The sequence below is a fragment of the Carcharodon carcharias genome, chromosome 7 (assembly GCF_017639515.1).
Source record: "Carcharodon carcharias isolate sCarCar2 chromosome 7, sCarCar2.pri, whole genome shotgun sequence".
Classification (NCBI taxonomy): domain Eukaryota; kingdom Metazoa; phylum Chordata; class Chondrichthyes; order Lamniformes; family Lamnidae; genus Carcharodon; species Carcharodon carcharias.
Window position 1 is genome coordinate 57620140 of NC_054473.1, and position 144179 is coordinate 57764318.

Genomic DNA, 144179 nt, shown 5'->3' on the forward strand with positions numbered 1-144179 from the left:
GCTAGAAAGAATGGGTAGTAGCAATAAAAAGGAACAGAAGGTTTGAGGTGGGGTGGTGGCAGGGGGTAGACAACACCAGGCTACAGCTTTTATTTTCTATTCGACCTCAATGCACTTCTGTATAATTTCACCTGAGCTTTAGACACACAAGTAAAATAAAAGCAGGAATTATAGTCAGATTAGCATCTAGATCATAGAGTCAACCACGTATTTCCCTGAAGGATCTGGATAGTAATCCAATCAAGACCATTGAAGTAAAGCACATTTAATCATCAGCTGAATAGAATATTGACAAACATTAAAAATGTATCTACATTTTCAAGCTTTCCTGCTGACCCTGTGGTTCTTTAAACTGATATTTGAATGACCAGCTAACCAATTAAGGAACCCTTTCTTTCAGCGCTCCCCTCAAATAATTAGAGGAGGTTTAATGAAAAATCTTTCACAGGGAAGATGGTTAGATTGTGGAATTCAGCATCACTGGTTCACTTTGTTAAATCAGAGTGCATGTAACTATTTTAAAAGGGAAGTCAATATTTTCTTGACAAGGGGGAATATTAAATTATATGATGAGTGAGTGGAAGAGTTGCATTAGATTAAAGGAGCTCATGTGGAGGAAATAATTTGTGTAGATTTGATAGATGAATGGTTGTTTTGATACTGTAACATTTTATGATTTTATGAGGCGGGAGAATATGCAAGCAGGCTAGATTCCCTTCTTGTAGACATGTACAATAATAGATGATCTTTGACACACCTCTCCAAAGATATAATTTGGATAAGATCATCAATTGTTAAATGTTTGCCAATTTTCAGGTTTCAGCTTAATATGTTACAAGACTTTACAACCTATTTGTTTGATTCCTTCAAATAAATGTGAAGGAAAAAAAATTAAATATTATAATTTAAAATTTAAACTGCCAAATATTAATATTAAAAAGCACTTCCCTGAAATGAGTTAATCAAATCACTCAATTCCATTTTCTAGGAAACCATTGATCCTGAATGCAGGCAGCCTTCATCATATTTGATTTGTATTTTGTAGTCATGAAAGAGCCTTCCCTGCTGACAAAACAGCCTCAACTAGGATTACTATAGGAATTTTAATCGGGTTTATACTTCCTGCTAAAGGTATATAACCCCAACTGGGACCTGACCAGGAACAATTCGGGCACATGTACCAAGTGCACAAACTCAGTGCCCAAACACTCAGTCAGACCTAATTTAGATATTATTCCTAATTTAATTATTACAGTTGAGCACCATACAGAATGCAGGCCAAAATGATGTAAAAGTGTGGGCACCCACGGCATCTTAAAGGCGGCAATATAGTGTTTGGCAAGTATTATCTATCGGCAATCTAACTTTTATTCTGACTAATTCTAGACAGTTTATGAAAAAAGCCACATAATCATATGTGGTAGGATTGAAAATGTACAGCTCTTACCAGAATATTGTATTTTGTTGTTCTCTCAATTCTATTTCTCCCTTGCATGAAAAAGGGATTATATTGGTCAATCAACTTTCAAAATATGGAAGCAATTCAACAATACATTCATTGATAAATTACAATTTTATATATATTAAAAGTGCTAAATTCCACTTTTCCCAGTCACCTGCTATCATTTATATGTCTTGGCTTTTCCTGTTTTCTTTAAAGCGCTTACCCCTGTCAAAATGCTCATGCTGCTGTACCAGCTAGGCTGAGGTTTCAGTGGTAATTCATGCAGGAGTCTGCACACCCTGCTCTCTATCTCAGTGGGAGCTAGACAGAGGATGACACTGCAGTGTCGAGCATTAAACTGAAGACTAGGCAAAACAATTGTGGGTGGGAAGAATGATAGTGTGGGAGCAGAGCTGGGTGCTGGGTTGATGGTGACATTTCTCTTTTTATTTCTGGTATTGAACAGTTGTCCAATAGTTGTTTGTTAGAACAGAACTTGAGTATTGCTCAAAATAGACATTTTTTGCCGAAGCTTTTCATCTTGCACTTATCAGGATAATTCTCAAGAAAATACCAATGTTAGGAGAAACAACATATTTATACTGAATGAGAAGAGAGTGCTGATTGGTGGACTCTGATTGGTAGAGGTGTTGTCATGGAAAATGCACCAGTTGACAGTAACTGACAGTTAATTGCCAAGCATTGTTTGAAATTTAAACCAGGCAGCTTGCCTCTGATTGTCAAGACACTGCCTTGGGGAATGAACCAGTGAATGTCTGTCACTTATTCCTGTTTAGCTGAAACAAGCACAATGTTCTTTGCAGACAGAAAGAGCATGTACACACATTGTGCCTTTATTCAGTTAAACAAAATAAGTGACAGCCATTCACTGTTCCATTCCCCAGGGCAATGTCTTGACCAATCAGAGTCAAACTGCCTGGTTTAAATTTCCAACAATGTTTGGCTGTTAACTGTCAGTCACCATCAACTGGTGCATTCAGATTTGCCAACCAATCAGCACTCTTTTCTTATACAGTATAAATAATTTGTTTCCCCTGAAATTGGTATTTTCTTGAAAATTGCTCTGATGAGTGCAAGATGAAAAGCTTTAACAAAAAATGTCTCTTTTCCAGTTGTATAATAAGGGAGGGGTGATAATTACTCTTTTACAGAGGAAAATATGTTTGTTGTTCAGAAGAGGAATTCCTTCAGCAGTTGTCAAGGAAGCCTGTGGTTCCCCTCACCTGAGGCCATGCAAGCCAGATCATAAAAGAAGGAGAATGGCACCATAATCATAATGGCCTGTGTATACATCAATAAATTGTTCTGCTACAAGTCACAATTTTTTTTACTTAAAACGAACGACTCTCTGGGCAACACTCGTCAGTCCCTGATGATACCTAAAAAGGAACTCAGAAATCAATGGCATCAGGCTTCAAATGTCCACAAACTTTGTCTGAAATATCAGCTTTGACAGAAATGAACAGATAGATCTCGTGTTCCGTTTGTAATCGAACCCTTAAACTGCATTCACTATGGACAATCCCATGTACGTCCTTATAATGACTGCAGAACTAGGGCAAGAGGTAAAGGAACTGATGCAGGCAAGCAAGGAAAGTCTAAACCCAAAGGAGAAGATGAACTAGCAGGTACCCTTGTACCAGAGTATACAGATACTGCCAGGCCCTGAATGGTATCTCAGAAGTGGTGCACTTAAGGAGGTAATAGTTCAGTAAGGGTATTGTTATGTACATGAGCTTTATAAGACAGTTATGTTTTGAACTGTCTCTTTTAATTTAAGGTAAAACAGAATGTCCTGGAAAGGGGGATAATGTGAAGTTGTACTAAACTCTGCCCAGCGACAGGTTCATGTGATCTTGTTGCCAAGGGTACAGTTGCAAGACTTAACATCTGGACATTTTTTATTTATTCATCATGGGATGTGGGCATCACTGGCTAGGCCAGCATTTATTGCCATCCCTAATTGCCTTGAAAAAGTGGTGGTGAGCTGCCTTCATGAACACTGCAGTCCATGTGGTATAGGTATACCCACAGTACTGTTAGGGAGGAAGTTCCAGGATTTTGACCCAGCAACAGTGAAGGAAAGGAGATATATTTCCAAGTCAGGTGGCTTGGAGGTAAGCTTCCAGGTGGTGGTGTTCCCATGTATCTGCTGCCCTTGTCCTTCTAGATGGTAGTGGCTGTGAGTTTGCAAGATGTTGTCTAAGGAGGAAAGAAGAAGCAGCTGGGCTTGCCAGATGTAGATTTATGGACTGTCAGAGTAAGTCAAACTGAATGATTTGGGGGAGAAGACTGAAAGCATGTGCAATTATGCCAGGAAGAGAGAAGGATTGCCTTTGGGTTAATCACCAAGCAGCGTGCTGGTGTGCACAAAACCCCTGTTCAAGGAAACAAGTTTGTGGAGAAGTAAAAACCAAGCAATCACCAGAGAGTATGCTACTATTGGAAGTCTGTTCAATTATGCTCAGGATATTGAGCGAAGGGGACTTTGTTTAAAAGGACACTGGAAAATTAACCCTGGTGGGACAGGGAGAAGTGAGAGGAGCCTGGGATTTTTAAACATAGACTACATTTCTGCTGAGAGTGTGGTATAATGTATAAACATGTGTGGGTGTTTTGGTTGAGTTAAGAAGTTAATAAAATATTTTTTGCCTTAGTTTGGGTGCCCACTAAGTAATGTTTAGTCTATGTTTATTTCCGTATGTTTGTTACAGCAAAAGTCTCAAGATGTGAAATTTTGTCATGTGATTCTTTAAGTTGGACACTGGGAAGTTCATGGGTCCAGAACTTCCAACCACCAGGCAGTCATACACTGGAGGTACCCACTTCTAACTATGGCACTGACCCCAACTGTGCACTGGACCTCCCCCCAAGCCTGCAACTACCCCCACCACCCCCAACTACATTCCCGAACTCCTGTCTACCCTCCTGACCTCCCGACAACCCCCCAACTCTAACTACCCTCCCCAACCCCCAACCAGCCCCCAACTCCACAACCCCTCACCTCAACTATCCTCCCTACCCACTGAGTACCTACTCACCCCATAACTAAATTCCCAACTCCAGACAACCACCCTAACTTCACCCTCTGACCACCGGACACCTCATGACCCCTCCAAAACCTGACTACCCTCCTCACCCACACCCTCTGACCATCCGGAACACCCCCTGACCCTTCCATTCCCAGACCACACCCCCACCCCAACTAACCTCCACCTCCCCTGACTATCCTCCCAAGTGCCCCCACCAACCCAACTACCCCAAACCCTGACTCCCCACCCAATGAACCCTCGCAACTAACCACCCCTAACCCACCCAACACCGCTGACCACCCCTACTCCCAACCACCCTCACCCACTGCACTTCCCCTCCCACCCCTCACACGCCACAACTACTCCCCACCCTTCCACCCCCCTGACAAACCTGCAGTCCCCTGACTATTCCCCACCCTTCCCCATCCCCGAACTATCCCCCAACATCCCTACTACCCCTCCTTCCCTCCAACCATGCCCTGACCCACCCGACTACTCACTAACCCCTCACTACCCCTCCTATCCTCTGACCTCTCGCCCACTTACTTTGCACAATTACCTTCTCCCTGCCTTCTCAAAGCGCCTGGGACATCTAAACCTACCTGCTTTACAGCAGCTAGTGCCGTAAAAAAGGGGGTGTTGTTCCACCACCCCCGATGCTGCTGCCCTGCACAGTAAGGCCTCCGGAGCTGCTGCTCTGCACGTTTCTCACCAGGCTCGGGATGGAAGGTTGGGTGAGGAATGTTCAGCTCCCGACTAAGATAAGTAAAAATGAGCAGAGTAATGGCAATCCGACAGTGCTTGCCACTCCATGGGAGTACATTGGCGTGCGAGTCCCGCACCTGCTCGCCGACAGAAAGATTCTGTCCACGGTTTTACTGTGCACACATATATTTCAAGCAAGTGTCTATTTTTAATCATTGTGCTAATCGACTATCCTTATGCTGGCCTGTGGTGATATTGAGAGACAAGGACATCCATGGTGTTTGCTGTGCATTGTTAGCAATAGCCTTGACTCTAAGATGTCCTTCTCTCATAAGTAGGTGGCACCATACCTGAGCAGGTATTTGAGGGGGCTGGCAAGAGAGATGACATGAGTTGTCACCAGGATGGCATCATGAAAGCAAGTCTTAGCCATTGCACTTGCACTGGTCCCTGGATCAGAGTGCTCACAATTGGATCCTCCAGATTCTGAGAGCTGGCAATGTACTTCCCATTGCTTTCCCAAAATCATCCTTCAGGGTCCAAAAGCTCAAGATTAAAGCATCTGCATGAGTTTCATTGACTAATTTGGAGGTCTCTTGATGGGGGTGGTGGGAAAGCGGGAGAGGAGCTATTGGTGTTAATGTTCCTGGTGCCCCAACCCCTCCACATGGCGCTGCAGTGTGTCAATTTCCTTTCATATATTTATGCAGGAGATGACACAGGACTCTGGCTCGTCAACCATCGCAGGTTCTCAGAGATGCATCTTAGGGCCTCCATGTGAGCATTATATATATTCAGCATCTTCCTTTGAACAGGATCACAGAGATTGCAGTCTGCAGGTTCAGGAACCAAGGGGTGAATTCTATAGAAGTTCCACTCTTCACTGTCAGATCTCACTTTTATCTCTGGTTTTCCAGCTCTCTCACATCACCTTCTGTGAAAAGGCAAGAATATTACAGTGCAACTATGACAGGGTCTTTCGCTACAACAGTTGGATATATTCAGTTTTTTGAGGAGTTAAATTTAGGGAACAATAGGTGTGGTGAATTAGGGGAACGTTTGTTCACACATGGAACGCTGTGAAGGAAAGTAATGTTATCAGTATCACGTCACATAGGATTGGTGAAGGAATCAGGGGCAGGATTTTCTGTTTGTCAGGCAGGTGCGGTGGGCAGGCCTGGGATTGGCCGTGAAATGGACAGCAGCCCACGACCGTGCCCCAAATGCGAATTCACACTGGCTAGCCAATTAACGGCCAGCCAGCGTGAAACGTGCGCTGAGGACCTCAGTGCTGCCTGGGTGAGGAGGGTGAGAGCTGAAGTCTGCGAATGCATTGGGGAGCGCATGCTGAAAGCTCCCTGAGGGCACAGAGCTGCCTCAGGGAGCTGAAGAACTGGACAAATGAAAATAAAGATTTCACAAATGATATAAACATATCCCCACATGTGACTCACATGAAGAGGGGCATGTTAAAAATGATGTAAGAACAGTTTCTTTGCTTTTTTTAATTCACTGCTGGAAACCTGATCCTGCGGTTTCGTAAAAAATGCAAAGGCCACCTGGTTAATTCGCCCGACCACCAACCGAATGGTTGGACAGGCAGTGGATAGGAACTTTTAATTAATTGTTTAAGGGCCTTACTAGGCCTCTTAATGGTCGGCAGGCACGCTGCCAACTCTCGTGTGCAGCACCTGCTGATCGAAATACTGAGAGAGAGTGCGATGACATCAGGACAATCGCCCGATGTCATTGTGCGTGATATTATGCCCAATTGGGTCAGGCGCGTGCCTGTCCGCAGTATGTAAAATCCTGCCCCAGAGGTTTACACTACAGTCCTAGAATAATGATGGTGAATAAAGGTAAATAAAGTTAATATAAAGAAACTGCGAGGAAGAGTCAGTGGAGGCAGATAGTTCACCCTGGCTGCTCAGCAATGTGCAGTAGTTCTGCAGAGGAAGGGGGTGAGACTAATTACTACAGCCACCTCCTTCCAAATGTACACACCAAATTCACTTCAGGTTTCTGCCCACTGGCCACAAATAGCCCCTCTCCCCCACCCTGCATCTATCTGAGGAATTTTTCATCTCCCAAAAATGGCTGCTCTTCTTTTTTGCCTTGATGGAATCTTGTCCCAAGTTATTCTTCTTCCAGTACTGCCGTTGTCCCTTTAATCAGGTGAGTGTTAGATCCTGTTAATGCACCAGCTCTCCATCTGTGATTCAGCTGCCTTTCTCCCCTCTATCCTCCCTCACACCCCCAGATACATTTAAATTGCATTCTGAGCCTGAGTCCTGTCCTTTCTTTATTTCATACCCTTTCCCCTCTAGCATATCTAAGACATTACAACCTATATACCTCTCCATATTGTTATTATCTGACCACACAATTTAAGGCAGGGCTAGCATTGGCATAACATGACAGGCAGAAGTACTGCCATGCCTTACTTCTGGCAACACCAATTTTGGACCAGGAGTATCCCTGCACAAATTGGGGAAAACAAAGAGAGAAACCAAATGAACAGGATTTCTTTCCATCTCCATTCCTCATATCTTAGATAAAACAAATTGCTGTTTACTTGAAGGAGGTAGCATTACCTTGATGAAATACTTAACAGTGATCTTATCAGTGTTGATAAATTATACCCCAAAATGGTTGACTTGTGTTGATATTATACCATTTCCACTGTATTATATAGAAAGCATTTATCTGTTGGAAATGATTCCAGGTATTTGTGTTAACATAGCTTTACCGAAACCTCATTGATATAATCAGTGTTTTCAATAAACAAATATAGGTACTTCAGCAACCCTGTGATGGCACATCACAGTGTTCCAGAAAATGAGTTAGTGAGTTAGTATATAAATGCAGCTACTGTTGGCAGGTGCATTCATGTGTTCCGAGTGCATGGGCTACACTGTGTCCATTATTGCTACAAATCTGCAAATTAAAACCACATAAGTCAATCACAATCTCCCTGACAGAGCCACTTTGGGACTATATAAATAGCTATGTTAAAGCAGCTATGTGTGCTTTCAGAGTCTGCTAGTCAACCCTAGTTAGCAGTTAGTTTAGAAATAGTATTTATATTGAGCAACTATTAGGACAAATGATAAAAACATGATAACTTAGCCAGACCAGCATATAAATAACACGGTGACGGTTTCCATTGGCTGGATACCTTGATTTGTTCATTGGAGCACCTCAGAATTAAACGATCCACAGGACCTCAAAGATGATTGATATTTTCATTGAAATTGGTTTTAATCTTTCCAACACTGTAATCAAACCATTAGTTCCCAAATTGAAGTCTTCAATGTACATATTAATTTCATTGTATTTTCAGTGCTAAATGTTTAGTTATAATAAACCTCCATCATACTCTGAATAAAAGCCTTGTGGTGGTATTAAATAGAGGTGACCACAGCCCGTGAGCTGGAGAGCTGGTGAGAGCCCCATGTCGCCACCTTTTGGAAGGCCCTCCAAATTAATTGTCAGTCAGGCACTTCACTGGGCAGCTGCAGACCTTTCCTGGGATCAAGACCCCAGGAGTGGAAATCTCACCTCCCAAAAGCTGCTGACCAATCACAGTGCATTGCTCAGCAATGGCTCAAAAAGGTTGGTGGCTGTTGCTGATCATGTGCCCACCCGTTGCCCAGAATTTCTTAGGATCCCAGGTCACAGGTGGATGATGGCAAGAGGGGAGGTCACAGGGAAGGAGGGGAGTCAGCGGCAAAGTGGTCCTCAGTGGTTTACCCCTCCCAGATGCCGGATCCCTCGATTAGGCACTGAATGCCTGACAACAAGGGACTACCATCACCACTCCAAACCAGAAGACCATGTGCTTTTTGGGCTTCTCACATGCTGAGCCCCTGCCTGCCACTGGGCGAATACTAGTGACGATGGGATGAGGGCCTTAAGTGGGCATTAATTGTCCACTTAAGGGCCCCAATTGGCAGTGGAGCAGTAAGGCCATACATGAGCCTTCCTGCCCTGGACTTAATTGGGGCAAGGTGGAAAAGCAATGGGGTCCCCACACGCCACCCTTCCACCCGACTAAATGCGCCCCCACAAACCAAACTCAGCTCGGGGAAGGGCATTAAATTCCAGCCTTGATTTTCCTTGGGGGAAGGGCAACATGGTTACATAGGGGATAAACATGACAAGTTCAGAAATGGAGAGGCACTGCTGATCTAAACGGCAGGGTCCCATTTGAATAAATATTTTCATGGGTCCTACCGGATAGCAGACCAGTTGACTACCTTGTCAGGAGGCAGAATTGGGCATCTGGCAGTAGGAGGCCACAGTCGGACCCATGTGAACTCCTTGTCAACCAGTGGTGGAAGGGATTCCCTGCCTTTGTAGTGGGGGGGAGCAGGTCAAAGATTCCTCTTAGTGAAAAATTAGAGGAATGTCGGGGCTGGGGATTCTTTGAAAATATTAGGGTTGCTGGAGGTAAATGGGCCCAAGCACTCCTTGAGAGACCTGGAGGGTTATAGTGGTGGGGGTTGGAGTGGGATGCAGGGGAGGAAGGGGGGTAAGGAGTTGGGGGGGTAATGCTCCTGCTCCTCATGGCCCACAAAAACTTCAAATAGAAGCAAGGTTTTAAAACCTGCATGAGCCGCTTTTGTGCAGTCAGCTTTTCGGGCTGTAGTGCCCATCGGGCAGTGACTATTGAATCTTAACTTACACCCTGCCTGCTTTTAGAAGGTGCTTCATCCAGGCCCTGAATCATCTCTGGGAACAATACTGTGGCTGGCAATGTCACGGCTTGGATGTCGGATCACAATTGTTAGGATTTTAACTTCCTTTTTTGCCCATTGGGTAAGAGTTGCTAGGGAAGTGGTAAGGTTGAGCTTCAGGCCCAAGTGTAGCTTTAAAGCATTGTGTATTTGTCTATATTTCCCCATGAGCAAGACCTACAGAACGTGAATTGAGCCTAAATATGACTATAATGACTTTTGGTTATATTTGAATAGACAGTTCCATTGACATTTTTTTACTGGTCCAAAATATTTTACTTTGGATGAAACAAATTCTGTGCAGGAGGAACCAGAAACACGTTGAGAAGCTAAGAAAAGTGCAATCACCATTGCCATAGCAACAGACCCAGGGCCTGCCATGAATAAAATGATCCACTTTATTTCTTATCATTCCAATAGTTATCTGACACTTTATGATACTCCCAGCTTCAAGCAGTATACGCTTAATGCACATAGCATCATTCCAGTATCTAAGCTTCAGCACCAAGAACTGCTTATATTTCATCCACATGACAAGAAGGTTTCAGGTCTTCTGGTAGTGGCCATTTACCACTTTTGATTACATATTATATCACATTGTTTTCTGCTGGTTCAAATAATTCTGGTCTTCCATGTGGTTAAAATTAATGTGGCGGGGTTTTTCAGCCCCGCCCACCGCTGGGATCTTCCAGTCCCGCCGAAAGTCTTGGCTGGCGCGCCACATCCCCCACGGTGGGTCCCGCTACGGTGGGCCTGGAAAATCCCGGACTGTGTTTTTCTCCTGCCTCCATGTAAAATGAACATCAAAACTTCATTGTCACCTGCTATTAAAAATTAATCCTAGTTTTAATTCCACTTAGCCAGGATTTTTTCTTTCAACTTCCTCCTCTGAGGTAGCTGAAACTTGTTACAATATGGTTCCATGGTAGCCCTGCGGTCTGGTACGTCGCCTAGGCTGTCAGTATTCATGCATGAGCTAAGGCATGATATCGCTGCTTGTTCCACGGTTCAGGTGAACATTAAAGATTGCGCAGCACCATCTTTGAACATGGAGATGTGCTGGTGCCATGGCTCACATTCTTCCCTCACCTAATATAACCAAAATTTGATTAATAAGATGTACATCCACATAGTACCCAAGAGGTTCAGAACTATATCTGGTACGGCTGTCAAAAGAAAGAGCACAAGATTCTAGAAAGACACGGCAACTGGCATATCCACCAATTATAATTTGGAAATCATGAACTATTAATGAGAATTGAAGTGAAAACAACTGACAGACATCAGTCTGACAAACTTATATTTTCCAAACTAATTAATGACTGCCACTTTGAAAATGAATATAGAAAATGATGAATTAGAACACAGACCTAAGTATTGTAAGACATTCGATAAGTTAAATGAATATTTCTTGAGGGTAAAAATATAAGAAACCACGTGTAAGGTTTTGCTTATAATATGCTTGTCTTAATAATCTACATTTAGATATTTAAAAACAGTATCTTTGATACTCTGTTCATAAATGGTTCCTAGCTTGCAAATTTCCAGATATGATGACTCAGTTTCCTGCTCTTCAATAGTTTATCCAGTGCTTTAGTTACTTCCATTCAAAGATTCATTGCCTTCATTGTTAAATGACAAGATTACAGAATCAGATTTGGGAAGAAGGTCACTCAGCCCACCCTTGCTCTCTATTTAAAAAGCTGGTACATTTTTTTCCAATCATACCATCTAATCTGACTTGGAACCATATTGCCAATACATCACTACCACTGGGTCAAAATCCTGGAATTCCCTCCCCAACTTTAGTGTATAGGTATACATATAACAAAAGGACTGCAGCAGTTCAAGAAGCCAGCTCACCCACACCTTCTCAAGGACAATTAGGTATGGGCAATAAATGCTGTCCTAGCTATTGATGCTCACATCCCATGAATGAATTTAAAAAATGATTTGAGGGATTTTGCTCCAGAAATCCAGTCTGTGTGTCATCTGTTCTTGTATTGCTTTTTGTTACTTAACATCTCTGCTTCCCTGTTGTACTGTCATTTGAAGAAACATTTCCATTACACTCTCACCATCTCATAGATGTAGCTCATAGAGGTCCTTCTCCTCAAGACTGAAAATTCCAAGTTTCTCCAACTTTAGGTGCTTCTTTATATGAACCAATGCCTTATTATCTCCTAGTGTCTCAACGGCTAGAGCTGAGCATTGCACACAAAGCATGAATCTAACCAGAGCAGCATAGGGTACAACTCAGAAGTTAGACCTTAAAATGCTCCCAATGTCATGCCCATTTTGTTGATGTCAAATTGACTCAGGCATCTTCCTGAACTTCTTAGAATATGCACAGGCCCTTAAAATAGACATAAATCAGACTAAACAATCTGGGCCCAAGGAAAGCACCAGGACTGACACCATTGGCAGAATGTCATATGTCATGCCCATGGGCATGGTGTAGGTGGAGGTGAATTAGACAGGGGTACCTGCATTGGATTCCTGGTGTCAGGAAATCTGTCTCTATTTAAACTGTGAGCTGGCAGGGCCTGGTGTGGGGATCCCACCCAGTGGCAGTGGGATGTCAATTAAGCTGATTAATAAGCTTCTTGAGAGCAATTATCCCTGAGCTCATTGGAATTACTGGTGGCTCAGGGATTAATGGGGCTTGCGCAACTCTCTTGTGCTCCCTGAAGGCCGCCCAGCAAACCTCATTGAGTTTGCTAGTGGCTTCGTAGGGGTGGTCCCTCATTGTTAGGCAGATAGAGGAACCAAGCATCAGGAGGGGAGGGGACTGCTGAAAGCCACTCCTCTGCCCTTGCTTCCAACCCTCCTCTACAAACACCACCCCTCCCCTCCCCAACACTACCTCCAGCTTCCTCATCTCTGGTGGCCCCCCTTCCTGAGATCCCCATCTCACCCCACTCACCTGCGTCCAGGGATCCTGTGACAATCCTCAGCTGGTCCTTGGAGCATTACCAACAACAGCCACTGCTCCCAGCAGCACTGCTGGCAATGGACCAGCTGGCCTCTAACTAACTGGCTGCTCTCAAGCGCTTGATTGTGTGGAACGCCTGATGCCAGCCAGTTAAGAGCCCTCAGGCACTTAAATCATGTCTGGCCTCAGTTACACAGGGCTTCCATCAATTCTCCAACTGGTGGGGTGGGCGGGGGCATGGGGGTCTCTCATCACTCACATTAAATCCCGGCCCATATGAAAATGAAAGTTTCATGTACATTTGGCGTGGCACATTTAGAAACCTACAACTGGGAAATCTTTTTCAATTTATAAAGTGAATGTACTTAGGCCATAAAAATGCATTCATAGGAAACAAAAAAGTACAGTGCAGGATTTTTTTCTTTAAATACTCCAAAAATCACTTTAAAAAATACATCAGAAGAATCACTTTCCTTCCAGTGAGCTGGTAAATTAAGTCACAATGTGAAGTAAGTCTCTGATTCAATGGTTATTCACCTTTGAGAATCAGGGGAGTGATTTCTGGTCAGAGAGTTGTTCAGGCAAAGGGGTTCATAAGTGGCCATAAAAGATCGAGGTAACTTGATGTAAATGTATTTATCTGCGTAACCCACCTACAGCCAAGGTCCTGTGAACTTTTAAGCCATGCAATCGGTTTCCCCAAGATTACACACTCTGGTGCATGAAGGCACAGGAAAGCTGGACCTGTATGTTTAAGTATGACTTGCTCTGACTTAGATTATGTGGGGCATAGATTTAAAGTAATTGGTAGAAGGATCAGCAGGGAGTTGAGGAGTAATTATTTTACCCAGAAGATAGTGGTGTTCTGGAAATCATTGGCTGATAGGGTGGTAGCGGCAGAAATTCTTATCACATTTAATAAAAAAACACTTGAAGGCGCACTTTATGCGCTCTCGTCTACAAGCCTTTAGACCAAGAGCTGGAAGGTGGAATTAGACTAGATAGATTTTTTTCAATCGATAGTGGCACGATGGGCCAAATGGCCTCAGTATGTGCTGTAAATCTTTCTATGTTTCTGTTTTGTGCCCAAAACAGTGGTTATTGATTGCAACAGGTGCTGAAGGACTTGGTTCAGATTTTAAGGGTTCTGCAAAAAGCGTTTTCTCCAAGTTGTGGGTACAAAGGTTTGCATCCACCTTGGACAGCATTCTGGCAGAGAGAATGTCAGAGGTGTCGCAGATAGAGTCAGGTTCTTGGAAGGGAGAGGGGGAGGAAGAGGAGAAGGACTCTCAGCAAGAGGTCATATCTGCCCACGGTCTTCAGGAAGCAATTACCCTACCTCAACCTCAGAAAGGAACAATGCTTCAGATATCACACTTCACAGTGGAGATACTTACTGGAATCTACCAATGCAGTCACATCTGGAACCCCAGAACAGGGCAAGGACTGTATTACCAGTGGCTATGAAGGTCCTTGTGGCCATCCACTTCTATAAGTTTGGTCCCTTCCATGCTGGAGCAGGCAATATTAGCAACATCTTACAATTCATTGTCCACTGTTGCATAAGGGAGGTCACAGGGCTTTGTGTGTAAGGAGAGCTGAACACATTCTCTCATGCCAGAGAAGCAGGCAGAAAGAACGCATAGCTTGATGACATGGCTTGTGACTCCAGTGTGCAATACAACGATACAAGGGCAGCCTCCATGTAATGAAGGCCATACTGCCACATGTGTTACAGCAGACTATTAGGGTGCTTAAACAATGTTTCTACTGCCTGGAGTTCTCTGATGGAGCCCTGCAGTACTCGCCAGAGTGCGTGTCAAGATTTTTCATGGTCTGGTGCATGTTGGACAACCTCACCTTCATGAGGCACAGCCCTTGCTATCAGCTGAGAAGGATGAGGAGGAGGAAAAAAGGAGGAAGAGAGTGAAAGGGAGGAGGTAACCAAAATAGGACCTTTTTGATCAGGCTGTCCAAAATAGCCCATTCAACAGCAATACCAGTGACTACTTTCCCAATTCTCCATTCATCAATAGTTTGACATCTTACCTTGCCTCTGTCACTGACGATCACAGTGTCCACAAGACTACAATACTGTAATAAAAGCCAGCACAAAACAAACATTCCAAACCAAATTTATAAATCAATTCTTCCAATGTTTCTTACAAAAGTCAACTACTCACCATTATGCATTCCATTAGTGCCTGTCTTCCGTGTGCCTGCTTGTTCTGGTGCCTACGTAGTGTTAGCCCGGGGGCTGCAGCAAGACTAGTGAAAGGCTGCTGACTTTCACTGGGGGAGACTGCAGCTGTCCCTGTACAATGACCTCAAACAGTTCTTGCTCTAGACATGCACCACCTCCTCATAGGCAGCAGGAGTCTTGGCTGGCTGGCCGGCAGGCAGTTACAAAGCACTGGCAGAGTGACAATGATGGGATGATCAATGCCGTCATCCTGAGAGGGGGCAGCAGTTTCATGTTGCACAGAGCCACTATCATTCCCTCAGGCTGTAATCCTAACAATATCTAGGAGGACAAATAGTTGAAATGCTTCAACACCCTGCAAACCCCTTTCCACATTGACAGCTATGGTGACAGCAGTCTAAGCTAGCATGGCAGCATATTGAGTTTGTGTGTCCATAGTCTGAACTCCCATTGCAGCTGTCAGATGTCGGGTGGCTTCTGCTTAGGCTGCAATTGAAGCTGAGACATCACATGCTGCATTGCGATTGGGTCAGCAGTTTCATAGTGTTAGCTACCATTTCCAAAATGGAAAAGGGTGGTCTCCAAATTCTGTGCAAAGCCCTGTGCAAAGTTGATGCCAGACTCCTCCAAACACCTTGAAAGTGACCCTTGACTTTCTGGCAGGTCTGCCAATGAACCAACCATTTCTGTAAACATATCCATCAACCTTCTGCTGCATGCTGTCCCATCAAAGTCCTTTGCAGTGGAACTCCTGTGTGACCGTGGACCTGCCACCTGTGCTACCTTTGTGTCCTGTCCTGGCTGCAGGTTACTTATGCCTGGTGTCTCACCATGTGCAGATCCCACCTCTAAGCTACCCTCTAAAGTAGACGCAATGCCAATACTTAAGCTGGTGGCTACAAGTGTGAGAACAAATTATGGTGTTTCTTCACCATCATTGTATTTCTGCACTTCCACCACTGCCTAGCCGGGCTGATGCTCTTGGGTATCCGAAAGGAGAAAGGAACAAGCATAGGGTTCTGATGAGGGGAGTGGGGGAAAGCTAGATGTAGACTGCCTGCAGCTTGTAAATCAGAAGGGCTTGTGGGATAAGGGGGAAGTGAGAGGTGGGGGACAGTTGGGAGACCTGGGACATACTGTTATCTTCAATGGGTTCGGCCCCACTGCTGGCCCTGGCCTAAGTCATTGATTGATAAGCACTGTCTCCTCAATGGGGGTGAGGAAATGCCATTGTGCCTGTCCCTCCTGGTGAGATGCTGCTGCCTTTGATTATGTACCTCCTTGTCCTGCTAGAGATGAAGTGTGTGAGTGAGTGTGGTGCCATCTGTCTGGGCAATGTGCTGTTAGGGTTGAACAATTGGCTGTGTGTGTAACTTGTGAGATGTGGGTGGGACTGCAGCTGTGGCAAGAGTGTGGGATGAGGTGAAGCTATGAATGATGATAGAAATTGTTGGTAGTGAGTGAAACGGAGGTGTTGAATTGAGCAGTGTCTGAGGCTCATGGTTCAAATATTAAGATATGGCATGTGAAAAGAATTCACTGACCTTTACCGCAGGTGAGGTCATTAAACTTCTATCAGCACTGCATCCAGGTCTTCAGGCCTACATAGTTTGCATTGATTGTGACAACTACCTGCACCCATTGCCTTCTTGCAGTTTGTCTGAAGGGACACTTGGCCCCGCTGTGATTAGAGGACATCTCTCCTCCTGTCCACCTCCTTCACCACGGCCTCCAGTGCCGCATCACTTTCTTCCCTATCGTGCTATTAGTTGTGCTCAGAATGTTTTCTCCACCCACTCCCAGCACCTGGTACAGCCAGAATGCACTCTCCCTTTAAGAAATGCAGGCTGCCTGTAGGTGGTGCAGGCTAGCTTTAAACGGTACTTCCCTTGCCCAAGCTTGAGTTTCCTGCACGTGTAATTTTTGGGTGGGATCAAGATCCTGGAGCAACTCTGGAATTCTGCTCATGGCCAGTGGATGAATTCTTTATTTGGAATGTAACGTTTAATTTAATTGCATTTTGGAACTTGCAGTTGCAATCAGTGTCTTTCAGTTTTTTTACTGGTTTTTCACAATTGCTTACATCATCATATCGATGCACAAGGTATTAATTCTAGGGCCGGGATTTTTCAAGACCAATTGGGACGGGGGTGTTCAGTGGCGAGATTGGAAAATCTCGTGAGGAGGCTCTAAATCCAGGAAGCGATTGTCCCCTCCACAGGGGGAGGGGGGGCAGTGGGGTGATGGTCATGGCAGCATACACTGAAGGTCGCACACTAACACATGCTGGCTGGGGGGAGAAAACAGCTGAGCAGATGGAAAAACATGTCAAAGATGAGCACTCTTCCGCAGCTGAGAGCGTGTAGCTTGAGCTCAGTTAACATGCTTGGAGTCAGGCTAGTTAAGCGATTATGCCCATTCAAGCAGTGCTATTTCCTGAGGGTGCCAATGATTGCTCCTCTACCGTTAACCCCTTGTGGGCACAGTTCAAACTCGAATGAGTGCTGTGGTGCTGCAAGACCATTGGGCAACTGGGCAAGATTGAGGATCCCCTTGGGAAAGGCGGCCATGGAACACTGACGGAGGGGTGAACTCCACTCCCTTGCATTGTTTTAGTTTACATTGAAAAGTTCACCTCATGGTCCAATAAAACTATGAAGCCATGGAGTGCAGGTTAGGGCAATGCCTGCGCCTGAGATGGGAGTTCAGGATGCAGTCAAGTGGCCGAAGCTGCTGCCACTCAGTTATGTGGTGTGGTGCAGTGCTGGGTGTGGGCATGGTCAGCCATTATGCGCACTAAAGACTCGGCATCCATGTGGTAGCCAGGACTCTCCGGCATGCGTTAAGGGACCTTGAGAGGCAGCTGTAGGCGATGACTTGATCAAGAGTAGCCCTTAGAAGACAACTGATGACTCTTGCGTCTCTCTCTCTCTTTGATACTGCAGTGAGGAGACCATTAGGAAAATGGAGCCTGGTGATCTTGCTCTCTGCCTCATTGCTTATTGGCAGGAGAGAAGGGGAAGAATGTGACAGAGGCACCTGGTTTGCCAAGAGGAGGATCAGAACCCTGAAGACCAAGGGGCGGCACAACCTCCTCCACACGCAGAGGAAGAACCCCACAGAGCCATCGTTCGTAAGTGCCTCACTAGACCCAGGGTCTATAGACAGCGCATGAGCAACCTGCAGATGTTTACGAACCAGACTGCATACGTCAAGGGAACTGGTCACTCACATATGCCACATTCTGCAGGATTTAGCATCGGGGGGCTAGGAGGGCATCCACTGCCAGTGGCAGTGAAAGTTACCCCCGTGCTCAATTTCTACGGCAGTGGCTCTTCCCAGGGCTCCACTGGGACCTTTGTGGGATCTCGCAAGCCTCCACCAACAATTGTATCCAGGAGTCACAGACGCCCTTTTTCCAAGGCACACACCTTTGTCAACTTTGACAGAGATCAGACAAGCCAGGAAGCAAGAGCTCTGGGATCTACTCAGGTATCCGGATTCCCATAGGTGCAGGGTGCCATTGACTGCACCTACATGGCTCATAAATCTCCCTGGCAACAAGCGGTCCAGTATGTGAACTGCAAAGGCTTCCACTCTATCAATGTTCAGCTGCTCTGCGCCCATAACGAAATGGATCATATGGGTGTGTGCATGACTCGTACATCCTCAGCAGGTCTCAGGTACCTGGCATCTTCCAGGGACTACACAGGCTGCAGGGTTGGCTCCTCAGGGACAGGGGTTACCCACAAAGGACATGGCTGATGATGCTGTGCGGTAGCCTCAGACTGCTCCTGAGAGAAGGTACAACAAGGCTCATACCACAGCTCGGAGTGTGGTGGAGCACACCATTGGCATCCTGAAAATGAGGTTTCGGTGCCTGGACAGATCTGGCGGGGCACAACAGTGACTCCCCAGAGGGTGTCACACTTCATAATGGCTTGCTGCATGCTACACAACCTGGTGATGCAATGGGAGGAGGACCTGGATGATGAGGAGATGCCAGAGCTGCACATCTCCTCTGATGAGGAGGAAGTTGAAGGAGTGAGGGTAATGAGGTCCTGGAAGGCGAGGGTGCAGGCGATGAGGCCCTTGCACTGGCCAGATGAGGCAGGCGTACTCGTGAGGCCCTCATTGCCACAAGATTCCAGGAGGATGATAATGAGATGCAGTGAGGACACTCCTGAGATCTTCACATTGCATCTGGGAATGTCTGACACCTGTCTGGCTAAGGGCAGCACACATACGCTCTGTGAAGAGGCTCATATCATGGAGATGCTGCTGAGATACAGCGGGCATGTGCACTTTAACAACACTTGCTCCTTTGGCAAGCTTCATCATCTTTTCCCATCAGCACCACACCCTCACCTGTCAGGAATGGTGATGGGATTGGGGGGAGGGGCAGCCCCGCCTCTAAGGTGCTGAGAGCACACAGAGAACATCACAGAGCTCAGTGACATTTGAGTACGAGACTCTTGCAGCAAACACAAGCCACTGGAGGTTCAGGCATCACTGGTCTGGAGAGTGACTTTGAATCTGGACGATCGCTGTGTTCAAAAGGTTACACACGGCACAGGGGAGAGGACCTGGACTGTGACACTTGCCTTCATTTTGTGTAGGAAGCAAGGTTTCACATCTGATCGACACAAGCAAGGAACCGATAGACAAGGAAACATTCTTGGGAGTGTAATTACAATGGTCAACATTACATGCAAGTGAATAACACCCATGCCCATGTTGTGCAACTAAATCCTCTTGATCTACAGCTTGGTGCATTCTTGACATCCAGAGCAGAGGATGTTACTGCTACGCCCTGTTGTGTGCGATGTCCTTGCTCTGGAGGGCTGAGACGTGGAGGACCCTGGCCTGTTTCTCGGGTCCTGCTGTGTGGCAGTACCACCCTCCTCGGCCTGTGGAGCTGGAGCTACTGAAGTCATAGGAAGAGGGGATTCGGATGGGCTGGTCACTTGCGGAGTCCTGGGTGAATGGCCCTGGGGTGTGCACCTGCTGATCCTCCTCCATCAGGGTGCCCGAAGGCCCCTGGCTGACTCCTTGGGGAGAAGGGGAAGCTGGAATGAGATCAAGATGCCACGCCCACCCTCCCTCACGTTGACACTGATGGACGTCAGCAAGTGCCTCAGTGATGGAGTATAGCTCCTGCAGCAGTGCAGGTCTGATTTCAGGAAAAGTTCCACCCTAGGGGTGAGTTTGCTAATTATCTTTCACAAGTTCACCTCAATCAGGATTAGCAAAAACAAAAAATCAAGTGGCAACTGTTTCCACAGCCTGGAAAAGTCTGCCGATGGTAACTATTCCCAACCGGCAACAGCCAGCCCCTCAGCAACCAATGTCAGCTGCTCAGCAACCAGGATCAGCTGTTTTCAGCTGGTCCCAATTCACAGTTGGCAACAGTTTCACCCGTTCCCGTTGAATTGTTTTTTATCCTTCTGGTTGCTGTGACATGCAGCCACTCAGCAGTGAAATTCGGGTTACGCTGCACTCTACCCTCTTTATAATGAACTGGCATTTGAAAGTTACATACTGCCTTAATCAGAAGCAGCAGGCACAGGTTAATCATGCATCGTCATCCCAGAGCTAACAAATATTGCTCCCACTCACTCTTTAAGGGTAGTGTATGATGCACCTAATACAGTCTAAATCTTTTTTAAAGTTGTTTGTATTAAAATGGCAACCATGCTGCTTTTAAGTTTTTAGTTTTTCATTTGTACCTTTAATTAAGCTAATTGTTCAGGAGAATCAGCTTACTTTGGCAGATTTTAATAGTAACGTGAAGTAAGGCTAAAGAAGTCAATTCTTTTGGAGTGACTTGTACTTTTTTGTAAGTACCATGGGGTTAAAGCATTCAGTTAAAATTAATAATGAGTTTATTGGTATTCTGAACAGTTCAACCAATAACATCAAATCAGAAGATGGTCCATTAAAGTCCCTATCATAGCCACTAGTGTGGTTACTGACATTTACCAGATGCATTGTATCACACTGACTGTACAATATGCTCTCCGTCACATTTTTAATCCTTTTGCGAGTGAAATGGCATTCCTTGTGCCAGTTTTTACAAGAAACAATAGATAAAATGGTCCCAATGGATGATAAATGGACAGACACCAGATGCTCACTAGAATATCTTTCATACACTGCAGAGTACAGCACGCATTCAATTAACATCCAGCTCCATTAGCTCTTTCAAACTTGTCTTCCAGCCTTTGAAATGCTGGTGAACCAAGTGCAATATAACTTGATAAACTGCTGATGGCAGCCAACCTATTATTTGCTGGTTTTAATATTTGATCCATGTTTCCAATCTATTTCAATCTTTTTTTTTTGAAACACCTGACTAAATGATTATACAGCTTTGGGAATCAAACTGCTGTACCAAAGGAAAGTGTAATTTGCAGGAACTGCATCAACATCCATATAAATGAGCTACAAATTACCTTATTTTGAGGGTGGTCCATTGGGAACCAAGACAATTTTTTTGATATTGATGTTCTGTACAGTGAAGCTTTAAATCAGAAATTCAAACACGCATCACGAAAAGAAATTCGGAATGATAGCTGTTATGAGAAGGCAAAAGATATGGGGGCAGGAACTGAATACCTTTATTTTTGGAGGCGGGGGTGGGGTGTAAAATGGTGGTTGGGGGACAGAGCAATGTATGGGTTACAATCTCTGATATCTGAACTCCTCCTGGAAACTGGAAAAAGGCCACCAAATTGAAAGCTGGTGACTGCTCAGTGTGCATGGCAGCCACCTGAAAGATATGTTACTTGCCCTGCATGTGGAAAACAGGACCCTAACACTGATTGTAGGACCTCAGATTCAAATCGGTCAGCAGATAGGCAGGGATTGCGGGTCCTCAGTGATCTAACCAATGGGCCATTAAAAGAACTGCTGGTGGCCATTTCACAAAGCCAGGATATTTTTTTTCTCTGCCCTGTTATTATTTCATTGTTGCGGAGCCAGATCTTTGGAATCACTGAAGGTGGAATTGAAAAAATATAAGAAACAGGAATTTCTATCTGTCCATGTTCATGATCCTGTGATCTGAATAGGACTTTTCTTATTTCTTCTGAGGATCCATCTCCATTATTCTGACACCTATCAAAGGCCGACTTAAGTTACAATAAATTAAGAAAATGGAAGGTTGTAAAGGAATGACATATCAAAAGGCTTGGATTTTAGATACAGTACTTGTGACATTACCATCAGTAAAATATACAATTTATAATTAAACAGAGTTGCTTTTCAAGGAGTAGATTTCAGATATTGATTTTTTTTATGTGATAAAAATTACATATTATATGGTTATAAAGCTCAAGCTGCCGTGATGGCATATTTCTGTCAGAATGCTGTTATGAAGGGGGGAAGCAATGGCACCCTCCAGTGGTGGGAATACATGTTACAAACTAGATATCTCCACTACCTGATAGTGTATAGTTTAGGACACTTGCTGGATTATTTTATTAAATATTTTAGAATGTGAATTTTGTGCTCATCAGTGAGAACAACTTTTACATCCCATTTCTAAACATTTTCAGCTTAGTTAAGGAATGGGTGAATTGTTTCTGTATTCTGCTCCAGCTCATCATCTCAACCTCTGACACAGAATAATACCCCAAGTATGCTTTTCTCACTTCTCAGTTTTTCCACACATAGTAGGTTATCTGAGATAGACAGGAAAATGATGGATAATTAATTATATTTCAAGCACAGGTTTGTTCTGTGGATTCAGGGGTGGGGATGAAAATGTCCAGTCATTTTTCACTGGGCTGTATAGAATCACCAATAAAGGGTTGAATTTTCCACTTATGAGACTAAGTGCAGTGGTGGGTGGTTTCAGCAGCGTCAATCCCACTGACTGGAATGGCGGGAACTCATGCCTGATTCCGCGCTTGGAGGATCATTAATTACGCACAGGCGAGTATTGGGCCGAATCGCCTGGTGGGTTTGGAGCTGATTCATTCACCCGCTGTTAGTTGGCAGGGTTGAAGGCCTGAGTGCCACATTTAAATGCCAGCCCAACGCATAACCTCACTCTCTCCAGCCCGCCTATTTTCAGGACACTTGCAGAGATGTCTTTCAGCCAAAAGAAAAAGGCAGAAAGCCTCAAGAAGAAGGCAGCACCCTGCTTTGCCCACCAGGCACTTCAGAACTTTATCAGAGGAGTGCAGGTACACAGGCATGTCCTCTATCCCAGGGATGAGTGCAGGAAGCCCAGCAGCCTCAACTCTCCGGCCTGGGAGGTGGTCACGGAGCAGATCAGTATGGCTGGCAAGCTCTCCCGAAACACCATCCAGTACAGGAAAAGGATGAATGATTTCATCCACCCTGCCAGGGTAAGTCATCCTTCAACTTCCTCCAATATCAAACTCTCAGCATGGCATCATGCACTCAAACGGCTGTTCTCTTCAGGAATCTCACACAACCGTTAGCGGGGGATGCATATCAACACTCAGTCTCTCACCAAGACTTTGACATCACCACCATCCCATCTATCATGTTGCTCACACTCCATCCTCTGGCCCTTCTGGGAAAGGCTCACCACACACAAGGGACATGCATCTCACCCAATCTCTGCACCCTTCTCATCACATGCCTTTCTTTCTTCTTCATACAGGCCGAGCTGGTGCACGACAGGCCGAGAGATCGCAGGCCAGGGGATGGATGGCCAACATCATTGCCCTCACTGAGTTTGAGGAGGCTGCAGCTGAGCTGGCTGGGGGGGACAGGGATCGCTCCTGTGGGGAGGGGGAGATTGGCCTCTCCCAAAACCTCGTGCAGATCACAGCTCCATCACTTCATCAAATTATGACACTCTCAGTGAGTCACATACAGGCTTATCTAGCTCATGCTCAGCAACTGAAACTCTATTTTCTAGGCACCAGCAGATCAAGGCCCCCAAGAGAGCCGAGCACAAGGCTGAGGCCCCAGACTACATCTGAAGAGGAAACTCTGGAAGGACCATCACATGCACCCTCCACCAGCTCAGAGACACGCGTCAGTGGGGCACAGCTGTAAATTAGGCTCAGGCTCACTTTCAGGGGAACACCTCCCTGACACATCCTCACAGCAGTCGGAGGCAGGGACAGCCCAGGTCTGCAGCACTCGGAGGGCTGCTGGAGACCAGCCACCTACTCAGTCCGAGTCAGATGATGAGCTTCTGGAAGTGGCTGCCAAATCAATACTGGAGATACAACGACAGGCGACGGAACATCAGGCAGAGATTTGACAGTCACTCAGCAGACTAGAGCAAACGATAGAGGAGTCTGTCTGCATTCTGTCTGATGTCGTGGCTCCAACTTGCGAGCACCTCGAGGTCATCATGGGAAGACTGGAAACCACCATGCAGACTTTGATCCAGCAGGTCTTGCTGGATTTGCGCTTGGCCCTGCACTCCATGGCCAAATACCCTGGTAGGTGTCATCAAGATGTAAGCAACATGGGGGTGAGGAACCTTGACCTCCCTCCAGGTGCACCACCTGCTGCAAGAGTCAGGGTGGGGCCCTCAGGCACCCACAGGGAGGATGAGCATCAGCCGGACACGCCGAGGCCTCTTCTCAGGACACTCCAAGGGTGTGCAGCTGCTCACAGCCCCCTCTGCCTGTGACCCCATCCACTCCAGCTTCTCAAGCTGCTGAGGGGGCTTCTGCCACTGAGCAGATGTACCATATCAGGCCAGGGCCCTCCAGATCTCAGGTCACTAGAGGATGTCTGCCAAGATCATCAGGACGTGGCATACAGCAGCTGCCTCCACCTCTGCTGTGGATGTCGGGGCTGCGCCCCGGCGTAGTGGTAGAATTAAGAAAGTTAAGAAAAATTGATGTCACTTTTGGGTCAAGAGTGTGTTATACATGGAAATAAATTCACTTTTGTTAATACATTTGATGGTTGTGTGAATGTTCTTGGCAACTGAGGTTGTGTGATTTTGCACTTTTGGATCCTCTTATTCCTTGCTCCCATTCAGTGATAGTGTCCCACTGTGAGATTCATATTCCTATGATGTCAACCTCAGTTGAACTAGTCTCCGCACCTGTTTAAATCTTTATTGGAGATGTACGATCCTAGTGTTTCTCATCCTTCTTCCTCAAGGAATACCATTGAGTGAGGGCAGCTCATCAGCATTGATATTCTAGCAACATTTGTGTCTCCTCAGTAGTAGTGGCAGAAGAAAAGACATGCACAGGAGGAGGAGATCCCTAGGTATGTCCACATCTCAGTCACACCAGTGTTTGCATCGTTAGATGCCGGTGAAGGCTTCAAGTCTTCTCTCATGTCGCTCTTGTTCCTCAGTGGGCTCTCAGTTCCCGGAGTGAGCTCACTCACAGGGCCCCATCAACCAAAGCAAATATCTGGTGAATCATAAGGGCAGAATGCTCAAGTGTGAATGTGGGGCTTGTTCTCACTGCAAGTGGGTAGATATCCCCTGAGATGAAAGTAAATGGCGCTGAGGGCTAGGAGAGATGTGGACTTATTCCCTCACTTAACTTCACTCTTCCTGGAACCTGTCAGTGATTAACATATCACGGGCACACCTCCCACTTCTTGCTTCCTTCATGGTGTGTTCGCACTCATCCTGACTCTCAGCAGCCTTCTGAGGTTCCTGGGCCTCCGGATCTTCATCCTCCAATGAGCTCTCATCCTTCTCCAGTTCATCCTCTGGCAGGGGGTCACCTCTTTGCGTTGCCAGATTGTGAAAGGCGCAACACACTGCGATGATGTGGGAAACCCTGTCGGGAGTGTATTGGAGTGAGCCACCTGAGCAGTCCATGCATCTGAAACACATCTTCAGGGGCCCTATGGTCTGCTCTATAAGGGAGCGTGTGGAGCTGAGAGCAGCATTGTACCTCTCCTCGGAAAGACTCTGAGGGTGACACACTGGTGGCATCGGCCAGCATTTCAGTGGATACCCCTTAGCCCCAAGCAGCCATCCCTGCAGACATAATGGTCCCTCGAAAATCCCAGGCACCTGGGAGTGATTCAGGATGTAGGAGTCATGGCAACTCCCAGGGTACCATGCACAAACATGCAGCATGTGCTTCCGGTGATCACACACCAGTTGTATGTTGATAGAATGATAGCCTTTGCGGTTTATAAACGTTAGGGCCTGCTGCCATGGAGCCTGTACAGCCACATGGGTTCATTCTATTGCACACTGCACTCCTGGGAAACCTGAGATGCTGGTGAAGCCGGTGAATCTCATAGCCTGGATATCTTCATCCAGAGCAAACCTGACATAATGATGGGCCTTCCTGTAAAGGGCATCTGTGACCTCCTTTCTGCATCAATGTGTTGCGGACTGAGAGATGCCGCACAGGTTCCCTGTTGGTCCCTGGAAAGACCCAGGGGCAAAGAAATTGAGTGCTGTGGTCACTTTCAAAGCCACTGGCTGGGGATACCCTCCAACTCCATGTGGCATCAGGTCTTCATATAGAATGTGGCATACATACCTGAGTTCAGGACAAGCACAGACATGCACAGCATTGCCTCTCACTTAATTGTAAATAGGAAACTCTTTTACGATAAACCTTGGGTCTGGCAATTTGCCTCCTTTGTCTGTGTGTCTCCTCCTAACCCTCCTGTTCATGCTCTGGCACCGCTTGACCACTTCCCTCTTGCTGGAGCTGCATACAGAGACCCTCTCCCTCCTTCACCCCCTCCATTGCATTAGGACCCTGAGAAAGGCAGCATTGAGCCCTGGATCCATATCTGCTTTTGCCTTCTTTCTGAAAGGAAACATTGAAGACATTAATGATTCAAGGGGCAAGAATGTGAAGCACAGAAGATGAAATATTTGGAAACTGTACAAGGGTCCATAATTTTTCCTGCCCTACTTGCATGGTGGCTGATGCCGCCTTGTCCCTGAGACACTAGCACACACATCGGGGTGACCAAGATGGCATCGCAGGTATGTGACATCTTGAACCCTGCTTGGGATGCTAATGTTTCAGTGAGATGAATGACCCAAACTTGCTCCATGCTGCGATCTCTGATGTGGCATATTGATGACAAATCAGTTGCTCATGGTCAATGAGTGGATGTCCATTGGCCCTTAAGGAATGTTAAATCTGATGAACACGTGACAGGCCTTCATTGATGGAATGACATATATGATACATCTGTGCCTCCTTCACTATTGCCTGCATTCCCAAATTCTACATTCCTGTGTCACTCTTGAGATGATGTGAGGCCACTGAGTTCTGAGGAGCCCTTTAACAGTGCTAATGAAGCCATTGGCTTTCAATGGCTTTCTTCCCATGGAGGTCTTCCTCCTTTCTCTCTAACCAGACTCCTGTTCACTCTTGCATCAACAACAAGTTACAGGGCGAACCCAGGAAGGCCCGTCTCATGTTCACCTTTCCACAGCCTTCCTTCCCCATTGCCCAACTTGTTTTCGTCATCCCCACCCTCGCCTCACACCCTACCCCCAGTCGAAGTGATAGTTTCTGAAAGTGGAGTTCTACCTGACTGCCACTGAACAGTGGTGTCCTTGTGGACAACAGTCTCAGCCACTGGCAGTAGAAGGCCCCTGCACTCCCCAGCCCTGGCTGCAGTACTGGTCACTGTCTGAAAATGGAGGCCTGTCTGAGTACCACAGCACGGTGGTGTCCTTTGGGAGAACGTAGGCAAAGAGCAGGAGCAGACCAGCTCTACAGCCCCAGCAGCTTGCCATTCATTTCAACAAGACCGGCGCAGCGCTGTGGCTGGTAGGCTATGGATGTTGCACTCACCTCAAAGTTACCATCAAACTGAGGCCTGACTTGTACATGCCAGCCCTTTTCAAACAGGTTTGAGGCCGACGTGATTTCCCTCTGGTGTGAAGCAAGGTTGGAAGGCCTCACAAGATTCCGGCAAGCAACTGTTTTAATGAGCATTCATGACATGTTATTGAATGCAAATGACATTCATGTCGCTGGTTGGCACGATAACTGACCCATCAGTACCCTACCACTGGGAGAATTGCAAACTGTTTTTGTGCCGGTGGATTTCTGACTTTTTGCCCGCCACTGAATTCTCTGTTCACGCCTACCACGAAACCTGACACCGGTAGGATGGGAGAATCCTGCCCAAAAAGAGATTTACATCTCACCAGTCTATACTGGATTTTAGCTGAGGTACACTGTGCACAATTGTTCTGTTTTGACCTAGTGTATCATCTGCTAGCTTTTACAAGGGAATCTTAATGTGACTGAACCATCAGAAGTTACTTGTAAGAATGGAACAAATTTCTCCTGTAAAACTGACAATTCTATAAAACGTGAGAAATCTAAAAAGTCTTGACTTGTAATTAATGAGTCACCGAGTGAGACTTTTTCAATATTAATGACCTGGTTGGACTATAAAAGCTATCCAGAAATCAATTTTATTATACTAAACTCCATTTGTTTTACATTACTATATCAAATTTAATAAAATATAATTATAATTGTGAGGAGCAAACATTCAACATTCATGGATGTTCAACATTCTTAACTAAGTCGAAATAAATTGGTGTTACACTTTATCCAATCACTCTCATTGATTCCTTAACCACCTAATCACTTTAGCTAAACATGTAATTACTGAACTTATTGGTTCTAATAAAACTCCCCCAACTGCCTCAGCAAGGTAACAGTTATTAAGGTGCAGTAGGCTTTAAGCTTGGCTTAAATAGCCAAGTGGTTATGGTACTGGGTTTGTAACCCCAAGATCAAGAGTTCAAATCTCACAATGGCAAACTATGAAACAATGTAACAGTTATTAAATAATATTAGCTTGCGTTTTAGATCACCAGAATAATGGTTTGTCTTAGGCCATATTTATCTTTTAGATACAATCAATTCAGATTGGTTTGTTCTCAAACTTGTTCCAATTACTAAAATAATTGCCATTTTGCTTCCAATTGCTTGATTGAAACTGGTTTTATTTTGAAGCCATTTTAATCGAAGCAAAGTTGATTATGAGAGCCACCAGAACTAAGTGAGTCCTGACAAGCCCTGGCCATTGTGAGGTATCAGTCTGAGTCAGCAGTAACACTGTCTTGACTTGTTACTATGACCTTTCAAGTCTTGAGCTAGCTGGCGAAAGGAGATGCATCAAAACCCATTTCATTACAAAGTCTGGTTTTACATCAGTGTTTATGACTTTATTGATTTTTAATTTTTTTTTTGTGTACAAAAAACACAAGTAATTTTACATGTCTATCTTAAAATATATAATCCCTCTTTCCCATGGAACATCACTGATAATTTTAACATGTTGGGAATAACTTTGCCACCTGAGTAATAAGCTGTCCAAGAAGATTATCCACGTCCATTTGACCAGCCTAGAGTTCTGAGTAAATAGTTCACTACCTAAATCCCTCAACTGATTCTCTTGCCAAACTGGCTCAAAATCTCTTATGCTATCAGCTCTCAATCTTTCCCTGGCAGTCTATTCTAAACATCTATCACTTTCTGTATGGTAGTTAGATCTGATCTGCCTATTCATTTTCACTCATCAAATGGCTTCTCATTGTGATTCTCTTATTGCGATCAGTAAACAGTTTCTCAGGACTGAACTGGCCAATATCTTTAAACACCTTGACTACCTCAATAAGATCCTTTGTAAATCTCTCTTCCCTAGTGTAAATAAGCTTTTGTCGCTTCACTTTGTGGTTCCGGTATCTGAATCCAAGCCTCAAACAAACATCATTTTGCTGCCTTTATTTCAGTGCCATGGTGTCCTTCCTTAAATATCACAACCAAATTGCATATAGTAGCCCATTAGATATGGATTAATGCCCTACACTAGCTGGTTGTGACTTGTTTCCTATTCTATATGCTATAAAACTCAATATTTTCTGTTTCTTTACTTAGCCCTGCTACAGCTTCTGTTATCCAGGCTGTTTAATGTTGTGTGGGAGAAGGTAATGAGGATGGTGCAGGAAGAGTTCCCAGACAGAGGACGTAGTAGCATACGAAGCCTCAGGTATGCAGACAACACTGCACTCATAGCTAGGACAAAAAGAGAGCTAAAAGATTAGGGCAGACCTAGTCAAAAGACGCAGTCAGTCTTTTTGGACTGAACATGAATGAGGCAAAGCCCAATGTTATGGCTCTAAATGACAATGGAAAAGTCAAAATTGGAAGCACTGAGCTAGAGGCAATAAACAATTTCAAGTGCCTTGGTTCAATGATACACACCAAAGTTACATCAAAGAATGAAAGCCACATTAGATTAGCAATGGTGAGAAGCATGACCGGTATCTTAAGCAGGGTCTGGAAGCTTAGAAGCATCAGCATGAAGTTGAAAAAATATCTTGTGCTGTTACTAGTGTGGAGAGTTGCATTCTATGGATGTGAGAGTTGGACCCTGAAGAAAGAGGATGAGAGGGGACTAACAGCTTTTGAAATGTGGGTATGGCGGAGGATGCTCAGAATCAGCTGGGTGGACAGATAGACAAATGAGTGGGTTAGATCAAGAGTAGAAGGTCAGGAATCAAGTACAGTTAGAGAGAGAGAAAGGTAGTTAAGTACGAACTTTAGAAACAAAGACCTGACAGCTTTGTCCTGGCAACAATCAAAGGAGAAATTGAGGGCAAAAACAGATGTAGAAGAAAAATTGGATGAGTGGATAACATTGAGATATGGACTGAGAGAGGCTTGAAGAAAGCCAGAGAAGAAGCAAAGCAATGCTAATGGCCCCACTAAGTCAATGGTGATAATGAACAAATGAACTGCTACATACCAGGGAAATAGATGAGGAAGGCCACTTGACCAATCTTATTTCATCCATCCAGGGAAATCCTTAAGTTTCTGTTTGGAGCTTACATTTATTTTGTAAATGATTCCAAGCTTTTTGCATCCACTAGTCTTTCTGGAAGCTCATTTCATATGTTGATCATTCCTTGTGTGAAGAAAAATGTCTTTATATGAGTCCTAAAGTTAGCTTTCACTTGTTTGATTTACACCCAAAGTTGAATTTAAAGAAATATTTTGTGTTTACTTTCTCCATTCCTTTAACAACTGTGTACACCTCCACAAAAAAAATCTCAGAATCATATTCTTTCTGTATCGGAAAGCTCAAGTGTCTTCAATCTTCTCTCATAAGTCAGACCGCTCACATGAGGGACTGAACGTCCCCAGCCCCCATGGTGGGCTAGGAGGCTGGGTGATCCAGGAAAATAGCGGAAAGCCATGCCAGGATTGAAGGGTTCTCAAAATTCCCACAGTTTTCATATCATCAACAAGGATATGACTTTTGGACTTTTACCTGAAACCAGACAACGAGAGGAGACATGCATTTTTCCCATTAAAACAATCAACCCAGAGAAAGACTTCATCTTACATGAAACTAAAGCCCATCAAAATCTTGCATAAATAATCGCTATTAAGGCAGGAAGACAACAATCAATGCAATTATGCGAACCCATCAATATTCCACAATTACAATGGTTTTCAGTTCAAGACTAGTTACGGGGGCAGGAAGACAATAATAAACATGATGTAAGCCCATTAAAAACAATGAGACAACAATCACCTGAAGAAGCCCAAATCAGACAAAGAACTAACCTTGACTTGGTTTCAGATAAGAAATTTGAAAAAAAAGTATAACAGGGCCAGCAGTTAGGAAGGGGAGGCAGTTTTGGGCAGGGATACGGAAGGGTGAGCAGTTTTGAAAGCTGACACAGGGCAGTGAGCAGTTGGGAGTGGTTGAAGCAGAGTTTAAGCAGGGAGCTGAGCCAAGTGGAGGGAGGTGATCTGGAGGTTTGCAGGCCTGCAGGCAACATCATGGCAAGGGGCACAGGGTGGCAGGCTCAAACGAAGACAACCAGGTTGCAACTGCAGCCCTCCACGAAGATCGACCACCCACAACCACGCCCTCCACCCAACTGAAGAACCTTCGCAGATTCCACAGACCAGAACCACATGGGGATGGCAGGCCCCAGAGGACACAAAGTGTGTACCCCAAAACTGCAACCGGCTTACCTGGCTGGATTTCGAACTGTCAAGGAACCCTGGTTGGTGAGCATGATCTCTGACCTCCTAGTTCAATTTAGTTAGGTTTTGGGGGTGGGACAAGGGTAAGGGGATTAGTAGCGTGATTTTCCCTCAGTATGCTATGTGTTCCCCATTCTTATCTAAGTGTGCTTTGTAGGTCTGTACAATCTCAGTGTAATCCTAATCTTATAAATTCATGTGTGACTTCAATACACTTTTTTTTCTTGCACCAAAACCAGTTGTCTGCTGCACTTTGTCACAACCCCCAAATAAGTCTAAGGTCTTGAACCCAGGGAGTGGGAGCGATTCGGACCGCTCAGAAGTCAGAGGTGAAGCTGACACACACCACCACCCCCTACAGGATGGCTCCCTGATGTATTCCTGCCACCTTGGAAGTTGCCAAGGATGGGCTGGCTTTCAGATCTGCTGTCCATACAATTGAGGTAGGCAATCAATTGAAATAATTAAGGCCACAGTTAAGGGTGATTTTCCATGCTCACTGGCATATTGGCAGCTGTGGAACAGACTTCCTCTGCATGCAGAGGCCACCAGCTTTATGGAGGTGACTTCCCTGTGGCTGTCCAAGGGGCCATTGGAGCCAGGTGATCCATCCCCAAAGAGAGAGTTGTAGGCAGCAAACAATGCCCCTGTGGCCCCAATGGTCCATGTGAGGGGTTTTCCTCCAATCCAAGGATTCTAGTGCCTTTTCCCTCTTAAATTCTTATTTGTTTTAAAGGCTCTGACACCGTCTCCATTTTGAGGCACCCTCATATTCTCTGAGTTGCCTCAGCAACACCCACCTCTCCCAGTGGGGCTACCAAGGCTCCTGAGCTGCTGGCCAGTCTGGGACTCACGTTTGGTCCTTACATGGAGTCCTGAAGCTCATGGGAAAATTCAACTTAAGGATCCGGCTCTTCTCTGTACAACCCCCTGTCTTGTTTCTTGGCAAACGGAACTCAGCACTACTTAAATGTTTTTAACCTGAGCACTATAAAGATGAATCATTATAGCTTCTGACTTACATTCTACTATTTTGGCTATGCAGCTCAACGGTTTATGGCTTTGTTGACTTCTAGATAACTTTGAGCTTCATCCTTCATTATTTCAACACTATAGAATATACAAATCATCTATTTTTCCTTCCTAAGCACTTTACACAAGGCTAAATTAAATTCTGTCCAACATGTTCTGCCCACTTACATATATTTCCTAACTGGGCTTTTGTGCTGTATCCTGTAGACTAACACCATTTAATTTATAGCTCCAATGCTTATTTTACTTCCTCTTAATTATTTTCCTGCTGAAAACAAGGCAGTGAATTTACCACAAAGGTTATTTATCGGTTGTAAAAAGCTGTAAAAGTTTCAAATTCACACTAATTAATGGGACTAAAATCCTGTTTTTTTAGGAAACCATGGTAGAAGTCCAGAGAAATAATTAAACTGTTTATTATGCAGTTTCTGGGAGTACTGAGCCTTTACATGTGTCAAACAGTGTTTCCTTAAATTAATGGCATTGGCTGCTGACTAATCTATATTTTATGGATCATACATCTATGTTTAGGGAATTGCATCATAGGGTGGAATTGTCCAGTGGTCCCACCTCCCCCCCACCCCTGAAGCATGGTGGGTTTAATGGCGGGCAGGGGGGAACATTGTGGCGGGAACTAAAAAATTGGTTTCCCACTGGCGTAAAATGACAGCGGGGTCTTCTGCTCCCACCCACCATGGCAGGTCACAGTTCCCACTAGAGGCTAGCGTGGAACGGAATTACATCCTGCTAATGGGATGAAGATGAAGGCCTGACCAGAGCTGCAACCCCCCCCAACCCCCACCAACCCCCTGGCCAATTGTCCGCATTGCCAGCAGGAAAAAATACCAGTCCAGGACACATCTGGACCAATATGGCAAGTACATGTTAGCACTTACCTTAAGAAGGCCTGGTGCAGCTCTCGGAGATGAGGAGAAGATGGAGGCTTCCAGTGACCAGACCTGGAACAGCACGTGCAGCAGTGGGTGGGTGCAGCATCAACCATATGGATCTTCTCTGTGCAGCAGCTTCCAGGAGCTGGTTGTTCTTGGCACTGCAGCTTTTCCAGGCTCAGATCCTCAGCCAGCAGCATCTCACAGAACTCAGATCTTCAACCAGCAGCTTCTCCTAGGGCCCCGATCATCAACCAGCAACTTCTCTCAAAGTTTGGATCTTCAAGTTGCAAGTGGAAGGCTATAGGAGGTACTGGTTGGTGGCGAGGGTCTGTGCTTGGGATGGGTGGGGTGGGGAAGGGGTTGGCAATAGATGGAGAGGAGAGGAACGAAGAGATGGGGCAGATATGCAGGCCAAGAGGGGTGCAGGGGAGTTTGGGATGGTAGGGGAAAGAGAGAGATTCTGTGAGCTGGTATGGACCTTGGCAGCTGTTCTCGGGACACCTGAGTCCTGGAGGGTCCCGGCTTACTTTGGCTGTGCTGCTATGCAGCAGCTGCTCCCTCTGCAATCACAGAGGATGAAGTTGAAGGGGTTATTGGCAAAGCGGATTTGGAAGAAACAGGCACCCTCAGAGAGCCGTGAGTGGAAGTCCCAGGATGTGTGCAACAGCTGCTCCTCCTCCCTATTGGTGCCCAAGGGCTGCTGCCTGACTCCTTGAGGGGTAAGGGCACCTGGAGGGAGATCAAGATGCCTTGTTCCCATCTCGCATAGCCACTGAAGAAGCTCTCCCATGGCCACAGCGATGGAGTGCAGGCCTGTGCACATCTCTGGCAGAATCTGCTGGACCAGGCTGTCCATGGAGTTCACTACCCTCCCCATGGAGACCTCCATGTGTGAACAGGTTGGCACCACTTCATCAGCCAGCAAGCGGACAGACTGCTCCACCTCATATACCATCATGTTGAGGGCATGTGACACCTCTGTCTGATTTTTCCCTGTCTCTTGCTGCCTCTCCAGCATTTCTTGGAATTCCAGAGGCCTGTCATTAGACTAGAAGCTTGCAGATGCCTCTTCCCCAGCAGTCCTCCAAGTACCAGTGAGCTTGGCTGACCATGCCCCCTCCTGCTGCAGGCACTGTCTGTGTCTGCACAGTGACCACCAGAATGTGAGACCCTTCCTAAACTAGAACTAATACCCGTTGAGGTATGTATCACAGGGCTGGTGGAAGGTGCAGGTATCTGCTGTGATGCCTCTACAGATGAACTTCCTTCATCAACAATGTCCTCACTCCTCTCCGGGCTTGTGTACATGCCGGACAGGGCTTCCTCAAGCTCAGGCTTTGTCCTCTTCCTGGTGGCACCTGTACGTGAGCTAGAAGAGAGCGAGTGTCTGCATGAGAAGGAGGAACCCTTGCCCCTGAGGTTTCTCTGACATGCATGGATCCTTACTGGATAGAGGCCACAAGCCAATCTCTCCATCTCTGATGGATCTGTTCTGCTCCACCCCTGTCAGCTGGGCTGTCTGCTCCTCGATGTCGGTCAGTTTTTTCAAGTGTGGCCAGCCCCCTCCCATCTTCTCCCTCTCGCTTCTATTATGGCTTCACTTCTCCTGTGCAAAGAGAGAAGCTGGGGTTGAGAGCAATTGGGTTTCATGTATCTTTCCCGTACTTCCAGTCTTACAAATAACCCACTGGATTGTGTGCCATGTGGTTGATTCACTGCAGGTTGTCCACAAGGGTCCTGGGCCAGCACCCTCCAGAGCACTGAGTCCATGCAGATATAAGGATAAGGTTCAGAGAGGCACCTCATTAGCGGTGCTTGCAGGTGCCCTCAACGCCTGAGCCCCTTCACCCTCCAGAACCACCTCCCTCCAGACAGCACGTGAGCTCTCTGAATAGAAGGGCGAGGGAGCCACATTGACCTCTTTACCTGCAGTGGGGCTATTACCACATTGCCACTGAGGCCAATGTCCCCTGCACCATACGTTGAAGTGAGTGTCAGCAACTGAGGGTTCACTTACCCAGGCAGTGCGGATGAGGCCATTCATCCTTTTTCAGCATTGCTGGGCAGTCCTCTGCTGGGGGCCCTGGGCACAGACTGCCCTGGAGACTTGCTCCCATGCAGGGTTCGTGTCCCTGCTCAGCCTCCTCCTCCCAACCTTTGAATAGAGGACGTCCCTCCTGGCCTTCACTTGATCGAGCAGGATACCCAGGGGGGCATTGCTGTATTTGGGAGCCGGAGCTCCCTGTCCTCTTCTGGCCATCTCCTCAATCAGTGTGTAGGTTGTTTATAAATTTGGTGCCTGGATATGATGGCGGGGCACACCATCTAGCTCGCCTCGCCAGGCAAAACATCAGGAAACCCTCGACAACATAATTAATGAGGCCAAGGTCACACACGATACCACACAAATTCCCAATGGACTCTGTGGTGGGAAACGCTCCCCATCCCTGACCCACCCCCGGCCTGAGTCTTAGTTCCAGAAGGGAAAATTCGCCCATAGTTTCTCATATGTTTCAAACTTTCCAATATTTTCAGTGATGCATTTACTGTATTAAATAAATTCTGGTCTCCTGATCACTCTTGATTTTAACCGCTCCACGCATTGGCAGCATTGCCTTCAGCTGTTAAGCCCCTAAACTCTGGAATCTCCTGAAATCTCTCTGTCTCTCTCCTGCTCTTTCTTTCTTTAAGACACTCTTTAAAATCTACCACTTTGACCAAGTTTTGGTCATGTGGCCTATTATCTCCTGAATTGGTTTTATTATGATAAAGGCTCTATATAATTGTAAATTGCTGCTGTTGAATGAAATTCAGCAGCATTGCTTCAAATTTCTTCCATAATACAGTATGTCCGAGCGTCTACATTTTAATTTTAAAATCCCTTCTCACTGTCCAAGGCCCCAGATGCTCCTTCCAGGTGAAGCAATGGTTTACTTGTGCTTTTTTCAATTTAGTCTACTGTACTCACTGCTCACAATGCGGTCTCCTCAACATTGGGGAGACTAAACGCAGACTAGATGACTGCTTTGTAGGATACCTCTGCTCAGTGCTCAAGCTTGACCCCAACCTTCCGGTTGCTTGCCATTCAATTCACCATCATGCTCTCATGCTCACATTTATGTCCTTGGCCAGCTGTAATTTTCCAGTGAAGCCCAACACCAGCTGGAAGCACAACATCTCATCTTCCAATTAGGCACTTAACAGCCTTCTGGGTTCAATGTTGAGTTCAACATCTTCAGGCCATGTAGTCTGTCCTCCATTTTGAATTTTCCCCCCTAAGTGCCAGTCTGTATCTTGTCCTTATGTTTTTTCTGCTTTCACACATACCTGACCTCTATTCTGCTATTCACACCTATTCTGGACCAATGCTTTGTTTCTTTACTGTTGCCCATTGCCACTGTTTCATGACATCTTTGTTATTTCAGCTCCACCGCCTCTAATCTCTCCCTGACCTTCCCTTCTGTTCCAGTTGACCCTCCCTCCATTTTCAACTGCGTAAAAGCCACCACGTTTCTTCCTCTCTTCAGTGCAGACACATCATATTGGACTTGTCATGTCCATAAGACTGAAAGGGATTATAAACTGTTTAAATCAAAACTTACTTTTTGCCTGTTTAAAAAATGGACTCTGTTGAACCAAACAGTGGCTGCTACAGATCACATGATTTACAAGTTGACTATAGTTTCTGGAAATTTCCAACAGTGGTTACAGGGCAAAAGCTCAACCCTCATTCTTGTGGAATCTCACACATCATTGTGAGGACACTATAATCAACGAAACTGGGGACCAACATATAATTTGTGTTTCCACCCTGGGCTATAACAAAGGGAGAGCCATCGAAACCCGTTTTACCTGCAGAAGCACTAATAGCCACCATCTATCTCCAAAATTGAACAATGGATTTGACCAGAGGCACAGAAACTGCTTGTTAACCTGCCACTGACTTATTTAAGGGCAACATCGCATGACCTAGTCTTCTGGCCCTTTGGAAAGTTATTATTACATTTCTAGTCTCAGTTTGCTGTTTAACATCCAGCCTGCAAGCACCGCAGCTGACCAACAGCCTGCCTTAAGTCTAAGCCTCCTCAAAGCCTGGTTTTCTAGAAGATTACTGCCATAGCCTGCTGAGCGGACCAAGTCTTGTGTAACCAACCTCACCTCAATGTGTCATCATCAACTTTGAAGGAATCCTGCAACTCCTAGTTCCAGCTCACTGAACCTGTCTGAACTGCAATTCCTAACTGAAGGAACACTTACTGGACTCTGACAATCACGTGAACTGACATCCATATCTGGATTTCTTTTAAGCTATTCATTGTTGCAAAACCCCCCTTTTCCTTTCTTCTTTTTGTGTGTCTGTGTATGTATGAGGTTGTGATCATCCCCTGGGTTTGGATCGAGGAATAAACTATACTTATGGATTAACCTTAAAGAGAGTTTGCAACCAGTCACTTTTAAAACTGACATCATACACAGAGGGATTGGGGAAACAGGCCACAGCCTATTTCAAAAATTAAAACACTTCTGCTTACAGATAGACAGCAAGAAGATAAAGGAGTCCACTTTGCCTCTCTCTCCTGTCCATAACAGAACATGAATGTTAACTCTGGGCAGAATTTTGCCATCGGCGAGCAGGGGGCGGGGCCCGCTTGCCGTCGCGTAAAATGATGCAGGATGACATCGGGCGGAACCCCCAACATCACCCCACCCCATTTAAATTTTCAGGAAGGCGGGGGCACTGCAAAATCAGCCGTGGGCCCGCCAACCTGTCAATGGCCAATTGAGGCCATTGACAGGATCATTTAAACAATTAAAGGACATGCCCATCCAGCCTTAAGGTTGGCGGGTTGGCCAGGAGCCCCAGCAGGGAATAGAGAAAACATGAAACCTCATCCACCAGCGGGATGGGGTTTCATGTAGGATTTTAAAAATTGTAATAAAGTTATTATGTAAATTATGAACATGTCCCATCTCATGTGACATTGTCACATGAGGGGGACATGTTAGGGAATTTTTTTTTCCTACTTATAATATTTTTTAAAGTGTAAGCGATCTCCCTGAGGCAGCACTTAGCCTCAGAGTGATGTGCGTTATTTAGTGCGCAAGCGCGAAGAGCGCACTCTCATTTTTGGGCAATCCCCCCCACCCACACAGGAAGCGCATAGTGCTTCCTGCCAGACATTACGCTGGGCGGGCCTTAATTGGCCCGCCCACGTAAAATGGCGGCGGGGTCCGCTTCTTCGGCGGGGATCGGCTCCCCGCCCGCCAGAGATTGGGTCGGGCCCACCCGCCTGACAGGCAGAAAATTCTGCCCTCTGTTTCTCTGCACAGGTGCTGACAGGCCTGCTGAGTTTTCATAGCACTTTCTGTTTTCATTCCCTCAATCAAATCTTCGGCCTTGATCATCCATTCCACTTCTCCAAACTCACAATGATTCCCTGCACCCCTTCCCTCCTACCCCTCCTGATTTCTGGTCCAACTCCCTCCTCAGCAACCTGCAATGTTTCCTGTCTCTTCCCCTTCCGACTATTAATCTGATTGCAGCCCCACCCACCCCTCCACCAAACTGCGATGTTTCTTGGTCACTGGGGACCATCCCCAAATGTCCCTGCTTTTGACCTTTGACTGCTGGCTTTCCCAAACAGCAGCTGCCCAGCCTCTCAATCTGGCTTGGCTAGCTGTCAGGTGGGAAACAGAGTAAAAAAAATATGATAACGAGGTCCTGCAGTTAAATTTGGCAAAGCCTCTCATTCCCAGGCTTCTCCCAGGCCCATATCCCGCAAACACTTGTCTCTGCTTTCACCCTACCACTGGCTAAATTTTGGGGGTTATAAATCAGTGCTAACAGATATTGTTAATATCGCAATTTTATAAAATGTAATATAATGACATGAACAGATATATTAGGTAACTTACTTTCCAACAGAAGCTGGCTCAACATTGCATTATTAGTAAATTGTTCTTTCTTTTCACAAGACTAGCAGAATTTAATGGAATATTTGGAGTGGTTCAGCATAGTCAACCAAGAGAAATAAAGAAATGAAGGACAGGACGTGACTAACAGTATCATCCCACTGCTCTTTAAATTATTCGCAGGTTTCTGCCTCCACTTCGTTCCCTGAAAATGTATTATATAAATTAATCATTATTTACATAGAAGGTTTTATTTCATAATGTTTGCCCAAAAGTTATCTTTCACCAGATCGGATATGTGCCCCCAGTTACACTTCCACAGGTTCATTTCAAGTAAAATTCCATGTTAACCCTGAAAAATTTTATATTCCTCTACAAGGCCATTCCTGAGGCGAACTCTCTCACAGACAGATAATCCCAAGCTGCCAGACCCTGACACTGCATTGCCTCCATTATTAGAACATATCTATTCTCTTTTTGTGACCATAACTGAATGCAGCAATCAAGGTATGATCTTACCAGAGCACTGAGCAGTGTGATCACAGTGACATTTATTCTACTGTTTTGGCTAAGTAGAACAATGCCTATTGATGTTCTTGATTGTTGCTCTGCATTGGTTGAGCATGTTTAGCAGCAAATTGATTAAAACTCCGAGATCTCTTTCAGGTTATTCTTACCCACATTATGACACAGATTTTTCCCATGGTGGTGGTGAACAAAAATCCTAAGTCCCGCCCCCGGACACAGCATTTCCTAATTTCATGGAGGCGGGATAGGAGACAGGCCGGGGTTCATGCATGCACAGTTTAAGATACAGCTTGCCATTTAAATCAGCAGCTGTCTACACTGAAGTGGGACTTTGGTAGGCCAAGAGTGTGAAACCCAGAGTGTGCAGATTAGACCAGGTAAGAGCTGGCCTGAACTTGGTGGATTCCTTTCGATAGCCAGGGGTACCCCTTTGGAGACGTAAAGTACCACTTTGGATATGGTTCCAGGACACCTTTGGGAGAGGTAAAGCACACTCTGGGGTAAATAAAATAGGTATAGGTATCAGCTGCAGGAGCGAGAGCAGCCCTGGGTGAAAACAACATGGACAGAGAGTGAAGAAAGCGTGGGGGAGAGAGTCAGAGAGCCCCACAATAGCGTCAGGAGCGAGACAAGCCCTGGGTAAAACAGCATGGAGACAGAGTGAGTAAAGAGCGGGAGAGAAACACAGAGACCCCTCACTATCAGCGGCAGGAGTGAGAGCAGCCCTGGGTGAAAACAGCACGGACAGAGAGTGAATAAAGAGCGGGGAAGAGACACCAAGACCCCCCACTCTCAGCGGCAGGAGCGAGAGCAGCCCTGGGTGAAAACAGCACAGAAAGAGATTGAATAAAGAGCGGGGGAGAGAGTCAGAGAGCCCCACTATCAGTGGCAGGAACGAGAGTAGCCCTGCGTAAAAACAGCACGAAAAGAGATGAATAAAGTGCAGGGGAGAGAGAGACCCCCACTATTAGCGGCAGGAGCAAGAGCAGCCCTGGGTGAAAACAGCATGGACGGAGAATGAATAATAAGCAGGGGAGAGAGTAAGAGAACCCCACTGTCAGTGGCGTGAGTGAGAGTAGCCCTGGGTGAAAGCAGCATGGAGGAAGAGTGAATAAAGAGCGGGGGCAAGAGACAGAGACCCACCACTATCAGCGTCAGGGGCGAGATCAGCCCAGGGTGACAACAGCACAGTGGGAGAGTGAATAATGAGCAGGGGAGAGGGCCAGAGAGCTCCATTATCAGCGGCAGGAGTGAGAGCAGCTGTGGGTGAAAACAGCATTGACAGAGAGTGATTAAAGAGCCGGGGAGGAAGACAGAGACACCCACTATCAGCAGCAGGAGCGGGAGCAGCCCTGGGTGACAAAAGAATGGACAGAGAGTGAATAAAGAGCGGGAGCGAGAGACGGAGACCCCCACTAGCAGCGGGAGGAGTAAGAGCAGCCCTGGGTGAAAACAGCACAAAAAGAGATTGAAGTAAGAGTGGGGGAGAGAGTCAGAGACCCCCACTATTAGCGGCAGGAGCAGGAGCAGCCCTGGGTGAAAACAGCATGGAGAGAGAGTGAATAAAGAGCGGGGGACAGAGTCAGAGACCCCCACTATCAACGGCATTAGTGAGAGCAGCCCTGGGTGAAAACAGCATGGACAGAGAGTGAATAAAGAGCAGGGGAGAGAGTCAGAGACCCCCACTATCAGCGGCAGGAGTGAGAGCAGCCCTGGGTGAAAACAGCATGGACGGAGAGTGAATAAAGAGAGGGAGAGAGACACAGTGACATGCACTATCAGCGGCAGGAGCGAGAGTAGCCCTTCGTAAAAACAGCACGGAAAGAGATGAATAAAGTGCGGGGGAGAGAGAGACCCCCACTATTACCAGCAGGAGTGAGAGCAGCCCTGGGTGAAAACAGCACAGACAGGGAATGTATAATGAGCAGGGGAGAGAGTAAGAGAACCCCACTATCAGTGGCATGTGTGAGAATAGCCCTGGGTGAAAGCAGCATGGAGGGAGAGTGAATAAAGAGTGGGGGAGAGAGTCAGAGAGCCCCACAATCAGCATCAGGGGCGAGAGCAGCCCAGGGTGACAACAGCACAGAGGAAGAGTGAATAATGAGCAAGGGAGAGGGTCAGAGAGCTCCGTTATCAGCGGCAGGAGTGAGAGCAGCCATGGGTGAAAACAGCATTACCAGAGAGAGATTAAAGAGCCGGGTAGGAAGACAGAGACCCACTATCAGCAGCAGGAGCGGGAGCAGCCCTGGGTGACAACAAAATGGACAGAGAGTGAATAAAGAGCAGGGGCGAGAGACAGAGACCCCCACTATCAGCGGCAGGAGCGAGAGAAGCCCTGGGTGAAAACAGCACGGACAGAGTGTGAATAAAGAGCGGGAGCGAGAGACAGAAACCCCCACTTTCAGCGGCAGGAGCGAGAGCAGCCCTGGGTGAAAACTGCACAGAAAGAGATTGAAAAAAGAGCGGGGGAGAGAGTCAGAGACCTCCACTATTAGTGGCAGGAGAGGGAGCAGCCCTGGGTGAAAACGGTATGGACAGAGAGTGAATAAAGAGTGGGGGAGAGAGTCAGCGACCCTCACTATCAGCGGCAGGAGCAGGAGTAGCCCTGGGTGAAAACAGCAGAGAAAGAAATTGAATAAAGAGCAGGAGAGAGACTCAGAGACCCCCTCAATCTGCGGCAGGAGCGAGAGAAGCCCTGGGGGAGAAAAGCACAGAAAGTGAATGAATAAAAATCGGGAGAGAGAGTCAGAGATCCCGACTATCAGCGGCAGGAATGAGAGCAGCCCTGGGTGAAAACAGCAGGGAGAGGGAGTGAATAAAGAGCAGGGGAGAGAGTAAGAGACCTCCACTATCAGCTGCAGGAGCGAGAGCAGCCCTGGGTGACAACAGCACAGAAAGAGATTGAAGATAGAGTGGGGGTGAGAGCCAGAGAACCCCACTATCAACGGCAGTAGCGAGAGCATCCCTGGGTGAAAACAGCATGGACAGCGAATGATTAATGAATGGGGGAGAGAGTAAGAGACCCCCACTATTAGCGGCATGAGTGAGAGTAGCCCTGGGTGAAAATGGCATGGACAGAGAGTGAATAAAGAGCGGGGTAGAGAGTCATAGATCCCCACTATCAGCGGCCGGAGTGTGAGATGCCCTGGGTGAAAACAGCATGGACAGAGAATGATTAATGAGCGGGGGAGAGAGTAAGAGACCCCCACTATCAGCGGCAGGAGAGAGAGCAGCCCTGGGTGAAAACAGCACGGACAGAGAGTGAATAAAGAGTGGGACAGTGAGTCAGAGACCCAAACTATCAGCAGCAGGAGCAAGAGCAGCACTGCGTAAAAACAGCACAGAGGGCGAGTGAATAATGAGTGGGGGAGAGAGTCAGAGGCCCCCGCAATCAGCGGCAGGAGCGAGAGCAGCCCTGGGGGGAAAAAGCACAGAAAGAGAGTGAATAAAGAGCGGGGCAGAGAGTCAGAGATCCCCACTATCAGCGGCAGTATTGATAGCAGCCCTGGGTGAAAGCAGCACAGACAGAGAGTGAATAAAGAGCTGGGGAGAGAGTCAGCGACCCCCACTATCAGTGGCAGGAGCAAGAGCAGCCCTGGGTGAAAACAGCATTGAGAGAGAGTGAATAAAGAGCGGGAAAGAGAGACAGAGACCCCCACAATCAGCGGCCTGAGCGAGAGCAGCCCTGGGTGAAAACCACATAGAAAGTGAGTGAATAAAGGACCAGGGCAGTGAGCCAGAGACCACCACTATCAGCAGCAGGAGCGAGAGCAGCCCTGGGTGAAAACAGCATGGACAGAGAGTGAATAAAGAGCGGAGGAGAGAGTGAGAGACCCCCACTTTCAGCAGCAAGAGCGAGAGCAGCCCTGGGTGCAAACATAATGGAAAAAGAGTGAACAATGAGAGGAGGAGAGAGTCAGAGACCCCCACTGTTAGCGGCAGGAGCGGGAGCAGCCATGGGTGAAAACAGCATGGACAGAGAGTGAATAAAGAGTGGGGATGAGAGTCAGAGAGCCCCACAATCAGCGTCAGGAGCGAGACCAGCCCTGGGTGAAACAGCATGGAGACAGAGTGAGTAAAGAGCGGGAGAGAAACACAGAGACATGCACTATCAGCGGCAGGAGTGAGAGCAACCCTGGATGAAAACAGCACAGAAAGAGATTGAATAAAAAGCGGGGGAGAGAGGCAGAAAGCCCCACTATCAGTGGCAGGAACGAGAGTAGCCCTGCGTAAAAACAGCACGGAAAGAGATGAATAAAGTGCGGGGGAGAGAGAGACCCCCACTGTTAGCGGCAGGAGCAAGAGCAGCCCTGGGTGAAAACAGCACGGACAGAGAATGAATAATGAGCAGGGGAGAGAGTAAGAGAACCCCACTATCAGTGGCATGAGTGAGAGCAGCCCTGGGTGAAAGCAGCATGGAGGGAGAGTGAATCAAGAGCGGGGACGAGAGGCAGAGACCCCCACTATCAGCGTCAGGAGCAAGAGCAGCCCAGGGTGAAAACGGCATGGAGGGAGAGTAAATAAAGACTGGGGGAGAGAGTCAGAGACCCCCATTATCAGCGGCAGGAGTGAGAGCAGCCCCGGGTTAAAAGAGTATGGAGAGAGAGTGAATAAAGAGCGGGGGTGAGAGTCAGAGATCCCCACTATCAGCAGCATGAATAAGAGTAGCCCTGGGTGAAAGCAGTGCGGAGGGAGAGTGAATAAAGAGCGGGGGTGAGAGACAGAGACCCACCACTATCAATATCAGGGGCGAGAGCAGCCCAGGGTGACAACAGCACAGTGGGAGAGTGAATAAATTGCAGGGGAGAGGGTCAGAGAGCCCCATTATCAGCGGCAGGAGTGAGAGCAGCCGTGGGTGAATACAGCATTGCCAGAGAGTGATTAAAGTGCCGGGGAGGAAGACAGAGACACCCACTATCAGCGGCAGGAGCGGGAGCCACCCTGGGTGACAACAGAATGGACAGAGACTGCATAAAGAGCGGGGGCGAGAGACAGAGACCCACCACTATCAGTATCAGGGGCGAGAGCAGCTCAGGGTGACAACAGCACAGAGGGAGAGTGAATAATGAGCAGGGGAGAGGGTCAGAGAGCTCCATTATCAGCGGCAGGAGTGAGAGCAGCCATGGGTGAAAACAGCACAGACAGAGAGTGAATAAAGAGCCGGGGAGAGAGTCAGCGACCCCCACTATCAGTGGCAAGAGCGAGAGCAGCCCTGTGTGAAAACAGCACGGTCAGAGAATGAATAATGAGCAGGGGAGAGAGTAAGAGAACCCTACTATCAGTGGCATGAGTGAGAGTAGCCCTGGGTGAAAGCAGCATGGAGGGAGGGTGAATAAAGAGTGAGGACGAGAGGCAGAGACCCCCACTATCAACGTCAGGAGCAAGAGCAGCCCAGGGTGAAAACGGCATGGAGGGAGAGTAAATAAAGTTTGGGGGAGAGAGTCAGAGACACCCATTATCAGCGGCAGGAGTGAGAGCAGCCCTGGATTAAAAGAGAGAGAATGAATAAAGGTCGTGGGTGAGAGTCAGAGATCCCCACTATCAGCGGCATGAATAAGAGTAGCCCTGGGTGAAAGCAGCACGGAGGGAGAGTGAATAAAGAGTGGGAGTGAGAGACAGAGACCCACCGCTATCAGCATCAGGTGCGAGAGCAGCCCAGGGTGACAACAGCACAGTGGGAGAGTGAATAATGAGCAGGGGAGAGGGTCAGAGAGCTCCATTATCAGCGGCAGGAGTGAGAGCAGCCGTGGGTGAAAACAGTATTGCCAGAGAGTGATTAAAGTGCCGGGGAGGAAGACAGAGACACCCACTATCAGCAGCAGGAGCGGGATCCACCCTGGGTGTCAACAGAATGGACAGAGAGTGAATAAAGAGCGGGGGCGAGAGACAGAGACACACCACTATCAGCAGCAGGAGTGAGAGCAGCCGTGGGTGAAAACAGCATGGGCAGAGAATGAATAAAGAGTGGGGAGAGAGACAGAAACCCCCAATATCAGTGGCAGAAGCAAGAGCAGCCCTTCTTGATAACAGCCCGGACAGAGGGTGAATAAAGTGCGGGGCAGAGAATCTAGATCCTCACTATCAGCAGCAGGCCGAGTGCAGCCGTTTGTGTAAACGGTAGGCAGAGAGAGTGAATAAAGAGTGGGGGAAAGAGACAGAGACACCCAATATCAGCAACAGGAGCGGGAGCAGCACTGGGTGAAAACAGAGGGAGAGAGAATAAAGAGCGGGGGAGAGTTTCAGAGACCCCCACTATCAGCGGCAGGATTGTGAGAAGCCCTGGGTGAAAACAGCACAGACAGAGAGAGAATAAAGAGCCGGGGAGAGAGTCAGTGATCCCCACTATCAGTGGCAAGAGCAAGAGCAGCCCAGGGTGAAAATAGCATTGAGAGAGAGTGAATAAAGAGCGGGGAAGAGAGACAGAGACCCCCACTATCAGTGGCATGAGTGAGAGCAGCCCTGGGTGAAAACCACATGAAAAGGGAGTGAATAAAGGACCGGGGCAGTGAGCCAGAGACCACCACTATCAGCAGCAGAAGCGAGAGCAGCCCTGGGTGAAAACAGCACAGAAAGATAGTGAATAAAGAGCAGGGAAGAGAGTGAGAGAGCCCCACTATCAGCGGCAGGAGCGAGAGAAGCCCTGGGTGAAAACAGCACAGAAAGATAGTGAATAAAGAGCAGGGGAGAGAGTGAGAGAGCCCCACTGTGAGCGGCAAGAGCGAGACCAGCCCTGGGTGAAAACAGCATGGAGAGAGTGTGAATAAGGAGCAGGGGAGAGAGTCAGAAACCCCCACTATCAACGGCAAAATCTAGCGCAGCCCTGGGTGAAAACAGCATGGAAAGAGAGTGAATAAAGTGCGGGGGAATGAGACAAGGACCCCCACTATCAGCAGCAGGCGCGGGAGCAGACCTGAATGAAAACAGCATGGAGGGAGAGTGAATAGGGAGCGGGGGATAGAGTCAGAGACCCCCACTATCAGCATCAGGCGCGAGAGCAGCCCAGGGTGAAAACGGCATGGAGGGAGAGTAAATAAAGAGTGGGGGAGAGAGTCAGAGACCCCATTATCAGCGCAGGAGTGAGAGCAGCATTGGGTTAAAAGAGTATGGGGAGAGTGTGAATAAATAGCGGGGGTGAGCGTCAGAGACCCACACTATCAGCGGCATGTGTAAGAGTAGCCCTGGGTGAAAGCAGTATGGAGGGAGAGTGAATAAAGAGCGGGAGCGAGAGCCAGAGATCCCCACTATCAGCGTTAGGGGCGAGAGCAGCCCAGGGTGAAAACGGCATGGAGGGAGAGTGAATAAAGAGTCGGGGAGAGAGTCAGAGACCCCCTCTATTAGCCGCAGGAGCGAGAGCAGCCCTGGTTGAAAACAGCACAGACAAAGAATGATTAATGAGCGGGGAAGAGAGTAAGAGACCTCCACTATCAGCGGCAGGAGCGAGAGCAGCCCTGGGTGAAAACAGCCCTGAGGGAGGTGAATAATGAGCGGGACAGAGAGACAGAGACACCCAATACCATCAGCAGGAGTGAGAGCAGCCGTGGGTGAAAACAGCATTGACAGAGAGTGAATAAAGAGTGGGAGCGAGAGACAGAGACACCCACTATCAGCGGCAGGAGCGACAGCAGCCCTGCATAAAAACAGCATGGAAAGAGATGAATAAAGTGCGGGGGAGAGAGAGACCCCCACTATTAGCAGCAGGAGCGAGAGCAGACCTGTGTGAAAACAGCACGGTCAGAGAATGTATAATGAGCAGGGGAGAGAGTAAGAGAACCCTACTATCAGTGGCATGAGTGAGAGTAGCCCTGGGTGAAAGCAGCATGGAGGGAGGGTGAATAAAGAGTGGGGACGAGAGGCAGAGACCCCCACTATCAACGTCAGGAGCAAGAGCAGCCCAGGGTGAAAACGGAATGGAGGGAAAGTAAATAAAGTTTGGGGGAGAGAGTCAGAGACACCCATTATCAGCGGCAGGAGTGAGAGCAGCCCTGGATTAAAAGAGTATGGAGAGAGAATGAATAAAGAGCGTGGGTGAGAGTCAGAGATCCCCACTATCAGCGGCATGAATAAGAGTAGCCCTGGGTGAAAGCAGCACGGAGGGAGAGTGAATAAAGAGCGGGAGTGAGAGACAGAGACCCACCACTATCAGCATCAGGTGCGTGAGCAGCCCAGGGTGACAACAGCACAGTGGGAGAGTGAATAATGAGCAGGGGAGAGGGTCAGAGAGCTCCATTATCAGCGGCAGGAGTGAGAGCAGCCGTGGGTGAAAACAGTATTGCCAGAGAGTGATTAAAGTACCGGGGAGGAAGACAGAGACACCCACTATCAGCGGCAGGAGTGGGAGCCACCCTGGGTGTCAACAGAATGGACAGAGAGTGAATAAAGAGCGGGGGCGAGAGACAGAGACACACCACTATCAGCATCAGGGGCGAGAGCAGCCCAGGGTGACAACAGCACAGAGGGAGAGTGAATAATGAGCAGGGGAGAGGGTCAGAGAGCTCCATTATCAGTGGCAGGAGTGAGAGCAGCCGTGGGTGAAAACAGCATGGGCAGAGAATGAATAAAGAGTGGGGAGAGAGACAGAAACCCCCAATATCAGTGGCAGAAGCAAGAGCAGCCCTTCTTGACAACAGCCCGGACAGAGGGTGAATAAAGTGCGAGGCAGAGAATCTAGATCCTCACTATCAGCAGCAGGAGCGAGTGCAGCCGTGTGTGTAAACGGTAGGCAGAGAGAGTGAATAAAGAGTGGGGGAAAGAGACAGAGACACCCAATATCAGCAACAGGAGCGGGAGCAGCACTGGGTGAAAACAGAGGGAGAGAGAATAAAGAGCAGGGGAGAGTTTCAGAGACCCCCACTATCAGCGGCAGGAGTGTGAGAAGCCCTGGGTGAAAACAGCACAGACAAAGAGAGAATAAAGAGCCGGGGAGAGAGTCAGCGATCCCCACTATCAGTGGCAAGAGCAAGAGCAGCCCTGGGTGAAAATAGCATTGAGAGAGAGTGAATAAAGAGCGGGGAAGAGAGACAGAGACCCGCACTATCAGCGGCATGAGCGAGAGCAGCCCTGGGTGAAAACCACATGAAAAGTGAGTGAATAAAGGACCGGGGCAGTGAGCAAGAGACCACCACTATCAGCAGCAGGAGCGAGAGCAGCCCTGGGTGAAAACAGCACAGAAAGATAGTGAATAAAGAGCAGGGAAGAGAGTGAGAGAGCCCCACTATCAGCGGCAGGAGCGAGAGAGCCCTGGGTGAAAACAGCACAGAAAGATAGTGAATAAAGAGCAGGGGAGAGAGTGAGAGAGCCCCACTGTGAGCGGCAAGAGCGAGACCAGCCCTGGGTGAAAACAGCATGGACAGAGAGTGAATAAAGAGCGGAGGAGAGAGACAGAGAATCCCACTTTCAGCAGCAGGAGCGAGAGCAGCCCTGGGTGCAAACAGAATGGAAAAAGAGTGAACAATGAGAAGAGGAGAGAGTCAGGGACAGGAGAGCCCCACAATCAGCGTCAGGAGCGAGACCAGCCCTGGGTGAAGCAGCATGGAGACAGAGTGAGTAAAGAGCGGGAAAGAAACACAGAGACATGCACTATCATCGGCAGGAGTGAGAGCAGCCCTGGATGAAAACATCACAGAAAGAGATTGAATAAAGAGCGGGGGAGAGAGTCAGAGAGCCCCACTATCAGTAGCAGGAACGAGAGTAGCCCTGCGTAAAAACAGCACAATAAGAGATGAATAAAGTGCGGGGGAGAGAGAGACCCCCACTATTAGTGGCAGGAGCAAGAGCAGCCCAGGGTGAAAACGGCACGGAGGGAGAGTAAATAAAGATTGGGGGAGAGAGTCAGAGACCCCCATTATCAGCGGCAGGAGTGAGACCAGCCGTGGGTGAAAACAGCATTGCCAGAGAGTGATTAAAGAGCGGGGTAGAGAGTCATAAAGCCACATTATCAGCAGCAGAAGCGAGATCTGCCCTGGGTGAAAACAGCAAGGAGAGAGAGTGAATAAAGAGAGGGGACGAGAGACAGAGACCCACCACTATCAGCATCAGGGGCGAGAGCAGCCCAGGGTGACAACAGCACAGAGGGAGAGTGAATAATGAGCAGGAGAGAGGGTCAGAGAGCTCCATTATCAGCGGCAGGAGCGAGACCAGCCGTGGGTGAAAACAGCATGGAGAGAGAGTGAATAAAGAGCGGAGGAGAGAGACAGAGAATCCCACTTTCAGCAGCAGGAGCGAGAGCAGCCCTGGGTGCAAACAGAATGGAAAAAGAGTGAACAATGAGAAGAGGAGAGAGTTAGAGACAGGAGACCCCCACAATCAGCGTCAGGAGTGAGAGCAGCCCTGGGTGAAACAGCATGGAGACAGAGTCAGTAACGAGCGGGAGAGAAACACAGAGACCTGCACTATCAGCGGCAGGAGTGAGAGCAGCCCTGGATGAAAGCAGCACAGAAAGAGATTGAATAAAGAGCGGGGGAGAGAGTCAGAGAGCCCCACTATCAGTGGCAGGAACGAGAGTAGCCCTGCGTAAAAACAGCACGGAAAGAGATGAATAAAGTGCGGGGGAGAGAGAGACCCCCACTATTAGCGGCAGGAGTGAGAGCAGCCCTGGGTGAAAACAGCACGGACAGAGAATGAATAATGAGCAGGGAGAGAGTAAGAGAACCCCACTATCAGTGGCATGAGTGAGAGTAGCCCTAGGTGAAAGCAGCATGGAGGGAGAGTGAATAAAGAGCAGGGAAGAGAGGCAGAGACCCCCACTATCAGCGGCATGAATAAGAGAAGCCCTGGGTGAAAGCAGCACGGAGGGAGAGTGAATAAAGAGCGGGGGTGAGAGACAGAGACCCACCACTATCAGCATCAGGGGCGAGAGCAGCCCAGGGTGACAACAGCACAGTGAGAGAGTGAATAATGAGCAGGGGAGAGGGTCAGAGAGCTCCATTATCAGCGGCAGGAGTGAGAGCAGCCGTGGGTGAAAACAGCATTGCCAGAGAGTGTTTAAAGAGCGGGGTAGAGAGTCAGAAAGCGCCATTATCAGCAGCAGGAGCGAGATCTGCCCTGGGTGAAAACAGCAAGGAGAGAGCGTGAATAAAGAGCGGGGGAGAGCGTCAGAGACACACACTAACAGCGGTAGGAAGCCCTGGGTGAAAACAGCATGGACAGAGAGTGAATAAAGAGCGTGGGAGAGAGTCAGGGACCCCCACTATCAGCGGCAGGAGTGAGAGCAGCCCAGGGTGAAAACAGCACGGAGTGAAAGTTAATAAAGAGCCGGGGATAGTGTCAGAGACACCCACTATCAGCGGCAGGAGCAGGAGCTGCCCTGGGTGAAAACAGCATGGATAGAGAGTGAATAAAGAGTGGGGGAGAGAGTCAGACACACCCACTACCAGCGACAGGAGCGCGAGCAGCCCTGGGTTCGATAGCATCCCTGAGTGAAAACAGCATGGATAGAGAGTGAATAAAGAGCGGGAGAGAGACACAGAGACCCACCACTATCAGCAGCAGGAGCGAATGCAGCCATGTGTGAAAACAGCATGGAGAGAGTGTGAATAAGGAGCAGGGGAGAGAGTCAGAAACCCCCACTATCAACGGCAAAATCTAGCGCAGCCCTGGGTGAAAACAGCATGGAAAGAGAGTGAATAAAGTGCGGAGGAGTGAGACAAGGACCCCCACTATCAGCAGCAGGCGCGAGAGCAGACCTGGATGAAAACAGCATGGAGGGAGATTGAATAAAGAGCGGGGGATAGAGTCAGAGACCCCCACTATCAGCGGCAGGAGCGCGAGCAGCCCCTGTTGCTAACAGCCCAGACAGAGGGTGAATAAAGTTTGATGGAGATAATCTAGAGCCCCACTATCAGTGACAGGAGCGAAAACTGCCCTGGATGTAAGCAGCATGGACAGAGAGTGAATAAAGAGCGGGGGAGAGTGTCAGAGGACCCTATTATCAGCAACAGGTTCGAGAACAGCCCTGGGTTAAAACAGCAAGGAGAGAGAATGAATAAAGAGTGGTGGAGAGAGCCAGAGACCCCCACTATCAGCGGCAGGTGCGAGAGCAGCCATGGGTGAAAACAGCATGGGCAGAGAATGAATAAAGACTGGGGAGAGAGTAAGAAACCACCAATATCAGTGAAAGCAGCGAGAGCAGCCCTGGATGAAAACAGCATTGACAGAGAGTGAAGAAATAGCGGGAGAGAGACGCAGAGACCCCCACTATCAGTGGCATGAATAAGAGTAGCCCTGGGTGAAAGCAGCACGGAGGGAGAGTGAATAAAGAGCGGGGGTGAGAGACAGAGACCCACCACTATCAGCATCAGGGGCGAGAGCAGCCCAGGGTGACAACAGCACAGTGAGAGAGTGAATAATGAGCAGGGGAGAGGGTCAGAGGGCTCCATTATCAGCGGCAGGAGTGAGAGCAGCCGTGGGTGAAAACAGCATTGCCAGAGAGGGATTAAAGAGCGGGGGAGAGAGTCAGAAAGCCCCATTATCAGCAGCAGGAGCGAGATCTGCCCTGGGTGAAAACAGCAAGGAGAGAGCGTGAATAAAGAGCGGGGGAGAGTGTCAGAGACACACACTAACAGCGGTAGGAAGCCCTGGGTGAAAACAGCATGGATAGAGAGTGAATAAAGAGCGGGGGAGAGACACAGAGACCCACCACTATCAGCAGCAGGAGCGACTGCAGCCTCGTGTGAAAACTGCATGGAGAGAAAGTGAATAACGAGCGGGGGAGAGACACAGAACCCCACCACTATTAGCAGCAGGAGTGAATGCAGCCGTGTGTGAAAACAGCAAGGAGAGAGAGTGAATAAAGAGCGGGGGAGAGAGCCAGCGACCCCCACTATCAGCGGCAGGAGCGAGAGCAGCCGTGGGTGAAAACAGCATGGGCAGAGTATGAATAAAGACTGGGGAGAGAGTAAGAAACCACCACTATCAGTGAAAGCAGCGAGAGCAGCCCTAGATGAAAACAGCATTGACAGAGAGTGAAGAAATATCGGGAGAGAGACGTAGAGTCCCCCACTATCGGCAGCAGGAGCGAGAGCATCCCTGGGTGAAAACAGAACGGACAGAGAGTAAATAAATAGCGGGAGAGAGACGCTGAGTCCCCCACTATATGCGGCAGGAGCGAGAGCAGCCCTGGGTGAAAACCTCACGGAGAGAGAGTGAATAAAGAGCCGGGGAGATCGTCAGAGACCCACCACTATTAGCAGCAGGAGCGAGTGCAGCCGTGTGTGAAAACAGCTTGGAGAGAGAGTGAATAATGAGTGAGGGAGAGAGACAGAGACCCCCAGTATCAGCGGTAGCAGCGAGAGCAGCCATGGATGAAAACAGCATGAACAGAAAGTGAATAACGAGCGAGGGATAGAATCAGAGACCTCCAAAATCAACAGCAGGTACGAGAGCAGCCCTGGGTGAAAACAGAATGGACAGAGAGTGAATAAAGAGCGGGGGAGTCAGTCAGAGCCCCCACTATCAGTGGCAGGATTGAGAGCAGCCCTGGGTGAAAACTGTACGGACAGCGAGTGAATAAAGTGCGGGGGCGTGAAACAAGGACTCCCACTATCAGCAGCAGGTGCGACAGCAAACCTGGATGAAAACTGCACGGCCAGAGATTGAATAAATAGCGGGGAACAGAGTCAGAGACCCCCACTATCAGCAGCAGGAGCGTGAGCAGCCCTTGTTGATAACAGCCCGGACAGAGGGTGAATAAAATGCGGGGGAGAGAATCGAAAACCCCACTATCAGCGGCAGGAGCGAGAGCTGCCCTGGGTGAAAGCATCACGGAGAGAGAGTGAATAAAGAGCCGGGGAGAGTGTCAGAGGCCCCCACTATCAGCAGCAGGAGCGAGAGCAGCCCTGGGTGAAAACAGCATTGACAGAGAGTGAATAAAAACTGGTGGAGAGAGTCAGAGACACCCACTATCAGCGGCAGGAGCGAGAGCAGCCGTGGTAGACAACAAAATGGGCAGAGAATGAAGAAAGAGTGTGGAGAGAGTCAGAAACCCACACTATCAGTGTCAGGAAGCCCTGGGTGAAAACAGCATGGAAAGAGAGTGAATAAAGTGTGGGGGAGAGAGTCAGAGATGCCCATTATCAGCGGCAGGAGCGAGAGCAGCCCTGGGTGAAAACAGCACGGAGTGAGAGTGAATAAAGAGCTGGGGATAGTATCAGAGACACCCACTATCAGCGGCAGGAGCAGGAGCAGCCCTGTGTGAAAACAGCATGGAGAGTGAATAAAGAGCGGGAGAGAGAGTCAGAGACACCCACTATCAGTGGCAGGAGCGCGAGCAACCCTGGGTTCGATAGCAGCCCTGGGTGAAAACAGCATGGAGAGAGTGTGAATAAAGAGTGGGGGAGAGACACAGAGACCCACCACTGTTAGCAGCAGGAGCGAATGCAGCCCTGTGTGAAAACAGCATGGAGAGAGATTGAATAAGGAGCTGGGGTGAGACTCCGAAACCCCCACTATCAGCGGCAGGAGTGAGAGCAGCCCTGGGTGAAAACAGAATGGAAGGAGAGTGAATAAGGGAGGGGGAGAGATTCAGAGACACCCAATATTAGCAGCAGGGTCGAGAGCAGCCCTGAGTTGAAACAGCATGGACAGACAGTGAATAAAGAGCAGCGGAGAGAGTCAGAAACACCCACTATCAGCGGCAGGAGCGAGAGCAGCCCTGGGTGAAAACAGCAAGGACAGAGACTGAATAAAGCACGAGTGAGAGAGACAGAGACCCCCATTATCAGCGGCAGGAGCGAGAGCAACCCCGGTTGAAAATAGCACAGACAGAGAGTGTATAAAGAGCGGGAGAGTGACACAGTGTCCCCCACTATCAGCGGTAGGAGCGAGAGCAACCCTGGGTGAAAACATCATGGAGAGAGAGTGAATAAAGAGCGGAGGAGACACTCAGAGACCCCCACTATCAGCGTTAGGAGCGAGAGCAGCCCTGGGTCAAAATAGCATGTACAGAGAGAGAAATATGAGCGGGAGGGAGAGTCAGGGACCCCCAATTTCAGCAGCAGGAGCGAGAGCAGCCCTGGGTGAAAACAGCATGGACAGAGAGTGAATAAAGAGTGGGGAGAGAGTCAGAAACCCCCACTATCAAAGGCAGGCTCGAGAGCAGCACTGGGTGAAAACAGCACGGAGTGAGAGTGTATAAAGAGTCGGGGATAGTGTCAGAGACACCCACTATCAGCGGCAGGAGCAGGAGCGGCCCTAGGTGAAAACAGCATGGAGAGATAGTGAATAAAGAGCGGGGGAGAGACACAGAGACTCACCACTATTAGCAGCAGGAGCGAATGCAGCCGTGTGTGAAAACAGCAAGGACAGCGAGTGAATAAGGAGTGGGGGAGAGAGTCAGAAACCCCCACTATCAGCGGCAGGAGTGAGAGCAGCCCTTGGTGAAAACAGAATGGTAAGAGAGTGAATAAGGGAGGGGGAGAGAGTCAGAGACACCCAATATCAGCGGCAGGATCAAGAGCAGCCCTGAGTTAAAACAGCGCGGACAGACAGTGAATAAAGAGCGGCGGAGAGAGTCAGAAACACCCACTATCAGCGGCAGGAGCGAGAGCAGCCCTGGGTGAAAACAGCAAGGACAGAGAGTGAATAAAGAGTGGGAGGGAGAGTCAGAGACCCCCAATTTCAGCAGCAGGAGTGAGAGCAGCCCTGGGTGAAAACAGCATGGACAGAAAGTGAATAAAGAGCGGTGGGGACAGAGAGAGACCCCCATTATCAACGGCAGGATCAAGAGCAGCCCTGGGTGAAAACAGCATGGAGAGAGAGTGGATAAAGTGTGGGGGAGTGAGACTAGAACTCCCACTATCAGCAGCGGGCACGAGAGCAGACCTGGGTGAAAACAGCACGGACAGAGAGTGAATAGAGAGCGGGGTATAGAGTCAGAGGTCCCCACTATCAGCGGCAGGAGTGCGAGCAGCCCTTGTTGATAACAGCCCGGACAGAGGGTGAATAAAGTGCAGGGGCGAGAGTCTGGACCCCCACTATCAGTGACAGGAGCGAGAGCAGCCCTGGGTGAAAACAGAATGGACAGAGAGTGAATAAAGAGCGGGGGAGAGATTCAGAGACCCCCATTCTCAGCGGCCGGAGAGAGAGAAGCCCTGGATGAAAGCAGCACGGATAGAGAGTCAATAAACAGCGGGTGAGAGAGTCAGAGACCCCACTATCAGCGGCAGGAGCGAGAGCAGCCGTGGGTGAAAACAGCATGGGCAGAGAATGAATAAAGAGTGGGGAGAGAGTCAGAAACCACCACTATCAGTGCAAGCAGCGAGAGCAGCCCTGGATGAAAACAGCATTGACAGAGAGTGAATAAATAGTGAGAGAGAGACGCAGATTCCCCCACTATCAGCAGCAGGTGTGTGAGCAGCCCTGGGTGAAAACATCACGGAGAGAGAGTGAATAAAGAGCCGGGGAGAGTGTCAGAGACCCACCACCATTAGCAGCAGGAGCGAGTGTAGCTGTGTGTGAAAACAGCTTGGAGAGAGAGTGAATAAAGAGTGGGGGAGAGAGACAGAGACCCCCAGTATCAGCGGTAGCAGCGAGAGCAACCATGGGTGAAAACAGCATGGGCAGAGATTGAATAAAGTGCGGGGGAGAGATTCAGAGACCCCCATTATCAGCAACAGGAGCGAGAGCAGCCCTGGGTGAAAACAGCACAGACAGAGAGTGAATAAAGTTCGGGGAGTGAGACAAGTCCCCCACTATCAGCAGCACGCGCGAGAGCAGACCTGGGTGAAAACAGCACGGACAGAGACTGAATAAGGAGCGGGGGAGTGAGTCAGAGACCCCCACTATCAGCGGCAGCATCGAGATCAGCCCTTGTTGATAACACCCCTGATGTTGATGACACCCCGGACAGAGGGTGAATAGAGTGCAGGGGCGAGAGTCTAGACACCCACTATCAGCGGCAGGAGCGAGAGCTGCCCTGGGTGAAAACAGCAAGGAGAGAGAGTGAATAAAGAGCGGGGGAGGGAGACAGAGACCCCCACTATCAGCGGCAGGAGCGAGAGCAGCCCTGGGTGAAAGCAGCATGGACAGAGAGTGAATAAAGAGTGGGGGAGAGAGAGACCCCCACTATCAGCGGCAGGAGCGAGAGCAGCCATGTGTGAAAACTGAATGGAGAGAGAGTGAATGAAGAGCGGGAGAGAGACACAGTGACCCCCCCACTAACAGCAGCAGGAGTGAGACCAGCCGTATGTGAAAACAGCATGGAGAGAGAGTGAATAAAGAGCCGGGGAGAGAGACAGAGACCCCCACTCTCAGCGGCAGGGGCAAGTGCAGCCGTAGGTGAAAACAGCACGGACAGAAAGTGAAGAATGAGCGGGAGAGGGAGTCAGAGACCCCCAGTATCAGCGGCAGGAGCGGAAGCAGCCGTGGGTGAAAACAGAACGGACAAAGAGTGAATAAAGTGCGGGGAAGTGAGACAAGGACCCCCACTATCAGCGGCAGGAGCGAGTGCAGCCTTGCAGCCTTTATTGAGAACAGCCCGGACAGAGGGTGAATTAAAGTGCGGGGGAGAGAAACTAGACCCCCAATATCGGTGGCAGGAGCGAGAGCGGCCCTTGGTGAAAACAGCATGGACAGTGAGTGAATAAAGAGCGGGGGAGAGTGACAGAGGGGCCCATCACTATCAGCCACAGGAGCGAGTGCAGCCGTGTGTGAAAACAGCATGGAGAGAGAGTGAATAAAGAAGCAGTGGCGAGAGTCAGAGACTCCCATTACCAGCGGCAGGAGCGAGAGCAGCCCTGGGTGAATACAGCATGGGCAGAGAATGAATAAAGAGTGAGGAGAGAGTCAGAAAGCCCCAGTATCAGCAGGAGGAGCGAAAGCAGCCCTGGGTGAAAACAGCATTGACAGAGAGTAATTAAAAGCGGGGTAGAGAGTCCGAGACCCACCAATATTAGCAGCAGGAGCGAGTGCAGCCATGTGTGAAAACAGGTTGGAGAGAGAGTGAATAAAAAGCGTGGGAGAGAGACAGAGACCCCCACTATCATCGGCAGGAGCAAGAGCAGCCGTAGGTGAGATTCAGCATGGACAGAGAGTGAATAAAGAGTGGGGGAGAGACACAGAGACCCACCACTATTATCAACAGGAGCGAGTGCAGTCGTGTCTGCAAACAGCGTGGAGAGAGAGTGATTAAAGAGCAGGGGAGAGAGACAGAGACCCCCACTATCAGCGGCAGGAGCGAGAGCAGCTGTGGGTGAATACAGCATGGGCAGAGAATGAATAAAGAGTGGGGGAGAGACACAGAGACCCACCACTATTATCAACAGGAGTGCAGCCGTGTGTGAAAACAGCGTGGAGAGAGAGTGATTAAAGAGCAGGGGAGAGAGACAGAGACTCCCACTATCAGTGGCAGGAGCGAGAGCAGCTGTGGGTGAATACAGCATGGGCAGAGAATGAATAAAGAGTGGGGGAGAGACACAGAGACCCACCACTATTAACAACAGGAGAGAGTGCAGCCATGTGTGAAAGCAGCATGGACAGAGAGTGAATAAAGAGCAGGGGCGAGAGACATAGAGGCCCACCACTAACAGCAGCAGAATCGAGACCAGCCATGTGTGAAAACAGCATGGAGAGAGAGTGATTAAAGAGCGGGAGAGAGACACATTTACCCCCCCACTATCAGCAGCATGAGCGAGAGCAGCCCTGAGTGAACGCGGCAGGCAGAGAGAGTGAATAAAGAGATGGAGAGAGAGACTGAGAGCCCCCCCACTATCAGCAGCAGGATTGAGAGCAGCCCTGGGTGAAAGCGGCATGCAGAGAGAGTGAATAAAGAGCTAGAGAGAGAGACAGAGACCCCACTATCAGCGGCAGGAGTGAGTGCAGCCCTGAGTGAAAACAGCATTGACAGAGAGTGAATAAAGAGTTGGGGAGAGACACAGAGACCCACCACTATTAACAACAGGAGCGAGTGCAGCCGTGTGTGAAAGCAGCATGGACAGAGAGTGAATAAAGAGCAGGGGGCGAGAGACATAGAGGCCCACCACTATCAGCAGCAGAAGCGAGACCAGCCGTGTGTAAAACAGCATGGAGAGAGAGTGAATAAAGAGCGGGAGAGAGACACAGATACCCCCCCCCCACTATCAGCAGCAGGAGCGAGAGCAGCCCTGGGTGAAAGCGGCATGCAGAGAGAGTGAATAAAGTGATGGAGTGAGAGACAGTGACCCCCCCCCACTATCAGCAGCAGGATTAAGAGCAGCCCTGGGTGAAAAGGGCATGTAGAGAGTGTGAATAAAGAGCTAGAGAGAGAGACAGAGACCCCACTATCAGCGGCAGGAGCGAGAGCAGCCCTGAGTGAAAACAGCATTGACAGAGAGTGAATAAAGAGTTGGGGAGAGACACAGAGACCCACCACTATTATCAACAGGAGCGAGTGCAGCCGTGTGTGAAAGCAGCATGGACAGAGAGTGAATAAATAGCAGGGGCGAGAGACATAGAGGCCCACCACTATCAGCAGCAGAAGCGAGACCAGCCATGTGTGAAAACAGCATGGAGAGAGAGACTGAATAAAACGGGGGACAGAATCAGAGACACCCACTGTCAGCGGCAGGTGCGAGAGCAGCACTTGGTTTGATAGCAGCCCTGGGTGAAAACAGCATAGAGAGAGAGTGAATAAAGAGCAGGGGAGAGACACAGATACCCACCTCACTATCAGCAGAAGGAGCGAGAGCAGCCCTGGGTGAAAGCGGCATGCAGGGAGAGTGAATAAAGAGCTGGAGAGAGAGACAGAGACCCCCACTGTCAGCGGCAGGGGCGAGAGCCGCCCTGAGTGAAAACAGCACGGAGAGAATGAATAAAGAGCCGTGGATAGTGTCAGAGACACCCACTATCAGCAGCAGGAGCGAGAGCACCCCAGTGTGAAAACAGCATTGACAGAGAGTGAATAAAGAGTGGGGGAGAGATTCAGAGACACCCACTGTCAGCGGCAGGAGCGAGAGCAGCACTGGGTTCGTTAGCAGCCCGGGGTGAAAACAGCATAGAGAATGAATAAAGAGCAGGGGAGAGAGACAGAGACTCCCATAACCGGCGGCAGGAGCGAGAGCAGCCGTGTATGAATACAGCATGGGCAGAGGATGAATAAAGAGCCGGGGAGAGAGTCAGAAAGCCCCTGTATCAGCGGCAGGAGTGAGAGCAGCCCCGGGTGAAAACAACATGGAGAGAGAGTGAATAAAGAGCCGGGGAGAGAGTCAGAGACCCCCACTATCAGGAGCAGGAGCGAGAGCAGCCCTGGGTGAAAACAGCATTGACAGAGAGTGAATAAAGAGTTGGGGAGAGACACAGAGACCCACCACTATTATCAACAGGAGCGAGTCCTGCCGTGTGTGAAAGCAGCATGGACAGAGAGTGAATAAAGAGCAGGGTCGAGAGACAGAGAGGCCCACCACTATCAGCAGCAGAAGCGAGACCAGCCATGTGTGAAAACAGCATGGAGAGAGAGTGAATAAAGAGCGGATGAGAGACACAGAGACCCCCACTATCAGCGGCAGGAGCGAGAGCCGCCCTGGGCGAAAACAGCACGGAGAGGGAGTGAATAAAGAGCGGGGGAGAGAGTCAAAGACACCCACTGACAGCAGGAGGAGCGAGAGCAGCCCTGGTGAAAACAGCATGGGAAGAGAATGAATAAAGAGAGGAGAGAGATTCAGAAACCCCTATTATCAGCGGCAGGAGTGAGAGAAGCCCTGGGTGAAAACTGCTCGGATGGGAAAATGAATAAAAAGCGGGGGAGAGAGACAGAGAACCCCACTATCCGCGGCAGGAGCGAGAGCAGACCTGGATGAAAACAGCAAAGAGAGAGAGTGAATAAAGAGCGGGGGAGAGGTTCAGAGACCCCCACTATCAGCGGCAGGAGCGAGAGCAGCCCTGGGTGAAAGTAGCATGGAAAGAGAGTGAATAAACAGCGGGTGAGAGAGATAGAGGCTCACCACTATCAGCAGCAGGAGCAAGACCAGCCTTGTGTGAAAACAGCATGGAGAGAGAGTGAATAAAGAGCGGCAGAGAGACACAGGGACCCACCCCACTATCAGCACCAGGAGCGAGAGCAGCCCTGGGAGAAAGCGGCATGGAGAGAGAGTGAATAAAGAGCGCGGGAGCGAGACAGAGACCCCCACTGTCAGCGGCAGTGGCGAGAGCCGCCCTAGGTGAAAACAGCATGGAGAGAGAATGAATAAAGAGCCGTGGATAGTTTCAGAGACACCCACTTTCAGCAGCAGTAACTAGAGCAGCCCAGTGTGAAAACAGAATTGACAGAGATTGAATAAAGAGCGGGGGAGAGTCAGAGACACCCACTGTCAGCGGCAGGAGCGAGAGCAGCACTGGGATCGAAAGCAGCCCTGGGTGAAAACAGCATGGAGAGTGAGTGAATAGAGAGCCGAGGAGAGACACAGAGACCCACCACTATTAGCAGAAGGAGCGAGTGCAGCCTCGTGTGAAAACAGCATGGAGAGAGAGTGAATAAGGAGCAGCGGAGAGAGACAGAGACTCCCATTATCAGCGGCAGGAGCGAGAGCAGCCGTGGGTGAATACAGCATTGGCAGAGAATGAATAAAGAGCGGGGGAGACAGTCAGAGACCCCCACTATCAGCGGCAGGATCGAGAGCAGCCCTTGTTGGTAACAGCCTGGACAGAGGGTGAATTAAAGTGTGGGGGAGAGAATCTAGACCCCCAATATCAGCGGCAGGAGCGTGAGCAGCCCTGGGTGAAAACAGCATGGAATGAGAGTGAATAATGAGCGGAGAAGTGAGTCAGAGACCCCCACTATCAGCAGCAGGGGCGAGAGCAGTCCTAGGTGAAAACAGCATGGAGGAAAAGTTAATAAAGAGCCAGAGAGAGTGTCAGAGACCACTACTATCAGCAGCAGGAGCGAGAGCAGCCCTGGGTTCGAATGCAGCGCTGCGTGAAAACAGCACGGAGAGAGAGTGAGTAAAGAGCGGGGAAGAGAGTCAGAGACCCACCGCTATTAGCAGCAGGAGCGAGTGTAGCCCTATGTGAAAACAGCATGGAAAGAGAATGAATAAAGAGTGGGGGAGAGACACGGACCCCACCACTATTAGCAGCAGGAGCGAGTGCAGCCGTCTGTGAAAACAGCATGGAGAGAGAATGAATAAAGAGCAGGGGAGAGAGACAGAGACTCCCACTATCAGCGGCAGGAGCGAGAGCAGCTGTGGGTCAAAACAGGATGGGTAGAGAATGAATAAAGAGTGGGGAGAGAGTCAGAAACCCCCACTATCAGTGGCAGGAGTGATAGCAGCCCTGGGTGAAAACAGCACGGAGAGAGAGTGAATAAAGAACGGGGGAGAGTCAGAGAGCCCCACTTTCAGCAGCAGGAACGAGAGCAGCCCTGGGGGACAACAGCATGGACAGAAAGTGAACAATGAGCGGGGGAGAGAGTCAGAGACTCCAAGTATCAGCGGCAGGAGCGGGAGCAAACCTAGGTGAAAACATCATGGAGAGTGTCAGAGGTCCGCACTATCAGCAGCAGGAGCGAGAGCAGCCCTGTGTGAAAACAGCGTGGAGAGAGAGTGAATAAAGAGCGGGAGAGAGACAGTCAGAGACCCATACTATCAGCGGCAGGATCGAGAGCAGCCCTGGGTTAAAACAGCATGGAGAGAGAGTGAAACAGAGCTGGTGAGAAAGACAGAGAACACCACTATCAGCGGCAGGACCGATAGCAGCCCTGGGTGAAAACAGCACGGACTGAGAGTGAATAATGAGTGGAGGAGAGAGTCAGAGACCCCAACTATCAGCGGCAGGAGCAAGAGCAGCCCTGTGTGAAAACAGCATGGAGAGAGAGAGTGAATAAAACAGGGGACAGAATCAGAGACACCCACTGTCAGCGGCAGGAGCGAGAGCAGCACTGGGTTTGAAAGCAGCCCTGGGTGAAAACAGCATAGAGAGAGAGTGAATAAAGAGCTGGGGAGAGACACAGAGATGCACCACTATTATCAACAGGAGCAATTGCAGCCGTGTGTGAAAACAGCATGGAGAGAGAGTGAATAAAGAGCACTGGCGAGAGACAGAGACTCCCATAACCAGCGGCAGGAATGAGAGCAGCTGTTTGTGAATACAACATGGGCAGAGAATGAATAAAGAGTGGGGGAGAGACACAGAGACCCACCACTATTACCAACAGTAGAGAGTGCAGCCGTGTGTGAAAACAGCATGGAGACATGGAGAGAGAGTGATTAGAGAGCAGGGGAGAGAGACAGAGACCCCCACTATCAGCGGCAGGAGCGAGAGCAGCTGTGGGTGAATACAGCATGGGCAGAAAATGAATAAAGAGTGGGCGAGAGACACAGCGACCCACCACTATTATCAACAGGAGCGAGAGCAGCCCTGGGTGAAAGCGGCACGCAGAGAGAGTGAATAAAGAGATGGAGAGAGAGACAGAGACCCCCCCCAACTATCAGCAGCAGGATTGAGAGCAGCCCTGGGTGAAAGCACCATGCAGAGAGAGTGAATAAAGAGCTGGAGAGAGAGACAGAGACCCCACTATCAGCGGCAGGAGCGAGAGCAGCCCTGAGTGAAAACAGCATTGACAGAGAGTGAATAAAGAGTGGGGGAGAGACACAGAGACCCACCACTATTATCAACAGGAGCGAGTGCAGCCGTGTTTGAAAGCAGTATGGACAGAGAGTGAATAAAGAGCAGGGGCGAGAGACATAGAGGCCCACCACTATCAGCAGCAGAAGCGAGACCAGCCATGTGTGAAAACAGCATGGAGAGAGAGTGAATAAAGAGAGGATGAGAGACACAGATACCGTCCCCCCCCACTATCAGCAGCAGGAGCGAGAGCAGCCCTGGGTGAAAGCGGCATGCAGAGAGAGTGAATAAAGAGCTGGAGAGAGAGACAGAGACCCCCCCCACTATCAGCAGCAGGAGTGAGAGCAGCCCTGGGTGAAAGCGGTATGCAGAGAGAGTGAATAAAGAGCTGGAGAGAGAGACAGAGACCCCCCCCACTATCAGCAGCAGGAGCGAGAGCAGCCCTGGGTGAAAGCGGCATGCAGAGAGAGTGAATAAAGAGCTGGAGAGAGAGAAAGAGACCCCCACTGTCAGCGGCAGGGGCGAGAGCCGACCTGAGTGAAAACAGCACGGAGAGAGAATGAATAAAGAGCCGTGGATAGTGTCAGAGACACCCACTATCAGCAGCAGGAGCAAGAGCAGCCCAGTGTGAAAACAGCATTGACAGAGAGTGAATAAAGAGTGGGGGAGAGAGTCAGTGACACCCACTGTCAGCGTCAGGAGCGAGAGCAGCACTGGGTTCGATAGCAGCCCTGTGTGAAAACAGCATAGAGAGAGTGAATAAAGAGCGGGGGAGAGAGACAGAGACTCCCATAACCAGCGGCAGGAGCAAGAGCAGCCCTGTGTGAAAACAGTATGGAGAGAGAGAGTGAATAAAACGGGGGACAGAATCAGAGACACCCACTGTCAGCGGCAGGAGCGAGAGCAGCACTGGGTTCGATAGCAGCCCTGGGTGAAAACAGCATAGAGAGAGAGTGAATAAAGAGCAGGGGAGAGAGACAGAAAGCCCCAGTATCAGCGGCAGGAGTGAGAGCAGCCCTGGGTGAAAGCAGCACGGAGAGAGAGTGAATAAAGACAGAGACTCCCATAACCAGCGGCAGGAGCGAGAGCAGCCGTGGGTGAATACAGCATGGGCAGAGAATGAATAAAGAGCCGGGGAGAGAGTCAGAAAGCCCCAGTATCAGCGGCAGGAGTGAGAGCAGCCCTGGGTGAAAACAGCACGGAGAGAGAGTGAATAAAGAGCTGGGGAGAGAGTCAGAGACCCCCACTATCAGGAGCAGGAGCGAGAGCAGCCCTGGGTGAAAACAGCATGGAGAGAGAGTGAATAAATAGCGGGAGAGGGACACAGAGTCCCCCACTATCAGCAGCAGGAGTGAGAGCAGCCCTGGGTGAAAACATCATGGAGAGAGAGTGAATAAAGAGCCAGGGAGCGTGTCAGGGGCCCCCACTATCATCAGGAGGAGCGAGAGCAGCCCTGGGTGAAAACAGCATTGACAGAGAGTAAATAAAATGCGGGGGAGAGAGTCAGAGAACCACCACTATTAGCAGCAGGAGCGAGTGCAGCCATGTGCGAAAACAGGTTGGAGAGAGAGTGAATAAAAAGCGTGGGAGAGAGTCAGAGACCCCCACTATCAGCGGCAGGATCGAGAGCAGCCGTAGGTGAGATTCAGCATGGGCAGAAAATGAATAAAGAGCGGGGGAGAAAGTCAAAGTCCCCCACTATTATCAACAGGAGCGAGTGCAGCCGTGTGTGAAAACAGCGTGGAGAAAGAGTGATTAAAGAGCAGGGGAGAGAGACAGAGACTTGCACTATCAGCAGCAGGAGCGAGAGCAGCTGTGGGTGAATACAGCATGGGCAGAGAATGAATAAAGAGTGGGGGAGAGACACAGAGACCCACCACTATTATCAGCAGGAGCGAGTGCAGCCGTGTGTGAAAGCAGCATGGACAGAGAGTGAATAAAGAGCAGTGGCGAGAGACAGAGAGGCCCACCACTATCAGCAGCAGAAGCGAGACCAGCCATGTGTGAAAACAGCATGGAGAGAGAGTGAATAAAGAGCGGGTGAGAGACACAGATACCACCCCCCCCACCCCACTATCAGCAGCAGGAGCGAGAGGAGCACTGGGTTCGATAGCAGCCTTGTGTGAAAACAGCATGGAGAGAGGGAGAGTGAATAAAACGGGGGACAGAATCAGAGACACTCACTGTCAGCGGCAGGAGTGAGAGCAGCACTGGGTTTGATAGCAGCCCTGGGTAAAAACAGTATGGAGAGAGAGTGAATAAAGAGCCGGGGAGAGACACAGAGACACACCTCTATTATCAACAGGAGCGAGTGCAGCCGTGTGTGAAAACAGTTTGGAGAGAGAGTGAATAAAGCGCAGTGGCGAGAGACTCCCATTTCCAGCGGCAGAAGTGAGAGCAGCCCTGGGTGAATACAACATGGGCAGAGAATGAATAAAGAGTGAGGAGAGAGTCAGAAAGCCCCAGTATCAGCGGCAGCAGTGAGAGCAGCCCTGGGTCAAACAGCACGGAGAGAGAGTGAATAAATAGCGGGAGAGGGACACACAGTCCCCCACTATCAGCAGCAGGAGTGAGAGCAGCCCTGGGTGAAAACATCACGGAGAGAGAGTGAATAAAGAGCCAGGGAGCGTGTCAGGGGCCCCCACTATCAGCAGGAGGAGCGAGAGCAGCCCTGGGTGAAAACAGCATTGACAGAGAGTAAATAAAAAGCGGGGGAGAAAGTCAGATAACCACCAAAATTAGCAGCAGGAATGAGTGCAGCCATGTGTGAAAACAGGTTGGAGAGAGAGTGAATAAAAAGCGTGGGAGTGAGACAGAGACCCCCACTATCAGCGGCAGGAGCGAGAGCAGCCGTAGGTGAGATTCAGCATGGGCAGAGAATGAATAAAGAGTGGGGGAGAGACACAGAGACCTACGACTATTATCAACAGGAGCGAGTGCAGCCGTGTGTGAAAACAGCATGGAGAGAGAGTGAATAAAGAGCAGGGGAGAGAGACAGAGACTCCCATAACCAGCGGCAGGAGCGAGAGCAGCCGTGGGTGAATACAGCATGGGCAGAGAATGAATAAAGAGCCGGGGTGAGAGTCAGAAAGCCCCAGTATCAGCGGCAGGAGTGAGAGCAGCCCTGGGTGAAAACAGCATGGATAGAGAGTGAATAAATAGCGGGAGAGGGACACAGAGTCCCCCACTATCAGCAGCAGGAGTGAGAGCAGCCCTGGGTGAAAACATCACGGAGAGAGAGTGAATAAAGAGCCAGGGACAGTGTAAGGGGCCCCCACTATCAGCAGGAGGAGCGAGAGCAGCCATGGGTGAAAACAGCATTGACAGAGAGCAAATAAAAAGCGGGGGAGAGAGTCAGAGAACCACCACTATTAGCAGCAGGAGCGAGTGCAGCCATGTGCGAAAACAGGTTGGAGAGAGAGTGAATAAAAAGCGTGGGAGAGAGTCAGAGACCCCCACTATCAGTGGCAGGATCGAGAGCAGCCGTAGGTGAGATTCAGCATGGGCAGAAAATGAACAAAGAGCAGGGGAGAGAGTCAGAGTCCCCCACTATTATCAACAGGAGCGAGTGCAGCCGTGTGTGAAAACAGCGTGGAGAGAGAGTTATTAAAGAGCAGGGGAGAGAGACAGAGAGGCCCACCACTATCAGCAGCAGAAGCGAGACCAGCCGTGTGTGAAAACAGCATGGAGAGAGAGTGAATAAAGAGCGGGTGAGAGACACAGATACCGCCCCCTTCCACTATCAGCAGCAGGAGTGAGAGCAGCACTGGGTTCGATAGCAGCCCTGTGTGAAAACAGCATGGAGAGAGAGAGTGAATAAAACGGGGGACAGAAGCAGAGACACCCACTGTCAGCGGCAGGAGCGAGAGCAGCACTGGGTTCGATAGCAGCCCTGTGTGAAAACAGCATGGAGAGAGAGAGTGAATAAAACGGGGGACAGAATCAGAGACACCCACTGTCAGCGGCAGGAGCGAATGCAGCACTGGGTTTGATAGCAGCCTTGGGTGAAAACAGCATAGAGAGAGAGTGAATAAAGAGCGGGGGAGAGACACAGAGACGCACCACTATTATCAACAGGAGCGAGTGCAGCCGTGTGTGAAAACAGCATGGAGAGAGAGTGAATGAAGAAGCAGTGGCGAGAGACAGAGACTCCCATTACCAGCGGCAGGTGCGAGAGCAGCTGTGGGTGAATACAACATGGGGAGAGAATGAATAAAGAGTGAGGAGAGAGTCAGAAAGCACCAGTATGAGCGGCAGCAGCGAGAGCAGCCCTGGGTGAAAACAGCATGGAGAGAGAGTGAATAAATAGCGGGAGAGGGACACAGAGTCCCCTACTATCAGCGGCAGGAGTGAGAGCAGCCCTGGGTGAAAACATTACGGAGAGAGAGTGAATAAAGAGCCAGGGAGAGTGTCAGGGGCCCCCACTATCAGCAGGAGGAGCGAGAGCAGCCCTGGGTGAAAACAGCATTCACAGAGAGTAAATAAAAAGCTGGGGAGAGAGTCAGAGAACCACCACTATTAGCAGCAGGAATGAGTGCAGCCATGTGTGAAAACAGGTGGAGAGAGAGTGAATAAAAAGCGTGGGAGTGAGACAGAGACCCCCACTATCAGCGGCAGGAGCGAGAGCAGCCGTAGGTGAGATTCAGCATGGGCAGAGAATGAATAAAGAGCGGGGGAGAGAGTCAGATTCCCCCACTATCAGCGGCAGGAGCGAGAGCAGCCCTGGGTGAAAACAACACGGAGAGAGTTAATAAAAAGCGTGGGAGAGAGAGAGAGACTCCCACTATCAGCGGCAGGAGCGAGAGCAGCCGTAGGTGAGATTCAGCATGGGCAGAGAATTAATAAAGAGCGGGGGAGAGAGTCAGAGACACCCACTGTCAGTGGCAGTAAGTAGAGCAGCCCAATGTGAAAACAGCATTGACAGAGATTGAATAAAGAGCTGGGGAGAGAGTCAGAGACACCCACTGTCAGCGGCAGGAGCGAGAGCAGTCCTGGGTGAAAACATCACGGAGAAAGAGTGAATAAAGAGCCAGGGAGAGAATCAGAGACCCACCAATATTAGCAGCAGGAGTGAGTGCAGCCATGTGTGAAAACAGTTTGGAGAGAGAGTGAATAAAAAGCGTGGGAGAGAGACACAGACCCCCACTATCAGCGGCAGGAGCGAGAGCAGCCGTAGGTGAGATTCAGCATGGGCAGAGAATGAATAAAGAGCGGGGGAGAGAGTCAGAGACACCCACTGTCAGTGGCAGGAGTGAGATCAGCCCTGGGTGAAAACAGCACGGAGATAGAGTGAATAAATAGCGGGAGAGGGACACAGAGTCCCCCTCTATCAGCGGCAGGAGCGAGAGCAGCCCTGGGTGAAAACATCACGCAGAGAGAGTGAATAAAGAGCCAGGTAGAGTGTCAGGTGCCCCCACTATCAGCAGGAGGAGCGAGAGCAGCCCTGGGTGAAAACAGCATTGACAAAGAGTAATTAAAAAGCAGGGGAGAGAGTCAGAGAACCACCACTATTAGCAGCAGGAATGAGTGCAGCCATGGGTGAAAACAGGTTGGAGAGAGAGTGAATAAAAAGCGTGGGAGTGAGACAGAGACCCCCACTATCAGCGGCAGGAGCGAGAGCAGCCGTAGGTGAGATTCAGCATGGGCAGAGAATGAATAAAGAGTGGGGGAGAGACACAGAGACCTACGACTATTATCAACAGGAGCGAGTGCAGCCGTGTGTGAAAACAGCATGGAGAGAGAGTGAATAAAGAGCAGGGGAGAGAGACAGAGACTCCCATAACCAGCGGCAGGAGCGAGAGCAGCCGTGGGTGAATACAGCATGGGCAGAGAATGAATAAAGAGCCGGGGTGAGAGTCAGAAAGCCCCAGAATCAGCGGCAGGAGTGAGAGCAGCCCTGGGTGAAAACAGCATGGATAGAGAGTGAATAAATAGCGGGAGAGGGACACAGAGTCCCCCACTATCAGCAGCAGGAGTGAGAGCAGCCCTGGGTGAAAACATCACGGAGAGAGAGTGAATAAAGAGCCAGGGACAGTGTAAGGGGCCCCCACTATCAGCAGGAGGAGCGAGAGCAGCCATGGGTGAAAACAGCATTGACAGAGAGCAAATAAAAAGCGGGGGAGAGAGTCAGAGAACCACCACTATTAGCAGCAGGAGCGAGTGCAGCCATGTGCGAAAACAGGTTGGAGAGAGAGTGAATAAAAAGCGTGGGAGAGAGTCAGAGACCCCCACTATCAGTGGCAGGATCGAGAGCAGCCGTAGGTGAGATTCAGCATGGGCAGAAAATGAACAAAGAGCAGGGGAGAGAGTCAGAGTCCCCCACTATTATCAACAGGAGCGAGTGCAGCCGTGTGTGAAAACAGCGTGGAGAGAGAGTTATTAAAGAGCAGGGGAGAGAGACAGAGAGGCCCACCACTATCAGCAGCAGAAGCGAGACCAGCCGTGTGTGAAAACAGCATGGAGAGAGAGTGAATAAAGAGCGGGTGAGAGACACAGATACCGCCCCCTTCCACTATCAGCAGCAGGAGTGAGAGCAGCACTGGGTTCGATAGCAGCCCTGTGTGAAAACAGCATGGAGAGAGAGAGTGAATAAAACGGGGGACAGAAGCAGAGACACCCACTGTCAGCGGCAGGAGCGAGAGCAGCACTGGGTTCGATAGCAGCCCTGTGTGAAAACAGCATGGAGAGAGAGAGTGAATAAAACGGGGGACAGAATCAGAGACACCCACTGTCAGCGGCAGGAGCGAATGCAGCACTGGGTTTGATAGCAGCCTTGGGTGAAAACAGCATAGAGAGAGAGTGAATAAAGAGCGGGGGAGAGACACAGAGACGCACCACTATTATCAACAGGAGCGAGTGCAGCCGTGTGTGAAAACAGCATGGAGAGAGAGTGAATAAAGAAGCAGTGGCGAGAGACAGAGACTCCCATTACCAGCGGCAGGTGCGAGAGCAGCTGTGGGTGAATACAACATGGGGAGAGAATGAATAAAGAGTGAGGAGAGAGTCAGAAAGCACCAGTATGAGCGGCAGCAGCGAGAGCAGCCCTGGGTGAAAACAGCATGGAGAGAGAGTGAATAAATAGCGGGAGAGGGACACAGAGTCCCCTACTATCAGCGGCAGGAGTGAGAGCAGCCCTGGGTGAAAACATTACGGAGAGAGAGTGAATAAAGAGCCAGGGAGAGTGTCAGGGGCCCCCACTATCAGCAGGAGGAGCGAGAGCAGCCCTGGGTGAAAACAGCATTCACAGAGAGTAAATAAAAAGCTGGGGAGAGAGTCAGAGAACCACCACTATTAGCAGCAGGAATGAGTGCAGCCATGTGTGAAAACAGGTGGAGAGAGAGTGAATAAAAAGCGTGGGAGTGAGACAGAGACCCCCACTATCAGCGGCAGGAGCGAGAGCAGCCGTAGGTGAGATTCAGCATGGGCAGAGAATGAATAAAGAGCGGGGGAGAGAGTCAGATTCCCCCACTATCAGCGGCAGGAGCGAGAGCAGCCCTGGGTGAAAACAACACGGAGAGAGTTAATAAAAAGCGTGGGAGAGAGAGAGACTCCCACTATCAGCGGCAGGAGCGAGAGCAGCCGTAGGTGAGATTCAGCATGGGCAGAGAATTAATAAAGAGCGGGGGAGAGAGTCAGAAACCCCCACTATCAGCAGCAGGAGTGAGAGCAGCCCTGGGTGAAAACATTACGGAGAGAGAGTGAATAAAGAGCGGAGGAGAGGTTCAGAGACCCCCGCTATCAGTGGCAGGAGCGAGAGCAGCCCTTGGTGAAAGTAGCATGGACAGAGAGTGAATAAAAAGCGGGTGAGAGAGATAGGGAGGCCCACCACTACCAGCAGCATGAGCAAGACCAGCCGTGTGTGAATACAGCATGGAGAGAGAGTGAATAAAAAGTGGGAGAGAGACACAGAGACCCCACCACTATCAGCAGCAGGTGTGAGAGCAGCCCTGGGAGAAAACGGCATGGAGAGAGAGTGAATAAAGAGCGCGGGAGCGAGACGGAGACCCCCACTGTCAGCAGCAGTGGCGAGAGCCGCCCTAGGTAAAAACAGCACGGAGAGAGAATGAATAAAGAGCCGTGGATAATTTCAGAGACACCCACTGTCAGCAGCAGTAAGTAGAGCAGCCCAATGTGAAAACAGCATTGACAGAGATTGAATAAAGAGCTGGGGAGAGAGTCAGAGACACCCACTGTCAGCGGCAGGAGCGAGAGCAGTCCTGGGTGAAAACATCACGGAGAAAGAGTGAATAAAGAGCCAGGGAGAGAATCAGAGACCCACCAATATTAGCAGCAGGAGTGAGTGCAGCCATGTGTGAAAACAGTTTGGAGAGAGAGTGAATAAAAAGCGTGGGAGAGAGACACAGACCCCCACTATCAGCGGCAGGAGCGAGAGCAGCCGTAGGTGAGATTCAGCATGGGCAGAGAATGAATAAAGAGCGGGGGAGAGAGTCAGAGACACCCACTGTCAGTGGCAGGAGTGAGATCAGCCCTGGGTGAAAACAGCACGGAGATAGAGTGAATAAATAGCGGGAGAGGGACACAGAGTCCCCCTCTATCAGCGGCAGGAGCGAGAGCAGCCCTGGGTGAAAACATCACGCAGAGAGAGTGAATAAAGAGCCAGGTAGAGTGTCAGGTGCCCCCACTATCAGCAGGAGGAGCGAGAGCAGCCCTGGGTGAAAACAGCATTGACAAAGAGTAATTAAAAAGCAGGGGAGAGAGTCAGAGAACCACCACTATTAGCAGCAGGAATGAGTGCAGCCATGGGTGAAAACAGGTTGGAGAGAGAGTGAATAAAAAGCGTGGGAGTGAGACAGAGACCCCCACTATCAGCGGCAGGAGCGAGAGCAGCCGTAGGTGAGATTCAGCATGGGCAGAGAATGAATAAAGAGTGGGGGAGAGAGTCAGAGTCCCCCACCATCAGCGGCAGGAGCGAGAGCAGCCCTGGGTTCGATAGCAGCCCTGTGTGAAAACAGCATGGAGAGAGAGAGTGAATAAAACGGGGGACAGAATCAGAGACACCCACTGTCAGCAGCAGGAGCGAGAGCAGCACTGGGTTTGATAGCAGCCCTGGGTGAAAACAGCATGGAGAGAGAGTGAATAAAGAGCGGGGGAGAGACACAGAGACCCACCACTATTATCAACAGGAGCGAGTGCAGCCGTGTGTGAAAACAGCATGGAGAGAGAGTGAATAAAGAGCAGGGGAGAGAGACAGAGACTCCCATTACCAGTGGCAGGAGCGAGAGCAGCCATGGGTGAATACAGCATGGGGAGAGAATGAATAAAGAGTGGGGAGAGAGTCAGAAAGCCCCAGTATCAGCGGCAGGAGTGAGAGCAGCCCTGGGTGAAAACAGCACGGAGAGAGAGTGAATAAAGAGCCGGGGAGAGAGTCAGAGACCCCCACTATCAGGAGCAGGAGCGAGAGCAGCCGTAGGTGAGATTCAGCATGGGCAGAGAATTAATAAAGAGCGGGGGAGAGAGTCAGAAACCCCCACTATCAGCGGCAGGAGTGAGAGCAGCCCTGGTTGAAAACATCACGGAGAAAGAGTGAATAAAGAGCCAGGGGGAATGTCAGAGGCCCCCACTATCAGCATGAGAAGCGAGAGCAGCCCTGGGTGAAAACAGCAAAGAGAGAGAGTGAATAAAGAGCGGGGGAGAGGTTCAGAGACCCCCACTATCAGCGGCAGGAGCGAGAGCAGCCCTGGGTGAAAGTAGCATGGACAGAGAGTGAATAAAAAGCGGGTGAGAGAGATAGGGAGGCCCACCACTATCAGCAGCATGAGCAAGACCAGCCGTGTGTGAATACAGCATGGAGAGAGAGTGAATAAAAAGTGGGAGAGAGACACAGAGACCCCCCCACTATCAGCAGCAGGAGCGAGAGCAGCCCTGGGAGAAAACGGCATGGAGACAGAGTGAATAAAGAGCGCGGGAGCGAGACAGAGACCCCCACTGTCAGCAGCAGGGGCGAGAGCCGCCCTAGGTGAAAACAGCATGGAGAGAGGATGAATAAAGAGCCGTGGATAGTTTCAGAGACACCCACTGTCAGCAGCAGTAAGTAGAGCAGCCCAGTGTGAAAACAGAATTGACAGAGATTGAATAAAGAGCGGGGGAGAGTCAGAGACACCCACTGTCAGCGGCAGGAGCGAGAGCAGTCCTGGGTGAAAACATCACGGAGAAAGAGTGAATAAAGAGCCAGGGAGAGAATCAGAGACCCACCAATATTAGCAGCAGGAGTGAGTGCAGCCATGTGTGAAAACAGTTTGGAGAGAGAGTGAATAAAAAGCGTGGGAGAGAGACATAGACCCCCACTATCAGCGGCAGGAGCGAGAGCAGCCGTAGGTGAGATTCAGCATGGGCAGAGAATGAATAAAGAGCGGGGGAGAGAGTCAGAGACACCCACTGTCAGTGGCAGGAGTGAGATCAGCCCTGGGTGAAAACAGCACGGAGATAGAGTGAATAAATAGCGGGAGAGGGACACAGAGTCCCCCTCTATCAGCGGCAGGAGCGAGAGCAGCCCTGGGTGAAAACATCACGCAGAGAGAGTGAATAAAGAGCCAGGTAGAGTGTCAGGTGCCCCCACTATCAGCAGGAGGAGCGAGAGCAGCCCTGGGTGAAAACAGCATTGACAAAGAGTAATTAAAAAGCAGGGGAGAGAGTCAGAGAACCACCACTATTAGCAGCAGGAATGAGTGCAGCCATGGGTGAAAACAGGTTGGAGAGAGAGTGAATAAAAAGCGTGGGAGTGAGACAGAGACCCCCACTATCAGCGGCAGGAGCGAGAGCAGCCGTAGGTGAGATTCAGCATGGGCAGAGAATGAATAAAGAGTGGGGGAGAGAGTCAGAGTCCCCCACCATCAGCGGCAGGAGCGAGAGCAGCCCTGGTTTCGATAGCAGCCCTGTGTGAAAACAGCATGGAGAGAGAGAGTGAATAAAACGGGGGACAGAATCAGAGACACCCACTGTCAGCAGCAGGAGCGAGAGCAGCACTGGGTTTGATAGCAGCCCTGGGTGAAAACAGCATGGAGAGAGAGTGAATAAAGAGCGGGGGAGAGACACAGAGACCCACCACTATTATCAACAGGAGCGAGTGCAGCCGTGTGTGAAAACAGCATGGAGAGAGAGTGAATAAAGAGCAGGGGAGAGAGACAGAGACTCCCATTACCAGTGGCAGGAGCGAGAGCAGCCATGTGTGAATACAGCATGGGGAGAGAATGAATAAAGAGTGGGGAGAGAGTCAGAAAGCCCCAGTATCAGCGGCAGGAGTGAGAGCAGCCCTAGGTGAAAACAGCACGGAGAGAGAGTGAATAAAGAGCCGGGGAGAGAGTCAGAGACCCCCACTATCAGGAGCAGGAGCGAGAGCAGCCGTAGGTGAGATTCAGCATGGACAGAGAATTAATAAAGAGCGGGGGAGAGAGTCAGAAACCCCCACTATCAGCGGCAGGAGTGAGAGCAGCCCTGGTTGAAAACATCACGGAGAAAGAGTGAATAAAGAGCCAGGGGGAATGTCAGAGGCCCCCACTATCAGCATGAGAAGCGAGAGCAGCCCTGGGTGAAAACAGCAAAGAGAGAGAGTGAATAAAGAGCGGGGGAGAGGTTCAGAGACCCCCACTATCAGCGGCAGGAGCGAGAGCAGCCCTGGGTGAAAGTAGCATGGACAGAGAGTGAATAAAAAGCGGGTGAGAGAGATAGGGAGGCCCACCACTATCAGCAGCATGAGCAAGACCAGCCGTGTGTGAATACAGCATGGAGAGAGAGTGAATAAAAAGTGGGAGAGAGACACAGAGACCCCCCCACTATCAGCAGCAGGAGCGAGAGCAGCCCTGGGAGAAAACGGTATGGAGACAGAGTGAATAAAGAGCGCGGGAGCGAGACAGAGACCCCCACTGTCAGCAGCAGGGGCGAGAGCCGCCCTAGGTGAAAACAGCATGGAGAGAGGATGAATAAAGAGCCGTGGATAGTTTCAGAGACACCCACTGTCAGCAGCAGTAAGTAGAGCAGCCCAGTGTGAAAACAGAATTGACAGAGATTGAATAAAGAGCGGGGGAGAGTCAGAGACACCCACTGTCAGCGGCAGGAGCGAGAGCAGTCCTGGGTGAAAACATCACGGAGAAAGAGTGAATAAAGAGCCAGGGAGAGAATCAGAGACCCACCAATATTAGCAGCAGGAGTGAGTGCAGCCATGTGTGAAAACAGTTTGGAGAGAGAGTGAATAAAAAGCGTGGGAGAGAGACACAGACCCCCACTATCAGCGGCAGGAGCGAGAGCAGCCGTAGGTGAGATTCAGCATGGGCAGAGAATGAATAAAGAGCGGGGGAGAGAGTCAGAGACACCCACTGTCAGTGGCAGGAGTGAGATCAGCCCTGGGTGAAAACAGCACGGAGATAGAGTGAATAAATAGCGGGAGAGGGACACAGAGTCCCCCTCTATCAGCGGCAGGAGCGAGAGCAGCCCTGGGTGAAAACATCACGCAGAGAGAGTGAATAAAGAGCCAGGTAGAGTGTCAGGTGCCCCCACTATCAGCAGGAGGAGCGAGAGCAGCCCTGGGTGAAAACAGCATTGACAAAGAGTAATTAAAAAGCAGGGGAGAGAGTCAGAGAACCACCACTATTAGCAGCAGGAATGAGTGCAGCCATGGGTGAAAACAGGTTGGAGAGAGAGTGAATAAAAAGCGTGGGAGTGAGACAGAGACCCCCACTATCAGCGGCAGGAGCGAGAGCAGCCGTAGGTGAGATTCAGCATGGGCAGAGAATGAATAAAGAGTGGGGGAGAGAGTCAGAGTCCCCCACCATCAGCGGCAGGAGCGAGAGCAGCCCTGGGTTCGATAGCAGCCCTGTGTGAAAACAGCATGGAGAGAGAGAGTGAATAAAACGGGGGACAGAATCAGAGACACCCACTGTCAGCAGCAGGAGCGAGAGCAGCACTGGGTTTGATAGCAGCCCTGGGTGAAAACAGCATGGAGAGAGAGTGAATAAAGAGCGGGGGAGAGACACAGAGACCCACCACTATTATCAACAGGAGCGAGTGCAGCCGTGTGTGAAAACAGCATGGAGAGAGAGTGAATAAAGAGCAGGGGAGAGAGACAGAGACTCCCATTACCAGTGGCAGGAGTGAGAGCAGCCATGTGTGAATACAGCATGGGGAGAGAATGAATAAAGAGTGGGGAGAGAGTCAGAAAGCCCCAGTATCAGCGGCAGGAGTGAGAGCAGCCCTAGGTGAAAACAGCACGGAGAGAGAGTGAATAAAGAGCCGGGGAGAGAGTCAGAGACCCCCACTATCAGGAGCAGGAGCGAGAGCAGCCGTAGGTGAGATTCAGCATGGGCAGAGAATTAATAAAGAGCGGGGGAGAGAGTCAGAAACCCCCACTATCAGCGGCAGGAGTGAGAGCAGCCCTGGTTGAAAACATCACGGAGAAAGAGTGAATAAAGAGCCAGGGGGAATGTCAGAGGCCCCCACTATCAGCATGAGAAGCGAGAGCAGCCCTGGGTGAAAACAGCAAAGAGAGAGAGTGAATAAAGAGCGGGGGAGAGGTTCAGAGACCCCCACTATCAGCGGCAGGAGCGAGAGCAGCCCTGGGTGAAAGTAGCATGGACAGAGAGTGAATAAAAAGCGGGTGAGAGAGATAGGGAGGCCCACCACTATCAGCAGCATGAGCAAGACCAGCCGTGTGTGAATACAGCATGGAGAGAGAGTGAATAAAAAGTGGGAGAGAGACACAGAGACCCCCCCACTATCAGCAGCAGGAGCGAGAGCAGCCCTGGGAGAAAACGGCATGGAGAGAGAGTGAATAAAGAGTGCGGGAGCGAGACAGAGACCCCCACTGTCAGCAGCAGGGGCGAGAGCCGCCCTAGGTGAAAACAGCATGGAGAGAGGATGAATAAAGAGCCGTGGATAGTTTCAGAGACACCCACTGTCAGCAGCAGTAAGTAGAGCAGCCCAGTGTGAAAACAGAATTGACAGAGATTGAATAAAGAGCGGGGGAGAGTCAGAGACACCCACTGTCAGCGGCAGGAGCGAGAGCAGCACTGGGATCGAAAGCAGCCCTGGGTGAAAACAGCATGGAGAGTGAGTGAATAAAGAGCGGGGGAGAGACACAGAGACCCACCACTATTAGCAGCAGGAGCGAGTGCAGCCTCGTGTGAAAACAGCCTGGAGGAAGAGTTAATAAAGAGCCAGAGAGAGTGTCAGAGACCACTACTATCAGCAGCAGGAGCGAGAGCAGCCCTGGGTTCGAATGCAGCGCTGCGTGAAAACAGCACAGAGAGAGAGTGAGTAAAGAGCAGGGGAGAGTGTCAGAGGCCCACCACTATTAGCAGCAGGAGCGAGTGTAGCCCTATGTGAAAACAGCATGGAGAGAGAGTGAATAAAGAGTGGGGGAGAGACACGGACCCCACCACTATTAGCAGGAGCGAGTGCAGCCGTCTGTGAAAACAGCATGGTGAGAGAATGAATAAAGAGCAGGGGAGAGAGACAGAGACTCCCACTATCAGCGGCAGGAGCGAGAGCGGCTGTGGGTCAAAACAGGATGGGTAGAGAATGAATAAAGAGTGGGGGGAGAGTCAGAAACCCCCACTATCAGCGGCAGGAGTGATAGCAGCCCTGGGTGAAAACAGCACGGAGAGAGAGTGAATAAAGAACGGGCGAGAGAGTCAGAGAGCCCCACTTTCAGCAGCAGGAACGAGAGCAGCCCTGGGGGGACAACAGATTGGACAGAAAGTGAACAATGAGCGGGGGAGAGATTCAGAGACTCCAAGTATCAGCGGCAGGAGCGGGAGCAACCCTAGGTGCAAACATCATGGAGAGGGACTGAATAAAGAGCCGAGGAGAGTGTCAGAGGTCCGCACTATCAGCAGCAGGAGCGAGAGCAGCCCTGTGTGAAAACAGCGTGGAGAGAGAGTGAATAAAGAGCAGGAGAGAGACAGTCAGAGACCCATACTATCAGCGGCAGGATCGAGAGCAGCCCTGGGTTAAAACAGCGTGGAGAGAGAGTGAATAAAGAGCTGGTGAGAAAGACAGAGAACACCACTATCAGCGGCAGGATCGATAGCAGCCCTGGGTGAAAACAGCACGTACTGAGAGTGAATAATGAGTGGAGGAGAGAGTCAGAGACCCCCACTATCAGCGGCAGGAGCAAGAGCAGCCCTGGGTGAAAACAGCACGGACTGAGAGTGAATAATTAGTGGAGGAGAGAGTCAGAGACCCCCACTCTCAGGGGCAGGAGCGAGAGCAGCCCTGGGTGAAAACAGCAAGTAGAGAGAGTGAATAAAGAACGGGGGAGAGAGTCAGAGACCCCCACTATCAGCGGCAGGAGCGACAGCAGCCCTGGGTGAAAACAGCTTCGAGAGAGAGTGAATAAAGAGTGGGGGGAGAGAGACAGAGAGGCCCACCACTATCAGCAGCAGGAGCTAGAGCAGCCCTGGGTGAAAGTGGCATGCAGAGAGCGTGAATAAAGAGCTGGGGAGAGAGACAGAGACCCCCACTGTCAGCGGCATGGGAGAGAGCAGCCCTGAGTGAAAACAGCACGTAGAGAGAATGAATAAAGAGCCATGAATATTGTCTGAGACACCCACTATCAGCAGCAGGAGCGAGAGCACCCCAGTGTGAAAACAGCATTGACAGAGAGTGAATAAAGAGTGGGGGAGAGAGTCAGTGACACCCACTGTCAGCGGCAGGAGCGAGAGCAGCACTGGGTTCGATAGCAGCCCTGTGTGAAAACAGCATGGAGAGAGAGAGTGAATAAAACGGGGGACAGAATCAGAGACACCCACTGTCAGCAGCAGGAGCGAGAGCAGCACTGGGTTTGATAGCAGCCCTGGGTGAAAACAGCATGGAGAGAGAGTGAATAAAGAGCGGGGGAGAGGCACAGAGACCCACCACTATTATCAACAGGAGCGAGTGCAGCCGTGTGTGAAAACAGCATGGAGAGAGAGTGAATAAAGAGCAGGGGAGAGAAACAGAGACTCCCATTACCAGTGGCAGGAGCGAGAGCAGCCATGGGTGAATACAGCATGGGGAGAGAATGAATAAAGAGTGGGGAGAGAGTCAGAAAGCCCCAGTATCAGCGGCAGGAGTGAGAGCAGCCCTGGGTGAAAACAGCACGGAGAGAGAGTGAATAAAGAGCCGGGGAGAGAGTCAGAGACCCCCACTATCAGGAGCAGGAGCGAGAGCAGCCCTGGGTGAAAACAGCATGGAGAGAGAGTGAATAAATAGCGGGAGAGGGACACAGAGTCCCCCACTATCGGCGGCAGGAGTGAGGGCAGCCCTGGGTGAAAAAATCACGGAGAGAGAGTGAATAAAGAGCCAGGGAGAGTGTCAGGGGCCCCCACTATCAGCAGGAGGAGCGAGAGCAGCCCTGGGTGAAAACAGCATTCACAGAGAGTAAATAAAAAGTGGGGGAGAGAGTCAGAGAACCACCACTATTAGCAGCAGGAACGAGTGCAGCCATTTGTGAAAACAGGTTGGAGAGAGAGTGAATAAAAAGCGTGGGAGTGAGACAGAGACCCCCACTATCAGCGGCAGGAGCGAGAGCAGCCCTGGGTGAAAACAGCACGGATAGAGAGTGAAAAAATAGCGGGTGAGAGACACAGAGACCCACGACTATTATCAACAGGAGCGAGTGCAGCCGTGTGTGAAAACAGCATGGAGAGAGAGTGATTAATGAGCAGGGGAGAGAGACAGAGACTCCCACTATCAGCGGCAGGAGCGAGAGCAGCTGTGGGTGAATACAGCATGGGCAGAGAATGAATAAAGAGTGGGGAGAGAGTCAGAAACCCCCGCTATCAGCGGCAGGAGTGAGAGCAGACCTGGGTGAAAGAAGAATGGACAGAAAGTGAATAAAAAGCGGGTTAGAGAGATAGAGAGGCCCGCCATTATCAGCAGCAGGAGCAAGACCAGCCCTGTGTGAAAACAGCATGGAGTGAGAGTGAATAAAGAGCAGGAGAGAGACACCGAGACTTCCCCACTATCAGCAGCAGGAGCGAGAGCAGCCCTGGGAGAAAACTGCATGGAGAGAGAGTGAATAAAGAGCGCGGGAGCGAGACAGAGACCCCCACTGTCAGCGGCAGGGGCGAGAGCCGCCCTAGGTGAAAACAGCATGGAGAGAGAATGAATAAAGAGCCGTGGATAGTTTCAGAGACACCCACTGTCAGCAGCAGTAACGAGAGCAGCCCAGTGTGAAAACAGCATTGACAGAGATTGAATAAAGAGCGGGGGAGAGTCAGAGACACCCACTGTCAGCGGCAGGAGCGAGAGCAGCACTGGGATCGAAAGCAGCCCTGGGTGAAAACAGCATGGAGAGTGAGTGAATAAAGAACGGGGGAGAGACACAGAGACCCACCACTATTAGCAGCAGGAGCGAGTGCAGCCTCGTATGAAAACTGCATGGAGGAAGAGTTAATAAAGAGCCAGAGAGAGTGTCAGAGACCACTACTATCAGCAGCAGGAGCGAGAGCAGCCGTGGGTGAATACAGCATTGGCAGAGAATGAACAAAGAGCCGGGGAGACAGTCAGCGACCCCCACTATCAGCGGTAGAATCGAGAGCTACCCTTGTTGGTAACAGCCTGGACAGAGGGTGAATTAAAGTGTGGGGGAGAGAATCTAGACCCCCAATATCAGCGGCAGGAGCAAGAGCAGCCCTGGATGAAAACAGCATGGAATGAGAGTGAATAAAGAGCGGAGAAGAGAGTCAGAGACCCCCACTATCAGCTGCATGGGCGAGAGCAGCCCTAGGTGAAAACAGCATGGAGGAAGAGTTAATGAAGAGCCAGGGAGAGTGTCAGAGACCACTACTATCAGCAGCAGGAGCGAGAGCAGCCCTGGGTTCGAATGCAGCGCTGCGTGAAAACAGCACGGAGAGAGAGTGAGTAAAGAGCGGGGAAGAGAGTCAGAGTCCCACCGCTATTAGCAGCAGGTGCGAGTGTAGCCCTATGTGAAAACAGCATGGAGAGAGTGAATAAAGAGTGGGGGAGAGACACGGACCCCATCAGTATTAGCAGCAGGAGCGAGTGCAGCCGTGTGTGAAAACAGCATGGAGAGAGAGTGAATAAAGAGGAGGGGAGGGAGACAGAGACTCCCACTATCAGCAGCAGGAGCGAGAGCAGCTGTGGGTCAAAACAGGATGAGTAGAGAATGAATAAAGAGTGAGGAGAGAGTCAGAAAATCCCACTATCAGCGGCAGGAGTGATAGCAGCCCTGGGTGAAAACAGCAGGGTGAGTGAGTGCATAAAGAACGGGCGAGAGAGTCAGGGAACCCACTTTCAGCAGCAGGAACGAGAGCAGCCCTGGGGGGACAACAGCATGGACAGAAAATGAACAATGAGCGGGGGAGAGATTCAGAGACTCCAAGTATCAGCAGCAGGAGCGGGAGCAACCCTAGGTGAAAACATCATGGAGAGAGACTGAATAAAGAGCCGGGGAGAGTATCAGAGGTCCCCACTATCAGCAACAGGAGCGAGAGCAGCCCTGAAAACAGCGTGGAGAGAGAGTGAATAAAGAGCGGGAGAGAGACAGTCAGAGACCCATACTATCAGCGGCAGGATCGAGAGCAGCCCTGGGTTAAAACAGCGTGGAGAGAGAGTGAATAAAGAGCTGGTGAGAAAGACAGAGAACATCACTATCAGCGGCAGGATCGATAGCAGCCCTGGGTGAAACCAGCACGTACTGAGAGTGAATAATGAGTGGAGGAGAGAGTCAGAGACCCCCACTATCAGCGGCAGGAGCAAGAGCAGCCCTGGGTGAAAGGAGCATGGACAGAGAGTGAATAAAGAGTGGGGGAGAGACACAGAGACCCACGACTATTATCAACAGGAGCGAGTGCAGCCGTGTGTGAACACAGCGTGGAGAGAGAGTGATTAAGGAGCAGGGGCGAGAGACAGAGACTCCCACTATCAGCGGCAGGAGCGAGAGCAGCCGTGGGTAAATACAGCATGGGCAGAGAATGAATGAAGAGTGGGGAGAGACTCAGAAACCCCCACTATCATCGGCAGGAGTGAGAGCAGACCTGGGTGAATACATCACAGACAGAGAGTGAATAAAGAGCCAGGGGGAGTGTCAGAGGCCCCCACTATCAGCATGAGGATCGAGAGCAGCCCTGGGTGAAAACAGAGAGAGAGTTAATAAAAAGCGGGGGAGAGAGTCAGTGACCCACCAATGTTAGCAGCAGGAGTGACTGCAGCCATGTGTGAAAACAGGTTGGAGAGAGAGTGAATAAGGAGCGGGCGAGAGAGACAGAGACCCCCACTATCAGTGGCAGGAGCGAGAGCCGCCCTGGGCGAAAACAGCACGGAGAGAGAGTGAATAAAGAGCGGGGGAGAGAGTCAGAGGCATCCACTGACAGCAGCAGGAGCGAGAGCAGCCCTGGTGAAAATAGCATGGGCAGAGAATGAATAAAGAGAGGGGAGAGTTTCAGAAACCCCCACTATCAGCGGCAGGAGTGATAGCAGCCCTGGGTGAAAACTGCTCGGACGGGAAATGAATAAAGAGCGGGGGAGAGAGACAGAGAACCCCACTATCCGCGGCAGGAGCAAGAGCAGACCTGGGTGAAAACAGCATGGAGAGAGAGTGTATAAAGAGCGGGGGAGAGGTTCAGAGACCTCCACTCTCAGCGGCAGGAGCGAGAGCAGCCCTGGGTGAAAGTAGCATGGACAGAGATTGAATAAAAAGCGGGTGAGAGAGATAGAGAGGCCCACCACTATCAGCAGCAGGAGCAAGACCAGCCGTGTGTGAAAACAGCATGGAGAGAGAGTGAATAAAGAGCGGGAGAGAGACACAGAGACCCCCCAACTATCAGCAGCAGGAGTGCGAGCAGCCCTGGGTGAAAGCAGCATGGAGACAGAGTGAATAAAGAACACGGGAGCGAGACAGAGACCCCCACTGTCAGCGGCAGTGGCGAGAGCCGCCCTAGGTGAAAACAGCATGGAGAGAGAATGAATAAAGAGCCGTGGATAGTTTCAGAGACACCCACTGTCAGCAGCAGTAACTAGAGCAGCCCAGTGTGAAAACAGCATTGACAGAGATTGAATAAAGAGCGGGGGAGAGTCAGAGACACCCACTGTCAGCGGCAGGAGCGAGAGCAGCACTGGGTTCAAAAGCAGCCCTGTGTGAAAACAGCATGGAGAGAGAGTGAATAAAGAGCGGGGGAGAGAATCAGAGACACCCACTGTCAGCGGCAGGAGCGAGAGCAGCACTGGGATCGAAAGCAGGCCTGGGTGAAAACAGCATGGAGAGTGAGTGAATAAAGAGCGGGGGAGAGAGTCAGAGACCCCCACTATCAGCGGCAGGAGCGAGAGCAGCCCTGGGTGAAAACAGCACGGACTGAGAGTGAATAATGAGTGGAGGAGAGAGTCAGAGACCTCCACTATCAGCGGCAGGAGCAAGAGCAGCCCTAGGTGAAAACAGCACGGACTGAGAGTGAATAATTAGTGGAGGAGAGAGTCAGAGACCCCCACTATCAGCGGCAGGAGCGAGAGCAGCCCTGGGTGAAAACAGCAAGGAGAGAGAGTGAACAATGAGCGGGGGAAAGAGTAGACACCCCCACATTCAGCGGCTGGAGCGAGAGCAGTCCTAGGTGAAAACAGCATGGAGAGAGATTGAATAAAGAGCTGGGGAGAGAGACAGAGAACACCACTATCATCGGCAGGAGCGAGAGCAGCCCTGTGTGAAAACAGCATGGAGAAAGAGTGAACAATGAGCGGGGGAGAGAGTATGAGACCCCCACTATCAGCGGCAGCAGCGAGAGCACCCCAGTGTGAAAACAGCACAGACACAGAGTGAATAAAGAACAGGGGAGAGAGACAGGGACCGCCACTATCAGCTGCAGGGGCGAGAGCAGCCCTGGGTGATAACAGCATTGACAGAGAGTGAGTAAAGAGCGGGAGAGAGAGTCGGAGACCCCCACTATCAGCGGCAGGAACAAGAGAAGCCCTGGGTGAAAACAGCACAGAAGAAGAGTGAATAAAGAGTGGGGGAGAGAGTCAGAGACCCCCACTATCAGCGGCAGGAGTGAGAGCAGCCTTGGGTGAAAACAGCACAGATGGAGAGTGAATAAAGAGTGGCGGAGAGAGTCAGAGACCTCCACTATCAACAGCAGGAGTGAGAGCAGCCCTGGGTGAAAACAGCATGGAGAGAGAGTGAACAAAGAGTGGGGGAGAGAGTCAGAGACCCCTACTATCAGCAGCAGGAGCGAGAGCAGCCCTGGGTGAAAACAGCATGGAGAGAGAGTGAATAAAGAGTGGGGGAGAGAGACAGAGACCTCCAAATAGCAATTCATAACAACACTGAAAAAAAAGTGACATCACATGAGAGCAGGCAGGTGATTGGCTGGTGAGTATTTCAGCTTTTAGCTTTGTTTTAGATTTCAAATAGCAGCTGAGTAACTATCACTTGTTGATTATTATTAAACTAGTAACGTAAGGATGGGGGAAATTAAATAAATAATAAAGGTATAAAAACAAAATAACGAGCAAAGGCGGAGTGGCTGTGTAAAGAGCGTAGCCACTGTATATTAAGCAGGAGTTTACCTGCAAGGGAGAGGTGCGATTGTATAAAGAGCGGAGTGGAGTTTACCTGCAAGGGAGAGGTGCGATTGTATAAAGTGCGGAGTGGAGTTGATCTGTGAGGGAAAGGAGCGATTGTATAAAGAGCGGAGTGGAGTTTATCTGTGAGAGAGATGAGCGGTTGTATAAAGAGCGGAGCGGAGTTTACCTGTGAGAGAGAGGAGCGATTGTATAAAGAGCGGAGTGGAGTTTATCTGTGAGAAAGAGGAGCAATTGTAAAAAGAGCGGAGTGGAGTTTATCTGTGAGAGAGAGGAGCGATTGTATCAAGAGCGGAGTGGAGTTTATCTGTGAGGGAGATGAGCGATTGTATAAAGAGCGGAGTGTAGTTTATCTGTGAGAGAGAGGAGTGATTGTATAAAGAGCGGAGTGGAGTTTATCTGTGAGGGAGATGAGCAATTGTATAAAGAGTGGAGCGGAGTTTACCTGTGAGAGAGAGGAGCGATTGTATAAAGAGCGGAGTGGAGTTTATCTGTGAGGGAGAGGAGCGATTGTAAAAAGAGCGGAGTGGAGTTTATCTGTGAGGGTGATGAGCGATTGTATAAAGAGCGGAGTGGAGTTTATCTGTGAGAAAAGGAGCAATTGTATAAAGAGCACAGTGGAGTTTATCTGTGAGAGAGAGGAGCGATTGTATCAAGAGCGGAGTGGAGTTTATCTGTGAGAGAGAGGAGCGATTGTATAAAGAGCGGAGTGTAGTTTATCTGTGAGAGAGAGGAGCAATTGTATAAAGAGCGGAGTGGAGTTTATCTGTGAGGGAGAGGAGCGATTGTAAAAAGAGCGGAGTGGAGTTTATCTGTGAGGGTGATGAGCGACTGTATAAAGAGCGGAGTGGAGTTTACCTGCGAGAGAGAGGAGCGATTGTATAAAGAGCGGAGTGGAGTTTATCTGTGAGGGAAAGGAGCGATTGTATAAAGAGCGGAGTGGAGTTTACCTGTGAGGGAAATGAGCAATTGTATAAAGAGCGGAGTGGAGTTTACCTGTGAGAGAGAGGAGCGATTGTATAAAGAGCGGAGTGGAGTTTACCTGTGAGAGAGAGGAGCGATTGTATAAAGAGCGGAGTGGAGTTTATCTGTGAGGGAGATGAGCAATTGTATAAAGAGCGGAGTGGAGTTTATCTGTGAGAAAAGGAGCAATTGTATAAAGAGCACAGTGGAGTTTATCTGTGAGAGAGAGGAGCGATTGTATCAAGAGCGGAGTGGAGTTTATCTGTGAGAGAGAGGAGCGATTGTATAAAGAGCGGAGCGGAGTTAATCTGTGAGGGAGATGAGCGATTGTATAAAGAGTAGATTGGAGTTTATCTGTGAGAAAGAGGAGTGATTTAATAAAGAACGGACTGGAGGTTATCTGTGAGGGAGATGAGCGATTGTATAAAGAGCGGAGTGGAGTTTATCTGTGAGAGAGACGAGCGATTGTATAAAGAGCGGAGTGGAGTTTATCTGTGAGAGAGAGGAACAATTGTATGAAGAGCGGAGTGGAGTTTATCTGTGAGAGAGAGGAGCGATTGTATAAAGAGCGGAGTGGAGTTTATCTGTGAGGGAGATGAGCGATTGTATAAAGAGCAGACTGGAGTTTATCTGTGAGAGAGAGGAGCGATTGTATATAGAACGGAGTGGAATTTATCTGTGAGAAAGAGGAGCAATTGTATGAAGAGCAGAGTGGAGTTTATCTGTGAGGGAGATGAGCGATTGTATGAAGAGCGGAGTGGAGTTTATTTGTGAGGGAGATGAGCGATTGTATAGAGAGCGGAGTGGAGTTTATCTGTGAGAAAGAGGAGCAATTATAAAAAGAGCGGAGTGGAGTTTATCTGTGAGGGAGATGAGCGATTGTACAAAGAGCGGAGTGGAGTTTATCTGTGAGGGAGATGAGCGATTGTATAAAGAGCGGAGTGGAGTTTATCTGTGAGAGAGAGGAACAATTGTATGAAAAGCGGAGTGGAGTTTATCTGTGAGAGAGAGGAGCGATTGTATCAAGAGCGGAGTGGAGTTTATCTGTGAGGGAGATGAGCGATTGTATAAAGAGCGGAGTGGAGTTTATCTGTGAGAGAGAGGAGCGATTGTATAAAGAGCGGAGTGGAGTTTATCTGTGAGGGAGATGAGCGATTGTATAAAGAGCGGAGTGGAGTTTATCTGTGAGAGAGACGAGCGATTGTATAAAGAGCGGAGTGGAGTTTATCTGTGAGAGAGAGGAACAATTGTATGAAGAGCGGAGTGGAGTTTATCTGTGAGAGAGAGGAGCGATTGTATAAAGAGCGGAGTGGAGTTTATCTGTGAGGGAGAGGAGCGATTGTATAAAGAGCGGAGTGGAGTTTATCTGTGAGGGAGATGAGCGATTGTATAAAGAGCGGAGTGGAGTTTATCTGTGAGGGAGATGAGCGATTGTATAAAGAGCAGACTGGAGTTTATCTGTGAGAGAGAGGAACAATTGTATGAAAAGCGGAGTGGAGTTTATCTGTGAGAGAGAGGAGCGATTGTATCAAGAGCGGAGTGGAGTTTATCTGTGAGGGAGAGGAGCGATTGTATAAAGAGCGGAGTGGAGTTTATCTGTGAGGGAGAGGAGCGATTGTATAAAGAGCGGAGTGGAGTTTATCTGTGAGGGAGATGAGCGATTGTATAAAGAGCGGAGTGGAGTTTATCTGTGAGGGAGATGAGCGATTGTATAAAGAGCAGACTGGAGTTTATCTGTGAGAGAGAGGAGCGATTGTATAAAGAACGGAGTGGAATTTATCTGTGAGAAAGAGGAGCAATTGTATAAAGAGCAGAGTGGAGTTTATCAGTGAGGGAGATGAGCGATTGTATGAAGAGCGGAGTGGAGTTTATCTGTGAGAGAGAGGAGCGATTGTATAAAGAACGGAGTGGAGTTTATCTGTGAGGGAGAGGATCAATTGTATAAAGAGCGGAGTGGAGTTTATCTGTGAGGGAGATGAGCGATTGTATAAAGAGCAGACTGGAGTTTATCTGTGAGAGAGAGGAGCGATTGTATAAAGAACGGAGTGGAATTTATCTGTGAGAAAGAGGAGCAATTGTATAAAGAGCAGAGTGGAGTTTATCAGTGAGGGAGATGAGCGATTGTATGAAGAGCGGAGCGGAGTTTATTTGTGAGGGAGATGAGCGATTGTATAGAGAACGGAGTGGAGTTTATCTGTGAGAGAGAGGAGCGATTGTATAAAGAGCGGAGCGGAGTTTATCTGTGAGGGAGATGAACGATTGTATAAAGAGCGGAGTGGCGTTTATCTGTGAGAGAGAGGAGCGATTGTATAAAGAGCGGAGCGGAGTTTATCTGCGAGAGAGAGGAGCGATTGTATAAAGAGCGGAGTGGAGTTTATCTGTGAGAGAGAGGAGCGATTGTATAAAGAGCGGAGTGGAGTTTATCTGTGAGAGAGATGAGCGATTGTATAAAGAGCAGAGTGGAGTTTATCTGCGAGAGAGAGGAGCAATTGTATGAAGAGCGGAGTGGAGTTTATCTGTGAGAGAGAGGAGCGATTGTATAAAGAGTGGACTGGAGTTTACCTGCGAGACAGAGGAGCGATTGTATAAAGAGCGGAGCGGAGTTTATCTGCAAGAGAGAGGAGCGAATGTATAAAGAGCGAAGTGGTGTTTACCTGTGAAGGGAGTGGAGCAATTCTGTAAAGAGCAGAGCGGAATTTATCTGCGAGAGAGAGGAGCAATTGTATAAAGAGCGGAGCGCAGTTTATCTGCGAGAGAGAGGAGCAATAGGATAAAGAGCGGAGTGGAGTTTACCTGTGAGGGAAAGGAGCAATTGTATAAACAGCAGAGCAGAGTTTACCTGTGAGGGAGATGAGCGATTGTATAAAGACGGAGCGGAGTTTACCTGTGAGAAAGAGGAGCAATTGTATAAAGAGCAGAGTGGAGTTTATCTGTGAGGGAGATGAGCGATTGTATAAAGAGCGGAGTGGAGTTTATCTGTGAGAGAGAGGAGCAATTATATGAAGAGCGGAGTGGAGTTTATCTGTGAGAGAGAGGAGCGATTGTATAAAGAGCGGAGTGGAATTTATCTGTGAGAAAGAGGAGCAATTATATAAAGAGCGGAGTGGAGTTTATCTGTGAGGGGGATGAGCGATTGTATAAAGAGCGGAGTGGAGTTTATCTGTGAGGGAGATGAGCGATTGTATAAAGAGAGGAGTGGAGTTTATCTGTGAGAGAGAGGAGCAATTGTATGAAGAGCGGAGTGGAGTTTATCTGTGAGAGAGAGGAGCGATTGTATAAAGCGCGGACTGCCGTTTACCTGCGAGACAGAGGAGCGATTGTATAAAGAGCGGACTGGAGTTTATCTGTGAGAGAGAGGAGTGACTATATAAAGAGCGGAGTGGAGTCTACCTGTGAGGGAGTGGAGCAATTGTGTAAAGAGCGGAGCGGAGTTTATCTGTGAGATAGAGGAGCGATTGTATAAAGAGCGGAGCGGAGTTTATCTGTGAGAGAGTGGAGCAATCGTGTAAAGAGCAGAGCGGAGTTTACCTGTGAGAGAGATGAGCGATTGTATAAAGAGCTGAGTGGAGTTTACCTGTGAGGGAGAGGAGCGATTGTATAAAGAGCGGAGCGGAGTTTATCTGTGAGAGAGAGGAGCGATTGTATAAAGAGCGGAGTGGAGTTTATCTGTGAGAGAGAGGAGCAATTGTATGAAGAGCGGAGTGGAGTTTATCTGTGAGAGAGAGGAGCGATTGTATAAAGAGTGGACTGGAGTTTACCTGCGAGACAGAGGAGCGATTGTATAAAGAGCGGAGCGGAGTTTATCTGCAAGAGAGAGGAGCGAATGTATAAAGAGCGAAGTGGTGTTTACCTGTGAAGGGAGTGGAGCAATTCTGTAAAGAGCAGAGCGGAATTTATCTGCGAGAGAGAGGAGCAATTGTATAAAGAGCGGAGCGCAGTTTATCTGCGAGAGAGTGGAGCAATAGGATAAAGAGCGGAGTGGAGTTTACCTGTGAGGGAAAGGAGCAATTGTATAAACAGCAGAGCAGAGTTTACCTGTGAGGGAGATGAGCGATTGTATAAAGACGGAGCGGAGTTTACCTGTGAGAAAGAGGAGCAATTGTATAAAGAGCAGAGTGGAGTTTATCTGTGAGAAACAGGAGCAATTATATAAAGAGCGGAGTGGAGTTTATCTGTGAGGGAGATGAGCGATTGTATAAAGAGAGGAGTGGAGTTTATCTGTGAGGGAGTTGAGCGATTGTATGAAGAGCGGAGTGGAGTTTATCTGTGAGAAAGAGGAGCAATTGTATAAAGAGCGGAGTGGAGTTTATCTGTGAGAAAGAGGAGCAATTGTATAAAGAGCGGAGTGGAGTTTATCTGTGAGAAAGAGGAGCAATTATAAAAAGAGCGGAGTGGAGTTTATCTGTGAGGGAGATGAGCGATTGTATAAAGAGCGGAGTGGAGTTTATCTGTGAGGGAGATGAGCGATTGTATAAAGAGCGGACTGGAGTTTATCTGTGAGAGAGAGGAGCGATTGTATAAAGAGCGGAGTGGAGTTTATCTGTGAGAAAGAGGAGCAATTATATAAAGAGCGGAGTGGAGTTTATCTGTGAGGGAGATGAACGATTGTATAAAGAGCGGAGTGGAGTTTATCTGTGAGGGAGATGAGCGATTGTATAAAGAGCGGAGTGGAGTTTATCTGTGAGAGAGAGGAGCAATTATATGAAGAGCGGAGTGGAGTTTATCTGTGAGAGAGAGGAGCGATTGTATAAAGAGCGGAATGGAGTTTATCTGTGAGAGAGAGGAGCAATTGTATGAACAGCGGAGTGGAGTTTATCTGTGAGGGAGATGAGCGATTGTATAAAGAGCGGAGTGGAGTTTATCTGTGAGGGAGATGAGCGATTGTAGAAAGAACGGACTGGAGTTTATCTGTGAGAGAGAGGAGCAATTGTATGAAGAGCGGAGTGGAGTTTATCTGTGAGAGAGAGGAGCGATTGTATAAAGAGCAGAATGGAGTTTATCTGTGAGAGAGAGGAGCAATTGTATGAAGAGCGGAGTGGAGTTTATCTGTGAGAGAGAGGAGCGATTGTATAAAGCGCGGACTGCCGTTTACCTGCGAGACAGAGGAGCGATTGTATAAAGAGCGGACTGGAGTTTATCTGTGAGAGAGAGGAGTGACTATATAAAGAGCGGAGTGGAGTCTACCTGTGAGGGAGTGGAGCAATTGTGTAAAGAGCGGAGCGGAGTTTATCTGTGAGAGAGAGGAGCGATTGTATAAAGAGCGGAGTGGAGTTTATCTGTGAGAGAGAGGAGCGATTGTATAAAGAGCGGAGTGGAGTTTATCTGTGAGAGAGAGGAGCAATTGTATGAAGAGCGGAGTGCAGTTTATCTGTGAGAGAGAGGAGCGATTCTATGAAGAGCGGAGTGGAGTTTATCTGTGAGAGAGAGGATCAATTGTATAAAGAGCGGAGCGGAGTTTATCTGTGAGAGAGAGGAGCGATTGTATAAAGAGCGGTGTGGAGTTTATCTGCGAGAGAGAGGAGTGATTGTATGAAGAGCGGACTGGAGTTTATCTGTGAGAGAGAGGAGCGATTGTATAAAGAGCGGAGTGGAGTTTACCTGCGAGACAGAGGAGTGATTGTATAAAGAGCAGAGCGGAGTTTACCTGTGAGAGAGAGGAGCGATTGTATAAAGAGTGGAGCAGAGTTTATCTGTGAGGGAGATGAGCGATTGTATAAAGAGCGGAGTGGAGTTTATCTGTGAGAGAGAGGAGCGATTGTATAAAGAGCGGAACGGAGTTTACCTGTGAGGGAGTGGAGCAATTGTGTAAATAGCGGAGCGGAGTTTATCTGTGAGAGAAATGAGCGATTGTATAAAGAGCGGAGCGGAGTCTATCTGTGAGAGAGATGAGCGATTGTATAAAGAGCGGAGTGGAGTTTACCTGTGAGGGAGAGGATCGATTGTATAAAGAGCGGAGTGGAGTTTATCTGGAGAGAGATGAGCGATTTTATAAAGAACGGAGTGGAGTTTATCTGTGAGAGAGAGGAGCAATTGTATAAAGAGCGCAGCGGAGTTTACTTGTGAGGGAGAGGAGTGATTGTATAAAGAGCGGAGCGGAGTTTATCTGCGAGAGAGAGGAGCGATTGTATAAAGAGCGGAGCGGAGTTTACTTGTGAGGGAGATGAGCGATTGTATAAAGAGCGGAGCGGAGTTTATCTGTGAGAGAGAGGAGCGATTGTATAAAGAGCGGAGTGGAGTTTATCTGCGAGAGAGAGGAGCAATTGTGTAAAGAGCGGAGTGGAGTTTAACTGCGAGAGGGATGAGCGATTGTATAATGAGCGCAGCGAGTTTAACTGCGAGACAGAGGAGCGATTGTATAAAGAGCAGAGTGGAGTTTATCTGTGAGAGTGAGGAGCGATTGTATAAAGAGTGGAGTGGAGTTTACCTTTAAGGGAGATGAGCGATTGTATAAAGAGCGGAGCGGAGTTCATCTGCAAGAGAGAGGAGCAATTGTTTAAAGAGCGGAGTGGAGTTTATCTGCGAGAGAGGTGAGCGATTGTATAAAGAGCAGAGCGAGTTTACCTGTGATACAGAGGAGCAATTGTATAATGAGCGGAGTGCAGTTTATCTGTGAGGGAGATGAGCGATTGTATAAAGAGCGGAGTGGAGTTTATCTGTGAGGGAGATGAGCAATTGTATAAAGAGCGGAGCGGAGTTTACTTGTGAGGGAGAGGAGTGATTGTATAAAGAGCGGAGCGGAGTTTATCTGCGAGAGAGACGAGCGATTGTATAAAGAGCGGAGCGGAGTTTACTTGTGAGGGAGATGAGCGATTGTATAAAGAGTGGAGTGGAGTTTATCTGTGAGAGAGAGGAGCGATTGTATCAAGAGCGGAGTGCAGTTTATCTGCGAGATAGAGGAGCAATTGTATAAAGAGTGGAGCGGAGTTTATCTGCGAGAGAGATGTGCGATTGTATAAAGAGCGGAGCAGATTTTATCTGTGAGGGAGATGAGCGATTGTATAAAGAGTGGAGTGGAGTTTATCTGTGAGAGAGAGGAGCGATTGTATCAAGAGCGGAGTGCAGTTTATCTGCGAGATAGAGGAGCAATTGTATAAAGAGTGGAGTGGAGTTTATCTGTGAGAAAGAGGAGCGATTGTATAAAGAGCGGAGTGCAGTTTATCTGTGAGAAAGAGGAGCAATTGTATAAAGAGTGGAGTGGAGTTTATCTGTGAGGGAGATGAGCGATTGTATAAAGAGCGGTGTGGAGTTTATCTGTGAGAAAGAGGAGCGATTGTATAAAGAGCGGAGTGGAGTTTATCTGTGAGAAAGAGGAGCAATTGTATCAAGAGCGGAGTGGAGTTTATCTGTGAGGGAGATGAGCAATTGTATAAAGAGCGGAGCGGAATTTATCTGCGAGAGAGAGGAGCGATTGTATAAAGAGCGGAGTGGAGTTTATCTGTGAGGGAGATGAGCGATTGTATAAAGAGCGGAGTGGAGTTTATCTGTGAGAGAGAGGAGCGATTGTATCAAGAGCGGAGTGGAGTTTATCTGTGAGATAGAGGACCGATTGTATAAAGAGCGGAGCAGAGTTTATCTGGGAGAGAGATGAGCGATTGTATAAAGAGCGTAGTGGAGTTTATCTGTGAGAGAGAGGAGTGATTGTATAAAGAGCGGTGTGGAGTTTACCGGCGAGAGAGAGGAGCGATTGTATAAAGAGCGGAGTGGAGTTTACCTGTGAGGGAGTGGAGCAATTGTGTAAATAGCGGAACGGAGTTTATCTGTGCGAGAGAGGAGCAATTGTATAAAGAGCAGAGTGGAGTTTACCTGTGAGGGAGTGGAGCAATTGTGTAAATAGCGGAACGGAGTTTATCTGTGAGAGAGATGAGCGATTGTATAAAGAGAGGAGCGGACTTTACCTGCGAGAGGAAGGAGCGATTGTACAAAGAGCGGAGCCATTTTTATCTGTGAGAGTGAGGATCAATTGTATAAAGAGCGGAGCGGAGTTTATCTGCGAGATAGATGAGCGATTGTATAAAGAGCGGAGCAGATTTTATCTGTGAGGGAGATGAGCGATTGTATAAAGAGCGGAGTGGAGTTTACCTGTGAGGGAGAGGAGCGATTGTATAAAGAGCGGAGTGGAGTTTATCTGCGAGAGAGAGGAGCGATTGTATAAAGAGCGGAGTGGAGCTTATCTGTGAGAGAGATGAGCGATTGTATAAAGTGCCGAGTAGAGTTTATCTGTGAGAGAGAGGAGCGATTGTATAATGAGCGCAGCGAGTTTAACTGCGAGACAGAGGAGCGATTGTATAAAGAGTAGAGTGGAGTTTATCTGTGAGAGAGAGGAGCGATTGTATAAAGAGTGGAGTGGAGTTTACCTTTGAGGGAGATGAGCGATTGTATAAAGAGCGGAGCGGAGTTTATCTGCGAGAGAGAGGAGCAATTGTTTAAAGAGCGGAGTGGAGTTTATCTGCGAGAGAGTTGAGCGATTGTATAAAGAGCGGTGTGGAGTTTATCTGTGAGGGAGTGGAGCAATTGTATAAAGAGCAGAGCGAGTTTACCTGCGATACAGAGGAGCAATTGTATAATGAGCGGAGTGCAGTTTATCTGTGAGGGAGATGAGCGATTGTATAAAGAGCGGAGTGGAGTTTATCTGTGAGGGAGATGAGCGATTGTATAAAGAGCGGAGTGGAGTTTATCTGTGAGGGAGATGAGCGATTGTATAAAGAGAGGAGCGGACTTTACCTGTGAGAGGAAGGAGCGATTGTATAAAGAGCGGAGCCATTTTTATCTGTGAGAGAGAGGATCAATTGTATAAAGAGCGGAGCGGAGTTTATCTGCGAGATAGATGAGCGATTGTATAAAGAGCGGAGCAGATTTTATCTGTGAGGGAGATGAGCGATTGTATAAAGAGCGGAGTGGAGTTTATCTGTGAGAGAGAGGAGCGATTGTATAAAGAGCGGAGCGTAGTTTACCTGTGAGAGAGAGGAGCGATTGTATAAAGAGCGGAGTGGAGTTTATCTGTGAGAAAGAGGAGCGATTGTATAAAGAGCGGAATGGAGTTAACCTGCGATGGAGTGGAGCGATTGTATAAAGAGCGGAGTGGAGTTTATCTGTAAGACAGAGGAGCGATTGTATAAAGAGCGGAGTGGAGTTTATCTGTGAGGAGTCCGCTTCCCATCCAGATACTCGGTGGTGCCGGAATTCAAAAGGAGTGACATCAGGACAAGAGAGGGAGCTGATTGGTAGGTAGTTGGTAAGTTGTTTTTTTCCACTTTAAAGCGATGTTACAGAAGGCAAGAGCCTCAGCATTTGTTTTAAGAAAAACAAAATAGTTTTCTTGGCTTAAATTTAAGGAAATAGTCTATTAGTTAAAAATAAGCAAAAGGTATGCAGCATGTAGGAATTCTTGGATACTCCTTGCAGTCTGGATGCCCACATATACAGGAAGTGCCACCGGCTTGACCAGCTTAAGCAACAGGCTTCAGAGCTTGAGCGACAGCTGGAGACACAGCTTGGCATCCTTGAGGCTGAGGTTTATGTGGATAGCACGTTTTTAGATGTGGTCACTCTGCACCTTAAGGAAGAGCAGTCAGAGAGAGAATGGGTGACCGCCAGTCAGAAGAATGGAGGCAGCCAGGTAGTCAGGAAAGCCTAGAGTGCATCTCACTCAAGAACCTTTTTCTGTGTTGGAAAACGGTGAAAGTGAAGGTTCCTCTGGAGAGTGCAGCCAGAGCCAAGTTCATGGTACTGTGGGTGGCTCAGCTGCACAAGGTGGGAGGAGTAAGAGTGCAAGAGCAATAGTGTTAGGACACTCAATAGTGAGGAATGCAGACAGACACTTCTGCGACCATAGGCATGACTCCAGGGTGGTATGTTGTCTTCCTGGTGCCAGAGTCAAGGATGTCACAGAACGACTGCAGGGCATTCTGAAGGGGGAGGGCGAACTGTCAGAGGTTGTGGTTCACATTGGTACCAACGGCATGGGTAGAAAGGGGGATGAGTTCCTGGAACAAGAATTTCTCCTCCTAGGGAGCTAGGTAGCAGATTAAAAAGCAGGGCCTCAAAGGTTGTAATCTCTGGATTACTCCCTTTACAACGTGCTAGTAGGAATAGGAGGATAGAGAGGGTGAATGCGTGGCTGAAGAGATGGTGCAGGAGGGAGAGATTTACTTTCCTGGATCACCGGGTCTGTTTCTGGTGAAGGTGGGGTCTGTACAAGTTGGATGGGTTGCACCTGAACTGGAACGGGACCAACATCCTTGCGGGGAGGTTTGCTAGTGCTGTTTGGGGGTTGGGGGGGGTTAAACTAATTCGTCAGGGGAGTGGGTTACAGAGTGAAGGTACAGCAGGGACTAATGCACAGCCAAATATAGAGGAAAAACTAAGTCAGTCTGGGAGGTACAGCAAATATAGACCTGATAAGGCACAAGGGAATAATACAAGGCTGGATTGCATCTATTTTAATGCAAGAGTCTTACAAGTAAGGCAGTGAATTAAGGACATTGATTAACACATGGGAATATGATATTGTTGCTATCTCAGAGACATGGTTGAGGGAAGAGCAGAACTGGCAGCTAAATATTCCAGGATTTAGAATCTTCATGCATGACAGGGACAGATGGGGCTGTAAAAGAGGAGGCGGCAATTACTGCAGTAAGGAGGGATGGTATATTAGAAGGTTCCTCAAATGAGGCCATATGGGTAGAACTTAAAAACAAAAAGGGGACAATCACTTTGCTGGGAGTGTACTATCGGACTCCAAACAGTCAGGGGGAGATAGAGGAGTAGATCTGTAGGCAGATCTCAGAGAAGTGTAAAAATAATAGGGTAATAATATTAGGGGATTTCAACTTCCACAATATTAACTAGGATAGTCTTAGTGTGAAGGGCTTAGAGGGGGCAGAATTCTTAAAGTGCATTGAGGAGAGCTTTTTGAGTGAGCACGTAGAAAGTCTTACAAGAGAAGGGGCGGTACTGAACCTAATCTTAGGGAATGAAGCCCGGCAAGTGGTAGAAGTGTCAGTGGGGAGCATTTCGGGGATAGGGATCATAACTCTGTAAGATTTAAGGTAATTATGGAAAAGGACAAAGGTGGACCCGTAAATATAAGAAGTGAATTGTAGGAAGGCTAATTTCAATATGATAAGACAGTATCTGGCCAAAATGGACAGGGAGCAGCTACTTGTAGGAAAGTCTACATCAGATCAGTGAGAGTCATTCAAAAAGGAAATAGTGAGAGTTCAGGGCCAACATGTTCCCATTAAGGTGAAGGGTAGGACCAACAACTCCAGGGAACCCTGGATATCAGGGGATATAGAGGATTGGATAAGGTAAAAAAAAAGGAGGCTTATGGCGGATACAGAGGGCTGAAAACAGAGGAAGCCCTAGGGAGTATAGAAAGTGTAGGAGGTTCTTAAAGAAGTAATTAGGAAAGTGAAGAGGGGGCATGAAAAAACACTGGTGGACAAGATAAAGGAAAATCCCAAGACATTTTACAAATATATTAAGGGCAAGAGGATAACCAGGGAAAGAGTAGGGCCCATTAGGGACCAAAGTGGCAATCTGTGCCTGGAGCCAGAGGATGTAGGTGAAGTTTTAAATGATTACTTTTCATCTGTGTTCACTATGGGGAAGGACGATGTAGGTGTAGAAATCAGGGAGGGGAACTGTGATATAATTGAACAAATTAGCATTGAAAGGGAGGAGGCAATAATGGTTTTGACGGGTTTAAAAATGGATAAATCCCCAGGCCCAGATAAGATGTACCCCAGGGTGCTATGTGAGGAGAAGGAGGAGATTGCAGGGGTTCTGACATTAATTTTCAAATCCTCTCTGACCACAGATGTGCCAGGGCACTGGAGGACAACAAATGTGGTACCATTATTCAAGAAAGGTAGTAGGGATTAACCAGGTATTTACAGGCCAGTGAGTCTAACGCCAGTGGTAGGGAAATTATTGGAAAAAATTCTGAAGGACAGCAGTAATCTCCACTTGGAGAGGCAGGGATCAAACAGGGATAGCATGGCTTTGTCAGGAGGAGATCATGTCTAACAAATTTGATTGAGTTTTTCGAGGAGACTAGTTGTGTAGATGAGGGTAGTGCAGTTGATGTTGTCTACGTGGACTTCAGTAAGGCTTTTGACAAGGTTCTGCATGGGAGAATTGTCAAGAAGGTAAGAGCCCATGGGATCCAGGGCAATTTGGCAAATTGGATCCAAAATTGGCTTAGTGGCAGGAGGCTGAGAGTGATGGTTGAAGGTTGTTTCTGCGATTGGAAGCCTGTGACAAGTGGTGTACCACAGGAATCGGTGCTGGGACCCTTGCTGTTTGCACTGTACCATCTCTTTGGTGAATATAGGAGATATGATCAGTAAGTTCGCAGATAACATGAAAATTGGTGGTGTCGTACATAGTGAGGAGAAAAGCCTTAGACTACTGGATGATATAGATAGGCTGTTAAGATGGGCAGAGCAATGGCAAATGGAATTTAATCCTGAGAAGTGTGAGGTGATGCACTTTGGGAGGACTAACACGGCAAGGGAATACACATTGAATGGTAGGACCCTAGGAAGTACGGGGGATCAAAGGGACCTTGTTGTACGTGTCCATAGATCCCTGAAGGCAGCAGTGCAAGTAGATAAGGTGGTTAAGAAGGCACATGGGATACTTGCCTTTATTAGCCAAAGCATAGAATATAAGAGCAGGGAGGTTATGTTGGAGTTATATAAAATGCTAGTTAGGCCACAGCTGGAGTACTGTGTGCAGTTCTGGTCACCACACTATAGGAAGGATATGATTGCACTGGAGATGGTGCAGAGGAAATTCACCAGGATGTTGCCTGGGCTGGAGCGTTTTAGCTATGAAGAGGGACTGGATAGGCTAGGGTAGTTTTCCTTAGAACAGAGAAGACTGAGGGGGACCTGATAGAGGTACACTAAATTATGAGGGGCATAGATAGAGTAGATAAGAAGAAACACTTCCCCTTAGCAGAAGTGTCAATAACCAGGGGGCATAGGTTTAAGGTAAGGGGCAGGAGGTTTAGAGGAGATTTGAGGAAAAATCTTTTCACCCAAAGGTGGTTGGAATCTGGAACACACTGCCTGTGTGGGTGGTAGAGGTAGGAACCCTCACAACTTTTTTAAGATGTATTTAGATGAGCACTTGAAATGCCATAACATATAGGGCTATGGACTAAGTGCTGGAAAATGGGATTAGAATAGACAGGTGCTTGATGGCCAGCATGGACACGATGGGCCAAAGGGCCTGTTTTTGTGCTGTATAACACTATGACTCTCTGACTTTTTGGGAGAGGTGAGGTGCCCTTTGGGATTGTTAAAAGTAAACATGATTGTGTGTAAAAAGTGCATAAACTCATTGGGCGGAATCGTCCAATATTTGCACTAAGTGAGGTTACAGGTGGGAAAAAGGACATTTTACCTGTCGGCTGCAATGGTGGCTTTCCACGCAACATCGGCCCAATCCCACCTCATATATTATGCATTCCCGGGAAACACGCCCTTTCAATGGCGGGCCCGCCACATCATCAACTCGCCACTTCATCGCACCAGGCAGCATATTTAAAGTGCAGCCACACGAGTACATTTCAGTGTTCCAGCCCAAGACTGCTGCATCAAAGACAAGGCCCCAAAAGTCAAAAAGACTGCAGCCCTTCATTTTAATGACATAACCCTCAAGTGCCTTTTGGGTACAGTGGAGGCCCGCTGTGTTGTCCTCTGCCCCCACTCAGTGCGAAGGCCAGCAAACAAGTACACTAATCTAGCATGGGAAGTGGTAGCAGTGGTGGTCAGCACTAATGCTCTGGAAAAGAGGACAGCCACCCAGCGCCACAACAAGATAACCTACAGGGGTAAGTCACTCTCCTCATCCTTCTCAACTCACACACTCACAAACCCATCACACATCCACAGGGATCTCACACCTCAAGGGACAGCACCACTAACTCTCACACACACCCACATATCTCCATTAGGCTCATATCCTCTGGAGCTGGTCCTCATCCTATCCGTGGCTCCACTCACCACACAAACATTCGACGATGTGCAATGTGTCCTGCTCACGTTCTCTCTATCTGTTTTCATGCAGGAGAAGTTGGCTCACAACAGCAGGGAGAGGTTCCAGACCAGGGATCGAGTGGCCCACATTAGGCCCCTCATTCACTTTGAGGAGCGTGCCATCGCGCTGAATGGTGAGGATGTTGGCCATGCCTGCAGTGACAGTGAGGTCAGTGACAAATACCCTGGTGAGGATCCTACACCCCTCCATCCCTCTCCCAACGCAAATGTGAGTGCTCCCACTCCTGCTATTAGACCTGCTTCCATGCACTAATTATCTCTACTTTGGTTCACAGGGAGCTCAGTCAGCCAGTCCCTCAGCTCTATCCATGTCCTCACCTCCAGCCAAGAGGACTCCTCCTCCATTGAAGAGCTGGAAATAAGTAGCCTGGAAGACCTGTCACAGCGCTTACCCACACCCTGCACCAATGCAGAGACACACACCTCTGAGGGACCTAGATCTAGAGCAGACTCAGGATCACAATCTGGTGGTCACCGCAAGGACACATGTTTGCTGCAGGAGGAGGCCAGTTCAGCCAAGCTCCCCAGCACTTGGCGTACTGCTGGGGAAGAGGCATCTGTGATAGATCTGAGTCAGATAACGAGCCTCTGGATTCGGCCTTTCATCCCATCCTGGAGGGTCAGCAGAAAGCGGGGGAACATTATGCAGAGCTGTGTGAAGCCCTCAACAGAGTGGCTCACGAGTTGGAGGAGTGCGTCCACCTGCTCTCTGATGAGTTGGTGCCCACATGTGTGTGTATGGAGGCCCCCATGTGAAGGATGTTGGACGCAATGGAGACCCTAGTCCAGCAGAACATGGAGATGCATCCAGACCTGCACTCTATTGCTGTAGCCATGGGTGAGTTCCTGCAGTAGCAATGCGAGGGGGAAACGGGGCACCTCAATATCCCTCCAGGTGCTCTTTCCCCTCAAGGAGTTGGGTCAGGGCCCTTGGGCACCCAAAGGGAGGAGGGGCGGCAGCTGGACATCCTTGGGTCATTCGCTCAGGAATCTCAGAGGCTGTGCTCTCCCTCTGAGTCCCCTTTGCCTGTGACCCTCTCAACCTCATCCTCTATCACTGCAAAGGGAGCAGTTGGCTCATGAGTGATTCTGGAGGGAGAAGTGTTTACGGCAGGGCCTTTCGGAGCCTCATGCAAGCACTCTCTCATGCACTTGGATCCTTCCCACATCACACTCATCTCAATGTCCTGAGCACATTGAATGCTGCCTGCTGGGATTCACTTTCAGTTGTCCATCTGAGCTGACCTGCATCCCCGCCCAGCCTATGATCACACTGCCATGCAGCACCTGTTCCCACCCACCACGACTCTGGTTTCACTTTTGATTTAGCACACATGGTGCATCTAACATTCTTTTTCTTTTCCCGCATCCTTTCCCCTCCCATAGTTATACATTTCCTATCCCCCATCACTGTTGATCCCCTGGCATCACCTTCCACCTTCCTACTGTCACCTACCAGCCACAACCCTTTTCATTCAGGGATGTCCAGGTGAACGCCCACATTCCCTTCCTACTCAAAAATCCCACCGGCATCCATATTAATCTCCCCAACCTCTTCCTTCCCACCCCCAGGGACCATGTCTGCTTCTGATCCCACACCAACCACCCTCGGCCGTCCCTACTACCAAAAGCGGTGCACCCACACCCTCCCATCCTACCACCTCACTCTGCCCTCAGTCATTCTCACCATTCCCTCTTACCATGCCCACCCTCATTTCGCTCCGCAGGAGGCAGTCATGATCTCAACAGAGCTCTCCCTCACACGGTCATCTGGACACCCCACCCTCACTACGGACTCCCTCCCCCCACTTGGAATTCCTCCCCCACCCCGGACTCCGCCACCCCACCTCCACTTAGTCAGCCTTACTCCTTCCCCTCACCGGACTCCTACCTCCCCCCCAGACTCCTTTCTCCCCACCAGATTCCTTCCCCTCTCCAGACTCCTTCCTCCCCCCAGACTCCTTCCTCTGCCTGGTTTCCTTCCCCCATCTGAACTCCTTCCCTTACACTGACCCCTTACACCAACCTCTCCAGATGCCGTCTTCTCCCCCTTTACCACCTCCTCTCCCCGTACTCCCTCCCCCCACCCAACCTCACCCCTTTGACTCCTTTATTCCCCCATTCCCAACCTCACCCACTGACACTTTCATTTTCCCCCCTCCCAAGCTCACCTCTCCCGACACAGCTTCTTCTCCCAGTCGATCCTAGACCTTCCCCTCCCCCCAGTACATCTTACTCTCCCAAACACATTTGGACCTTCCTCTCCAACCCCTCAGTGGCCATCCGTTGTAAGCAGATCCCCAACGATGACTTTCCACCTGCTGTGAGCTGCTTCACAGTGGGGCCATGTCCATGAGAATCCACCCAGCATGCGATGGACATTCCTCCAGGGTCCCGCTGCTGTTGAGCTCCAGCATCTTTTGCTCCTTGGATGTTCGCGATGTGAGCAAGGCCCTGACGGTGAGTCCCAACTTCTGCATATCACACTTATCAAGACGTGTTCTGCACCAGCGTGTTTTCCTGCCACCGTGGGCGGAAGATACAGCGTGGAGGGATGATTCCTTTAGGCTGGTCTTATAATGATATGCAGATGTATTACAATGAAGTTCCTGACATCTGATGGCAGGAAACACGACCCACCATTGACGGGCAGAGCAGGCGATTACAAACTGGTTTCACAATGTTGTGAAACCGATTTTTGGCCTTCTCGCCATATCGACCACTCACGCCGCCAAACACGCTCGACGCCAGCGGGCATAGAAAATTCCACCAATTGGAGGTGTCAAGGCTGTCAAAGAACTGGAAAACAATACTAGGTGAGTTGGCATGGTGAGGTATGAGCAAAGAATGGTGGGTGGGGGCATGGGTTGGCATAGGGGTATGAGGGGCCATGGAGTTTGGGTAGAGGGGCATGAGATGGCATTGATTGGCATGGATGGGAGATGAGGAGTGTGTGGGAGTTGAGGGGGTGATAGCTGGAGGGCTATTTTTAATTTTTTTTTAATTTAATCAATAGTGTTGAATCACAGAGGCAGACCTTCCATCCAACTTGCCTCCACACCCAGCAGCCTCCACAATCATTCCAGAGTCGGCGGGCCCAACTTCTAACCCAGCCCACCACCCGCCCCCACTCGGGTTTGCAGAGCCAGGAATTCTTCCAACTCTGCACACGTGACCCGGGAATGAAAATCTGGGCCAATATTTCCTCTGTCATTGTTTGGTTGACTTCAGTTTTTTATTTCAAAAACCTTTTGAAATGGATGCCAAGGCACATTTCGCCATAGAGCTTACCACAGTTCACTGCCCCATCGTAGTCAAGCAGGTTGCCAGGTAGATTATTTCCCCTGCTGAACACATGCTGGTTGCTGTTAACTAGGTCAAAACCAAAGTACTGCAGATGTTGGAAATCTGAAATAAAACAGAAAATGCTATAAATACTCAACAGGTCTTACATCTTCTGTAAAGAAAGAAACAGAGTTAGCATTTCAGGTCAACAATGTTTCATCAGAACTTTTAACCAGGCTATTGTACATGTAATGCTCAAGGTTATTCCTAATAACTAATTCCATTAATTCACTTGTAATAAAACTAACACTAGTGAGGCTGTAGTTCCCTGTTAATGTTTTGTCACCTTTTATGATTATGGGTGCCAATTCACCTATTTATAATCTACCAACACCTTTTAAATGTCGATTATCTTCCTCATAATGATAGTATGATTACTGATCTCCTGCCTAATCTCTGTCAGTACACTGGGTTAAATGCCATCTATCCCTGGGGATGTATTGAGCCCATTTAAACTGCCTAGCCCATTTTATTTGTCGTGAAGTCATTGATCCTTCATAAGATATCTTTATCTGGAGGGTTGTTTGTGTCTTCCCTTTCGAGTACTTAGTGGTAAATAGTTTGAGGTTAATGAAATATTCATTCAAAATATTTACAATTTCATATGTGTCTCCAGTTTCATTTTTCCAGCTTTCTGATTTTTATATTTTCTCTGCATGCCTGTTGCACTCCTGAGCTAAGTTTTTATAAATGTGTTTGGCTTGCTACATATTCATCTGTGCTGTAGATACCTTTCCCTGTAAGCAACTCTGAGCATCCTAATTTGGATATGACTCTCATTGCCATCCAACTACAAGCAAAGTAGCAAAAACCCCATGTCCTAAGCAGTATATTCATGTCATTTCCATGTATATGAATTCAATTTTTTTCATACCAGTCCAAACATTTGGGGAGATAACAAGACAAAATAGCTGAGAAATGACCTGGAGCAAGGCTTTTACCTTTGCTGTTTCTAACTGGTTGCTTTCTAGATAGGCTTTACCCTCAGATTTTTCCTTCCTCATCATGTGTTGAGAATGATGCTGCATTATTGGGCTGGCTGATCATATTTTGGAATAAAATGCAATCAGAGCAATACACCAATGAAAACTAAAGCCCATACATGGTTTTATCCATTTATTTTCATATTTTTACGTATAAACGTGAGATGACAAGGCAAAGGACTAATAGAGACCCCAAATGAATACTAGGTGGAATTTACATTAATCTTTTTGGGACTAAGATTTTCCAACAGTTCTCATCAGCCAACTTAACCTTATGTTAAAAATACAAATCAATACACATGCTTCACTTTTCCTGATCAGTTGATCATCTTGCTTGATTTAAACAAACTAATTTTTATTCTTCTCACAGCCTCTTATGAGACCTCACAGCTTCACAAAAACGTAACTCCATTACCCTGTGTCCTGGACTCTGGCCAGAATTTTACTGCCCTCTGGGAATATGCTGACAGGTGGCGGGAGCATACCTACCACATGCCGACCTCTGATATTCCTTTACCATTGACAGGGGAACTGTTGGGCAGTCCAATCACCTTTGGGCCAATTGAGGCCTGTGAGTGGCCAATTAATGACCACTTAAGGTCTCCTCCCACAGCCATTAGTATTTTACCAGCGGTGGGAGGTACCAGCTGTTTTTGTGGATTGAGGGAAAGGTCCATTTTGTTCAAGCACCTTGTGCCCAGTGGAGGCCACGCCCCTCATGTGCTCCCCCTCTGTCCTCTTATACCTGGCCCTCACCACCCTCCTAGCCTGGCCCCAGTGAAACCCCAGACTTACCTGGGTCTCCAGATCCAGGGCTCCTTGGTGTTGGGGACTTTCTGTAGTCCTACCATGATCCACAGCTTCCAGTGGCACTGCTGGGACTAGATAGCTGCCAGCCATTTGATTGAGGCAGGACTTCTTCCCAGATGAGGAGAGAAGTCTTGCCCTGAGTCAATTAACAGCCCCACAGCCATTGGATTGCTGCAGATGATTTGGCCAATTGAAGGTGGGCTCGTCACTGCCTCCTACGTCTTTCCTTTCACATCCACAAAAGCAATCAAAGACCTTCTAATAATGAGGCCTTTTTGATTGCCAAGGCAGACTAACAAATTGTTTTTCTATGGGAAACAATATCAAAGCTTGCGCATTAGTCTCTCAACTAACAATCTTTCCAGCCATTGCTTTTTAACTTGTTTGAATGCATTAAGTGGGTGAATTTCTGTGGTGATTGTCCCGTTTGTGTAACTTCAGCAGAAAAGCTGCCGAAACGTCAGGAAAATGGAACAAACACCATTTAGGCAATGTTTCTTAGGTTTCTGCGGCTCATCTGCTAATGTTATCATAACCACTGGTAAATCCTCTGTGGAAATTCATCCCCATGCTTTGAAAATCCCAACACTAAAAGTAACTCTTTAGTCTAAATCCTTTCAATGGAAGGTGGCCATAAATCTAGAAATATAATCCATTTTCTTTCCCAAGACCCTAACACATACATCCTGTAGCCTGCTTGTAAAGAGCATATTCTCCACATCATCACTACAACAGTTGCTCATTTGGACCACAGTTTCTCATGGATTGTATCTGAAGCAGGCATATCAATTAAATACAGAGATAAAAACAAAAAACTGCGGATGCTGGAAATCCAAAACAAAAACAGAATTACCTGGGAATCTGTTCTGTCGAAGGGTCATGAGGACTCGAAACATCAACTCTTTTCTTCTCCGCCGATGCTGCCAGACCTGCTGAGTTTTTCCAGGTAATTCTGTTTTTGTTTTTGATATAAATTAAATAACTTGCTGGATCATCAATGAGGCAGTATATCACATAGTCTTCCATATCCCCTCCTTCAACTGGTAAGGCTCACAAGTCCATTTCGCTTTCATGGAATTGTATAGTTCAGAAGGAGACGATTCACTTTATCTTGCCTGTGCCAGCTCTTTGAAATATCGATCCAATTAGCCCCACTCCCATGCTGTGTTCCCAAAGCCATGCATTTTTCTTCCATTTCAAGTATTTTTCTAGTTCTCTTTTGAAAGTTACCAGTGAAGCTACCTCCACCACTTTTTCAGGCAGTTCATTACAGATTGTCATAACTCACTGCTTGAAAAAACTCTTTCCTTTCTTTTGCCTTAAGGCTGTGTCCTTTGGTTACCAACCTTCCTGCAAGTTTACTCTGTCATAACCTCTCAGAATTTTGAAGAGCTCTATCAAATCCCCCCTTAACCTATTCTGCTCCAAGATGAATAATCTCATCATCTCTAGTGCCTGCACTTACCTAAAGTCCCTCAACCCTGGTAGTATTCTAGTAAATTTGTTCTGCACTTGCTCACATCCTTCCTAAAGACTAGTTCTAGAATTAAACACAATACACTAGCTGAGGCCTAACTAGTGTTTTGTAAAAGGTTTAGCAGAATTTCCTTCTTTTCGTCCACCAAGATTCTATTTATAAATCCAAAGATCTTTTTTTTTTAAAAAGCCTTTTCAATTTATCCTGCCACTCTTATGAGATGTGGTGCAGACCTGTGTGCTGAACACTCTGTATCCCCTTATTTGGCTGAAAATTAAAAATAATTTTAGGATTATTTCTTTACCACAGACTTGAGAATACTTTCCCTGAGTGACAGTAACCAGAGGAAATATATTTAAGGCTGTTGACAAAAGATACAGAAAAGGATATGAGCACTTGTTTTTAAGGACTCCATTATGATCATCTCGAGTGATGGAGGCAGGTTCTGCAATGTTCAATGGATTGACTGATCTGTGTTTGATTATGTTAGTAGGTTCTCTGCTCTCTGTCATTGTAGTTAATTGCTTAAGTCTGTGGGTTGAGCTAGAGAGCTGAGAATACTGAGAAAGTTCTGGAAAGACTTGAGGCTCTGGGCTCAGACCATGTGTATGTAAAGAATCCTGTAAGGTCTGAGGTGATTTAAGTATTATAAATAAACTGTTGTACGTTTAGTACTAGCATCACCTCTGCATTACTCTGAGATAAATCAGACATCTAAGATATACAGCAAACAGTAAATATGCACAAGTTTCCATAACAATTTACATAGCACTTTCACACCTCAGTTGCAAAGTTCTGGATTCAAGTCCTACACCAGGACTTGAGCTCAAAAATCAATGCTGACACTCTAGTGCAGTACTGAGGGTGTACTGCACTATTGGAGGTGCCAAATTTCACATGTGATGTTAAACTGTACTGTCTCAGGTGGATGTAAAAGATTCCATGGCACTATTTCAAAGGAAAACAGGGAGAGTTACCCCTGGTGTCATGGTCAATATTTATCCATCAATTAACATCACAAAGAGCAGATTACCTAGTCATTATCACATTGCAGTTTGTGAAATCTTGCTGTGTGCAAATTGAGTGCCAACTTCTTACATCACAACAGTGCCTCCACTTCACAAGTACATCATCGGCTTAAGGCGGTTTGAGACATTCAGTGGTCGTGAAAAGAGATATATAAATGCATGTCTTCCTTTCTTTCTATGAAACCTGTGAGCAGCACTATAATAGAGAACAGCTCAATTCACAGAATTCATTATCAACCAGCATTCTATCGTGCGAATGCCAAAAGGGAAAAAGATGGTTGAGGATTTCTTATTGTCACTACCTTTCACTTTGACAATCGCATTAAACCTGCTTACAAGATAAAACCTGTGCTGGCGTTTACAGGCTCTGTGAAAGATAGGTGTATTTAATTTCAAATACTTATACCAAAACAAATGACTGTTGCCTGAGGCTCTGCCACAAATCAATAACTGTAAAACATAATTCTCTCAGGATTTGTCCTGATGATTTCCATTAAGAACATGTCAGCGTGTGACACAGAAACCATTTATCTTCTTGCCACATTACACAGCAAAATCTAAAAGTTCTGCAATCACCTCCATCAGAGTGCTAATCTCTCCAGAGGCAGAGCAAAAGTGTTTTAACATTAGCAGGAATGGTTGAAGCACTCAAGCAGATGCTTACTTCCATTCTCACAATATGGTTATCAGCCAGCCCAATAGTGCAGCATCATTCTCAACACATGATGAAGAAGGAAATATCTGAGCATAAAGCCTGTCTAAAAAGCAACCAGTTAGAAACGGCAATGGTAAAAGCCTTGCTCCAGGTCATTTCTCAGCTCTTTTGTCTTGTGAATAATATCTAGCTACCAGGGAGAACATCAATGTTGGACTGATTTTCCTGTGTGCCTGTTCCCAGGAGCTGAGCAGGTGCCATGGACCCAATGATTCTTTCACTTGCAATAACCTGAACCCCTCTAACACTCCTCTAACATTAGGTCAAATGTGGATCAAGCTTTGAAGTTTGTAATAAAAACAGAAAATGCGGTAAAACTCAGCAGGTACGGCAGCATCTGTGGAAAGAGAAACAGAGTTTTTTCTTCAGAGCTAAACAGTTCGTAGCAGTGACAATGATTGCTATGGTCGGGGCTTTGTGGCAGGTGTCCATAAACAGCATTCAGCTGGGCTTCTGTGCCTATACCTAGCCCAATGTCCCTGTTCAGAGAAAGAAGGGATAGCTCTATTTGAGCTTTTGTGTTTGTTGTCTGTTGAACTTCTGAGTTGAGAAAGGGATGGACACAAGGTCCAAGACCAACTTGCTCTGCGTATTCCTCATTCTTCTGGATGCCCCACCCTAAATACTAAGAGAAGCTGAAGTGAGCAACCCACTCCAATGTCATTTAGATTAATGTCCTTAGACTCCCATTACCAGAGGAAGCCTGAGAAATATGCAGTATGTACTGATTGAGCTCAAATTCTGGCTGATCTAGGACTAACAAGAATGATCAACAACAGGAACTTGGACTTATATAATGCCTTTAATATAGTTAAATGTATCAAGATGCTTCAAGGGAACCTTGTAAAACAAAATTTGATGCCAAGCAAATGAGGAGACACCCCGGCAGATAAACAAAAGTTTGGTCAAAGAGGTAGGTTTTAAAGGTGGAAAGTGAGGAAGGGAGGCAATTCCAGAGTTCTATACTTAGGCAGCTGAAGGCAACCACCAACCCCAACCCCCAACTACTCCCCACCCCTGACTACGCCCCGCCCCATGACCACTCCCACAGCCCTGACCTCCTACTCACTTCCGACAATCCAATTATCCGCCAGCCCATGATCCTCCCCCCAACTACCCCATCGAACCTCCTCCACAACACATCCTACCCCCTTATCCAATTACCTTACACAGTTACCTTGTCTCCGTAACTTGTCAAAGTGGCTTTGGGACATTTAAGCTAACTGGAATACGGCAGCTAGCGCCGTAAAAAGGGTGCATGGCTTGGCTTTCCCCGAAGGTCCTATACTACAAAGGAGGACTCCATGCTCCACATTTCTGAGGCGGCCTGATTCGGAAGTCTGGGCAAGAAATGTGGAACTCCGGTGCAAGGAATGGTGTGGCAGGTCCATGGTGATCGCCACTCTTTGGAAAATTCGGCCCTTTATTTCCAGAGCAACGTCTGGGAGGCGAGAGGGAGCAGCTGAAGGAATCTTGAAGGAATCTTATGGAAAGATGGGTTTAAGAAGGTTTGTGTGATAGAAAGATAAGCACTCCTGCACAACAAGGAAGGTAAAAGAACTTACCTCTTTGGATCTCTTCTGGCTTGGGTCCCCTCCTCAAAGGTTCATCCAGCAGTAAAATCCACAATGGCTTCTCACTCCCGCCACCAATTAAATTTGCAGTCAAGGCTCAATGAGTTATCAGACCCTGGTCTGCATTCTTACAGAAAGACTCCGATAGTTTGAGGTGGTCACCCTGCTGCCAGAAGACCAGGTTAAAACAGAAGATAGCAGGAACAGAGTGGGGTGTTGGCGTGTAAGTCCTGCAGCTGATTTTAACTTTTCACTTGCCCAATTTTCCATCGGACAGGCAGTGTTATAATCACACATTCAGTTACATAACCAGAAGTAACCACAGGGCAGAATTTTTCTCTGAGCGGGCGGGAGTGCACCAGACCCACTCGAGCATAAAATGACGCGCGATGACGTTGGGTGTGAGTCCCGATGTCATCGTGCACTCGTGCAATATTTTGTCCGGCGGGCGTGCATTGGAGTTGGCAGCCCGCTGCTAACAATTACAAGGCCTATTAAAGCCACTAACAATCGAAACGATTTAAATTTTTCACTGCCCATCCAACTTTATGGTTGGCGGGCAGGCGAAAAGGCCAGGCGGTCTTTGTATTTTTTGTGAAACCTCATCCAAAGGTGGGATGAGGTTTTGATCCATCATTAAAAAAAAGGGGAAAAAAATTTCATCTTAATTTCTAACATCTTCTTGCTCATTTGGTCACATGAGGGGACTTTTTTTATGCCTTAATTTTTAAATTTTATTTTGAAAACTGTTCATCTCCCTGAGGCAGCTTTGTGGCTCAGAGAGCTTATCCAGCGCGCACCCTTGTGCATGCGCGACGTTCGCACTCACCTTCCTCCCTCTCCCACACAGGCAGCGCTGAGCGCTGCGGCATGCAATTCATGCTGGGTGGGCCTTAATTGGCCTGACAGCGTGAAATCGCAGTCTGGCCCTGATCGCGGGCGGCAGTTGGCTTCCCGATCACCCCCACCCACCCCCAACGAGCCCGCCCGACGGGGACAATATTCTGCCCACAGTTTCTATTTTAGTGGAGCAATAATAACCATTGAGACTATACTGAAACACAAAACACATATAAGCATGTTAACCTGCTTGATTCCCTATAACTGTTTTACTGTCATTGCTAAAATAACAGCTTTATTGAACAAATCTACCTTCTGGCACCTGATCAACTTGTATTGTGGGTGAGTGACATCCATGCAGAGGCCCCCCTATTTGCATTGCCAACTTCCTTATCCAAACATCTGAACCTTAGGCCCAGATTTTCTTATACGGTATAGAAGGAAGACATACATACCTGTGCTGGATCTTTGAAAAAGCTCCAAAGAGCCATGAAAAACTCTCCTTTTTAAGTGCAATTTCCTTCTGAAAATTACGACTGAATCTGTTTCCACCCACCTTTTCAGGCAATGTATTCCAACTTGCTGATTAAAAAAAAAACCACCACTACTTTTTGTTAATGATTTTCAATATCCTTTGGAAGAAAAAACTGCTAATATAACTTGATCTGATGTGACAGAAGGAGAAGCAGAACTATTCTGTCATCACAAGCCACATGCAGGTCAGTTTAGATTTCATGCTCAAATCTAACTTCCCTAGAGGAAAGTGACAAACATGGGAGAAGTCTATGGGTTGAATTTCCCCCCTGTCGGCGGGGAGGTTGGTAGGCGTGCGGGCGCGCTTCCGATCGGCGCCCCTGATCAGAGGCGCGGCACCATTTTACATGGGTGGGGCAATTACAGTCCATTCAGTGTGACATCCACACAGAAGTGCTATGCGCTCCCTGTGCGGGTGGGAGGCCAGGGGGGAATCCCAAAATCCACGAAAGTGCTGCCTCAGGGAGATTGGCTGTAAATGTGAAAAAGACAAAAATAGAAAAATAAAATTCCCCTTACATGGCCCCTCATGTGACAATGTCACATAAGTTGGAACATGTCCATAACTTTCACAAAACCTTTACTTAAATTTTTAAAAGCCTACATGAAACCTCATCCCGCCCATGGATGAGGTTTCATGTTTGTTCTAGTTCCCGCTGGGGCTCCTGGCCTGCCCGTCAACCTTAAGGTTGGACGGGCAGGTCCTTTAATTACTTAATTGACCTTGTCAATGGCCTCAATTGGCCATTGACAGGTCGGCGGGCGCACAGCTGATTTTGCTGTGCTCCCGCCTTCCTGAAAATTTAAATGAGGCGCAGTGAAGTCGGGAGTTCCCCCTGACATCACCATGCATCATTTTATGTGTCGGCGAGCAGGCCCCGTCCCCGCTTGCCGACTTGTAAAATTCTGCCCTATGTACTTCTACAGTAATTGCACGTAAACTATACTACCAGTTAGCAATAGAGTAATTATCCAATCAATTAAAAAGCGCATCTCTGAAAACACAAATCATATTTGCAAAGTAAATAAAATATGAAGCTATCTAGTGTATCACTGGATTAATTATATATATCAGCTCTACAAACAGTATGTGACGGAGTAACACCACTGAGTTCGATGGGTGCAAAAGTTGAAGACAAATTACTATATGTGAGAGAGGGAGAGACAAGAATTATCAATTCCAAACCATCTGCTTACTGCAAGAAACCCATCTGTTTTAAACAAACAGCTATGGAAGCTTAAAGTGTCCTCTTTCACAATCATGCAATGGAAAAATGAAGCCCAATGATAGCATTTGGCTAACTTGAATTGCGCATATGTGACATTTGTGCAGAGTCTCACCACATTCACACTACTAAAGCCAGCTTATCCCAACAAAATGTCCTATATCCTGATGGTAGGATCTCTCAATCTGTTAATTATAGAGTCAGGAAGATTGGCATCAGCATCAGTTGCGAATGAAACCTGGAGTTTTGGAATATTGGGAATGCTACATGCATATTTTCAAATTCTCCTATGTGGAGAACCTATTTTCTTCACCTTTAAGGGCTTCAAAGTGAACCATTATTAACAAATTTATATTAGCAATGTTGAAATGTTCCCTCAGAGACTACACTTCTGATGTTCAGCACAAACTTTCTAGATTTGTACAGAATATTACAGCTCATCAGTTCAAAATAAGAAAGGTGTATAACACTTTTCCTTCTTGTCAATGGGGATAAATTCTCAATGGGTAAACCACTGGCACACGTAGGCTGCCATAGTACCACTGTAAACATAAAGAACAATGGAGGTCCTTGACAACCATGTACTATAACACACAACATCTAATAAGAAAGTAATAAATTTTAGAGAATTTACTTCTGCCCACACTCTGCTCTTTCCCTATTCTTATTTGTTCTCATTTTCTGAATTTTATTTTACTATTACTTTGTTTCAGCCTAAAATATAATATTTCAGCTATCTATAAAATATTCATGCTTACCATTCTTTCCCAGCTTCTGGTCCCGTTGTTATCATAGAATCAGAGAACAATACAGCAAAGGAGCAGGCAAATTGGCTCATCCTGACAGTTTCTTGAAGGAGCTACCCAATTAGTCCCACTCCCCTGTTTTTTTGTCCATGGCCATATAAAATTTTTGAGGCATTTCCCAGTTCTTTTTTGAATGCTTCTATTGAATCTGCTTCCACCATTCCTTCAAGCAATATATTCCAGATAACATCAATCACTGTATGTAAAAAAAAATGTTTCTTCATGACACCGCTGGTTCAATTGCCTATCACCTAAAATCCATGTCCTTTGCATACTGACCCCTCCTGCCTGAGAAACTGGAAACAGTTTCTCCTTATTCACTCTACCTACACCATTCATGATTTTGAACATGTCTGTCAAATCTCCTCTTAGCCTTGCCTGTTCTAAGGAGAACAATTCCAGCTTCTACAATCTCTCCACATAGCCGATGTCCTGCATTCCTGGTACCATTCTAGTACATCATTTCTGTACCTTTTCCTGAACCTTGGCATCCTTTCTAAAATATGGTGGCCAGAATTGAACACAATACCGAATCCTGGGGAACACCACTCTGTACTTCCCTCTAGTCCGATAACCATTCTCCGCTACTCTGCTTTCTGTTCCTTAGTCAATTTTATATCCACATTGCCACTGTCCCTTTAATCCCATGGACTTTAATTTTGCTTATACATCTACTATTATACAACTGTAACTTTCCTGTAGATTCCTATTCTCACCAGCTTTTCCAGCTACCATTTGGTTTTCCTGGCATAGATCAAATATATCTATCAATCCTAAAACTACTGTATTTCTCTTGCCACAAGCCTCATTGTTTATTAGGCAGCACTTTCAACACTAAGAGAACTTTTGGACTGTTGAAGGCTCCGCAGCCACATGTCCCTCTGTTATCCACCAAAACATACACAGGCCAACATTTTTAATTTATTCAAATATCTCTCTTACATAACAGTTTGCTCAAACAGTCGCTTCTAGTCTGCATGGATATCAGCTGCACATCAAAGGGAGCTGCACCTTCTGAAAATTTCTAAATTTTCTTTTAAACTAGTGATGTTTCACTGATTGTTCACCTTTGAAAGTAACCATTCCAAAAGATTCATATTTGAACACTTCTTTGTTAGAAGACAGGCTCGTTGAATGATCCCAAGTGTCTGACACTTTTCTTTTAGTCACAAGTTACACAAGAATGACCTTGCCCTCAGGTTGCCCCTCACTCCCTGTCAAAAAGTGCTTTTCTCTAGTTCAAGCATAACTGAATTAAATGGGCTGAGGGATAGACCTTATCATCGCAGTACTGTGCAGTCTGCATGTGTCTAAAACAATGTGTTACTATGTCGTTTGAAAGTAAGCTTTCTAAAGGCTAATTAAAGGCCAGAGATGACACTGAGATTTAGAGATGTCTCCAGCATTTCTGATATTAACCAATTAACAAAATGTGTGAAGGAAAAAAATGGTGATTGAACATTTATTAATTCTCAACAACATAGCAAAGTAGCACGTGCTAGAAATAAACATCATCTACTCTACTGAGCATCTGCACCAAGGAAATAACTTACAATTTTTGATAGGGAATGGAAAACCAGCAGTATCAGGTCAACTGTCTATGATGCACTCCGGCCAAATTTTTCCAAAAACTTACTAAGGCTCCTTCGACAGCACCTTCCAAATTTGCACCACGCAAGTGCCAGGCAGTGATCATCTCCAACAAGAGAGAGCTAACCATCTCCCCCTTGACATTCAATGGCATTATCATCACTAAATTCACCACTATCAACATCCTAGGGGTTACCATTAGCCAGAAACTGAACTGGACCAGCCATATAAATACAGATTTGGATACAAATACAGGTCAGAAGCTAGGAATCCTGCAGTGAGAAACTCACCTCCTTGACTCCACAAAGCTTGTCCACCATCTACAAAGCACAAGTCAGGAATGTGATGGAGTACTCTCCACTTACCTAGATGAATGCAGCTCCGATGAGCTCAAGAAGCTCAACACCGTTCAGTATAAAGCAATCCCCTTGATTGGCATGCCATCTACCACCTTCAAACATTCACTCCCTACACCACCGACACACAGTGGCTGCAGTGTATACCATCTACAAGATGCACTGCAGCAACTCACGAAAGCTCCTTCAACAGCACCTTCCAAACCCGTGACCTCTACCACCTAGAAAGACAAGGGCAGCAGATGCGTGGGAACACCACCATCTACAAGCTCCTATCCAAGACACACACTATCCTGACTTTGAACTATATTGCAGTTCCTTCACTGTCGCTGAATCAAAATCCTGGAACTCCCTCCCCAACAGGATTGTGGGTGTACCTACACCACATGGACTGCAGTGGTTCAAGAAGGTGGCTCACCATCACCTTCTCAAGAGCAATTAGGGATGGCCAATGAATGCTGGTCAAGTCAATGATGTCCACATCCCATGAAAGAATATTAGAAGATTGCAACATCCACCATCCAGAGCAATAAGAGCAGCTGGCACAATTCCACCACCTCCAAGTTTCACTTCAAGTCACACACCATCCTGACCTGGATATGTTTCATTGCATCAAAACTCAGAAACTGCCTCCCTAACAGCACTGTGGGTATCCATTCACCACATGGCCTGCAGTAGTTCAAGTTGAAGGCAGCTCACCACCACCTTTTCAAGGGCAACTAGGGATGGGTAATAAATGCTGGCACTGCTTGTATCCCCCCATATCCTAAAAATAAATTTATGTATAATGAGTACGTCCTAAATGTTCAATTATTCTATCACTTTTCATGATTAATTGTGAACCTTTTCTGCTGTCAGTATTATTTTCAATTTGACAACAAAAACACTGTGATGAAGAAATTTCCAATGCCTTTGAATGATACACAATAAGAATGAAAATGGCATTCTGAAAAGGGATATACTAATCATAGTCCATTGCACTCCTTTAAGATGATCAAGTTTTGGCAGCCACTGAATGTAGGAAAGTATTTAAAATTTCATCACCTTTTCAGACTTCCCTTTCTATGCTTATAATGAGTCTGTGCTTGTTCTATTTTTTGCATTTATCTACTTAATCAGCTCCTAGCTGTTATCTCAAATCTAATTTTGAGCGCCAGATTCAGTCCATTCTGCAAATATAGGAACCACATCTAATTTAACATTTTCATGATATTGACATTAATTTATGACTAGAATAAGATGCAGGCAATGCAAAATCAACCTAATTTCATTTCAATGGATTACCAAGGTATTATTAGTGTGCATACATCATTAAGCTTCAGTAAACTATAATATCATTCCTCCAAGTAAATGTCTTAATCAGTAATATACAACTCATAACTGAAACACAAACCAAATGCTGTTGCAATTCCATTAAACATAGCACACATTTTGAATCAAGCTACGTTTGTACATAAATATATAGACAGAGAGAGATAGGTGGACAACTGGCTGATCTACACTCCCAAAAACAAGAATACAGTTGAGGGTTTGTAATAACAACAGGTCTAACTTGATATTATTTGTAGCAATACATTCATACCATCTCTGGAAGTACATTGCTGATAAAAGCACATGACTGGGAAGCAAACCCATGCAACTTGCTGTATATAGATTTAACCTAATCCCTCAAAATAAAGATATTGACTCATGGTCACATAGCTCTTGCAAATTTACCAATGTTGTGTTTCGCTTGTATTGAAATCCAGCTGCAAGACACAGACATTCTTATACAGTGATTAAAAAGCTTGGAGAATATTCAAATATCACACAATATGTGATTATCACAAACAGAGGATCATACGCAAGACTTATTTACTTCTTGTAGCTAAATTCTATTTGGGTTTTGAAGTTAAGGCCATTCCTGCAGTCATGGAATTCAATGAGTGCGAAGAAATATGCAAATAATAAGCCAAGTTCAAAGGTAAAATCTATGATTATAATGGGAATGGATAATTTGCCATCACTAGCATCAGTTTCAATTGTATCTATTTATTGTTTGTCACTAAATTCAGGGCTGATAAACTGAATGGAGCCCACTCAAATACAGTTCCAACAATGTGGTCACAGAATCCTCTTTAAGATCGCAAGCCAATTTTTTCTGAATCGCACCGACACAGAAATTACACTGAAATTTATGCTGGTTCTGCCATTCTCTCCAACAAAAATGAATGTCCCAAATCTCCTGTGGAAATGATTTGCCTATGTCGGAACTAAAAATTAAACAGTGTAAAAAAGGTACACAGCTCCCACAGCATATTGCCTCAGTTTCTCCTCTATTTCTCTACTTTTATGCAGAACATGCCCATTGGGAAGGCCCAATTATTTAATGCTTCCTGACACACAAGGAGGCAGGAGCGTGAAAACTGAGACCGGCAGTGCTTTGGTTAAGAAGTGTAAGTCTCAGTAAGAACAATTCCATGCTCCACCTCCACCCCTCCACCCTCCATAAAAAATGAGGAAAACCACTCTCAAACTATAGAAATCCCAGTTAAATCAGAATATGCTGTGCCTTCATTTTGGCAGATAAATCTACAGCAGCTCATAAATTACATATATGCAAATCAGTATAAGTGCAAGTGCTGGTTTCACAATTGCAGCAACTGGTGTGATCTTTTGTCAGCTATAGCTCGGTGGGTGGCACTTTCACCCTGAATCAGAAGCTGCAGGTTCAACTCCAGGGCCTTAAGCATAAACGCATGACTGCTACATTCATCTAATTGATTAAAGGGATATTTAGTTGTTTGCCCTTGCTCACACAATCCACACAGATCCCTTAGGCAGAATTTTATGAATGACGGGCAGGTGGTGGATCCCACACGTCAGCGCTTAAAATGTTGCGCGCTGACGTCGGGCGAGCGTCCCGATGTCAGTGCACAGCATCACGATATTTAGCTGGGTGGGCACACCATGCAGCGCAATATGTGCCTGCCATTAATTAAAGGCCTTGTTAATGCCCGTAACTCAGCAATCGACGCCGATTTTGAGGAGCCCGTGTGATCTTCGCCTTGGTGCATGGGCCCAACGGGCAGGCAGGTAAGTGATTTTTGAACAAATCTCATCCACGGGCGGGTTATGTGGGCTCAGAGGGATTGTTCATGTTCTATCTGAAGTATTTAATGCAGAAAGTGTTTTAAACTTGCCTGTGTAATTGTTAGAAGTTCAGATCGATTTCCAATAGCTTTCTCTGTACTTTGAAGCTTCAGCTCAGCAGTCTGCAGACAGGAATCTTTATCGAGCCTGCAGCTTTCCGGAGGTCTCCATTTAGCCTGGGTATGGGTTCTAACATCTCCACTGGAGGCAGCTCTTCTGAGGAGGAAGGGAGGGATAGAATAAGGAGGAGGCCTGGGAGTGGACAGTCAATCTCCAGGAGAGCCACCTTTGGGAGGCCAGGCGCAGGCACAAGGGGCACAAGGCCAAGAGGTTGTCCAAGGTGGAAGGGGCTGCAGAACACACCACTATCCTGCTGCCAGGATACATAGGCAGCGAAGCAGCTACCTCAATATGAATGAGGTGCAGTGCTGAAGGAGGCTCCGACTCTCAAGGGGGACAGTGAACTATATCTGTCAGATTATTGGCCCTGAGATCTCCCCTAAATGTATGGGTGGATACCCCATGCCAGTAGCTCTGAAGGTCACAGTTGCCCTCCACTTCTATGCATTTGGCTCCTTCCAGGGTTCAGTGGGTTATCTTTGCGGTGTCTCCCAATCAGCTGTCCACACTTGTATCAAGCAGGTTACAGACGCCCTGTTCAGACGGGCATTGACATTCATCCACTTCTGCTGCGACCAGGCAAGCCAAACACAGCAAGCCAGAGGCTTCACTGCCATTGCTGGTTTCCCCCGTGTCCAGGGTGCTATAGGCTGCACACATATGGCCATCAAGGCGCCAGCAGGTGAGCCCAGTGCCTTCGTCAACAGGAAGGGCTTCCACTCCATGAACGTGCAGATAGTGTGTGATCACAGGATGCTGATTCTGCAAGTCTGTGCAAGGTACCCAGGCAGCTCCCACGACACCTACATCCTCAGACACCCCCAGGTGCCAGAGCTCTTCAGTGCTCCGGCTCGGCTGGTTGGTTGGCTGGTGGGTGACAAGGGCTCTCCCCTCAGAAGGTGGCTCATCATGCCACTTCTCCATCCAAGAACAGAAGCTGAGGAGTGCTACAATAGGAGCCACAGCACCACAAGGGCTGTGGTGGAGAGAGCCATCGGTCGTCTCAAGCTGCGCTTCCGATGCCTGGACCACACAGGGGGCGTGCTCCAGTACCCCCCAGATCGCGTCTCTGTGATAGTGGTAGCATGCTGCGCTCTGCATAATCTTGCGCTGGAAAGGGGGGATGCAGTTGACGATGAAGACCTTGACGCAGTGGATGAGGCTGCACATGATGAATCCAGCAGTGGCTCAGAGGATGAGGAAGCACAGGGCAATGATGAGGGGCAGAACGCCGACCCTCTACCACACCAAGGAGGCAGGGACACCCGGGACACTTTAATCCAATGAATCTTCAGCTAGCTCCACACACATGGATTCGCGGGACCAGCATTGCTTGGCGCTTCCACACATGGCATTTAGGTGCTACATCTTCCACCTCATCAGCTGCAACTAAGGGCTTAGTACAGAAATATTGATATCCACTCAAACACTCATGAGATGTCTGTGAAACATACAAATGCAGCACAAAGGAAACACCCTCAGCCATGGTCAGAAAAGTGGACTTTATTGCCAACAAAATAAACAACGTATGTTGCTCTGATGTACATAATGAAGCATTCCCTAATCTAGGACCAACACAAAATCACCAGTGACAAACCCGTGGAGTGCCTAACGTGCCTTATGTTTACGTTTGCAGGTGCTAGGTCTAGGTGCTGCCCAATCGCTCGGAGTGGCTTGTGAGACAGCCTGCTGAATCTGCTGTCCTATTGGCGTCGATGACCTTGGTGGCTGTCCTCTGGCCCGTGGAGCATGTGCTGGTCCTGCCTGGGAGGGAGTGGCTAGTTCCAGAATTGGTATCTCCCCAGTTGTCGCAGCCTCAACGGATGCAACGGTCACTGGTAGAGGGGCGGAGGAGCTGCTGCCCTCATCTGGAGTGCCCTGAGAGGAGCTCGCAGCGATGACAGGCAGCTGCTGCGCCATGAGATCACATTGGACCTCCCTGCTCACCACAGAAGCATGGGCACCAAGCAGCGACACTTGGTGCCCAGAACATCTCCCAAATTGGGAATGACCACCTGTGGCCATTATCGCTGTGAGGGTTTGCAGGTCAGAGCATAACCCAATCAGAAGAGTCTCAATCTGCTGGACGCCCCTCTCCGTGAGAGTCGCCAATCTCTCAATGGAGGAAGCCTGAAGCTCTGTCCTGAGGTTCATGCCTTCACTGACACTCTGCCTAGATTCCTCCACTGCAGAGACCAACTGAAGCATATCCTCATGCAACCCTGCCAGATGCTCCCGCGCATCCTGCCGCTTGTCCTGAAGCTGCTGCATTGCTGACATCTCCAGAGGCACATCATCACTGCTGGACTCAGCATGTGCCTGGTCCCCTGCAGTCCTCCAGCTGCTGGCGCCATCGGCACTCTCTGTCCGTGCCATCTCCTCCAGCGATTGTGAAATTCCCTCTCCACTGTGACCCAGGACACTAGCCAACATTATATTCCCCACCGAAGTGTTTGTCACTGCGCTGGTGTCTGGCTTGCTGAAAGGATGTGATGCAAGTTGCAAGCCTTGGCCCTCAGGTGTGGAGGGGGCGCTCTGGACTTGTGGCTGGCAGCCATGCGGTGGTGATGCTGAAATTAATAACAAGGACAGTGCATCAGTTAGCGTTCAGTCAGTAACACCATTCATCCCTTTACCCCCCCCAGCCTCATAATTCGCTCACCTTTCAAGAACCTAAGGAGACAAACATTGGTGGGGTGGTAAAAAGTCAAGAGGAGGCCCAAACGTTACACGTGCATACAGACCGGCTGGTCAGATGGCCTAAGGAATGCCCCATGGACTGTTATGTGGATAAGTGTGCGGTTAAGCACTTGGGCAAGACAAGCAAAGTACGGGAATACAGGAGTAATGGTAGGACCGTGGTAAGTCACACGATTACAGGGACCTTGCTGGGCAGACCAGTTAAGGTAGCACAACAGGAACAAGGCATTTAACAAGGTCAAAGCCAGACTTGCCTTTATTAGCTGAGGAATTGAATGTAGTAAAAGGGAGGTCACGTTGCAAGTGCAGAAAACACTGTCGAGGCCACAGCTACACTTCTGCATTCAGTTGTGACCTGCGCTTCATGGGAGGGATGGCGTTGGAGTGGGGAGAGTGCAGAGGTTCCTGACCTGGATGCATGCTGGCCTGGAGAGTTTCAGTGATGAGGAAATATTGCAAACACTTGAGACATTTGCCGTGGAGCACAGGAGATTGACAGGTCACATTATTGACCTTCATACCATTATGAGGGGCATAGAACAGGTGGACACAAGGCAACATTTCCCCTTGGCGCAGGGGTGACTAACATGGTGGCATTTATTTAAGTTGAGTGCCAGGAGGTTGACAGGTGAGGTGTTGAGCAACTTTTGGACAGAGTAATGTGGGACGCATTGGCTGAAAGGGTGGTGGAGGCACAAACCCTCCTAAGATGCAATAAGTCTTTGGATGTGCAGCAGCGATGCCATGGCATGTTAGGCCATGGGGATAGTGGCCACAAATAGGATAAGGCGACTTTGGAAGGTGCTAGAGACGCATATCCTCAAGGGACCAAGGGACCTTTGTGTATGACCCACACGTCTGAGTGTATCAGTCTGTGAATGAGCAGTGTTGCTTCATTAACAATTGCAGCAACCATCAGTGCTTTGGATGGTGGGGAGACAGAGTGAATGGGACTGTGGTCCTGAAATACCTGGCCGCTGCACCCCAGCCTCGCCAACACCTGCCGCCCTGGCCACCTGCCACCTCCCCAGCTCCATGGCCTGTTCCTCATAAGTGGTGAGATGCTGCAGCATGGAGTGCCCACCACCAGTCCGCAAACGCTCCTTCAGATTGTTCTCAGTTTTTGCCTGCAGAACAGAGAAGAGCATTTATTGGGGCTGATCACTCATGTGCTCTGCACGTGCATGCCGCACCCCAACCACTGTGGCCTATCTGAGGCCTCCAGCGGCTCCTGTCCACACTACTGGTAATCAGTCACCAGAAGATAGTACGGCTGCTTTCAACCCCCTCCCCAATGGCCAGCTTGCACACATACAGTGTCCAACACTTTATATAACACATGGGTCTTAGCGCCCATGGCAAGGAGGCGCAACTAGGTGCGGTGCTGAGGCCAGCAGATGGCTCCTGGCCACGACACCTTGAGGCTCCCCTTCCACCATCTCATCACCATCAAAAAGACATGTGTTGGAGTTCTGAGTATGTGTCTAGCTGCCTCCCCTGCAGGTTGCCCCCAGACTGCTCAAATGTGACAAACACCAACATAAGCTGCGGGGAGAACCCAACTTCTCCTCAACCACTAAGGCTGATGTAAGCTTAGTTACTATTTGTTTGCCCACCCAGCATGCGCCAAATGCCCAAAGCAGTGACGACACTAATCGTGGGGAGTGGGCCTCAAAGGCTAAGGCTACCTGCTGGGTAAAATGGCCAAGGCTGACCTGGTACTCACCCTTCCAGAGCGCAACAAATTATTGAAGCGCTTACGGCACTGTGTTCCTGCGCACCGCACAGCATCTTGAGAGCTAACAGTCTCCACCACCTCCTGCCAGGCCTGCCTGGTCACATGGGGGCCCTCCTCCTCCCATCCTTCAGAAACAACACCTCCCGATGGTTTGACACCTCTTCCAGGAGGACAGCAAGGCAGGCACTGGAGAACTGAGGAGCACATTTTACCCCCGCTGGCCTAGCCTGCAGCCTGTCACCCTCCTCCTCCTCTGCCCACACCTCTTCTGGAGCCTGCTCGCTGGACATGGTGAACAGCCTAAAGGAGGCTGCCTGGCTGTTCTTGATACAGACTGCCGGTTCCCCATTGGAACCAGCGGTCTGTACACACCCGCCACAGATTTGAATTTCCCAATGAACACGGGAGTCTGAAACGTGCTGGGCGGTCCTTAATTGGCCCCCCCGCGCAAAATGGCAGTGCGGCCCGTTTCACCGGCAGCGATCAGCTCCGCACCTGCCGCCGATTGTGTTGGGCCCACCCGCCTGATAAACACAAAATTCAGCCCCTTGTTTAGGGTGTTGTGCTGAAAAAGGATTTCTAAGAAGTGTAAGGTGCTACACAAAAGCCCACAATAGATCTGTGGGAAGCTGCAAGTGTAATGAATAGTGAGCAACATGTTTCCACTACGAACCAAAAAATCTGTTCCATTAGGTAGTCATTCATAACTATACAAGGCTAGATAGGTAAGAGCAGAAATTGTTAGATGCCCGGCCACAGCTAATTAAGGTTCATTGTGACTGTTTATTAAAGAGTTGGAGAATTACTGTGACTGTCTAATTTCAGAAGAACAATCATGGAAGGTCAACATTGACAAGATGAAATTTCAAGCTACAATTCCATTAAACTTAATGCTAATCAAGCTTGCATGTGTGTCTCTGTGTCTGTGTGTGTGTCAGGGTGGGGGAAATATCTGCACTGTAGCAGTATTTTGGCAATTCCAATAATAATAAAAATCACAGCGATATTATATGCCCTGTCTATGTCAGCCACCAGTTAAATCTAATATAATAGTGTTATCACCTGGTGCAATTCGCCCAAAATCCAGCAAAAAAAGCACAAAAGGTGAAAGAATTGCAAGTGCAAGTTTCATCAGTGGAAATGGAGTTTCTGCATTCTTTTACATTGTTTAAAAACACATTGGCTGGAATTTTTCAGCCCCTCATGCCAGAGGGATCTTCCGATCCTGCCAATGTGAACGGAGATTTCAATAGCTCGCCGACCCCGCCTTCAGGAGGTTGGAAGGTTCCGGCCATTGTGCTGGATGCTAGCCCTGCCTATTAAGCTAGCCATGCTCCCACATAGAACTAATGACCGTTGTGAACTTTCACTAATTGTACCCATTTGTGGAACTTTGAGGAGGCTCCTCGAATTCAGCCTTTCGGGGCGGGGAGCACAAAGTCATGAATAGGCACCTTTTAAAAGCTCTTAAATATTAAAATGGCATTTTATTTACTAAGAAACTGACTAATGTAAATCAATGAAATTATGAAATGGTTCTGCATAGTATTTTAAAGTTATTTGAAATCAAGTTACTCACATATGATGAACTAATCATTCTTAATAAATGTGATAATCACATTTTCAATTTTATTGATAAAACTGCACCAGATTACTACTCTTAAATATATAAAGTAATAATTTTCTATACAAGAAAAATCAAGTAAACTATTGTATTGTAAAACAGTACCCATTTGTGCTGCTTCATGGAAGATTTTATGTTTGGTGATTATGCAAATAAAGTTGAACAGAATCTTAAACAAAAGTTTCAATTTGGAAAACTAGTGAATGTTTGGCACGCAGTTTGCACCCAGGTCGCTGATTGTGTCAAAGCAGAAACTCTACCATGATGATCTTATTAGTGTGACATAAACCTATGTATTCCTAGCAACATATTCTGGAACTTTGGTCGGCCTTTCCTGTTATCTTACTTAGTTGGAAAACCTTTTAATGTCAATAGTCTCTACCTGCTGCCAAGTTGAGGTAACCGCCAATGGAAACCTGCTGTTGTGTCAGAAGCCACTAAATAAAATAAATATTTTACTACAGTACAATATATAAATGACAAAATTGTGTAATCTTCTTTAATCTTGACAGGAACCCATTTTATGTTGCTCCACACTATAAGGAGAGAAGGTGTTTTAGCAGTTGGCAACTAAGTATTTCATATCAGGGGAGAATGAAACCCATTTTTGTTTTTACCTATAGCTCTGATTTTTAAACCAAGGTGAGAAAAGCTCTCCCAAAGACTTAACAGCATTATGCCAGGTCTTCTTAAATCATAGATCTCATTTGACAGTCACGTGTTCAGCAGAATTGACACTCCTAACAGGCCAAAGGGCATCCACTCATTGACCATGAGCAACTGATTGATCATTAGAGATTGGAACACAGAGCTAGGCTGGGTCACTCAACTCACTGAAACTTTAGCATCCCACACAGGCCTCAACATGTTACATATCTGTGATGCCATTTTGGTCACCTCGATGTGTGTGCTAGTGTCTCTTTCATATCTGAACTTTATTTCTTTTGCTTGAGTCAGTTAATAAAACTTAAGCAAACATTTTTGGATTTGTTGTCCTTGTTACCCTGGAATTGATGATTCTAACCCAATCTTGGCTGGCCTTGCACAAGCTACCTTCTATAATCTTGGCCTGATTGTTACCATTGGTGGGCATGTGCAATCAGCAGGCCCAGGAGTGTCTGGGAAACAGACCCCGACTTCAATTTCACACTGGCTGGCCAGTTAATGGCCAGCCAGCATGAAGCATGTGCTAAAAGGCTCAGTGCTGCCGTGGAGTGGGCGGGAGGAGGGTGGGTGTTGATGTCACCGTGGGCACGGGTGAGCACTCTCAAGAGAGAGAGCTACCTGAAAGCAGACCGCTGCCTCAGCTGCAGACCTTCAAATAATGAAATAAAGGTTTAAAAATCATCAAAAAAATGTCCATACAACTCAATCACAGACCTGAAATCATACCTCATAAAATGCTGTCCATGGATATTTATTTTTTATTTTAAAATGGAGATTTCATCCCACCCTTGGATGATTGGGTTATGTGATGGCAGCTGTCCTGTACCATTGTATATTGTATATTGTAAACCACATCAGGCAGAAGCAGTAGCCTTGTACCATTGTTGTGATAATATCCCCATTTCTAGTCCTCTAATTGTGTCAGCTCTTTTGCAATGTAGGAATGTTTGAAATTAACCCCTTACAGTATAGCCCGCCTCTGTGTGTCTTGTGCTAATATGTAAAAATGTAAAGGCCGCCTGGCCGATTCACCTGTCCTCCAACCGTAAGGTTGGACGGGCCACGAAAAATTGGAGACAATTGTGCCGTTAATGGGTTTAATCGCCCGCTTAATTGTCAGCGGGCATGTTTCCGACTTTTGCACGTGCCTGCCGAGCGAAATATCGCGCGAGTGCGCGATGGCGTCAGGACACTTGCCTGACATCATCTCACGTGATTTACGCCGACTGGGTCGTGCGCAAGCCCGCCAATGGGATGTAAGGTTCTTGAAGTCATCCAAAGCTCTGCTCTCCCTGTCCTTACTTGCACCAAGTCCCTTTCACCCATAACCTCTGTTCTCTCTGTTAAAATTTTCATTCCTGTTTTCAAATCCCCCAACAGCCTTAACTCTGTATAATCTCTGTAATCTTCTTTTACCCCACCACCACCTTAGGTATCTATGCCCATTTTAACTTGTGCTAATTTTGGCATCTTGAGCATCCCCCATTTTGGTAGTTCTATCATTGGTGGCCATATTTTTAGCTGCCTGGGCCCTAAAACTCTCCATGTCGCTTTCTTCATTGAAGATGCTCCTTAATCTGTGGGATTGGAATCCCGCCCAACTGCACTTTATGAAATATGAGAAGTCCCAAAAACCACAGACACAAGTATTGTAAATAAAAGCCAAATATCAATACAAGACACACAGAGGCGGGCTATACTGTAAGGGGTTAATTTCAAACATTCCTACATTACAAAAGAGCTGACACAATTAGAGGACTAGAAATGGGGACATTATCACAACAATAGTGCAAGGTTACTGCTTCTGCCTGATGTAGTTTACAATATACAATATACAATGGTACAGGACAGTTGCCATCACATAACCCAGTTAAGAAAATGGGATAAAAGCAAAATACTGCGGACGCTGGAAATCTGAAACAAAAACAAAAATAGCTGGAAAACTCAGCAGGTCTGACAGCATCTGCGGAGAGGAATACAGTTGATGTTTTGAGTCCATATGACTCTTCATCAGAACTAAGGAAAAACAGAAATGAGATGAAATATAAGCTGGGTGAGGGGGTGGGACAAGTGGAGCTGGACGGTGGGCCAGTGATAGGTGGAGGCAAAGAAGAGATTGCCAAAGATGTCATAGACAAAAGGACAAAGGGGTGTTGATGGTGGTGATATTAGCTATGGAATGTGCTAATGGTAGAAAGCGAGTTTTAGTAAACACCTTGTCAAACACCAGGAGAGAAATGGAAAGCAATGAAGATGAACAGGGCAAAAGAGACGAGTGGAAATCCTATCAGAAAGAAGAGCAGTATTTCTTTAAGGTAGGCATTCCTGGAAGAGAAGTGGCAGTCAATTAAACACTAAGATAAAAGCAAAATACTGTGGATGCGGAAATCTGAAACAAAAACAAAAATAGCTGGAAAAACTCAGCAGATCTGACAGCATCTGTGGAGAGGAATATAGTTAACATTTCAAGTCCGTACGACTCTTCATCAGAACTAAGGAAAAACAGAAATGAGATGAAATATAAGCTGGGTGAGGGGGTGGGACAGGTAGAGCTGGATAGGGGGCCAGTGATAGGTGGAGGCAAAGAAGAGATTGCCAAAGATGTCATAGACAAAAGGACAAAGGGGTGTTAACAGTGGTGATATTAGCTATGGAATGTGCTAATGGTGGAAAGCGAGTTTTAGTAAACACCTTGTCAAACACCAGGAGAGAACTCCATTAGCATAATGACCCCAGGAGATGGCCATTACATAGCAACATTCTTTCCTATCAAGGAAGGAAGAAAAACATTGACATGCCCATCACCGTTGGAGTCAGAGATATCTCACCTGGATGGAGTCCGTTGTTTTCAATAATGGAAATAACATTAGCAGTGAGTCAATCTGTCTGGACCGAGGCATGTAACCGACTAAAAGGATTGAAAGATGCTAAACATTGACCATTCAGCAGGATGGCCTTAGGAAATGTGTTTATGATATCCCGATAAGAATCATCATGTAAAGGACAAGACCGAAGGGTTTGGGGCTGTAGTCAGAAGAAGGGTCAAGACTGGTCACCTTGACTCAGGGCCTACAATCAACACTGAACAGACCAGCTGTGTTGGGATTGTAAGTGGTTTCAGTCAAATCATAGTGAGATTGGTCTGAGGTTTTGTGGACTGCAGTCAAGCAGGAGGCTCAGGAATGGTCAGCCTGCCTCGAGGACCTACAGTTCACACCAAAAGGACCAGCCGCGTGGGGGATTGTAAGTAACCAGCCAAATCCAAGGGGCATTGGGGCTGAGGTTTTTAAAGTAACTTAATGGTAACAACCAAAACCTGGGGGAGATTTGGATTGAACTTAGGAAGGTTTGGGCAGAAACATGGGGATTTGCCTGTGGATTTTAAGTAGAGACTTTCTAATAAATCGTGATTTTGTGTGTTTAAGTGGAAGCCGAGGTTAAATTGTAGAGGGATTTAAATCGGACTAAGCAATTAAGTGTCGTGTAGTGTTAATTACATTAGTTTAGAGCTCTTTGTATTAGGGCACTAGGAGTTTTTAATAAACAAGTTTGTGGTTGAGTCAAACCCTGTGCCTGTGTAATTTTGTCCTTTATAAAATTCTAAATTCAAGAACATCTGTAAGGGGAAACGGGAGCAGGAACTTATTACAAATCATATCTCATTGACCAAGCATTTGGCCATCTGGATTAATATCTCATTATGTGGCTCGGTGTCATACCTTGTTTTATGACAAAAGCAAAATGCTGCTGATACTGGAAATCTGAAACAAAAACAAAAATAGCTGGAAAAACTCAGCAGGTCTGACAGCATCTGTGGAGAGGAATATAGTTAACATTTCAAGTCCGTATGACTCTTCATCAGAACTCAGTGTTTTATGACGTCCTCATGAAGCGCCTTGGGATGTTTTATTTAGTTAAAGGTGCTATGCAAAAACAAGTTGTTGTTGGTTTTGATTGGATTAAATTTGCTAAAACTTTGTACTGTTCACCCTACCATAATTGATAAATGCTGTCATCAGAGTGGTTTAATTTGTCCACAAGTTTTGGGCAGCCTTATAACAGCCCCATTAAAGTTAAAAAGCACTGTCCATGTCATAATACTGAACATTAACTAACACTGAACATTTTCATTGTGGCACAGCTTGGAATGAGTGGTTCACTTACACACCTCTAAGAGGTCTGGTGACAGAATAGATTAATGTGATATGCTTGGATTTCAAAGGTCATCTGATTCAGCACAAAGCAGTCAGGTATCCCAATGCTTTTCTTTGTATCATTCTATCTGATAAGGTTTCATGTTTATTCTGTTGATTTAAAGTAATCCTTCACATCCAACGATCATTTAAATAACTAAATGTTTAAATGTCATTTGATAGGAAAGTTTGAATTTATGTTCTTCCACAGAGGTGCAACCAGTAATATAAATTCTGTCACATTAATATTGATTTTACATCATTCATGGTAATCTCATTTCCTAACCTACCATTTACAAAATTTGAAATAATTACCACTGGAGATATACAATAAACTCTGGGCCTGAATTAAATGATAACATCTGCCATCTACAGTGTACACCATTGTTACGGTGCAGAAGAGCAAAGAAATTATGCAGTGACTGGCTTGTATCATTATTTACTGGGAATTTGCTGGGAATGTTGCACTGCTCTACACATAGGCAAAAGAGCTAATTATCATACCTCTGCTCCCCTGTGAAAATGGTTGGCGATTGAGAACTTGATGCCTTTAACCCAGTGTTCACAACACTGCCAGTTAAACCATGTAATTTATGTCTTTATTCAAAATGGTTGCTTCTAATGCCTCATTATCCACATTTAGTGCACACAAGATCAATCCAAAGAGAATGTTCAAGCTCGTTCCAATAAATCAAATTCAAACCACTATGAGATATTACTGAGAGAACCCATGAGCTGCTAAATAAATGTAAGTCTTTGTTTATAGCCATTAATTTTAGACTCAACAATGTTCCATGTATTGAAAATTGATATGTCATAACATGGACAAGAGTTAAATTATACATCAGGAAAACATGAGGAAAGTATATCCCCAATAAAACAATACAACAGATGCAATTAGAAATCCATTTTTGTATTTTTCCAATTTGTGATGTTTTGGGAACTTTCAGATTTGTGATGAAATGCCAACAATATGGGGAGAATTGAGAATGAGCTTTGATCCATGGTTGGAACATTGTAGCCGGCCATGTTTGTCAGAAATTACTTACACTGTCCACCAGTTGACCATTTACTGTCCACAAGGTGCAAGTCAGGAGTGTGATGAAATACTCCCTGCTTGCCTGGATGAGTGCAACACCCACAACACTCAGGAAGCTGGACACCATTCAGGACAGAGCAGCCCACTTGACTGGCACCATATCCACAAACATTCACTCCCTCCACCACCGATGCACAGTAGCAGCAGTGTGTATCATCTACAAGATGCACTGCAGGAATTCACCAAGTCTCCTTAGGCGACACCTTCTAAACCCACGACCACCACCATCTAGAGGGTCAAGGGCAGCAGGCGGACGGGAACACCACTGCCTGGATGTTCCCCTCCAAGTCACTCACCATCCTGACTTGGAAATATATCGCCATTCCTTCACTGTTGCTGGGTCAAAATCCCTTCCTAACAGCACTATTGGTGTACCTACACCACATGGACTGCAGCAGTTCAAGAAAGCAGCTCACCACCATCTCAAGGGCAACTAGGGTTGGGCAATAAATTCTGGCTCAGCCAATGAAGCCCACATCTCATGAATGAATAAAAAAAGTTACAATTTAAGCCTCATTAAGCAAGTGGATCTGATGGCATCAGAACATCACATCATTTTATCAGCAAAAATATGCTCAATGGATGGCAATGAATATCATTTATCACATGAAAATTATCTTAGTGTCTTGCAAAACATTTACACCTGAGAATGATAGCAATTCCTGCATTTATACTACAGTACTTTAGTATAGGTTTAGTGTATCTATACAGGAAAACTTTCGTGGTCAGTTATGAATGCAAGAGTGTAATTTTTGCATAACAACAGAGGTGGACACACCCAGAAAATGGTACCACTGAGTGCCATGATAGATTCTTGGTACAGTTCCAATATGCTGCTATTTTCGTAAAGCAGCTGAGAAGTCACTGAAAATGGCAGGTTTGTGATCATACATGCAAATGAACTAATTGTCAGCTTGTTGAATGGTAGTTTGCAATTTTTTGTTTAGATGGGGAACAGGAAACACAGGGGATCTACAACCTGTGCAAGAAGAGGTGGCAGCATTGCAGCGCAGAGCCAGTCATACACACAGGTGCAACTCAGAACCCTGTGCAAGAGGGGGAAGGCTCAGGGATCACCGCATGCATTGGCACACAGTGGCTATTGCATGACCAATGCTCCATGAGAGTTTGATTAGTGAGGGCTGGCCAGTTGGGGGAAGAGTCTAAACCTATAGGGGTAATGGGGGCTTAGTTGGTGGTGGTGGGGAGTGGGTGCAGAATTGGGTTCTGTAATAGTGTAACTGGAGGCAGGAAAAGCCGTTCCTGGAAATGTGAATCACCTACTCCAAATTGGAGATCAGCAGTGATGAGGATCAGCCTCAGCAACAGCAGAGGCAGACCTTTGGACATCAGGAATGCAGAAGTGAGGAATGTTAGACAGGGAGGAAATAAAAGGCAAGACCTTCACCATAGGGTGTACCAATGAAGAATAAAGCCTCCTAGAAATGTCAGAACATCAGTGCTGCAGGAGGCTACATTGTTTTTGGAAAAATATACTTTATTTATAAAATATCTGAAAGAACATTACAAAACATTTCGAAATGGCCATCACAAAAATTACAATCATATTCAATTTTCCATATAGATCATGTAGTACTTCAATACAATCAATGAACATTACAGACAATTCGATATGGTCATTACAGACAGTCAGACAATGGTATTCAAGTTATCTACATAGATCATGTTGCACTCTGAGGTGCTTCAATACAATTATGATACTTGTAGTGTTCACTGCATATATTCAATGTGAGTCATACAGCCCGAGGGGTCTACACAATTCTCAGCCCCTCAGTGCACTATGGCTGAAAAGTCTTAGACAGCGACCTTTCCCCATTGGGCCTTTGTGGTGGCTGCCCCAAGCTTTAGTGCATCCCTCAGCCCATAGTCCTGGACCTTTGAACATGCCAGTCTGCAACACTCTGTCGAGGACAACTCTTTGTACTGAAAGATCAACAAGTTGTGAGCAGACCAAAGAGCATCATTCACCGAGTTGATGACCCTCTGGCTGCAGTTGATGTTTGTCTCGGTGTGTGTCCCTGGGAGACACAGAGTCCTGTGTCACACCACTGCTCGGGATGAACCTCAACAAAAATCACTACATCTCTCTCCAGGCCTTCTTTGGAAAGGCACAATATACAAGGAGGCGAACAACAGTCTCTTCCCCACCACAGCCACCTCAAGGCCAAAGTGCAGAGGGGGTTATACACCTGGTGTGTAGGGAGGATCTGACGGGGAGGGCCTTTCTCACCACCAGCCAAGTTACATCTTGGTGCTTGTTGGAAAGTTCTGGCAATGAGGCATTCTGCCAAATGACTTTGACAGTCTGTTCAGGGAACCATCCGACAGGATCCACCATCTACTTTTCCTGCAGGGTCTGTAGGATGACACGTGCTGACCACTGCCTGATGGACTTGTGGTCAAAGGTGTTTCTCTGATAATTTTTTACAAGGGTAAGGTGGTATGGCACAGTCCAACTACTTGGAGCATTCCGTGGCACCATGGCCAGACCCATCCTTCACAACATCAAGAACAAGTAGAACCTCAGCATGTAATATGACACTTGGTGTTTGAGTACCAAGGGTCTAAGCACAGCTTGATGCAGCCACACATAAAGTTTTTGTTCGTGCAGGAGGCTACATCTAACCAGGAAATTGGTTCCTGGAATGTGTGCCTTCATTAGGGATCACCTCAGGCAGGTCTTGTAAGCACATCCTGCCAGTAGCCATTAAAGTCACAGTGGTTCTGTGATATATGAAAAGGAAAATCTTAGTAAACATAAGCCTATTAGAGGTGAGGCAGTAAATATTATAATGAGGAATAAGAAAATGCCAGTGGCATTAATAAATACTTTGCATCCACATTTACTACAGAAGACACCAGAGTCTACTGAGAATGAAGAACTTAAAGGAATCAACATAAGTAAAGCAATAGTAATTAATGGGTCTATAGGCTGACAAATTCTCCGGACCTGATGACATGCATCCTAGGGCTACAGGGATAGTGTATGAATTGGTTTTGACCCTCCAGAATTCCTTAGATTGTAGGTAAATCCCTGAGGATTGGAAGGTTGCAAACATAATACCACTATTGAGAGAAAACAGGGAATTGTATGCCAGTTAACCCCACACCAGTAGTCGGGACGATGCTGAAATCTATCATTAGAATCATAGAATGGTTACAGCACAGAAGAAGGGCATTTGGCCTGTCATATTCGTGCCAACTCTCTGCAAGAGTAATTAGCCTTGTGCCACTCCACTGCCTTTTCCCTGTAGCCCTGCAAATTTTTCCTATAGAAGTAATGCTCCAAATCTCTTTTGAAAGCTATGAATGAACCTTTCTCCACTACACTCTCGGGTAGTGCATTCCAGATCCTAATCACTCATTGCAGGAAAAAGGTTTTTCCTCATGTTGCCATTGCTCCTTTAGCCAATCACCTTAAATCAGTGTCCTCTCGTTCTCAAATGTCTTCTCAACCTTTTCTTCTCCAAGGAGAACACCCCCAGCTTCTCTAATCTATCTAGATAACTGAAGTACCTCATCCTGGAACATTTTTGTGAATCTTTTAGAACCATAGAACCATAGAACACTACAGCACAGAAAAACAAGCCATTCAGCCCTTCTAGTCTGTGCCAAAATATTATTCCACTAATCCCATTGACCTGCACCCAGTCCATAACCCTCCAGACCTCTCCCATCCATGTATCTATCCAATTTATTCTTAAAACTTAAGAGTGAGCCCGCATTTACCACGTCAGACGGCAGCTCGTTCCACACTCTCACCACTCTCTGAGTGAAGAAGTTCCCCCTAATGTTCCCCCTAAACTTTCCCCTTTCACCCTAAAGCCATGTCCTCTCATGTTTATCTCTCCTAATCTAAGTGGAAAGAGCCTACTCGCATTTACTCTGTCTATACCCCTCATAATTTTGTAAACTTCTATCAAATCTCCCCTCATCTTTCTACGCTCCAAGGAATAAAGTCCCAAACTGTGTAATCTTTCCCTGTAACCCAACTCCTTAAGATCCGGCAACATCCTAGTAAATCTTCTCTACACTCTTTCAATCTTACTGATATCCTTCCTATAGTTAGGCAACCAGAACTGCACACAATACTTCAAAGTTGGCCTCACCAATGTCTTGTACAACCTCACCATAACATCCCAAAAACTATACTCAATACTTTGATTTATGAAGGCCAGTATGCCAAAAGCTTTCTTTACAACCCTGTCTACCTCGTTAGTACCTCACATCCTTCTGAAAGTGTGATATCCAGAACTGGACATAATGCTCCGGTTGAGGTCAAACCAATATTTTATGCAGGTTTAGCAGAATTTCCTTGCCTTTGTACTCTATGCCCCATACTCTATAGAATGTGGTATTAGGGTATCTCAAAAATCATAATATGGTTAGGCAGATTTAGAAAAGGGAAATTATTTTTGACAAATCTGTTAAAAGTCTTTTGAGGATGAATCAAATAGGTGGTTAAAGGGGAACCAGCAGATATAGTGTATTTGGATTTTCAAAAAATATTTGATAAAGTGCCCATGCATTTATCAATCTCCTGGCAAAGCCATGTGCTCGCTCTCAGAAGATAGAATTAATTGCATTCAGCTCTCTCTGCGAGGAGAGTTTCAAAGACTTCCCTTACATAACAGCGGATGGTGATATGGGAGTTATTACAAATATCACTTTTTGAGCCTCGAAGGATTTTGTTGCGAATATCTAATGCATAATTCATGGCCAGGATTTTGGCCTCGTTGGGTGGGCTTGGCGGGGGTGAGTGGGAGCGGTCGGGAAGCTGACTGCCACCCGCAATCGAGGCCCGAACGCAGTTTCATGCTGGCGGGCCAATTAAGGCCAGCCTAGCATGAAACACACGCTGCAGCGCTGCCTGTGCAGGAAGGGAGGCGGGCACGCAGGGAGCTTCACGCATGTGTGCAGGTGTGTGCAGGAAAAGCTCCCTGAGACACAGAGCTGCCTAAGGGAGGTGAAGATTTTGAAAAATAAAAAGGAAAGAATTTAAAAATGTTAAAAATATGTCCCTTCATGAGACCGTGTCAGGCCCCAATCGCAAGCGGTGATCATCTTCCCGGCCGTTCCCACTCGCCCCTGCCAAGCCCACTGAACAAGGCCAAAATCCTGGCCATGAATTATGAATTAGATATTCGCAACAAAATCCTTCAAGGCTCAAAAAGTGATATTTGTAATTACTCCCATATCACGTGAGCAGGGGCATGTTAGAAATTAATTTGAACATTTTTAATTTTTTTTTAATGACAGATCGAAACCTCATCCCGCCCATGGATGAGGCTTCACAAAAAATCCAAATGGCGCTTGGCCTTTTCACCTTTTTGGGACCTTCGTCCGATCATCGCACATCATTTGGCACTTGTTCAGGTCAGGCGCAGGCCCGCCTGATGAACAGAAATTTCTGCCCCACATATTGTGGAATATAACTTTGAGTTTTAGAAATTAAAGCTTTAACTGTAGAAAATGGGGGGTATCTGGTTGAGAAACTGGTAATAATCCTGGGGGAGAATTTTCAGCTCAGCGAGTGGGGGCTCGCTGCTCATCCTCAAAAGACCCTTAACAGGTTTGTCAAAAATAATTTCCCTTTCCTTTTCTAAATCTGCCTAACCATATTTTGGTTTTTGAGATACCCCAATACCACATTCCATAGAATATGGGGCATAGAGTACAAAGGCAAGGAAATTCTGATAATCCTAATAAATTCCACTCGCTAAGGAGGAAGATGACGCCGGGTGACGTCGTGCATCCCGATGTCATCGCGCGGCATTCAGATTTTCAGCTTGGTGGGCCCACAGCCAACTCGGCTGTGCACCTGCTGAACTGTCAAAGGCCTGTTAAGGCCATTAATTAACTAATTAACCCTATTGAGAAAGCTGCCCGTCCAACCTTAATGTTGACTTGCTTGAGGATTCACATGCTTGGGTCTTCAAAGTGCAGAAGGCAAGGACATTGTTGGAGTTGAACAGATTGCTCCACCAGGGCTACATCACCTCCTGCTGGCATGTGACAACTTGTGTAACTTCACAACCCCACCATGCTCTGAAAAACTCATTACTAACCTACCTCGCAGGGATACCTCCGTCCTCTAGTCAATACTATGCAACTCTACATCATAATACAACACCTTGTTTGTTTATTCCAGCCCCTTTTTATTAAGCTGCCATAACATCACCCTTCAGTAACCTGCATAGCTGGGTCACTGCCTCAGCAGTGCCAAAGATAGATGTACTCTGACATACCAAGGTAAGAATAACAGAGTCAGTAAAGATGTTTCTTTGGACATGATGGGAATGAGCAAATCATTGAAGCTATCACTACACCTGACAATGTTGTGCCCTCATGCCTTCTTGTCCAATTCATACAGCACTATGGGAACATGCAAAGTCACCCTCCCAAAACTTTAGTGCAACTTGTAAAGGAAAATAAAAAGGAAATGTAAGAAATTCAATGCACAAATATAAAAAAATGTGCTCTATCAAAAAAAGCCCCAGACTTTAATATTTAATAATACTCCAATGTATGTTAGGCCTAGGTCCCTGTTGTGGAGCTATCTCATATGGACAAGCTGCTCACTGAAGGCAGAGCCTCACTTTAACTAGTGATATTGAATTAGGAACTGGAATTTGACTTGCAGAACTTACACAGCTTAATATGGGCTTTGCTTGACCATGGAGTGATTTGGGGCATCAATAAGGCAGTGCATTTATCAGCAACAACCACCTCTCCCAGCAACAGAGGCTTCAGAGTATGTCTGCTCTGTGATTGGGCCAGCAGCATCAGGAGTCCGCCTGCCATCTTTAATTGGGCAGCAGGCCCACAGACGGCCAATTAGGAGGCCACGAGTGGTAAAATTGCCAATCAGATCCCACCGCTGACAAATGCAGGCTCCAGACCCGCAATTTACCCCAACATCGGGCCTCCAATGCCCCTGGTAAAATTCAGCTCATCAATTTTGAATTTGGTGATCATGTTCTCCAGAATGTTTCCTAATGCCATGGTCAATTCAATCTGAAATTCAGAGCAAAATCTGCTCTACTCCCAATTTTGGAAACTACTTTCAATACCTTTGCTCTGCATGCGCCAAGAGTCAGCAGTAAGAGCTGGAGATGATTTCTCACTGTAACTATCTGACTGCACTTCAATTTGATTATGCTGTACCAAGTTAAACCCAGCGAGTAAGTCATATGGAGCAGGACGGTGCCAATACCATATTGAAGAGGTGGCTACATTTGTAATTACTAGTTTTCAGCAGTCATCTTATTGTTAAAATCCTGATCTGTAATTAGGAAGCAAAGGAAATTGATTTGGAATGCAGCCAAGAATGTCACCCAGGAGATCATACAAAAGAGCCTTTGTAGATAGAAGCAGCAATGGAACATGTCTTTTTTAAAGAAAACCTAGTCACAAATGGACAATAAAGTAATTTCACCATTTATACTTCTAAAAAAATTACTGGTAATATATTGTTGATTTCACCAAATAATTGATAATAGTGACATTTTGCATTTTAACTCTTGATAAGTTCAATAGAGTATTAATATCCAAATTACAATGTGTGCTTCAGGCCTCCATAGATATATTTTCACTGCTCCCAATACAACTGTCATCATGGGCAGAACTTTCCCAAACGTGCATTAAATGTGGTAGCGGGCGGGTAAAAGAACGTTTTACACGTCGGCTGCGATGGTGGGTTTTCACGCTGTATCATTCCCAAACCCACCTCATTATTTATGCACTCCCGGAAACATGCCGTTTCCTTGGCAGGCTCTCATTTGCCCACCCACCATCATCCCGCTGCTGTAATCATGCTGGCGCCATGTTTAAAGTCCAGCCGCAAGCACACATCTCAGTGCTTCTAGATCACCAGTGCTGCATGGAAGACATGGCCCTGAAACTAAAGAAGACTGCAGCTCCCAGGTTCAGCGACACGTCCCTCGAATGCGTTTTGGATGCTGTGGAGGCTCGCAGTGATGTCCTCTAACCCCACTCTGGCCACAAGATGGGCAGCAACAGTTCTAACCCAGCTTGGGAGGCGGTGGCAACGGTGGTCAGCTCCAATGCCCTTCAAAAGAGGACAGCCACCCAGTGCCGCAAGAGGATGAATGATCTCCTCCATTCTACAAGGATAAGTCACTCATCTCATCACTCTCAATTCTCACACTCACAAATCCATCACACATCCACAGTGATCTCACTTGCTGCCAGTTCAAGGGAAATCACCACTTACTCCCTCACACTCACTGTCATTGCCCTCATCCCATCCATAGGACCACTCACTGCCCACACAAGCCAAGCATACTTATCATCTGGCCTGGCAGGCATCCTGCTTACACTCTCTCCATTTCTATTCATGTAGGGCAAGCTGGCACACAACAAGAGAGAGAGGTCGCAGACTGATGGAGGAATGCCTGAAATCAAGGTCCTCACGGACTTTGAAAACAGCGTCATCCAGCTGGCTGGTGAGGATCTGGACCGATCCTGTGCTGATGGTGAGGTTGGTGGTGCTCTACCAAGTGACGATCCAGCAGTGCAACGTCCATCGGACAACCATGTTGTGAGTGATGTGTCCTGTTTCTCAGGCCACTGCCATGCACTAATTATCTCTCCTTGCTTTGCAGGCACATCTAAGAAACTGCCAAGAGAATCCATGACACAGGGCTTCCAATCTAGTCCCAAAGAAACCTCTGAAGAGGAATCTGGAGGCACCCCCCTGAAGTTCCATCACAGCACTCACCCACACCCTCCACCAGCTTAGCGATACACATCTCAGTGGGACCTAGCTTTAGAGTAGCCTCGGTGTCACAATCTGGTGAGCACATCGCACTGTCTGATCCACAGCAGGTGGCAGCAGGGACTGCCCAGGTCCCCGGCACATGGAAAGCTGCTGGAGGCCAGAAATTTGCTGAATCCAAGTCAGATGACAAGCCTCTGGACTTGGTCGTACTTCAGTTGCTGGAGCTGCAAAGGCAAGTTTGGGAACATCAGGAAGGGATATCTGCTGCACTCCTCAGATTGCAAGGCACGATGGAGGAGTCCGTCTGCCTTCAGCTTGAGGTGATAGCACCGGCATGCCAACGCACCGAAGTCAGCATTGGTAGGATGGCGGCCACCATGTAGACCTTGGTCTAGGACTTTGCTCCTGCACTGCTGCAAGGGCTTAACTCCATCGCTGGTGCCATAGTTGGCTTCCAACAGTGTGCACCCGAGAGGGATACTGGGCAGCTTGATCTCACTCCAGCTACCCCTGATCCTTGAGGATTCAGCCTGGGGCCTCTGGGCACCCATGGGGAGGAGGATCTGCAGGTGTACACCCAGGCCCATCCATCCAGGTGACTCCGCGAGTGTCCAGCCCAAACGACTTCCCTCTTCCTGTGACCTCCGCAGATCCAGTACCACAGGCCAAGGAGGGTGCCACTGCCACACAGCAGGACCTCAAAAGCAGGCTGAGGCTCTCCAAGTCTCGGCTCTCCAGAGGATGTCCACTAAAGTCTTCACATTCAGAGCATCATAGTCAGCAGGCTGCCTCCACCTCCGCTGTGGATGTCCAGGGAGCACCAGGACATAGCGGCAGGGTTAGGAAAGTTAAGGAGAATTAGTTGCACAGTCTGGGCATGGGTGTTAATCCAATACAATGAACATACTAATCACTATTATCAAGAAATGCCCAAGAATGTCTCCCTGCCTATGGCTCCTTGTTCTGATGAGCAGTGTCCTTGTCACTCTGATGTAAAATCTTTCTGCACAAGATAGAGGCGGGTGTCTCAGTCCAGGACCTCTTCCCTGTGCTCTGTGCAGCCTTCGGATCAAAGTGATGGTCCAGCATCACACTCCCTGGAAACATTACTAATGCTGCACCTCGGCAGTGCTGGTCATTGCTGCCAGAATATGGTGGGCAGGCCCACAGAGTTCCATCATTCTCTCTGTGTGCTCTCAGCACCTTTAAGGTGGGGCTGGCCTCCATCTCTTCAGCAAGTATGACCACTGATGCTGTGTTCCTGAAGGACTCAGGTGCTGAAGGTGGACAAAGGATCAGATGCTTCTAAAGTTTCATGGCTGCGTCTCAATGATATGACCCTGATCACAGAGCTCAAATGAGCTGCCCTCGGCCAGACAGGATTCTCAGAGGATATGTGAAGATCTATGGAGTGTTCTCACTGCATGTCATCATCATCCTCCTGCAATCAAACGACTATTAGGGCCTCCACTGTATCTCCATGACAGGAGCATTCTCATAGAGGGTATGTGCGTTACCATAAGCCAGACTGGAGTCAAGTGTTCACAGATACATTATGAGGATCATGGGGACACCTCACTGCATGTTGTCATCATCCTCCACAAATCTAGCAGCTATGAGGGCCTCCTGAGCACACCTGCCTTGTCTGGCCAGTGCGAGGGCCTCATCCCTGTCATCATTGCCTCCGAGAACCTCCTCACCCTCATCCCCATCGACGTTCTCCTCATCAAAGGAGACATTCCGTTCCTCCATCTCCTCCTCAGCCAGCTCATCTCCCCAGTGCAGTGCCAGGTTGTAAAGGGCGCAGCAGATGATGACGATGTGTGACACCCTCTGCGGACTGTTTTGCAGGGCTCCACCAGACTGATCCAGACACCAAAACCTCAGCTTCACCAAGTTGCGAGTTGCAGCATGAGCCTCATTATAGCGTCGCTCTGCTGCAGTCTGAGGCCGCTGCACGGGTGTCATCAGCATTGGCCTCTGCGGGTAGCCCTTGTCCCTGCAGCCTCAGTGGACCCTTGAAGGCTCCAGGGATCTGTGACCAACTGAGGATGTAGGCATCGTTCACACTCCCTGGAAACTGTGCTCAGACCTGCAGGATGTGGTCGCATACCAGCTGCACATTTAGCGAATGGAGCCCCTTGCAGATGAAGTCCACCAAGTGTAGCGATGGAGACCTGAGCACCACATGAGTGCAGTCAGTCACACCCTGCACCTGTGGGAATCCTGAGGTCTAGACGAATCCAATTGGTCTTGCATCCTGGCTGTCCTGGTTGCGGGGAATGTACAAAGTTGTATGCCCTCGCAAAGATAGCATCCATGACCTTATAAATGAATTTGTGGATGGAGGCGTAGGGAGTGCTAGAAGGGCTAGAAGCTTGACTGGCTGTGCCTGACCTGGCTTGAGCTGCAGAGGAATGGTCACTTTATAAAGGTTTCCCTAATTCGTAGCCCATCCTATCTGCACCCAAAAGGCTTGTGCACTGTATTCAACGACAGGCCTTTGGTCCCCCCTCCACAAATCACCTCAACAGCAGGGCTGCACTTTCCACCTCCCTCCCTCCCTCCCTCACAAGTCACCTCAGTGGCTGGGCTGACACCCCAAATGCCCCTCAGGCTTGAAGTCCAACAGTGGCTCTGGTGAGTGCTGCTCAGCATTATCGTGTACTCACCTCCAAGTTCCCCTCAAAGTGCAGGCCGGCGAGAGCATGTTACTTATATGCTTTTGCGAAACACGTCGACGTTCTTTCCTGCCATCGTGGATGGATGATCCAGCCGAGCGGGGAGGAATGATTCCAGCAGGCAGGCCTAATAATGATATGCTGATATATTACAACGAGGGTCCCAATGTCCAATGGCGGGAAACACGGCCCGCCAATGGGCTAAGTGGATGATCACAAACTGGTTTCACGCCGTCGTGAAGCCGATCGCGCCATATTGCCCACTCACACCACCGATCACGCCCAACGGCCAGCAGGCATGGAAAATTCCATTCTATAAGTTTATTTCATTTGAAATCTGGGAAAGTGAAGACACTTAGATAACATCAGTTAGGTCTTTTACGTCAGATTTTTAGACAGTTGTCAATTTACATTTAGTGATGAATTTGCCTGAAAGGTCATGATGAATTTTTCGATAGCCCATAATACAGTGGGATCGAACTTTGCTCAATTTCAAAGGTGCACATTTGGGTCAGCTTTCTGGGGTTAGTGCCATTCCAGTCCACTCAGGAAGAATTGAAGAATGGCTGTGGCAGGCTGACTTAGTGTTGGATGGTCATCACTCTTTGACGCAATGAAGGAGACCAACACCTTATTTTAAAATATTTGTCCAAGTCACAAGACTGGAGACTTTAATCAAATATGCTCCAATTAATTCAACTCCTTTGGGGGAATTAAAGTTTATCTCCCCATATGATATATTGTTTGCCATCTTCCCACCTTTGCCTTTAATATCCTTGGTGGCAGCCTTCCATCTCAAAATATGATGATTTGCATCATGATAGTCAACTCTGTGCTAAGCATCACCTGGTGTGTCTCAGGAACACCACTCTGGCATGGCAGACGCTTTGAGTGAAGTAATTTCTCCACATCTCAGATTTGCTGACCTTTGTTTACTCTGGGCCCTCTTCTCATCCAGCTAAGCTTTTCGCTTCTGCTCGCCCATTCCAATGTCCTTCCAAATAGTCAGGCCAGAGGTTTCCATTTGTCAGTGTCAATATCTGCCATCTTCATATCCCACTCGCAGATGCCCTTGTAGCAGAGGAATGGGAACCTAGGAGGTATTGATCAAGTGGCCAGTTCACTGCGGAGAAGGTCTTTGGGTATATGGCCGTCATCTATCTGATGAATGTGATTGAGCCAATGCAGACATCATTGACTTAACAATGAGTGTATACTGATGGAGATAGCATAACCAGAGTTACTGAGTTGGTGATCTTGTCTGCAAAGGGATGTCAAGGATATGTCTGAGAAAGTGAAGCTGGAAACTGTTGAGCATTTTCTCCTACCAAGAAAATGTTGTCCAAGTCTCGCCACTGTAGAGGAGTGTGCTGAGGACACAGGCTAGGTAGTTTGGTGTTCTCAGTCAAGTTGCTGTTGCTCAACACTCTCTTATTCATCTTGGACATAACAGCTCCAGTTTTTGCGATGTGTATGTTGATTTCAGCATCAAGTAACAGTTTGCTGGTGACTGTGGAGCCTAGCTACATGAAACTATCAACAACCTCCAGCATCATATTGTCAATGTTGTTAGATGGCGGTATGACAACCATGGACCATGACATTTGTCTTTGTGATGCTGTTGATCAAACCAAACCCTTTACAAGTGTGGAGAGTCTTTTCATTTTC

The 144179-nt window shown here is 47.8% G+C and overlaps 1 long non-coding RNA gene across 3 annotated transcripts; it reads right to left on the reverse strand.

Annotated features, from left to right (window-relative positions):
• Nucleotides 1–10287: 10287 nt before the first annotated feature.
• Nucleotides 10288–110810, reverse strand: LOC121279584. Of its 3 annotated transcripts, XR_005943442.1 has the most exons (5): nt 110434–110810; nt 103802–103918; nt 31064–31330; nt 30806–30964; nt 10288–11030 (listed from the first exon to the last, which is right to left on the reverse strand). It is a non-coding gene; the product is annotated as an uncharacterized LOC121279584 (long non-coding RNA). The 3 variants fall into 3 exon arrangements; XR_005943440.1 differs by having other exon boundaries at nt 30806–31330; XR_005943441.1 differs by lacking the exon at nt 10288–11030 and having other exon boundaries at nt 29201–31330.
• Nucleotides 110811–144179: the final 33369 nt, after the last annotated feature.